Source organism: Panthera pardus, unplaced genomic scaffold, assembly GCF_024362965.1.
Source record: "Panthera pardus isolate Hobbes unplaced genomic scaffold, ASM2436296v1 HiC_scaffold_17, whole genome shotgun sequence".
Lineage (NCBI taxonomy): Eukaryota > Metazoa > Chordata > Mammalia > Carnivora > Felidae > Panthera > Panthera pardus.
This window is the reverse complement of record NW_026526732.1, coordinates 75,623,421-75,757,659: the sequence shown is the minus strand read 5'-3', so window position 1 is coordinate 75,757,659 and position 134,239 is coordinate 75,623,421. Positions and strand designations below refer to the sequence as shown.

Below are 134,239 nucleotides of genomic sequence, written 5' to 3'. Positions count from 1 at the left end.
CAACTCAAAGTCCAATTTATAGTCTAAATCTTACTAGCTCAAAAGTCCCAATTTCATCATCATAATTATCTAACTCAGGTATGGGTGAGACCCTGGGTACGATCCATCTTGGGAAAAATTCTCCATCTGTGGCTTGTGAAACTAGAGAACAAGTAATTTGTTCCCAAAATACAATGGTGGGACAAGCACATCAGACCAGTTATAGACATCTGTTCCAAAAGGGAGAAACTGGAAGGAAAAAAGGACTCACCAGTCCTAAGCAATTTTGAAATTCATTTGGGCTAACTCCATTCAGTTGTCCTGGAAATAATCCTCTGTGGCTCATGGCTTTGCCCTCTGGGCCTGCAGCTCTGCCCTTTCAATCATCCTTTCTTTTTCTTAAATGTATTTGTAATGGAGAAGTTTATCAACCTGTTTCCTGCATGTAGAACTTTGGGGGGGGGTCTCACAGCCTACTTTCATCTTGTCCTCTTTCTGTCCCTTAAAGCCCAATTTGGCAGTGTTTCTCCAGGTGTCACATTCTCAAGAACATTGTGAGACTTCTCACTGTGTCACATGTATTCATTCCATTAGACAAGAGGCACAAATTGCACCACAGAATCATTCCCTCTTGAGGCTGGGGCATGACCTTTTGTAACTCCAAGCTGGTCAGGGGAAGGTGGCTTTTGCTTTGATCAATGACAATTCTCCAGAGAATGGAGAACTAGTGGACCAACACTGCCCCCAAAGCTGGGAATGACAAAGCGGCTAGTAAAGGAATCTGGGTGGGACATCGCCAGCACCCTTATAAACAGTAACAGATGACATTTATTGGGTACCAAGCAGCCTCTGTGCTAACTTAATTTTTGTAACCCCACTATGAGAACTCTCAATACAGAGGATTAAATGATCCTTTTAAATATAAGTTAAGTCCAATTACCTCTCTGCTCAAAACACTGCAATGGGGGCACGTGGGTGGCTCAGTCGGTTAAGTGTCTTACTCTTGATTTCGGCTCAGGTCATGATCCCGGGGTCTTGGGACTGAGCCCTGTGTTGGGCTCCATGCTGAGCATGGAGCCTGCTTGGGATTCTCTCTCTCTTCCTCTCTCTCTGTGCCTTCCCTGCTTGTGCTTGCTCTCTCTCTCTCTCTCAAAATAAATAAACATTCAAAACTCTGCAATGGCTTCCAGTGTCACTCAGCAAAGAAGCTAGAGTCCTTATACTGACCTTAAGGCTTTCCTCCCTCCATCGCCCAGCTGATCTCATCTGTTCTCCCCCGGCTCACCCTGCTCACCCTGCTCCAGCCCACTGACCTTCCTGCTATCCCTTGAAAACATCAGACATTTGTCTAAGGGCTGTTGCCCTGGCCAGTCTCTCTGTCTGGTACATTTTTCCTCTAGATGTCCACTTGGCCCACTCTCTCACCTCTTTTAGCTTTTTCCTCAAATGCCCCCTGTTATGGGTCAAATTGTGCCCCCTCCCAACCTACCAAAATCACACGTTAAAGTCCTATCCCCTAAAGGCCGAGAATGTGACCTTATCTGGAAACAGGGTTGGAGCAGAGGTCACGAGGGTGGGCCCTCATCCAATATGACTTGTGTCCTTATAAAAAGGGAATATTTGGACACAGAGACACGCATAGGATGAAGTCCACATGAAGAAAAGTCGGGAGAAGATAAGCCAAGGAGAGATGCCTGGAGCAGACTTCCCCTCAACAGCCTTAAGAAGGAAGCAGTCCTGCTGACTGACACGTTGATCTCAGACTTTCAGCTTCAGAATTGAGAGACAGCACATCTCTGGCGTTGACATCACCTCGTTGTAGTGCTTTGTTGGATCCCTAGTAGCAACAGCCCCCTCCTCAATGTTCTTAGTGAGGCTTACGCTGGCCATTCTTTCAAACTGGGCACTGCCTTCCCCTTATTCCTGGCCAGAACACTATCTCCCTGATCATACTCTGTTTTTCTTTCTCTACTGCACTTATCACCTACCATACTGTACAATTTATATGATTATGATGTCTGCGGTTTCCTTCGTGTCCCTCTTACTAGAATGTAAGCTCTGCCAGGGCCAGACAGGTGCCTGAAACATAGGAGGCAGCCGGTAAAAACTGGCTGGAGGGAGGGATGGACTGTTTCTTATATGTATTTATATTTATTTTACAGGCGGGAGAACTAAGGCTCTGGGAGACTCGGTCTGTTTCTCAAATGCAGAGTTGCCTGGCGGCAGACCAACCTGGGTTCCAAGAAATGGAGAACCTGGTGAAGGCTTGAATGGGTCTCTCGCTGTTGGTTAGTATTTACTTGATTTTTTTTTTCTGTCTCCAACTTTTGACCTCTTTATGTATTCTTTGTAACTTTCAATCTGTTTTAAATTTGAATTGTGCTTTGTTTCAGGCAAACAATCTGTAAGTCTTTTAACTTGCAGGTTTGTTCCCTATTGTGATTACTGATGATGTTTGCTTCCTAGCCTCTTATTTTGTGATTTCTATTTACTTGGCTCTGCTTTTCTCCTCTTTTCTTTACACCATGCAGCCGTGCTCAAGAGCAGGTGGTCTGGAAATAGTCTGTTTGAGATGGGTTTCATTACTGGCTAACTGTGCCATCTTCACCAGGGTGCCTAGATACTGTTTCCTCATAAACAAGAAGGGATAACATCCACCTAAAAGTTAGTGAGCAGTAAGTGATAAAACATATAAAGCACTTAAAATAGTGATTGACCTATTCTACATGCTCCATTTTGGCTCATTTGTTTTTATTCTCTCTCTCTTTTTAAAATTTAATTCTAGTGTAGTTTTTATTTTCTTTTTAAACTATCTATTTTTTAAACAACTGTTTGAGAGATTACTCTTGAATTTTAATAAACATACTGGATACTGAAAGTTCAAGTCTGTTGTTTAACTTGTGGAATTTGATGTACCAATTGTTGTATATATTTTGTTTCCATAAGTTCTGTTGGGCTCTTTTAAAACAATCCACCTGTTCTTTTCTCATGAGGTCGTAATATTTTCCATTAAATTTTCTATGATTTATATTTTTAAAGGAGGATTTAGCCATAGTCATGTTATGCTCTCTTTTATTGTTTCATAGTTTAAGAAACTTGTTAATGTTTATTTGAGAGAGAGAGAGAGAGACAGAGCGCGAGCGGGGAGGGCGGTGGTAGAAAGAGAGCAAGAGACACAGAATCTGAAGCAGGCTCCAGGCTCCAGGCTTTGAGCAGCACAGAGCCTGCAAACCCACCAACTTTGAGATCATGACCTGAGTCGAAGCGGGTCGCTTAACTGAATGAGCCACCCAGGCACCCCGATTGTTTCATAATTTTAGGCTCTGGAATACTAATCATCTTGGGGGTTTTTGGGTTTGCTACTTCTTATAGTCAGTTGTTTCCAACTGGTGTGTGTGTGTGTGTGTGTAGTTGCATGAGCTTCTTTACAGTGAGCAGTATTTTTTTCTATGATTGTCTCACGCATCCTGGTTTTATAAAAATTTCTCTAAGCGGGGTGCCTGCGCGGCTTGGTTAAGTTTCTGACTTCAGCTCAGGTCATGATCTCTCTGTTCATGGGTTCAAGCCCCGTGTTGGGCTCTGTGCTGACAGCTCAGAGACTGAAGCCTGGTTTGGATTCTATGTGCGTCTCTCTCTCTCTCTCTCTAACCCTCCCTGCTCTCTCTCAAAAATAAACATTAAACTTTTTTTAATTATTTAAAAAAAATAAAAAAATAAAAATTTCCCTGAGTGATCAATCTGGAATTATGTTATTTTTAAACTTTTGCTTGGGGCTTCCTGTTTCATAAATAGGAGTATAAATTTGGATCCCACCGGAGGTTTTGTTTTTCTTAGGAACCCTGGTACAACCAATGTCCTCATCCCTTACCTATGTCAGTGTATGGAGTTCCTTGCCTCCCTTTCACTGAAGGGTCTCAGGAAAGCAAGACAGTTTCTATGCCTGGTATGAACCCCTTTTTTCTGAGTGGGTATTTTAACCCACTTGAGGATGCAGATTAAAATCCTGTCCCCAGGGTGCTGTGGCATCAGCTCACAAGCTTACCATTCTGGCTTTAAAAGTTTCCTGTTTATTTTTGTCATCTGAGAATTCTTTTCTTCATGGTTAGCTCTATATTATTTTTGTTGTTTTATTTTACCCAGTATTACTGAACGTTTTCCTTTGTAAAGGGATCCAAATTAACTCAGTTTCCCGTATTTCGAGAACTAAAAGCTTCCGTTCTGGAATATCAGTTTGATTTTTATTTATTTATTTATTTATTTTTTTTTTAATGTTAATTTTTGAGAGAGAGACAGCAAGCAGGGGAGGGGCAGAGAGAGAGAGAGAGAGAGGGAGACACAGAATCCAAAGCAGGCTTCAGGCTTGGAGAATCGTGAGATCATGACCTGAGCCGAAGTTGGTCACTTAACTGAGCCATCCAGGCACCCCTCAGTTTGATTCGTTTAAAAAATACATTTCAGTATATTTCGTAGGTGCAAATCTTTATCCTTTTATCTATTTTGTCCACCATTTCCTCTAGTGTATCGAACATATTGAAAGTGATTATTTTAAAAGTCTTCATTTGCTAACCCTGATACCTGGACCACTTGTGTTTGCACTTGCTAATGTTTCCTATTCTTGTATTATTAAATCATATAGCCTGGACACTTTGCATGTCTGGAAATTGTTTACTTATTTGGCAGACATTGTGAATGAAATCGATTGATGCTACAAATGATGTTGTCTTCCATGAGAGAAGCTTCCCTACTTCCTGTTAGGCAGGTACAGTTTGGGGTGATCATCTTGCTCCAGTCAGCCATTGAGGTAGGTCAGTACTCAATTGCTTTTTCAAAAACAACTTTGAGGTATACTTGACAGAATGATTTTTATGTATTTAAAGTGTACTTTTTAATACACTTTGACACCCAAGAAACCATCACCACAACCAAGATAATAAATATGTTTATCACCCACAGAAGTTTTCTCATACCCACTTGTAATCCCTCCCTCCCCACCTCTTCCCCAGGAAACAATTGATCTGCTGTCTGCCACTATACATTGGTTTGTATTTTCAAGATATTTATATGAATGCAATCATGTGGTATCTACTCTTGTTTTGTCTGGCTTCTTACATAATTATTTTGAGATCACCCATGTATTTTTTTTTATCCATTTACTTGTTGATAGATGTTTGGGTTATTTACAATTTTGGCTATTATAGATAAAACTTCTATGAATATTTGTTTACAAATCTTTATATTGGCATGTGCTTTTATTTTCTTAAGCACCTAGAAGAGGAACATCTGGGTCATATGGCAGATAGATGTTTCTTTTTAAGAAACTGCTGGACATTTTCTAAAATGGTTATATAGTTTTAAATTCCTCACAGTGTATAAATTCTGGTTTGTTTTGCTTTCTTGCCAACACTTTGTAAGATCAATCTCTTAAAAATTTAGCCATTCTAATATATGTGTTTAGTCCTATCTCATTATGGTTTTCAATTGCATTTCACTAATAATCAATGCTATTCGGCATCTCTTCATAAGCTTATTTTGCATCTGGATATCTTTGGTAAAGTGTCTTTTCATGTCTTTGGCTCATTGTCTTATTTGGGGTGTTTGTTTTATTACTGACTTTTGAGAGTTCTTTATTTTGGGTATAAATCTTTGATCAGATATATGATCTGCAAATAGTTTCTGTCAGCCTATAGCTTGTCTTTTTGTCTGCTTAATAGTGTCTTCGAAGAGCAGAAGTTGCTTATTATGGTGAAGTTGAATTTATCAATTCTTTTTAAAATAGGTCATATTTTTGGTGTCATGTCAAAGAAATCTTCACCAAACTCAAGGTCATAAATGTTTAATCTTTTTTTCTTTAAGTTTTATAGTTTTAGGTTTTATATTAAAGTCTATGATCCATTTTGAGTTCATCTTTACATATATTGTGATGTATGATCAAAGTTTATGTTTTGCATTAGGAATCTGATTGTTTCAGCACTATTTGTTGAAAAGAACCTTTTGTACTGAGTTGCCTTTGCACCTTTACTGAAAATCAGTTTTCCAGCATGCGTGTACATGTGTTGGCTTATTTCTGGATATTCTATTCTGTTGCATTGTCCTATTTGCCTATATTATGCCAAATCATACTTCTTGATTGCTGTAGCTTTATAGTTAGTGTTATAATCAGATAGTGTAAGTCCCCGACTTTGTTCTTCTTGTTTGAAATTGTTTTGACTATCTGGGGTCCTTTGTGTTTCTGTCTGAATTTTGGAATCAGTTTTTGGAATTTCCTTATATCCTGTTCTGCCAAAATTCCACCCATTTCTTAAGATCCATCCCCAAAGCCACATTTTCCAAAAGAAGCTTTCCAGGTCCCAGGTGAAAGGGATTTCTTCTTTTTCTCCTGTGCTCCATTCACACTCCATATGACACTTAACTGCATTTATTCATACTTGGCTCTGTGTACTTTTCTGATCTTCTTGCCATCTAGTAAACTTCACCGGATCAGAAATCTTGATTTGTTCCCTCTGCTGAAAAAAGAGCTTTAGCCTTTGCAGGTGTGAGCCCTGCATTAAGAGAGATCTGCAAAGATATCTAGCTCATCTCCTGCATATTGTCAAGGAGTCCAACAGATTTAGGATGGTTTATTGTTTGTTATCTCCATGTTCTGTCAGGCCTGATTACTTGTTGCTATTACTGCACTTTCAAAGAATAATAGGATAATCATTGTCCAAATATCAAAACATATTCTAATTGACTTGTGTTGATAATTATGCAGCTGTGTCAATCTATTGTTCACAGAGTCCCTCTTCATTAAACTTTTGGGAGAATGTCATATCTTTAAAGATGGCAATGATACCTTTGTCTACTAGGGCAGGGATACCTCGACTCAGACCTACTAAATTTCCACTGGTCCCCTTCAGCTCTATTCTAGTCCTCAACTGGGGGGAACTTGTAGTAATGCCCCTAACTTCTAAAAGCCTATTATTCTCAAGAAGATTTTTTCTAGGAGTATAGTCATGTCCTTCTTATGGGAGAGATTTAGTTCAGTGATCTGGCAGTATGGGGATATATTTAGTCTGATTTTATAGAGTCTAAACTGTTCCATACTTATTAGGAACAAATACAACAAGGAAATTGTTTTAGTTTCTAACATATTAGCAGCATAATTATATGAGTAGGGAAATCAGCTATCTCATCATATTCAGGCATCATGTCGATGTGATACTCACCTTGAATAATGGTTTCTCCTGTGAGGAATTTGAGGTTCAAATTCACACTTATGAATGGCTTTTTGGTTTTCTCCCTTAGTCTTTCCATATTCATTACATCTGGTGAGATTATATAAATCCTGTTCATTTGCAAGAGATCACTAATGTTGCTTAAAGCATCATGTTTCAAAGGCAATTTGTTAGAAGATAGAAATCTCCTTGTTTTTTTCTAAAATAAAATCTGTTAGTGGTTAAAGAAAATTTGCCTTAAAACCTTATATATATATATAGTGACATAAAATTTTTAAAAAATGATTAACCATTAGGTTCCATAAACACTATAGCAGTTATTTACTTCTAAGCCTATTTCTGTGGCAGCTCTGCAGTGATTCCTTTTTTATTAGAGTCCTTAAGAGGCCTGTGCCATTGCTGCCATTATCATCGTGGAACTGATTCCTCTAGAAGATCCTAGGAAAATAAAGAGATGAACAGGGATGAGTGTATGTGTATGTATACAAGGAGAGATATAACCAGGCAGTAGATGTAGAATATATGTTCCATTTAGAGAAGAATATGATCGTGAAAATCTGGTGTGGTGAACAAAGGACATGGTAGGGGGGAGATAGTCAAATGGAAAGGAGGAGGACATAAACAAAGGTGTTAGTATAGACGGCGTGGTTAGAAGATTAGAAGATTGGTTTGAATGAGAGGAGTGTGGTAGGCAGAATAATGCTCTCTGCTGACCTTCCCCAAGGTAGCCACCTGTGAAAAGGTACTCACATGGCAAAAGGGACTTTGCAGGTGTTGTTAAGGATCCTGAAGTGGGGAGAAGGGAAGAGCATCTGGATTGTCCAGGTAGAACCAATCTAATCATTTGGGTCCTTAAAAGAGGAGAACCTCTCCCAGCTGGGCCTTCGGTCAGAGGTATGGAAGAATGCTCAGATGCAAGGTTGCTATGAGGATGGAGAGAGGGGCAATGCCAACATATGTAGGTGGAAAAGAAGGAAAGGCAGGACGAAACAGAGAGACATTTTCTCCCAGGGTCTCCGGAAAGAATGCAGCTCTGCTGATACTTTGATTTTATCCCAATGAGAACTGTGTTGGAACTCTGATCTACAGAATGGTAAGATGATAAATCTGTACTGTTTTAAGCCGTCAGGTTTGAGGTAATTTGTTAAAGCAGTAATAGAAAACTGGTATAGGGAGTATTTGTGTAATAGATTAGAGGTCTGGAATGGAGTGTGGAGAGGAAGTCTCGGTCACAAGGATTAGGGTAAGGATTCTAACATTTACACCTAAAAAGCAACTGGGTCAAGTGGGAAGCCTGTATGCATCAAGCAGAGCTTTAGAAAGAACTGCCTGGCAATGTTGTTTTGCAGGCTATTTGGGGTGTGGAAAGCATAGGGGCAATTTCATCTCTACACTAAAAGGAGTAAAATGGTGACAGGGTTTCAGTGCTGGTGGATGTGGGGGGTGGAAAGGGAAGGGAGATACAGGCATTATTTTGAAGAAATTGGCTACAGGTTTGATGACCACATGTCGAGGAGAGTTAGTTGATGTGAACTAAATATGTCCCCTCAAAATTTATATGTTGAAACCCAATCCCCCAGTGTGATGGTGGGGCCTTTGTGAGGTAATTAGGATTACATGAAGTTATAAGGGCAGAGCCATCATGAATGAGAGTAGTGCTCTTATAAAAGAACTGGAGAACTTGCTTCTCTATTTTCCACCCTGTGAGGATACAACAAGCAGACAGACCTCTTCAATCCAGGAAGCAAACTGTCATCTCACACCTTGATCTTGGATTTCCCAGCCTCCAGAACTATGAGAAATGAATGTTTGTTGTTGAAGCCACCTAATCTATGGTAATTTGTTCTAGCATCCCGAATTGACTGACAGTTGAGAATGCCTCAAGGTTTAGAACTGTCTGGAGAACGTTGAAACCCAGGGGAGTGGGCAGCTGGTTTCAGGAAGAAATGTGAGGAGCTGGTTTCAAACAAGTTGACTTTTTGAGAACAGTGGGTAATTCTGGCAGGAACTGGGAATAGGGGCCAGCACTCAGAGAGGAAAGGTAGAGCTGCAGACCCAACGTTGTCCTGTTGTAGAGTGCAGATATAGTCCCTGGGGACTGGAGGGAGGCGAGGGTTGTACTTGTAGATGAAGGCCAGGGGACAAAAAGCAATTCGTTTACTAAGCCCCTACAATGTATGAGGGACTGAGTTGCTGTGAAGGCTCTGATCCCAAGCCAGGGGATCAGCACCTGCTGGTTCTTATTAGGGATCCTTACATGTGGCCATGATAATGAGCTTAACAGGTAAGACATGGGCATGCAAATCTGTGATTATTTACACTTACTGCCCAGAGCTGGTGAGGAAACCCTGTCCCTGGGCTTCATTCCACTCAGTCTTTTCTAATAAGCAGGCTCAGTTTAACCCTTTTAAGAATATTCTTTCCCTTATGACTTTACTTTTGCCTACCTTACAAATTCTTCTCCAAAATCCCTTCCAGACCTTTCTCCAAGAACTTAAACACAGATCATGTGCAGTCTGCTACCATCTGTCCCCTGCATCAGGATTTTCTCATTGTAATATCAGTACCCTGAGGTGGGGACTATTGGCAGGGGACCATTGGCAAGTGACCATTAAGAGTTCAAGTGCAAGGAAGGCTTAATGAGAATAGCTTGCTGGATCAGAGTCCTGCTGTTCTTGCCTCTTCACTTTTGTGCTCTAGAGATGCTTAACTAGTACAATTACTTTTTTTTAGTTTTATTTTGTCTGCTTCTCCACAAAGTTGTCCATTTTGCTTGTTCCTGAATTTACTAATTCATTTTGTTCTGATGAAACTCCATGTTTCCTTTCCTCCTATAGATTTCCCCTATCTATAGAGTAGATACTGCCCTTCAAACTTATTTCTTAACAACAATCCTACAAAGTGAGTGTGGGTGGGAAGGAATGTTCCCTCCTATCTGTATGTTTATTATTATTATTTTTAATATGAAATTTATTGTCAAATTGGTTTCCATACAACACCCAGTGCTCATCCTAAAAGGTGCCCTCCTCAATACCGATCACCCACCCCCCATCAACCCTCAGTTTGTTCTCAGTTTTTAAGAGTCTCTTATGCTTTGGCTCTCTCCCTCTCTAACCTCTTTTTTTTCCTCCCCTCCCCCCTAGACTTCTGTTAAGTTTCTCAGGATCCACATAAGAGTGAAAACATATGGTATCTGTCTTTCTCTGTATGACTTATTTCACTTAACATAACACTGTCCAGTTCCATCCACGTTGCTACAAAGGGCCATATTTCATTCTTTCTCATTGCCATGTAGTATTCCATTGTGTATATAAACCACAATTTCCTTATCCATTCGTCAGTTGATGGACATTTAGGCTCTTTCCATAATTTAGCTATTGTTGAGACTGCTGCCATAAACATTGGGGTACAAGTGCCCCTATGTATCAGCACTCCTGTATCCCTTGGGTAAATTCCTAGCAGTGCTATTGCTGGGTCATAGGGTAGGTCTATTTTTAACTTTTTGAGGAACCTCCACACTGTTTTCCAGAGCGGGTGCACCAGTTCGCATTCCCACCAACAGTGCAAGAAGGTTCCCGTTTCTCCACATCCTTTCCAGCATCTAAATCTCCTGATTTGTTCATTTTAGCCACTCTGACTGGTGTGAGGGGATATCTGAGTGTGGTTTTGATTTGTATTTCCCTGATGAGGAGTGACATTGAGCATCTTTACAAGTGCCTGTTGGCCATCTGGATGTCTTCTTTACGAAAGTGTCTATTCATGTTTTCTGCCCATTTCTTCACTGGATTATTTGTTTTTCGGGTGTGGAGTTTGGTGAACTCTTTATAGATTTTGGATACTCACCCTTTGTCCGATGTGTCATTTGCAAATATCTTTTCCCATTCCATCGGTTGACTTTTAGTTTTGTGGATTGTTTCCTTTGCTGTGCAGAAGCTTTTTATCTTGATGAGGTCCCAATAGTTCATTTTTGCTTTTAATTCCCTTGCCCTTGGGGATGTGTCAAGTAAGAAATTGCTGTGGCTGAGGTCAGAGAGGTTTTTTCCTGCTTTCTCCTCTAGGGTTTTGATGGTTTCCTGTCTCACATTCAGGTCCTTTATCCATTTTGAGTTTGTTTTTGTGAATGGTGTAAGAAAGTGGTCTAGTTTCATTCTTCTGCATGTTGCTGTCCAGTTATCCCAGCACCATTTGTTAAAGAGACTGTCTTTTTTCCATTGGATATTCTGTCCTGCTTTGTCAAAGATTAGTTGGCCATACATTTGTGGGTCTAGTTCTGGGGTTTCTATTCTATTCCATTGGTCTATATGTCTGTTTTTGTGCCAATATCATGCTGTCTTGATGATGACAGCTTTGTAGTAGAGGCTAAAGTCTGGTATTGTGATGCCTCCCGCTTTGGTCTTCTTCTTCAATATTACTTTGGCTATTCGGGGTGTTTTATGGCTCCATACAAATTTTAGGATTGCTTGTTCAAGCTTTGGGAAGAATGTTGGTGCAATTTTGATTGGGATTGCATTGAATGTGTATATAGCTTTGGGTAGTAGTGACATTTTGACAATATTTATTCTTCCAATCCATGAGCATGGAATGTTTTTCCATTTCTTTTTATCTTCTTAAATTTCCTTCATAAGCTTTCTATAGTTTTCAGCATACAGATCTTTTACATCTTTGGTTAGGTTTATTCCTAGGTATTTTATGATTGTTGGTGCAATTGTGAATGGGATCAGTTTCTTTATTTGTCTTTCTGTTGCTTCATTATTAGTGTATAAGAATGCAACTGATTTCTGTACATTGATTTTGTAGCCTGCAACTTTGCTGAATTCATGTATCAGTTCTAGCAGACTTTTGGTGGAGTCTATTGGATTTTCCATGTATAATATCATGTCATCTGCAAAAAGTGAAAGCTTGACTTCATCTTTGACAATTTTGATGCCTTTGATTTCCTTTTGTTGTCTGATTACTGATGCTGGAACTTCCACCACTATGTTAAACAACAGCGTTGAGAGTGGACATCCCTGTCGTGTTCCTGATCTCAGGGAGAAAGCACTCAGTTTTTCCCCATTGAGGATGATATTTGCTGTGGGCTTTTCATAAATGGCTTTTATGATGTTTAAGTATGTTCCTTCTATCCTAACTTTCTCGAGGGTTTTTATTAAGAAAGAATGCTGAATTTTGTCAAATGCTTTTTCTGCATTGATTGACAGGATCATATGGTTCTTTTCTTTTATTAATGTGATGTATCACATTGATTGATTTGTTAATGTTGAACCAGCCCTGCAGCCCAGGAATGAATCCCACTTGATCATGGCGAATAATTCTTTTTATACGCTGTTGAATTCAATTTGCTAGTATCTTATTGAGAATGTTTGCATCCATATTCATCAGGGATATTGGTTCTCTTTTTTTACTGGGTCTCTGTCTGGTTTAGGAATCAAAGTAATGTAGGCTTCATAGAATGAGTCTGGAAGTTTTCCTTCCCTTTCTATTTTTTGGAATAGCTTGAGAAGGATAGGTATTATATCTACTTTAAATGTCTGGTAGAATTCCCCTGGGAAGCCATCTGGTCCTGGACTCTTATTTTTTGGGGAGATTTTTGATATCTGATTCAATTTCTTCACTGGTTATAGGTCTATTCAAGGTTTCTATTTCTTCCTGTTTGAGTTTTGGGAGTGTGTGGGTGTTTAGGAATTTGTCCATTTCTTCCAGGTTGTCCAGTTTGTTGGCATATAATTTTTCATAGTATTCCCTGATAATTGCTTGTATTTCTGAGGGATTGGTTGTAATAATTCCATTTTCATTCATGATTTTATCTATTTGGGTCATCTCCCTTTTCTTTTTGAGAAGCCTGGCTAGAGATTTATCAGTTTTGTTTATTTTTTCAAAAAACCAACTCTTGGTTTCATTGATCTGCTCTACAGTTTTTCTAGATTCTATATTGTTTATTTCTGCTCTGATCTTTATTATTTCTATTCTTTTTTTTTTTTTTTTTAATTTTTTTTTCAATGTTTTTTATTTATTTTTGGGACAGAGAGAGACAGAGCATGAACGGGGGAGGGGCAGAGAGAGAGGGAGACACAGAATCGGAAACAGGCTCCAGGCTCTGAGCCATCAGCCCAGAGCCTGACGCGGGGCTCGAACTCACGGACCGCGAGATCGTGACCTGGCTGAAGTCGGACGCTTAACCGACTGCGCCACCCAGGCGCCCCTATTATTTCTATTCTTTTGCTGGGTTTGGGGTGTCTCTGCTGTTCTGCTTCTATTTCCTTTAGGTGTGCTGTTAGATTTTGTATTTGGGATTTTTCTTGTTTCTTGAGATAGGCCTGGATTGCAATGTATTTTCCTCTCAGGACTGCCTTCGCAGCATCCCAAAGCATTTGGATTGTTGCATTTTCATTTTCGTTTGTTTCCATTTTTTCTTAATTTCTTCTCTAATTGCCTGGTTGACCCATTCATTCTTTAGTAGGGTGTTCTTTAACCTCCATGCTTTTGGAGGTTTTCCAGACTTTTTCCTGTGGTTGATTTCAAGCTTCGTAGCATTGTGGTCTGAAAGTATGCATGGTGTGATCTCAATTCTTGTATACTTATGAAGGGTTGTTTTGTGACCCAGTATGTGATCTATCTTGGAGAATGTTCCATGTGCACTCGAGAAGAAAGTATATTCTGTTGCTTTGGGATGCAGAGTTCTAAATATATCTGTCAAGTCCATCTGATCCAATGTATCATTCAGGGCCCTTGTTTCTTTATTGACTATGTTTCTAGATGATCTATCCATTTCTGTAAGTGAGGTGTTAAAGTCCCCTGCAATTACCACATTCTTATCAATAAGGTTGCTTATGTTTGTGATTGTTTTATATATTTGGGGGCTCCTGTATTCGGCACATAGACATTTATAATTGTTAGCTCTTTCTGATGGATAGACCCTCTAATTATTATATAATGCCTTTCTTCATCTATTGTTACAACCTTTGAAGTCTAGTTTGTCTGATATAAGTATGGCTACTCCAGCTTTCTTTTGATTTCCAGTAGCATGATAGATGGTTCTCCATCCCCTCACTTTCAATCTGAAGGTGTCCTCAGGTCTAAAATGAGTCTCTTGTAGACAGCAAATAGATGGGTCTTGTTTTTTTATCCATTCTGATACCCTATGTCTTTTGGTTGGCGCATTTAGTCCATTTACATTCAGTATTATTATAGAAAGATATGGGTTTAGAGTCATTGTGATGTCTGTAGGTTTCATGCTTGTAGTGATGTCTCTGGTACCTTGTCTCACAGGATCCCCCTTAGGATCTCTTGTAGGGCTGGTTTAGTGGTGACAGATTCCTTCAGTTTTTTTGTTTGGGAAGACATTTATCTCTCCTAAATGACAGACTTGCTGGATAAAGGATTCTCGGCTGCATACTTCTTCTGTTCCTCACATTGAAGATTTCCTGCCATTCCTTTCTGGCTTGCCAAGTTTCAGTAGATAAATCCGTCACTAGTCTTATCTGTCTCCCTTTATATGTTAGAGCATGTTTATCCCTAGCTGCTTTCATAATTTTCTCTTTATCGTTGTATTTTGCCAGTTTGACTATGATATGTCATGCAGAAGATCTATTCAAGTTATGTCTGAAGGGAGTTCTTTCTCTGTGCCTCTTGGATTTCAATGCGTTTTTCCTTCCCCAGATCAGGGAAGTTCTCAGCTATGATTTCTTCAAGTACACCTTCAGCACCTTTCCCTCTCCCTCCTCTGGAATCCCAATTATGCATATGTTATTACATTTAATTGTGTCAGTTCTCTAATTCTCCCCTCATACTCCTGGATTTTTTTATCTCTTTTTCTCAGCTTCCACTTTTTCCATAATTTTATCTTCTAATTCACCTATTTTCTCCTCTGCCTCTTCAATCCAAGCTGTGGTCGCCTCCATTTTATTTTGCACCTCATTTATAGCATTTTTAGCTCCTCCTGTTTCTTAGTCCCTTGATCTCTGTAGTAATAGATTCTCTGCTGTCCTCTGTACTTTTTTCAAGCCCAGCGATTAATTTTATGACTATTATTTTAAATTCATTTTCTGTTACATTGCTTAAGTAGTTTTTGATCAGTTCGTTAGCTGTCGCTACTTCCTGGAGTTTCTTTTGAGGGGAATTCTTCCGTTTTGTCATTTTTGATAGTCCCTGGGGTGGCGCAGAACTGCAGGGCTCTTCCTCTGTGCTGTCTGGAGTAACTTGCGTTGGTGGGCAGGGCCGCAGTCAGACCTGATGTCTGCCCCCAGCCCAGCTCTGGGGCCACAAACTGGTGTGTACCTTATCTTCCCCTCTCCCAGGGGCAGGCCTCACTGTGGAGTGGTGTGGCCCCTGTCTGGGCTATTTGCACACTGCCAGTCTTGGGGTACTGCTTCGATGGGATCTGGCATATTAGCTGGGGTGGATCCGCAAGGTGCACAGGGGCGGGAGGGGCAGGCTCAGCTTGCTTTACCTTCGGTGGTCTGCTTCGGGAGGGGCCCTGCGGCACTGGGAGGGAGGCCGACCCCTCGGAGGGATGGATCCACAGAAGCACAACGGGTGTTTGCATGGTGCAAGCAAGTTCCGTGAGGGGAACTGATTCCCTTTGAAATTTTGGTTGGGGGATGGGCGAGGGAGACGGCACTTCCCAGTGCCTTTGTTCCCCGCCAAACTGAGCTCTGTCCTCCAGGGCTCAACTCTCCCACTCTCTGAACAGAGCTGTTGAGTTATAACATTCCAGATGTTAAGTGTCGCTGGCTGTCAGAACACACTCCGGCCGGCCCCTCCGCTTTTTCAAGCCAGACTCGGGGGCTCTGCCTTGCCGGGTGGGCTGGCTGCCCCTCCACCACCCCAGCTCCCTCCCGCCAGTCCGGGTAGCATGCACTGCCTCTCTGCTGTTCCTACCCTCTTCCATGGGCCTCTCATCTACACTTGGCTCCAGAGAGTCCATTCTAGTCTTCTGGCAGTTTTCTGGGTTATTAGGCAGATGTGGGTGGAATCTAAGTGGTCAGAAGGACGCAGTGAGCCCAGTGTCCTCCTATGCCGCCATCTTCCTCTCCCACAACTCCTTTTTGTATGTTTAGGTGGTTGTGACTGAAGCTTTCAGCAAACCTGGAGACAAATGGATCTGCTATGGTTTAGATTAGAAGGGAGTAGTAAATAGACTAATTAGGGCTGGACAGGTGCTAAAAGAGAATATATGTGCTTTCCATTTTTGACTTTTCTACAGAAACTGCAAGGGAAGGCTCTAATTCATGGGTTCAAATACCAAAATAGAATTATAGTAACTTGGGAGGTTTGGAAAACTTTCAAATCCACTCCTCTCACTACCTATTGCTAAAGAGCTCTTCAAAGCAGGATAGCGTGAAGAGCTAGGTAACTATAAAGCGTCTTACTCTGAATAGGATTACCTCCATACATAATGTGCCTGTGGATCTGACTTAATCAGAGCTTTTAGCAGTATGGGTGGGAAAGAGAAATACTTGTTTTCACCTTCTTGGCATTTAGGATTTTTGTAACAGGGAATGGGACCCTAATACTAAAGCCTAGATTTCCCAAGGGTGATGCGTTGATACTAGTTCTAGAATGCTATGGGCTAAAAGTAATCAAATCAGAAATCCCTCTGCACAAAAGCAGTGGTGTCAGCAGCAAGCCATATATCCTGGTGAGGTTCCTGCCCTGTGGATGCAGGTAACTTGTGACCTTGTGAGAGGGATGTAATTGGTAGCAGGGGACTGATAATTTCTGGAGATTAATTCTTCATAAAAGTCTTCCTATTCAGGATAGCCTAAGTGTTCTCTATCTTCTGTGTTCTCATCCTAGACCCTTAGGGCAATGACTAAGGAATGGAGTATGGTTCCCGAGGATTTTAGGTATAACTAATAGTTCTGATAGTACTTAGGGATCTTTAATCTATAAACAGAATTGAACACCTGCCATATGCACAGCTTATTCCAAAAGAATAAAGAATCCTCATCAACACAGGATGTACTTTTCTCTGTAAGTAATAATCTATTTGATGTTTGCCCTTCCTTGTGTTTCAGAATTAACCATGTTTGTGCTTGGAATGAATGGCTGATGGATAGTCAAAAGGACAGAGGGAGGGATGAGTTGTAGCTATAAATTAATAGGTTTACAGATAAAAAAACACACAAAAATACACTCAATTAATAACAAAAATAGTTTATAACTTAATATTCTTTCACATAAAAAATAGCTACCTTTAAATAATGCTTTTTCTACCATCTTAAGGACATAAGAAATGTTGAACATTAAGACTTTACTTGCATTCCTTATATTTAATTTCCACATTTCATATTTGCTACTCATAATTTCACCAAGATCTGTTTTACCCGTCTTTTACATAGTATTTCACCCTTTAATTATTATTTCAGAATTGCACTTACTGGCATATGGTAATTGAGCACTTGGGATGTGGCTAGTAGTCCAAACTGAGTTGTGCTGAGATGTAAAATATACCAGATTTTGGAGACGAAGTATGGGGAAAAATGTAAAAACTCAATTTTTATACTGATATTTAGATTGATTATATAAATTACCCAAATTAATTTCATTTCTTTTTATCTTTTTAAATGTTGCTATAAGAACACTGAAAATTACATGTGGCTCATATTATACTTCTATAGGACAGCACAGGGCCCAAACACTTGAAAATAAGGTGGCTACAGCTTTAACACACCAGTATTCCATATATTATCTGCTTTTGGAAAAGGGCATTGTAAAAAATAACAATCCAACTACTTATGTGCATGTTTTTACTTTTTTCTAATGAACATATATTACTTTTTAAATAGAGAAAGTAAAGATGTTATATTCTGTTTATAATCTTAGACTTACAAAAAAAGACTAGCATTTAAGACATGGAGCGTAAAAGATTAAAACAATAAATCAAATTCCCTTCTTAAAATGTGAAATACGTTTTGCACCTTTTATATCAGATGCGAAAACGAGGCACCCGGAGGTAGAAGTGGAAATCCGGGAGAACACAAGTGAGTTTTTCTGCCTGTACAAAGTTATAATTCTTGTCAAATACTGTGGAAGCTCTGCCACTCAGGTGGCTGTGGATGTGACTGTTCAAACCACTGTGCTCACATTCTTCTCCATGTTTCCATGAGAAACAGGAGCTGTTTTTCTGGTACCAAGGATTAATACACACTTAGTCAAAAATGGCGGAGTATGAGCAGTTTTTTTCTTTTCATATCTAGAATTTAAGTTAGACCTTTTACAATTCATCTCCCTAGCTCTAATCCTCTGACATAAAGGGACTTGTCCAGAAGTTACTTAAAATGTGACTGGATAATGATTTTCAGTAAAATACAGCATAATGGTTTTTTTTTTTCTCTTTCTCTTTCTCTCTCTCTCTTTTTTTTTTTTCCACTGGTTTAGGGCAGTTTATTTTGAAATGTTGCTCTTGTACTATTTGCTTTCTGGCAACATACTGGAACATTAGTTTTCAAAAGCCTTTTTCTGACAGTGGCACAATCCCATTCATCATCCATCATCAGGCCTTTCCATGAGGTCACAGAAAATCCGAGTTGCTAGTAATACTCCGATGCATTCACTTCCTCTGCAAAAGCAACCGGCACAACCACCCCCTGCCGGTGCAGTTCTCGAAGAACATCTAATATTGAGTCTAATTCTGTGCGGAACTTGTCCAACTCACGATTCTTCAACTGTGCAAGTCTTTTCCATTTCTCAATTTCTTTGCTTTGCTCAGTTTCTACTACTTGGTGTGTTTGCTGTATTATCTGCAAACAAAATAAACAAAAATAAAAATCTATTATTACTGTTACAGTTCATCGTGGGGGTGAAGATTTAACATTCCAAGAAAGCTCAAGTGTGACAATGCTGACTATAGTAGAGGGGAGGGAGAAGGAGAGGGAGCCTGTGTCCATCAATAAGCTTGTGGAAGAAGAGGGTAAGAACCAGGAATTCTCATTCTGATAGGGAGGAGTTAGGGAGCTTGAGTTTTGTTTTTTTGTTTTTTTAACTCAAAGCTTTAAAAAAAATGTGGTATTCAAAGCATCAGAAATTTCTAATACCTTGGTATGAATCCAAACACCCCCCCCACCAATGTAGTTCCTCAAGATTAGCACTTGAGACACAATCAAAACGGTTCTAATATACAACACACGTCGTTAATATACATTACAGCAGTAAAAATGATAAAATTACATGCATGTAGCATCTATCATGTGCCAGGCTTGGTTTTACATAGAACATTTTACATATGTTAACTCATTTAACCCTGCAAAACATAGTAGGATGTGAATTTTATATATTTACCCCCATTTACCAGGTAGGGAAATAGAGGCACAGATAAGCAAAAAATAATTTGCTCAAGATTCACACACAACCGATTGGAGGCAGAGTCAGGGTTTATACCCAAGCAGTTTGGCCTCAGTGTCCCTGCTCTTGCCATTTGCAACAATGTGGATGGAACTAGAGTGTATTATGCTAAGCAAAATAAGTCAGTCATGGAAACACAAATATCATATGATTTCACTCATATGGAATTTAAGAAACAACAAGGGGTGCCTGGGTGGCTCAGTCAGTTAAGTGTCTGACTTCGGCTCAGGTCATGGTCTCGCAGTTTGTGAGTTCGAGCCCCACGTTGGGGTCTGTGCTGTCAGCTAGGAGCCTGGAACCTGTTTCACATTCTGTGTCTCCCTTTCTCTCTCCCCTACCCCTGCTCATGCTCTCTCTCTCTCTCTGTCTCTCAATAGTAAATAAATGTTAAAAAAAAAAATTAAAAAAAAGAAAAAGAAGCAACAGATGAACATGGGGGAAAGAAAGGAAAAATAAGATAAAAATAGAGATACACAGAATAAACTGAGGGTTGCTGGAGGGGAGGAAGGTGGGGGAATGGGCTAAATGGGTGATGGGCATTAATGAGGGCACTTGTTGAGATGAGTGCTGGGTGTTATATGGAAGTGATGAATCACTGGGTTCTACTCCTGAAACCAATACTACACTGTGTTAACTGACTTGAATTTAAATTAAAAAAAAAAAAAAAGTATGGTAGAATACAACTGTGAAGTCACCTGGCCCTCGGTTTCTCTTTGTTGGGAGATTTTTGATTGCCGATTCTGGATTCTGTCGTCCTATTAGTAACTGGTCTGTTCAGATTTTCTGTTTCTTAATGATTCAGACTTGGTAGGGTGTATGTTTCTAGCAATTTACTGATTTCTTCTAAGTTGTACTGTTTGTTGGCATATAGTTGTATATGGTAATCTCCTATGATCCTCTGCATTTCTATGGTATCAGTTGTAATGTTTCCTCTTCTATTTATAATTTTAAGTCCTCTCTTATTTCTTGGTTGGCCTAGCTGAAGGTTTGTCAATTTTATCTCTTCAAAGAACCAACTCCTAGAGTTTTGTTAATATTTTCTATTGTGTTCCTATACTCCATTTCATTTATTTTTGCTCTAATCTTTATTTCTAACCTTCTGCTAACTTTGGGATTATTTTGTTCTTTTTCTAGTTCTTTGAGCTGGTAAGTTAAGTTGTTTGAGATCTTTTTCTTGATGTATGCATTTACCACTATTACATTCTCTCTTAGAACTGTTTTTGCTGCTACCCATATGTTTCGGTATGTTGTGTTTCCATTTTCATTTGCCTCAAGATACTTTTTATTTTACTTTTAATTTCTTCTTTGATCCATCGTTAATTAGGAGGTGATGTTGAATTTTTATGTGTTTATGAATTTTCCAGTTTTCTTCCTCCTGTTGACTTCTAGTTTCCTATCATTGTGTTCAGAAAGCATGCTTGCTATGATTTCAATCTTAAAATTGCTAAGGCTTTTGTGGCCTACCATATTATCTATACTAGAAGATTTTCCTTGTGTGCTTGAGAAGAATGGTTATTTTGCTGCTGTTGGAAGGAATGTACTGTGTATGTCTGTTAGGTCCATTTTGTCTATAGCACTGTTTAAATCCCATTGTTTAAATCCTTACTGATTGTTTGGATAGATCTATCCATTGATAAGATCCATTCTATCATTGTATTGCTGTTTATTTCTCTATACATAGGTGCTGTGATGTTGGATGCATAAATATTTACAATTGATATATTTAATTGATGGATTGACCCTTTTAACATTATGAAATTACCTTTGTCTCTTTTGTAGATTTTTAGCATAAAATCTATTTTGTCTGACATAATTATAGCTACTCCTGATTTCTACTGGTTACCATTTGATTGAAATACATTTTTCTATCCCTTCCCTCAGCCTATGATGTTTGTCTTAAAGCTAAAGTCTCATGTAGGGGCATATTGTTGGATCTGTATTTCATCCACTTGGGAATTATGTGGTTTGAATGGAGAATTTAATCAATTTACATTTAAAGGAATTACTGATAAAGATTTACAATTGCCATTTTATTTTTTGACTGTTTTGTAGATCCTATGTTCCTTGCTTATCTCTTGCAGTTGTCTTTTGTGATGTGATAACTTTTTGTAGTAGTATTCTTTGACTCCTTTATCATAATCTTTTCTGTAATTGGTACGGGTTTTTCTTTTGTGGTTACCATGAAGCTTACATAAAATATGATATAACAACCTAATTTAAGTAGATAACTTTACACTTTTACTCCACCCCTCCCCTCAACTTCAGGTTATTGATGTTAAAATGAACATTTTTTATATTTTGTATCCAATAACAAATTAGTATAGTTATGGTTATTTTTAATGTTTTTTAGCTTTTTTTAAAAGCACATTTATTATCGAGAGACAGAGAGAGAAAGAGAATGAGCATGGGAGGGGCAGAAACAGGGGGAGACACAGTATCTGAAGCAGGCTCCAGGCTCTGAGCTGTCAGCACAGAGCCCGATGCAGGCCTCGAACTCATGAGCAGTGAGATCATGACCTGAGCCAAAGTCGGATGCTTAACCAACTGAGCCACCCAGGCACACCTGTTTTTTAACTTTTAAACTAGAGTTGTAAATGAATTATGAATTGCCACTACAATCTTAGTGAATCTGACTTTGGACTATTTATCATTTCCAGTGAGTTTTATACCTAATAATCATACATTTTAAATATGTTAATTAGCTTCATTTTATTTCCACCTGACAAATTCCATTTAGCATTTATTTTAAGGTGGGTCTAGAGGTGATGAACTTAGTTTTTTATGTTTATTGTATTGGTATAATAAACATGTAACATTAGGTTCACATGTGTGACATATGATTGGTATTTGCGAATATTGCAGAAAGATCACCACATAATACTAGTTAATATCCATTGTCATACATAGTTACAAAATTTGTTTTTCTAGTAAGGAGAACTGTTGAGATTTGCTCTTTAATAGCTTTAACATATACAGTTTATTATATTAACTATAGTCACCACACTGCATATTACATCCATATAACTTATTTTAGCTGGAAGTTTGTACCTTTTTCTCCTGGCACCCATTTTTCCTACCTCCCATGCCCTACCCCTGGAAACCACCTATCTATTCTCTATATCTATAAGCATGGCATTTAAATTTTTTAAAATTAACTTAAAAAAATTTTTGATGGTTTTTATTAGTGTATAGGAATGCAACAGATTTCTGTATATTATTTTGTATTCTGCAACTTTACTGAATTTTTTATTTCTAATAGTTTTTGGTAAAGTCTTTAGGGTTTCTTATATATTATGTCATGTCATCTGCAAAGAGTGGTAGTTGTACTTCCTTTCTAATTTGGTGGCATTTTATTTCTTTTTTTTTTAATTTCTTTTTAATATTTATTTTTGACAGAGAGAGAGACAGAGCATGAGCAGGGGAGGGGCAGAGAGAGAGGGGAAGACACAGAATCCGAAGCAGGCTCTAGGCTCTGAGCTGTCAGCACAGAGTCCGACGTGGGGCTCGAACTCAGACCGCGAGATCATGACCTGAGCTGAAGTCAGACGGATATTCACCCAACTGAGCCACCCAGGTGCCCCAGAGGCATTTTATTTCTTGACTAATTGCTCTTGTTAAGATTTCCAATACTATTTTGAATAAATGTGGTGTGAGTGGGCATCCTTATCTTGTTCATGATCTTAAAGGAAAAGCTTTCAGCTTTTCACCATGGATTATGAGGATAGCTATGGGTTTTTAATATATGGATTTCATTATGTCGAAGTACCTTCCCTCTATACCATTTGTTGAGTTTCTATCAGGAAAAGATATTGAACTTTGTCAAATGCTTTTTCTACATCTACTGAGATCATCTTAAGCTTTTTACTCTTCATTTTGTTAATGAGGTGTATCACACTGATTTGTGGATGAGGAACAATTTCTGCATTTCTGGAATAAATCCAACTTAATGGTGTATGACCCTCTTAGGATGTATTGCTGATATTGACTTGATAATATTTTGTTGATGATTTTTATATCTATGTTCATGAGGGATATTGGCCAGTGTTGCCTTGTGTCATCCTTGCAAGGTTTGGCACTGGAGTGATGCTGGCCCTGCAAAATAAGTTTGGAAGAGTTCCCTCCTTTTTGTTTGCAAATGTTTCAAAAGAATTGGTACCAATTATTTAAATGTTTTTAGAATTCACCAGGGAAGCCCTCTGGTCCTGGATGTTGTTTGTTGAGAGGTTTTTGATTATCAATTCAATCTCCTTAATAATAATCAGTCTTTTCAAGTTTTCTATTTCTTCATGATGTCTTCTTGTTAAGTTTTGTTCCTAGGAATTTATCCATGTCTTTTGGTCGTCTAATTTGTTGCTGTACAATTATTCATGCCAGTCTCTTATGATCCTTTGTATTTCTGTGGTATCAGTTGTAATGTCTCCTCTTTCATTTTGAGATCATTTATTTTAGTTTTCTCTCTCTTTTCTTGGTTAGTCTACCTAAAGGTCTGTTAATTTTATCTTTAAAAGAACCAACTCTTATTTTTAGTCTTTATTTCATTTATTTCTGCTCTGATCTTTGTTACTTCCTTCTGTCAACTTTGGGCTTCATTTATTCTTCTCTCTCTAGTTCTGTGAGGTTTAAAGTTGTCTATATGAAATCTTTTTTGGTTCTTCATATATGCATTTATTGCTATGAACTTATATCAGTTATTTTTCCTGCCTCCCCTAAGTTTTGGTATATTGTGTTTCCATTCTGAAAATATTTCCTTGACAATTAGTGATATTGAACATCTTTTCATGTGTTTGTTGGTCATCTGTATGTCTTTATAAGAATATTCAGGTCCACTGCCCATTTTTATTTATTTTATTTTTTAAATTAATTAATTTTTTAATTTACATCCAAGTTAGTTAGCATATAGTGCAACAATGATTTCAGGAGTAGATTCCTTAATCCCCTTACCCATTTAGATCATCCCCCCTTCGACAACCCTCCAGCAATGCTGTTTGTTCTCTACATTTAAGAGTCTCTTATGTTTTGTCCCTCTACCTGATTTTTATTATTTTTGCTTCCTTTTGTACTTATACTCATCTGTTTTGTATCTTAAAGTCCTCATATGAGTGAAGTCATATGATATTTGTCTTTCTCTATTGACTAATTTCGCTTAGCTTAATACCCTCCAGTTCCATCCACGTAGTTGCAAATGTCAAGAATTCATTCTTTTTGATTGCTGAGTAATACTCCATTGTATATATACATATACCACATCTTCTTTATCCATTCATCTGTTGATGGACATTTGGGCTCTTTCCATACTTTGGCTATTGTCAACAGTGCTGCTATAAACATTGGGGGGCCTGTGCCCCTCTGAAACAGCACACCTGAAAGACTATACTTTCAGGGATCATTTCTATAGTTTGTGAAACAGCACACCTGTATCCCTTGGACAAATACCTAGTAGTGCAATTGCTGGGTCTTAGGGTAGTTCTATTTTTAATTTTTTGAGGAACCTCCATACCGTTTTCCAGAATGGCTGCATCAGTTTGCATTTCTACCAGCAGTGCAAAAGAGATCCTCTTTCTCCACATCCTCGCCAACATCTGTTGTTGCCTGAGTTGTTAATGTTAGCCATTCTGACAGGTGTGAGGTGGTATCTCATTGTGGTTTTGATTTTTATTTCCCTGATGATGAGTGATGTTGAGCATTTTTTCATATGTCGGTTGGCCATCTGGAAGTCTTCTCTGGAGAAGTGTCAATTCATGTCTTTTGCCCATTTCTTCACTGGATTGTTTTTTGGGTGTTGAGTTTGATTAAGTTCTCTATAGATTTTGGACACTACCTCTTTATCTGATAGGTCGTTTGCAAATATCTTCTCCTATTCTGTCAGTTGCCTTTTACTTTTGCTGATTGTTTCCTTTACTGTGCAGAAGCTTTTTATCTTGATGAGGTCCCAATGGTTCATATTTGCTTTTGTTTCCCTTGCCTCTGGAGACATGTCAAATAAGTTAATGTGCTGAGGTCAAAGAGGTTGCTCCCTGTTTTCTCCTCTAGGATTTTGATGGCTTCTTGTCTTATATTGAGGTCTTTCATCCATTTTGAGTTTATTTTTGTGTATGGTATAAGAAAGTGGTCCAGGTTCATTTTTCTGCATGTCACTGTCCAGTTTTCCCAGCACCATTTGCTGAAGAGACTGTCTTTATTCCATTGGATATTCTTTCCTGCTTTGCCAAAGATTAGTTGGCCATATATTTGTGGATCCATTTCTGGGTTCTCTGTTCCATTGATCTGAGTGTCTGTTTTTGTGCCAGTAGCATACTGTCTTGATAATTACAGCTTTGTAATACATACTGAAGTCCAGGAATGTGATGCCTCCAGCTTTGGTTTTTTCAAGATTGCTTTGGTTCCATACAAATTTTAGGACTGTTCTAGCTCTGTGAAGAATGCTGTTGTTATTCAGATTGGGATTGCACTGAATATGTAGATTGCTTTGGGTGGTATTGACATTTTAACAATATTTGTTCTTTCAATCAATGAGCATGGAATATTTTTCCCATTTTTTTTTGTGTGTGTGTCTTCTTCAATTTCTTTCATAAGCTTTCTGTAGTTTTCAGTGTGTAGATTTTTTCATCTCTTTAGTTAGATTTATTCCTAGGTATTTTATGGTTTTTGGTACAACTGCAAATGGGATTGATTCCTTGATTTCTCTTTCTGTTGTTTCATTATTGGTGTATGGGAATGTGACTGATTTCTGTGCATTGATTTTATATCCTGCGACTTTGCTGAATTCATGGATCAGTTCTAGCAGTTTTTTGGTGAAATCTTTTGGGTTTTCCATATAGAGTATCATGTCATCTGCAAAGAGTGAAAGTTTGACTTCCTCCCGGCCAATTTTGATGCCTTTTATTTCTTTGTGTTGTCTGACTGCTGGGGCTAAGACTTCCAATTCTATGTTGAATACCAGTGGTGAGAGTGGACATCCCTGTCGTGTTCCTGACCTTAGGGAGAAAGCTCTCAGTTTTTCCCCATTCAGGATGATATTAGTGGTGGGTCTTTCATATATGGCTTTTATGATGCTAAGGTATGATCCTTTTTATTTTTTTTTTAATCTTTATTTATTTTTGAGAGAAAGAGAGAGCATGGGCAGGTGAGGGGCAGAGAGAGAGGGAGACACAGAATTTGAACCAGGCTCCAGGCTCTAACCTGACAGCACAGAGCCCAACACGGAGCTTGAACCCACAGACAGTGAGATCATGACCTGAGCCAAAGTTGGGGGCCCAACTGACTGAGCCACCCAGGTGCCCCAAGATATGATCCTTCTATCCCTTCTTTCTTGAGGGTTTTCATCAAGAAAGGATTTGTATTTTGTCAAATGCTTTCTCTGCATCTATTGAGAGGATCATGTGGTTCTTGTCCTTTCTTTTATTGACGTAATGTGTCACATTGATTGTTTTACGGATATCGAACCAGCCCTGCATCCCAGGTATAAATGTCACTTGATCATATGGAATAATTCTTTTAATGTATTGTTGGATCCAGTTGGCTAGTATCTTGTTGAGGATTTTTGCATCTATGTTCATCAGGGAAACTGGTCTGTAATTCTCCTTTTTAGTGGGGTCTTTGTCTGGTTTTGGAATCAAGGTAATGCTGGCTTCACAGAATGAGTTTGGATGTTTTCCTTCCATTTCTATTTTTTGGAACAGCTTCAAAAGAATAGGTGTCAACTCTTCTTTAAATGTTTGGTAGAATTCCTTTGGAAAGCCATCCGGCCCTGGACTCTTTGGGAGATTTTTGATAACTAGGTGTTTCTAGGAATTTGTCCATTTCTTCCAGATTGCCCATTTTATTGGCGTATGATTGCTCAGATTATTCTATTGTTTGTATTTCTGCTGTGTTGGTTGTGATCTATTCTCTTTCATTCTTGATTTTATGTATTTGGATCCTTTCCTTTTTCTTTTTGATCAAACTGGCTAGGAATTTATCAATTTTGATAATTCTTTCAAAGAACCTGCTTCTGGTTTCATTAATCTGTTCTGTGTTTTTGGATTAGATAGCACTGATTTCTGCTCTAATCTTTATTATTTCCTGTCTTCTGCTGGTTTTGGGTTTTATTTGCTGTTCTTTTTCCAGCTTTTTACGATGTAAGGTTAGGTTGTGTATCTGAGACCTTTCTTCCTTAGGAAGGCCTGGATTGCTATATACTTCCCTTTTATGATGGCCTTTGCTGCATCCCAGAGGTTTTGGGCTGTGGTGTTATCATTTTTATTGGCTTCCAGGTACTTTTCAATTTCCTCTTTAATTTTTGGTTAGCCCATTCATTCTTTAGTAGGATGGTCTTTAGTCTCCAAGTATTTGTTATCTTTCCAAATTTTTTCTTGTGGCTGATTTCAAGTTTCATAGCATTGTGGTCAGAAAATATGCATGGTATGATCTCGATCTTTTTATACTTGTTGAGGGCTGATTTGTGTCCCAGTATGTGATCTATTGTGGAGAATGTTCCATGTGCACTCAGGAAGAATGTGTACTCTGCTTTAGGATGAAATGTTCTGAATATATCTGTTAAGTCCATCTGGTCCAGTGTGTCATTCAAAGCCATTGTTTCCTTGTTGATCTCTTGATTAGATGATCTGTCCATTGCAGTAAGTGGGGTGTTGAAGTGCCCTACTATTATGGTACTATTATCTATGAGTTTCTTTATGTCTGTGAATAACTGATTTATATATTTGGGTACTTCCACGCTGGGGGCTTAAATGTTTACAACTGTTAGATGTTTTTGGTGGATAGACTCAATTATGATATAATGCCCTTCTTCGCCTCTTGTTACAGTCTTTATTTTAAAATATAGATTGTCTGATGCAAGTATGGCTATCCTGGCTTTCTTTTGGTGACCATTAGCATGATAGGTGGTTCTCCATCCCCTTACTTTCAATCTGAAGGTGTCTTTAGGTCTAAAATGGGTCTCTTGTAAACAGCATATAGATGGATATATTTTTTTTATACATTCTATTACCCCATGTCTTTTGATTAGGAGCATTTAGACCATTAACGTTTAGAGTGAGTACAGCAAGATATGAATTTATTGCCATTATGTTGCCTGTAGAGTTGGAGTTTTTGGTGGTGATGTCTGGTCCTTCCCAACCTTTGTTGCTTTTGGTCTTTTTGTTTTGTTTTTTATCTTTTCTCCCCTCAGAGTCCTCCTTAAAATTTCTTGCAGGGCTGGTTTAGTGGTCACAAATTCCTTTAATTTTTGTCTGGGAAAGTTTTTATCTCTCCTATTTTGAATGACAGCCTTGCTGGATAAAGAATTCTTGGCTGCATATTTTTCTGATTCAGCACATTGAGTATCTCTTGCCATCCTTTCTGGCCAGCCAAGTTTCTATGGATAGGTATGCTGCAAATCTGATGTCTTCCTTTGTAGGTTAAAGACTTACTGTCCCTTGCTGCTTTCATGATTCCTTCCTTGCCTGAGTATTTTGTGAATTTGACCATGATATGCCTTGTTGATGGTCATTTTTTGTTGAAGCTAATGGGAGTTCTTTGTGCTTCCTGGATTTTGATGTCTGTGTCTTTCCCCAGGTTAGGAAAGTTTTCTACTATGATTTGCTCACATAAACTTTCTACCCCTTTTCCTCTCTCTTCATCTTCTGGGATCCCTATGATTGATGTTATCCCATTTTAATGAGTCATTGAGTTCTCTAATGCTTATATTGTGCTATTTTGCCTTAGTCTCTTTTTTTCTGCTTCATTATTCTCCATAAGTTTTGTCCTCTATATTGCTGCTCTACCTCATCCATCCTTGCTGCCATGCCATCCATTCGAGATTGCAGCTCAGTTATAGCAGTTCTGATTTCATCCTCACTAGCTTTTACTTCTTTTGTCTCCACAGAAAAGGATTCTATTTTCAACCCCAGCTAGTATTCTTATTATCATGATTCTAAGTTCTGGTTCAGAATCTTACTTGTATCTGTGTTAAGTCCCTGGCTGTCATTTCTTCCTGTTCTTTCTTTTGGGGTTAATTCCTTCATTTTGTCATTTTGAAGGAACAAAAGGAATTAACGAAATAAAAAAAATAAAAAATTAAAAACAACACAAAAGAAATCAAACAAAGGATGCTAGATACTAGGTGTGTTTTGGTCTGGTTGTTGAAAAAAGCTTGATAGATTAGAGAAAAAAGGGAAAGATAAGAAAAAAAAATAAAAGAAAAAAGGAAAACATTTGAAAATTTGAAAAAGAATACAAAATAGAATGAAATGATGAAAGTAAAATAGAATTTAAAAAATTTTCAAAAAAATAAAAAATTTACAAAAAAGTAAAAAAATAGAAAAAAAATTGAAGAAAAATCTTTTTAAGAAAAGTGGAAAATAAAAATTTTTTTCTCATTCTTGAATACAGAAAAAGGAAAAAAAATTGAATAGACGGAACAGTGAACAAAATGAAATAGGATTGAAATTACATCTGGTTTGCCCCAGAAGTCAAACTATGAAGCACTTTATAGTCTATAAGCTGGCAGAGAGACTTGTGGTGTTCCTCAAGAGCATGGTTGGCCCGGTTGGGCAGGGCTTAATGTAACAGCTCCATTCTCCACTAGATGGCACTGCTTGGCTTACTGGGGTTGATTGTTGTGATGCATGTAGGTGTGTATGCCCTTGTGTGGGAGGGGTGAAAATGGCATCCCCCCAGCTACCTACTCTCTAGTATCAGAACTCTGTGTTCTCCCCATGCAGCAATCAAGCACCCCTCCTTTGTCTCTGGCTTCTATCCATTTCCCTCTTCTACACTGTCTTTGGCCAAGCCGTGAGGCTGCCAGATGGCACCTCCCTCCTGAGTTTTATCTCAGATGTGGCTTTTTCCCAACCCCTCACTTCTGAGGGACTGTGGCTGGACCCATTCAGCCTCTCTGTGGGAGGGTCTCCCTGAGCAATGACTGGGTGCCGGTCTGCCCCTAGAAAATGTTCATGAGATCGTGGTGCTGCCTAGAGACTGTGGCTGGGTGCCAGCCTGCTGCCAAAAAAGTTCACACGATCGTGTAGCAGCAGTGTTTCAGGTATTATGGAAAATCACAACACACATCTGGTACCAGGCTTCACCTTTAATGTCCTTGTTCCAACACCAGCGAATGTGGTTGTTTTCCAGGGTCCCCTGGGACCTTTGTCTGTGTGGAGGCTGCACAGTCTCTACCAAATATCCTCCCAGTAGGGGAACCGCCACTTCCTGTGTGGACCTTGAACCCCTTGGACCTTGCTCACTGTTCCTCAGGATTTGCTCTTCCCACCAGAGCACTGCGTGGTATCGAGCTGTGGAGTTTCAGACTCTCTTGTGCTCCCCCTGTTTATAGAGTCTTAATGGAATTTAAACTGTTTCCTTTCTCCTTTTTCCCTTTTTTGTTCAGTCCCTTGTGGCTGTTTCCACTCTTCCACTTTCTCTCCAGCTGCTTTCAGCAGAGGGGGCCAGGGGAGTGTGGGGTTGCTTTTCCCATTCCCCTTACCCACTTCCTCTCTCCACAAGCAAAAACAGCCCCCCGCGCAGCTTCTCTCTCCCCCAGTTCACCTCTCCATGCCATGTACCTGCCAAGTTCTGTGGTTCAGGTTATGCAGATTGTTGTGTTAATCCTCAAATTAGTTTTCTAGGTGTACAAGATGGTTTAGTGTTGATCTGGCTCCATTTCAGGAACAAGAGACACACAAAAAAAACTTCCATGCTGTTCTGCCATCTTGGCCCTTCCCCTCCACTGCCCATTTTTAAATTAGATTTTTTTTTTTTTCTGGTGTTGAGTTAGGAGTTCTTCATTTGTTGTGGATATTAACCCCTTACTGGATATATCATTTGCAAATACTTCCTAATAGTTTGACTTCTTCACATACCTCCTTCAGTATGTTTTCATTTTGTTGGTTTCCTTGCTGTGCAAAAGCTTTTAATTTTTTAAAAATTATTTTTAAATGTCTATTTTTGACTAGTGGGGGAGGGTTAAAGAGAGAGGGAGACAGAGGATCCAAAGTGGGCTCTGTGCTGACAGCAGAGAGACTGATGTGGGGCTCGAACTCAGGAGCCATGAGATCGTGACCTGAATGGAAGTCGGATGCTTAGCCAACTGAGCCACTCAGGCGACCCCATGTGCAATTGGATGTAGTCCAATTGTTTATTTTTGCTTTTGTTCTCTAAGTAGGCCTATTCAAAAACAAAAAACAAAAAAACCCCCAAAACATTGCCAAGACTAATGTCCAAGAGTTTACTGTTTTTTAAAGTAGATCTATGGTTTCAGGTCTTACATTTAGGTCTTTAATCCATTTTGAGGTATTGTTTGTTTGTTTGTTTCCTTTTGTTTTGTATATAGTGTAAGATAGTGGTCATCTTTTTTTTGCATGCAGCTGTCCAGTTTTACCAGCACCATTATCATTATTAAAGAGATGATCTTATCTTCATTGTATATTCTTGCCTCCTTTGTCATAGATTAATTGACCATATAAGCATGGGTTTATTTCTGAGTTTTCTATTCCATTCTATTGATCTGTGTGTCTGTTTTCATGTCAGGACTATACTGTTTTCATTACTGTAGTTTTGTAATACATTTGAAAAACTGGGAGTGTGATACCTCCAGCTTTGTTCTTTCTCAAGACTGCTTTGTGTATTTGGGTTCTTTTGTGATTCCATATCAACTTTAGGAATATATGTTCTAGTTCCATGAAAAATCTACTGGTGTTTGATAGGGACTGCACCAAATCTGCTTTAGGTATTATGAACATTTCAACAATACGCCTCCAATCCATGTGTATCTTTCCATTTATTGTGTTATCTTCAAGTTCTTTCATCTATGTATTACAGTTTTAAGAGTACAGGTCTTTCAACTCTTAGGTTAAATTCATTTTTATGTATGTTCTTTTTGATGTAGTTATAAAGTGATGGTCTTAATTTCTTCTTGCTAGTTGTTAATGTACAGACATCTGTTGCATTTCTGTACACTAATTTTGCATCCTGCAACTTTACTGAATTCATTTATTCTAATAGATTTTTGGTGGAATCTTTAGGGTTTTCTATATACATTATCAATGTTATCTGTAAATAGTGACAGTTGTACTTCATCCTTTTCAATTTGCATGCTTTTTATTTCTTATCTGGTTGTTGTGGCTATGACTTCTGGTACTAGCTTGGAGTATAACAAAGAGTCGACATCCTTGTTCCTGATGTTAGTGAAAAAGCTAACTTTTCAGTTTTTCACTGTGGAGTATCATGTCAGCTGTGGGTTTGTCATATATGGCCTTTCTGAGGTTTCATCTATACTCAGCGTATTGAGAATTTTTTATCATGAATGTATGCTGAACTTCAGCAAATGCTTTTTTGCATCTATTGAAATCATATGATTTTTAACTTTCATTTTGCTAATATGGTATGTCATGTTGATTTGAAGAACTCAACCGTCCTTGTATCCTATAAATCCCACCATACTGTGGTGAATTATCCTTTTAATGTATTTTTGAATTTAGATTGCTAATACTTTGTTAAGGATTTTTTGCATCTATGTTCATCAGGGAATTTTCTTCTTTCTGTAATTTTCTTCTTTTTTTTTTTTGTAGTGTCTTTGTTGTTGGTAGGGTAATATTGGGCTTGTAGAATGAATTTGAAAACATTCCTTCCTCTTCATTTTTTTTGGGGTGGGGGGGGCAGGGATAGTTTGAGAAGGATTGGTATTAATTCTTCTTTACAGGTGAATTCTTCCAAACATTTAAAGCCATCTGGTCCCAGACTTTTCTTTGTTGGGAATTTTTGGATTATCAATTCAATTTTTTTTTTAAATTTCATTTTTAGAGAGAACACAATTCGGGGAGAGAGACAGACACAATCTTAAGCAGGCTCCATGCTCAGCAGGGAGCCCCACATGGGGCTTGCTCCCACGATCCTGGGATCATGACCTGAGCAGAAACCAAGAGTCAGACCTAAAACCAATTGAGCCATCCAGGTGTCCCACCAATTCAATTTTGTTACTAGTAATTAATTTATTCAGATTTTCTATTTCTTCCTGATTCAGTCTTGGGAGATTTTGTATTTATAAAAATCCATTTCTTCTAGGTTGTCCAATTTGTTGGCATATAACCTTTTATAGTAGTCTTTTACAATCCTTTGTATTTCTGTGGTGCTGATTTTAACTCTCCCTTTTTCATTTCTTTATTGTTATTTATTGAAGTCTTTTCATTTCCTTGAGGAGTCTAGCTAAAGGCTTATCAGTTTTATCTTTTAAAGAACCAGCTCTTAGTTCACTAATCTTCCTTATTTTTTTTGTCTCTATTTCATTTACTTTTGTCACGAACTTTATTATTTCCTTCTTTCCTTCTACCTTTGAGCTTTGTTCTTTTTAGTTCCTTTATGTGTAATGTTAGATTATTTGAGATTTTTGTTTCTTGAGGTAGGCCTATGTAGCTATAAAAAAAAAAATTTCCCTCATAGAACTGGTTTTGCTATGTCCAAAAGATTTTGGAATATTGTTTCCATTTTCATTTGTCTCAAGGTAGTTTTAAATTTCTGCTATGATTTCTTTATTGACCTATTGGTTATTTAGGGGCATCTTGATTAGCCTCCATGTATTTGTATTCTGTTTCTTTTATTTTTGTAATTGATTTGTACTTTCATACCATTGTGGTTGGAGAAGATGCTTGATTTCAATCTTCTTAATAGTCTAAAACTTATTCTGTGGTCTAATGTGATCTATCCTAAAGATCAGTCCATGCACACTTGAAAAGAATGTATATGCTGCTGCTATTCACAGCCCATTACATCCAATATCTGTTAAGTACGTCTGGTCTGACGTGTTATTCAAAGCTACTGTTTTTTTTTTAAATTGATTTTCTGTCCAGATGATCTATCCATTAATGTAAGTGGGGGTGTTTTAAGTCCCCTACTCATACGGTATTACTATTTCCCCTTTGATGGATGTTAATATTTGATTTGTATGTTTAGGTGCTTCTATGTTAGTTACATAAATATTTACAATTGTTATATCCTCTTATTGGATTGATCCCTTAATCATTACATAATGTCCTTCTTTGTCTCACGACTGATATGTGTTGCTACCTTTTTAAAAAATTTCCATTTGCATGGAATATCTTTTTCTATCTCTACATTCACTCTATAATGTATCTTTAGGTCTGAAGTGAGGCAGCATTCTTGTAGGCAGCATTCAGAAGTCTTTTTTTTTTTTAATCCATTCAGTCACCTTACGTAAAAATGAGAAATGAATTACACTAATCTTTTTGTCCTCTATTTTACATTTCGTAGTTCCTATAATGATGAAGACCTAAAACTCTGATATGATTAAATAGAGCTAGGGTTTCTCTGGAACTTAGGTCGATCATAAACCATTGCATATCTTTTTGTTTTTTTTTCAAAGAATATATCTATTTATACTGTTTTAGACTGAATTTTCTTCTGTGTCCCCCTACTCCCTTTTCATATGTTGAAGCCCTAACCCACAGTATGGCTATTTTTGGAGTAAGGAACTAATTAAGGTTAAATGAAATCATAAGGGTGGGGTCCTGTTCAGAGTAGATTAGTGTCCTTATCAGAAAAGATACCAGATAGCTCTCTTTCTCTCTCTAGTCTCCTTCCCTCACCCCAAAGCACACACTGAGGAAAGGCCCTCTGCAAGCCAGGAAGAGCATATTCAACCAGAATGAATCAGCTGGAAATTTAATCTTAGACTTCTGGCCTCCAGAACTGTGAGAAAATTAATTTGTTTTTTAAGTAACCCAGTTTATGGTATTTTGTTATAACAGCTCAAGCCGACCAACAGACTCTTCAAGCAAAGGTAAATACTGGCAGAAAGGCTAATGCCTAAAAACATCATGCCCTTACTTCTGCCATTTTTAATTTCTATTTATCTGTCATTAAATATACTAATTGTGATATCACTAGTGCTAGACATGTAATATTTTAAACAATTACCTTTTAATATAGCTATTTCTTACAAACATTTCTTACAAACATGAAATGGCTGGAATATGGAATATGGCTTCCAAAGACCAATTCCCAGGGTAAAATGCCTAACATTTTAAGAACATGATATAAGTTGGCAAACCAATCTTCAGGTATTTGAAATTTAAAGTCTTATGTGCTCTTAAACACTGTATTTATTCTTAATAAGATCAATGTACAATGAAACACTTCAGGAAATGCTGCTAGGGATGGCAAAACTATAGCAAACTGGAGGTACTTAAAAGTGAAGAGCTATACAAATATGTAAATATGATTTACTACTTTACCTGTTGAAGTTCCTGCTCTCTTTGCTCATGTCTCATTTCCATCTGCTTAATTTTCTTTTCTAAGACCATGAAATGTTTCATCTCTGGTGTATGGTTTTCTCTGGCTTCTCTTAATTCTTCTAGGAGTTTTGTAATCTAAAATTGAGGTATGAAGTAAATGAAAAACTGGTAACAAGAAAAATCATTTATTTTTACCAGGTCGTCTTAAGAATGTTCACCACATTTTCTTTGTATAAAATTTCTCTAGGGAAGAGGCTTCTTGCTAATAAGAAAGATATCTTGAGTTGTTAGGGAATGCAAGCTATTAGTTATTCTATCTACAGAAGAAAAGGCTCCTCTTAGCTCTGAAGTGACCTCACAATCCAGATGATTCCAGATGACTGGATCACTTCCTCTCACGTATGCCAGGCTGATTATAGCATTAAAAATGAAGGTGGGTACTGTCTGTGGTATATTCAGCTTTGCTACAAAATATTTAAAAAGGTTGATTACTTCTAGGATTAATCAAACATTTAAAGCACCCTACCCAGTATAGCTTCCAACACACACAGAGTTCAGTAAATATGAATCCTCCTTTTGTCAACTTTCTATAATTCTATCTGTAATCCTCTTCTGGCTCTTATCACTTTATAATAATTCATTCCACAAATACATTTATGTTTATAAAAGAGAGAATATACTGAACTCTTTCTGTTCTAGCTGTTGTCTTAGGTCTTGAGGATACAGAGATGACCTAGTCATGGAGGTTACAGTCTTGTGTGGTACCTCCTTTTTTATACCATGGTCTGCAGAGAAAATGGTGATATTTTCATGGTGCCAGTCAGTAATATAGAGGGGATCTGAGATATCTTTATATTGGGCTTGGTGAAACAACTGCATTTTCTTTATACCATATACTCATAATTATTTCCTGTTAGTATCAAAAGGCAAAATAATTAACAAGTAAAAATGGCTAAAATTAACAAATTCAACCAAATTTTCCATGGAAACACCCAGTACCTAATAACACTACAAAAAAACCCAACCCCTCCCAAAACTGCCACTCTTTCTAGTTTCAAATGTGAAACTATAAGCCTACATAAGTCTAAATATTAATATGTGGGATATCCATGGGATATCATCAGTGACCACAGAAATTTGCAGACTTTAATTGGGATGATTTGCAGAAAGGTTAGGGAGAGAGACCCTAGAGAACATGCTGCAGTGATGAGTGCTGGGCATACAATCTTCTATGTCAAAACAATGATTACTAAAAATTATAACACAAAACCAGGGATTGCTGAACTAAGAAATTTGTAAGAGGCATTGTCATACACGTAATGGTCAAATATCACTTCAGCTTCTGTGAACTTAATGACTGAAAAGTGACTTTGGGTTTATAATGAGACAACATTTCCAGTAATTGCTATTTTATGATCCATAGGGAATCCATTCCTGGTACACCAGCTGGGATGTTCTGCTCTAGTGAAAGCAGCAGTCAAGTGAATGAGAATTCTAATATAGTATGTTGTTATGGAGAGATGACCAAGTAGCAATGAGGTGATGAGTGGGGAATACCTAACTGGAACCAGAGCTAGGTTGCAGGACTCTTAACCTGAGGCAGCTGTCTTTGAATAAAGTCTTAAAGGGTAAGTAGTAGAGTCATGACATTATCATGTGCGAGGTGCTATGCTAAGTACTTCACAGATATTGTCTCAGTTAATTTTATCAAGTTTTACATTTATTTTCTGATTCCCCAAATAAAATGTAAGCTCTGTAAGACCAAAGATTTGTCTATCTTGTTCTCAGTATTCCTAGCACATAAAGCATGCCAGAGCACAGGTGTTTAATAATTATTCATGAATTAATGAATTCACCAATGATTAAACATTAGTTTATAAATTACATAAATTTAGAAATTTATATTTAGACAAAAAGTAGGAAAAATTTCCCTTCATCAGTGCCTACTTAAAAGCATCTTTAAAAGTATAATTAAAGTGAATGTATGTATTTTAAAATCCTTGTATTTTAGTGAATTTATCCTATGGAAGTAACTGGATACATGAGATGAATGATCAAAAATTATTCCTGCTTCTTGAATACTATGGAAAAAAAAATTGGCAAATACCTGATGTCCAGAAATACAGCATTAGTAAAATAGTAATTAAGAGCCTGGGACCTGAGTAAGAAGTCTTGGGTTCTGATGCTGATACTTTTTACACATTGCTTGGTAACCTGAAGCAAATTATTTCATTTTTCTTAGCATCAATCTTCATCTATAAAATGGGAATAATAGTACCTACCCTTTTGGGTTATGGTGAAAACTACACAGAGCACTTACCACAGTGCTTAGCACATACTAAATAATAAATGATAACTATCATTATGATTTTGACTATTATAAAGTAATATAAAAAAAGTGTTAATAAAGGAAGAGTGACGTCATCAAGGTGGTGACATAGGTAGTTCCTGATGCTGTCCCCCCTTATAAGAACTAACAATTATTCATGGACTAGATGCAACTGAGAGAATGATATAATATGAGGGTGAGGCTGAAGCATCCCCCTGCATCACAGAGACCAAGACAGACTACATCATAAGGGTAGGCAGAGTGGCTACATGCTGGCTGCATTGCCCCTCCCTCAGGCCCAGGCAGCACAATATGGAGAGGTCTCCCCTGAGACTACCATTTCTCCATGGGAAAAGACAGCCTGGGTTGGACATCCAACTCCCCCAGTGTTGTGGGTCACTTCTTGAGAGCTCCCACATGTCTTTATCCCATGGGGACTAATCACTAGGAATCTGATTGTGATGGAGATGTGGGGAAGGGCTTGTAACAACTGGCAGTTAGATCTTGGCAGACTGAATTCATACTTGCAGTGCCCAAGTAGTAAGCCCAACCAGCAGCTTTGCTCACCTATAGATCCAAGTCGGTGGTATAGTCTGACTGTGGAATTTGGTGGGGTGCAGGTCTGCCTGACTCAGGTCCTCAAACAGAAAGATTTGCCAGCCCTCAAGCTGGGACTGCATCCACTCAGGCAGGGAAGCTAAGCCACACTTTGGCACACTGCTGAGTGAAGATCACAGTGCTGCTTGACCAGAAAGCCTGAGTAGAACACCTGAAAAGCTGGGTAGCCCAGCAATACTAGAATAGAGTCCAGCAGTCAGAGTTGATAGTCTGCAAAGCCAATGGCCTATCTGGCCAGGGAACCTGGGGCACTGGTTGGCTTGAGTCAAGACTACAGTCAAAAAGCTTTACTGGCTAGAGCAGTTTCTTACATTGCTCCTGGGCCAGGAAACTCATTTGAAGTTTGCCCATTGCTGAATACAGCTTTCTGGCTGCTCAACCAAAGAACTTAACCAGAGCATATGGGAAGCGGCAGAGCATCCCCTGAGAGCCCTGCATACAGTGCCACTTGGGGAGAGCCACAGGCTATGCTTTCTGTCCATCAACAGAGCATGTGGCCCTGTCAGCCAGAGAATTCAGTACACAATCTTGCCTGATTTGTGTGCCCAGACAATGAACTACACAGGCACTGGGGCCTATCCTGTCATTCCACCAGGGCAGAGAAGCTAATTCATAGCCCCATCTATTGCTGAGTATATATCCAGTCCCCAAGAGTCTAATAAAAACCTTATGAGAGAATCTGGGCAACCATGAAGTCCTTCCTAAAGACTTATTAGGCAGGGAACCAAGCCAAAATTTCTATCCAACTATATTCAACTAGTGACACCTCCCCACTCTTGACCTCAGAGAGTGAGGTCTTGGGCAGTAGCTACCTGGGCAGTAGCCTTGGCCAAAAAACAAACCCTGACAGCAAGCCACCCCTGTCCAAGGACATCACCACCAGACACATCCAGAAACCCAAAGTGCACTGACTGTTGAACACTGTTTATGCCAAAGTGAATCTGTAAAGTCTGGAAGAGGAGACTACTTACTCAAATACAGACACCAACCAAAGGAAACAAGGATCTGAAAATCTGACACCACCAAAGAAAAGAAAGCTCCAATAAACTAACCCTAAAGAAATAGAGATCTGTGAACTCTATGATCAAAGAATTCAGAATAATCCTCTTTAAAAAGTTTACACAACTACAAGAACATACAGACAACTAAACAAAATTAGGAAAACAATGCATGAACAAAACAAGAAGTTCAACAAAGAAATAAAAACCATGAAAAAAATACCCCAAAACAGAAATACCAGAGCTGAAGAATACAATGACTGTATAGAAGAATTCAATAGGGACTTGACCATACAGAAGAAAGCCAGTGATCTAAAAGACAAGTCATTTAAAATTATATAGTCAAAAGAGCAAAAAGAATGAAAAAGCCTGAGACATATGGGACACAATCAAAACAAGTAGTATCTGCATTACGGTAATTCCACAACAAGAGAAAGAGAAAAGGACAGAGTATATTTAAAGCAATAATGGCTAAAACTGACTTTTTTGAACAAATAAAAGCTGAGCGAGTTCTTCACCACTAGACCTGCCTTACAAAAAGTGCTAACAGGAGCTCTTTAAGTATAAATAAAAGAAAATTAACATTGTAAAAACATAAGAAGTTAGTGTAAAACTCACTGGTAATGGTAAATATATAATCAAAGTTAGATTGTATAACATGATAACAGTGGTGCGTAATCCACATACAACTGTAGTTTAAAAGTTAAAAGACAAAAGGGATAAAAATAACCATAACTATAATAATCTGCTATAAATTACAGGATATAAAATACAGGTAAACTGTAACATAAATAACCTAAAATGTGAGGGAAAGGATAAAAGTGTAAAGTTTAGGAATTTAATTGAAGTTATCAATTTAAAATAAGGTATTATAATTTGAAGATATTTTATATAAGCCTCATGGTAACCATCAGGGAAAAACCTATAGTATTTACACAAAATAAGAGAAGTTAAAGCATACTGATACCAAAAGACATCAAAACACAAAAAAGATACCAGGATATGAAACAATGAAAAACGGACCTACAAAACAGCCAGAAAATAATCAACAAAATGGTGATAAGTCATTACCTATCAATAACTGCTTTAAATGTAAATGGATTAAATTATCCAATCAACAGACAGAATGGCTGAATGGATGAGTAAGATCTAATGATATATTACCTGAAAGAGACTCACCTTAGTCTTAAAGGCACACATAGACTGACAGTAAAAAGATGGAAAAAAGATTCCAAGCAAATTGTATTCAGAAGAAAGCAGGGGTAGCTATACTTATATCAAACAAAATAGATTTTAAAAGGGTAAAAAGAGACCAAAAAAAAGGTCATTACATAAATGATGAAGAGGTCAATATCAATCCGAGAAGATGACATAGTAATTGCGTTTGCACTCAACTTCAGAGAGCCAAGTAACAGAGCCAGAAGAAGAAATAAACAGCAATACAATAACAGTTGGGGACTTCATACCCAACTCTCAACAACACATTAATCATCCAGGCAGTGAATAATAGCAAATTTGAACAACACTATAGACCAAATGGATATAATAGACACATACACAACACTGAATCTGGCAACAGCAGAATAAACATTCTTCTCAAGTGCACATGGAATATTTAAGGATAGACTGTATGATAGGCCACAAAATAAATCTAACAAATGCAAGAAGACTGAAATCATACCAACTATATTCTCTGACCACAATGGCGTGAAAATCAGTAGTGATAAGGAAAACTGGAAAACTCACGAATACATGGAAATTAAACATGATTCTCCTTAACAACCAATGGGTCAAAGAAGAAATTAAAGGGGAAATAATGTGTCTTGAGACAAGCAAAAATGGAAACACACAAGAAACCAAAATTAATGGGATGTAGCAAAAGCAACTCAAAGATGGAAATTCACAGCAATTCACACACTAAAAAACAAGAAGGCCTCAAATAAACAATTTAAGTTTACACTTAAGGAACCAGAAAAAGAATGATAAGCTGAGCCCACAGGTAGAAGAGAGAAGGATCAGAGCAGAAATGAACAAAACCAAGAACAGGAAAATAATAGAAAAGATGAACAAAACTAAGAATTCGTTCTTTGAAAGGACAGACATTGACATTGACATTTGTCCATTGACAAATCTTTGGCTAGATTAACCAAGGAAAAATGAGGACTCAAATCAATGAAATTATAAATGATAAAGGAGACATTACAACAGATACCACGGAAATACAAAAGATCACAAAAGGCTACTATGAACTATATGCCAACAAACTGGACAACCTAGAAGAAATGGAAAAATTCTTAGACACATACAACATAACAAGACTGAATCAGGAAAAAAACCCCCAAATCTGAACAGTCAATTACTACTAAGGGGACTGAATCCATAATAAAAAATCTCCCAAAAAAGAACAGTCCAGGACCAGATGGCTTCATAAGTGAATTTTACCAAACATTTAAAGAATTAATGCTAATCCTCTTCAAACTTTTCCAAAACACAGAAGAGAGGGAACACTTCCAAATTCATTTTACAAACCAGCCAAAGACACTATCAGACAACTACAGACCACTATTTCTGATGAACATAAATGAAAAACTTCTAAATACAATACTAACAATTTGAATTCAACAGTGCACTAAAAATATTCACCATGATCAAGTGAAATTTATCTCTGGGACGCAAGATGGTTCAACATACAAAAATCAAGGTAATACATTACAAGGTAATAATAGAATGAAGAAACAAATAATACTACCATCTCAATAGATGCAGAAAAAAACATTTGATAAAATTTAACATCTGTTCATGATAAAAGCTATTAAATTAGGTATAGAAGGAATTTACCTCAATACAATAATACAGTATATGATAAATCCACAGCTAATATCATATTCAATGGCTAAAGCTTGAAAGCTTTTTTTCTAAGTTCACAAACAATACAAGGGTGCTCACTCTCACTACTCCTATTCATTATAGTACAAAAGGCCCTAGCCAGAGCAATCAGGCAAGAAAAATAAAGGGCATCAGGATAGGAAAGAATTAAAATAGTCTCTATTTGCAGGTGACATGATTTTATATATAAAAAATTCTAAAGACTCCACCAAAAAACTGTTAGATCTAATCAGTGAATTCAGTAAAGTTGCAGGATACAAAATTAACAAAGATCAGTACTGTTTCTGTACATTAATAATGAACTACCTAAAAAAGAAAATGCTACCATTCAAAAAGCATCAAAAAACAGGATAATACTTAGTGAATTTAAACAAGAAGGTGAAAGATTTCTACACTTAAATCTACAAGACATTGATAATGGAAGTAGATACAAATAAATAGAAAGGTAGATAGAGGTAGAAAGGCAGAGATGCATTACAAACAAGCAGTAACCAAATAAAACAGAATTTGCTAGTGTTAAAAGATGTATATTGTAGTTTCTCTGTGGTCACAAAGAGACAGGTGTTTACTCTCCTTTCTTAAACAACCAGAACAACCGAGGACATAAGAAACTGTTTTCAAACATCAGCTTAACAGCACTGCAGGATGGTGATTCATGTGAGAAGGGAAACACAATAGATGAACTCAATGACTGCCTACTTTGCTGCCCAGAGGGTTTCGAAGCCAGTGGAAATGGCAGCCTGAACAATCTGGGAGCTAATGTAGGGCTGGGAAAATGAGCTGTTCCCATCAGCCTAAGAGAAAATCCCTTTGAAGACCCTCAGGAGGTTATCAGTAGTGGGAATAAATAAGCCCTGTTAACATAACTATTATAGATATACTGTTTATTGAAAGGCAGATTGTCATTTCATTCAAAAGATGGAGTGTTTTAGTTTTCTAGTAAATAGGCTTGAAAATCATGTATTGCAGCTTTTTTATTTCCAAACTATTTTAGCTATTCTTAAACTAAGAACACACTGTAACTTAACTAAAAGTGATCTTAATCTTTATCTTGCAAACATTAGAACATACTTCCTTTTATTGCTTTTCCCCAAAATTTTACCTTAGGTCTGTGAAGTTCTGTTAACTTATTGCTTATACAACAAAGTTTATGTACATCTTAAACACTGAAAAGAATGCACATGTTGAACCACAGCCTTTCAATTACTGAAACAAGATTTTTTAAATTGACAGTTATGTAACTGTGGAGTATTTTTATATTAATCTTTTCATAATGCAATTATGTTTTTCCTGTATGGTTTAATAAATTCTTTTTAAAATTTTTTTTTTTCAACGTTTTTTATTTATTTTTGGGACAGAGAGAGGCAGAGCATGAACGGGGGAGGGGCAGAGAGAGAGGGAGACACAGAATCGGAAACAGGCTCCAGGCTCCGAGCCCTCAGCCCAGAGCCTGACGCGGGGCTCGAACTCACGGACCGCGAGATCGTGACCTGACTGAAGTCGGACGCTTAACCGACTGCGCCACCCAGGCGCCCCGGTTTAATAAATTCTTGAATAATAAAATGTGGTGGATACACTTCAAAGAATGGAATGCACAGTTGTCTGGTGTTTTACACTTTCTAGAATCAAAGGGATCTTAGAGTAATAAAAATGGTGAGTTTCCAGAAAGATCTATCTCCTATAATATTGTTACTGGGGATCCAGCATCACTGTAATGACTACTTTAGTTATTTCTTAACAGTATCAAGTACTTAATACAAAAATGACCTTAACCATCCAATTTTTCCTCCTAAAACAATCAAAAGAACCAAATGCCCCTCTCCCTATTTCCCCACTGCCCAGAAAAATCTCAAAATCAAATACAAATATATAAGAAACTTATTTACGCATTGAAGAGTTTCACCTGGGCAAAGCAGACTTACCATAAACAAGTTATTACTTTTTTGATGTGATAACTTTCAGGTTATTTCCATTTATACATCTAAGTTAACAAAAATTAATACAAAAATAAGAATATGATTGAAATGGCTAAGAAACAGCTTTTTAGTACAATATTTTTGTTACTTCTTACCTCTTTCTGTAAGATTTCTTCTCGAACTTGAGAAACTACCAGAGACTCCTGTTTACCCTGCAGTTCGTTAACTTGATTTTGGAAATGTTTTAGAAGTACCTATGAAATTATGTTAGAAGTACTGAGTTAATAGAACTCTTCTCAAACATTATTTGAAAAATATCAGAAAACCAACTAATGACGTGTTTTTGTAGCAAAAAAAAAAAATCCTAATATTTTTAAATTACCAAATTCTAACAAAAATAAAATGTCACAGGAATCAAGTTCATTGAATAAATTAAGCTGATTGAATACATTCATTATTTTCTTTCAATATTTAATGGAAAGTATCACATGTATGACAAATAATGGCTGTGTAACTACTTGGCTTCTTTATCTCTAATACTTTTCTTCTGAAGGCCTGAAAAATACCTTTTAAAATAAACCTCTGTAAAGTCTAAGCATTTTGAAGATAGCCAATACTGTCTTTATCACTTTGTGATTAAGTAGAATAATAGCACAAGCCTATTAATAAGCATGAAATAAATATCATGCTTATATTTTTTTGGCAACCTGAAATAGATACTTTCATCAAGGATCTTAAAACTTAGGAAAATATGCATCTATTACCTCTAATACTTTTACTGTTTTTACCATCAGGCTATGCTGACTTCCATTTAACTTATAATTTACAATATTACATTTAGAACTCTGGGAAAGTAACACTTAGGGCAGGCACTATGGCATAATGACACTACTTTTCCCACCTCTCCCAACTACATAATATATAATAACTTGATATAATGTTTATACTGCCCACTGACACCCTACTCCTATGGGGAAAAAAGCCAGAGAAGTTATCTGCAACTGCTGTACAAAGATTGGGTGGCTCAGTTGGCTATAAGCGTCCGACTTGGGCTCAGGTCATGATGTCGCTGTTCATGGGTTCTGTGCTGACAGCTCAGAGCCTGGAGCCTGCGTCGGATTCTGTGTCTCTCCCTCTTTCTGCCCCTCCCCCACTCATGCTCGCTCCCTCTCTCTCTCAAAAATAAATAAATGTTAAAAAAATAAATAAAAAGCACTTTCTCATTGAAATATTAAAAGAGTCAAAATTCTTTGTTTGAATTTAAATTACAGACCTCATTTCACACTAAAATACCCCAAATGCTTCAACATGCATCTTCTTACAAGGACATCTCACAAAACCACAACAGCATTTTCTTTAATGTTTATTTATTTTGAGAGAGAAAGTGTGTGTGTGTGTGTGTGTGTGTGTGTGTGTGTGTGTGTGTGTGTGCACGCACATCCATGAGTAGGAGAGGCAGAGAGAAAAGGAGAGAATGAATCCCACACTCAGTGCAGAACTCAATTTGGGGCTCGACCCCATGAGATCATGACCTGAGCCCAAATCAAGAGTTGGATGCTTAACTGGCTAAGCCACCCAACAACATTTTTATGCCTAAAAAATTTACAATAATCTCATATCTAATACCCAGTCCATACTTAAACTTCTTAGTTGAGCAATTTGTTTTTAATCAAGATACTATTAAATGATTATTAAAGGGAGAAATAATGGTAAGATAACTGTTTCTTGAAGTATTTCTCCCTCAGCTTGTTTTTAAAAATTAAAACCTAGAGAAAAGAACACAGTGGACCTATATTCTTTAATTTGATTTACCAACTGCTAACATTTTTGCCATATTTGCCTTATTTTTCTTTCTTTTCCTGGGATACACCATTTGAAAGTAAGTTGCAGATACAAATTCTATTTTAATGCTGTTTTTTCAACTTGCTACCATCACAGTAGATAATCATAGATATTCCTTGAAGATATACACACTAACCAAAAAGGAAGATACACTTTTTTAAAGAAATGTGGATAAGCTTTCAGCATATTCTGTCATAATTCTAAGAAGACTGTTTCATAATGGCTACAAGCTGTGTGCATATCTCTGTTCATTATTTTATCCCTAGTGCTTCATTGTCTATAGACCCCGAATCATTATTTGTTTAATGAATGAAAGATAAATGGGCAAGAGAATGACTAGGATAATTACTTGTCAGCTGGGACTTGGGTAGAGGGAAATGATTGAACATTCAAGTTCAAGTACTCAGTTCTCAACCACAAAATGTGATTGACCATACTTCTACCATTTGTTACAAATGACTTAGGAGAAGAACTATTTGAGAAATACAGGGACAAAACTGTGAAACCACTTATTTCGAGAGAATAGTTTTAAAGTAGAATAGTTAAATGGTAACGGCATCCTCTCCTACTAAAAAAAATCAAGTCAATATTTTCTCATTTCTACTAAAAAGTGAAGTTAAATGTTCTGTTAACAGTCCTGAAAAAAATAATTTTAAAGCCAAGGAAAGATTGATAAAGTTGTCTACCTCTTGAGTTGCTATTTTACGATTTAGTTCAGCCACTTTGGAAGAAGAATTTTCTACTGCATTTTGGCAAAGGAGTTTCTCTACTTCCCTCTGATGAGATGCTTTGAGAGATGCAATGTGTGCTGCAGTATCTTCCTTGACCCTGTAGAGCAAATCAAACAAAATCACACATAAAAACAGCTCTTCAATTCAGAGTTAGCATAAAAATAGTGCAGGAAGCTTGGAAATTAAAGAGGCATAGGGAAAGAACACCATGACTTACTGCACTTTGTCAGGTGCTTTATACATTATTGCTTGTGAGTTATTACAACCACACCATGAGCTCACTATTATTTACTGAATTTTATAAGGGCAGAGTTGAGTTTTGGAAAGAGTGATGTCTCTGGAGTTCAGATTAGGAAGTTGCAGAGCTGGGGTTCAAGCCCAGCACAGTGTTAGACCTCAAAATCTGGGCCTTCCACTGGCTCCCTAGCCTGGGGCTGTACTTTCTGAGAGAATGGAAGGTTCTAAATGTTCTGTCTGGATTTAAAGCAAGGGCCTAATATTTTATCTTCTTTTGTTTACTTTTTTATTAAAAAAAAATTTTTTTTACATTTATTAATTTTTGAGAGACAGAGAGCACAAGTGGGGGAGGGGCAGAGAGAGAAGGAGACAGAATCTGAAGCAGGCTCCAGGCTCTGAGCTGTCAGCACAGAGCCTGATGCGGGACTTGAATTCACGGACTGTGAGATCATGACCTGAGCCAAAGTCAGAAGCTCAACCGACAGAGCCACCCAGGCACCCCTATTATTATTTTTAAATGTTTGTTTATTTATTTTTAATGTTTATTTATTTTTGAGACAATGTGAGAGACAGAGTGCAAGCAGCGGAGGGGCAGACAGAGGGAGGCACAGAATCTGAAGTGGGCTCCAGGCTCTGAGCTGTCAGCCCAGAGCCGGACGCGGGGCTCGAACTCACGAACCGTGAGATCACGACCTGAGCTGAAATTGGACACTTAACTGACTGAGCTACCCAGGCGCCCCAATGTTTATTTATTTTTGAGAGAGAGAGAGAGAGAGAGAGAGAGAGAGAGAGAGAATCTGAAGCAGGCTCCAGGCTCTGAGCTATCAGCACAGAGCCTGATGTGAGGCTTGAACTCACAAACTGTGCGAGCATGACCTGACCTGAAGTCAGCCACTTAACTGACTGAGCCACCCAGGCACCACAAACATTTTATCTTTAAGATAAACTCAGATTTTTTGCCCAGATTCTTAATCTGGGTAGTCACAGTTCCTTTTAGAATTTCCAATTTCTTTTTCTCTAGGCAATGTTCACCAGTGTGTGCTCCGCACATATGACTCCAGGGCTAGCTGCCATGTCAGGTAAACAAAATAATGTTTACAGTAATTCTTTAGGACCCAGTGTAATTTGCACCTGATTAGTCTGGATTATTAAATGTGAGAGACTACTGATTTGTGTGACAAAATTTATGCATTAAAAGGCAGTTTAATTAATAAATGGTATATTTAATAAATGGTAAAGTTCTGATAAAGACAATACATTTCTTACAGATAAACATTTTCTTTCTTATTGGAAAAGTTATTAAAAAATGATAGGATTTAAAAAAATTTTTTTTAATTTTACATTTATTGATTTTTGAGAGACAGAGTGAGACAGAGCGTGAGTGGGGGAGGGGGAGAGAGATAGAACAAGGCACAGAATCTGAAGCAGGCTCCAGGCTCTGAGCAAGTGTTCAGCACAGAGCCCAATGTGGGGCTCGAACCCACAAACTGTGAGATCATGACCTGAGCTGAAGTCAAATGCTCAACTGACTGAGCTACCCACGCACCCCAAAAAATGATAGGATTTTATTCAAAGCAGATATTTAGTGACTCACTGTTGCTATAAACAAATTTATCAGTTGCTCATTTGACTATATGAACATTTATTCATGGAAACAGTATGGAAAAGCATAAAAATCTAAAGCACTTATGACACAACTGAAGTAAAAAAAAAACCAAACCAACAAACAAAATACCCCACTGGCCTAAATCTGGGATTAGGAAAGGTTATATTCTTTACTTATCAGGCCCAGAGCTGCCTGAAAAACAGATTAAGCAATACTAAAAAATTATAAATTATATATAGGAAAATTTATAGGATAAATTTCAATTTTTTCTAGGAAAGAATGCAATTCTTTCCTAATAGCTTTATTTTTATTATCACATTGAGAACTAAAAACACAAGGTTTCAATATGGAAGCATTCAGACACAGCTGCCCATCATTCAATAAGCATTTGTCCGGTGCTTGCTATGCTCACTCTGCTCCTTTACCACATTGCAAAGAAGTATAATCTAACTCAGTTCTCAAGGAGTTACCAGGCATTGTCTGATTAGTGCTTTCTTGATATTCAATACTGGCACACGGTATATAAGTTATGGAGGAGTTGGAAGTGAGAGCAGGAAATTTCCTGAGAGGCTCTAGGAGATATTTTGTGGAAGAGGTAGCACTTGAAACATGAATGAGCAAAATGTAGTAAAGACCTTCAGCAACTAAGGCCCACACAGAAGTCTTGTAATGGTGATGGCACTTGAGAAGCCACATGGAGTAAGTTAGTCGTGATACTTCAGGAAGCTGGGATTCAGTGGAGGGCAGAGTAACTCAAATACAGGGATATTTAAGAATATTAATGGTTTTTAAGCAAAATGATTAGGGGAGACAGAAACAAAAATCAGGGAGATTAGGGTGGGATGCGGTAGTAAAGCAAGTAAGGCTGCACTACAGTAAGGTAGAAAGTGAAAGGAGACCTATTTATAAGGAAGCACCCCCATAAACTGTGAGCCCAAGAAATAAAGGAGGTAAAAGCTGGACTTGACAACTGAAAAAATATGGTGCTAGATGGAGATGGGGAAGCTGTGAGGGGAGCTAGTTTATAGGTAAAAAAAGGAATAAAATTTGAGATACTACTGAGTCCAAGAGGAATAATCCAAAAAACCCCAGTAGATTTAACATCTGAGCTCAGGGAAGAAAACAGCCTTGGAAAGTAAATCGGGTTTGTGGTTCATAGAAGCCATAAGAATACATGAATTTAGCAATGGATAAAGAACAGAGAATAAACAGAAAGTTGAAAATAAACCCTGGTAGAAGTCTGGTTTTTGTGGAAGGAGAAAGAAGAGTCAGGAGTCGGTTAAAGGTACAGGAGAGGCGCACTAGTCACACTCCCTAGTGTGAGTCATGGAGGTTATGGGAGGAAGCCATTTCAAGAAAGAACAATGTCAAGGAGAATGAAAATGGAGAAAACACCACTGGACCAGGAAAGAGCACTACTGAGAGATCACATTTAAAAGAGTGCTGAGGATAAGAGTCCCGGTTAAGAGGAAGTGAGTTGCAAATAAGACGCTACTTGTGGAAAAGTGTTCCTGACAGAAAGATGAGTAGAGACTTGGTTTGATGATGGACAAAAAGATCTGAGCATGTTAGAAGGCTCAGAGGAAAGACAGTAGACAGTACCTGGTGATTCTGAGAAGGAATGAGCACAAAAGTTCTTTAAGGCATGAATGGATGTGATCACTAGATTAACTTTAAGAGTTATTTTGGAAAAGAGGATCTTTCCTCTTAGAATGTCAGCTAGTTTTATAATAGCAGTTTTCTGCAGTCTTCCCATGGCAGTCATAAATGATGACATTCATTTATAAGAAGTCCCAGTGGGTCAGCTTATTAACACCATCTGGAAAACTGCAGAAAGACAAGATCAGTCAGCCCAAGCACATGGTTTGGGCTGACACAGAGATTCAGGCTTATCAGGATTTGGCCTTCAACAGGTAGAGGATCCTACTCTGAAAGAGATCTATGCTTAGCAATGCAGTACAACTTCATAAAATTTGGTGATGAATTCAGTTGAGGGTAAAATTGATAATCTAGAGGAAATCTATCTTATAATTTTGGCATTTTTATCTTTTTATATCCCCATATATTTACAAATTCACATTTTACCTTTTCATGGAATTTTCAAATTGGGTCACTGCTGCTTCAGATTTCATCTTCAGCTCATTCCTCTCCACAATTAATCTCTCCAGTTCATTTTTCAATTTGAAGTTTTCTTGTAAAACCTCTGAAACATGGGAATCAGTAAAAGTGTGTGGTTGGTAACGCTTGCCATCCAGGGTTCCAGGGAATGCGTTAGCACTTCCTTTACCTGAATGCAAACCATCTTTCTTCCCCCTTTTTGCAGTCACTTCCTCTCTACCCTTAGAGTTCTGATTAGACAGCATCATCCTTCTCTCCTTCTGGAGCCTCTCCACAGTTTTTGAAAGGTCTTGTATTTCTCTCCCCTTCGCAGCCAGCTCCTCGTTGAGTCGCACCAGTTTAGCTTTAGCATGAGCCTGTTCTACCTGGAATTCTATAGACTGGAAATCGTTACCATCTTTATCGTTTTTCTTGAGTTCCAATTCAGCATTCTGATGTTTAAGAATGTCTATTTCAGCTTCAAGGTTTCTTACAGTGATTTGATGGGCTTCCTTGATGTCGTCGAGCTCCTTCTCTAGTGCTTCAACCCTGGAGGAGCTGTCAGGCTGGTTCTGGGGTGCTTCCTTCAATTTGCAGGCAAGTAGCTGCTCCTGCTCCTCTAGTCTCTGTTCATACTGGATCTGCAGAAAGGAATCCATGTAACGTCAAACCACTGCTAAGCATGTCACTTGTTCCCAAAGCCCAGCATTCTACTAGGTCCTACCTATTCCTTTATTCAGGCATTCATTACATGTTCTGATGCTTCTAGCTCTGTTCCCTGAGTCAGTCCAATGGGCTGAAGTCCTAATCTTTAAAGAGCATAACGTTATATGTTCTCAATATGTTGTATAATTTCATAATTAGCGTGTTGCTTTATAAACGTTATATAACACATTCCTCTACACCCCAAAATTTATTTTAAGTATCACAATCAAACCTATTATTGTGTACCTTTCACTATGCAAACTGACAAACTATACTCTGAGGATAAACAGGGAAAGATATTGGGGGCGCTGAAATCTTTAAGAGATAGCCCGTTTTCAACTTGCTAGTATCAATTTAGGAATCTCATAGGGAGTAAGTCAGCTTGGATTTGTCACACTGCAGCTTTATTATTATAAACAAAATAGCCTAAGTAGGTTACTCTGCAGAGGGGGCACAACAGTGTTCATTCATTCAATGAATATTTATTGAGCTACCGCTGTGTGCCAGGCACTGTACCAGATTCTAGAGATAAAGAAGTCCAGCTCATGCCTTCAAACAGTTTATAGCCTGGTCAGGAGAGCGATGGAAAATTTCAGTGTCCTATGATAACTGTGATAATGGGCCTATGAATATGGTGCAAAGAGGACGAGGCTCCCCCTGTGTGCCTGAGAGAAGGGGGAAGAGTGAATAGAGGGAGCACATTTAGGTTTGGGCTTGAGAGAGGAATGTAAATTTGGGGATAAGTGGAAGCAGGGACATTACGGAAGTAGGAAGAACACCTGCAAAGGCAATCTAATGCTTGGTGTGTATTGGGAGCCAGAATGAAAGGAAGAAGTGATAAAGAGTGAGCAGAGACAGGAATGGGATGGGCTAAGGAAGCACAAAAAGAGAAAAATCAGGGTGAAGAGATTTAGATATATAAAAATCAGGTAGAGGGTTGGAATTCTAGCCTCTATGTGGTCACTGGAATGTTAATAGTAGCTGTAATTACTATAATCATTTATTGAATGTTTGCTATACTCCACATAAGGCAGTAGGGCTGTTTACATATATTTTGCCACTCAATCCTCCCAATATCCTATGAATTAAGGACTAACTAATTAAAATATTTTAACATCTACTCTGTGTCTTGAATGATGGAACACAATGGTGAGTAAAAGCAGAACAGTTCCAGCCATCACAAATTCCAGAAGCTAGATGGGGAGAGAGATTACTCATGATCCAATCGAAACAGCTGTGAACATGGTAGACAAAATGGAGAAGTGCATGGAAAGTGCCTATAAGATAATTTGTCTACCAGGGAGTCCACAAAGGTTTCACTGGGGTAGCAATGCTTGGATTAAGAGCTAAAGGGCAGGAACATCTATCTCAACTGAAAGAAGTGGGCAGAGCATACCAGTCAGAGGTAAGTGTACAAACTTCTGTGGCTGCAGGAAACATGGCAAGTAGGAGAAACACATATGACTGGATGAGAAAGCAGAGTGTGAGAACACACTGGACAGCAAGAGGGGTGTGGCTATACATGGATTAAGCCATTTATTTAACCTAAGAGGAACAGGAAGTTATTGAGGGATATAAATAAAGGTAGGGGTGTGTGTATGTGTAAAAGACACAGATATGAAAATATAATTTTGGCTTTAGCAGCAAGAGCTGATTAGAGGATGGAGTGATGTGGGTATGTGTAAACTAGTCAGGAGATTACAATAGTTATCCAGGTCATTGTTTCTTAATGATGGCAGCCGAGTAACACGGTGATGAAAAGGAACAGAGGAATTGAAAAAAATTCAGGAGAAAAAGTGGCATACTTGGCAATAAGTCAGTTGTAGATAACAACTCCTCTTACATATGAGGAGACAGAGGCTCAGAGGGTAAAGTAACTAGCGCAAAGTCCGGTCTGGGGACTGGAGGTTGGTCTGACCCTAGAAAGCCTGTGTGTTTTCCATCATGCCACAGTCTCCTACGGATAGGAGGCAGTCTGCTAAAGGTGGTGTGGGGGTCACATGAACCTGATGGAAGGAGGTCTGTGGTGAGTGTTTAGGGGAATGGAAGAAACTGATCAGTCACAGCAAGAGGACTGCCAAGTAGCACCGAGCAAATTCCCAGGATCAGACACCTAGACACCCGTGACAGCTCTCCTCTCTCAACTATGCCACCTCCTCACAAACACAGATCTGTGTGAGAGGAGGGGCAGAGGAAGAGATGAGTGAGCTGGAGCAGAAGGTAAGGGAGGTAAGTATGGTTGAAAAGAGGGTAGTTAAAAGAGAAGTACGCCTTGGAATTTAGGACAGGAGAACAAAGAAAACCAGGTAGGGGGCTGAGAGATTTGAAAGAGTATGAAATAAAGTAAAGCCAACTTCCTTGACATGACCTTAAGTTACCTAGCAGGCCAATGTACTTCCAGGTTTTCAACCTTTTACTGTTTCTGGAATCTAATATTCTATCATCTGTTGCTTCTCTCAAGATAGAAATCTGTGGCCTGTGGATTTGAGGCCTCTGTCACTCACCAGCAATAGCACCTCAGGCAAGAAGTTAAATTGTGAACATCCGTTCCCTCATCTGTGAAGCAGAGTAGCAATATCTGTTTCTCACTGGTGATTGGAAGGATGATGCAGGATGAACTAAAATGTTCGTGAAAGCATCTAGCAAGAATTACTGCAGAAACTGTGTGCTAAACAAATTTTTTAAAGTAAATTAAATATCACATCTTCTTTCATACTTGGTCATCCTACTACTTGTATTTTCTGATTCATTCCTCACAAAGGATTAAAAAACTCAGAAAGTAAGACATTTTCAACCAACATTGCCCTGCTCCCTGCTCTACTCCAAAGATATTCTTCTGTCTCATTTCCTCCCCCTTGTCTAGGGAAATTTCAGGAAAGTATTTTCTTTTTTTTTTTTTTTTTAATGTTTATTTGAGAGAGAGAGCACATGCACAAACAGGGATAGGAGAGGCGGGGGGGGAGGGGGGGGGAGGGAGAGAGAGAGGGAGAGAATCCCAAGCAGGCTCCACACCACAGTGCAAGATCCCAACATGGGGCTTGATCTCATGAACCTTGAGATCATGACTTGAGCCAAAATCAAGAGAGGGCTGCTTAACCTACTGAACCACCCAGGCATCCCTCAAAAAAGTATTTTTACCCATGGTAACTAAAAAAACATTTTATGCTGAATATACACCAGACATGTTTTACTTTGCCTTTTCATAACTTAATTACCACTAATTCTAGCATCACTGAGAGGAACACTGTGCTTGATTTTCTATGCTTGAAATAAAAAGAAAAGTAGATAAAGAAGAGCAAAAAAGATAGGATGGGTCTAGATTTCTTTTGTATCTACTGACATGCATGGTAAAGGTTTTACAGGGAAGGATGTTTAAAATTATTTGTTAAAATGAGACCTAAGAAGTGCCCAGCTCCCACAATACTGAAACCTTGAGATCTGAGCCCCATGTCCATGGCTAGATGGCACCCACCTTCATCTTCTGGAACTGTTGTTCCATGGTACGAAGGCTTTTCTTTGCTTCTTCATCTTTGCCCTCCAAATCAGCCTCTAGTTTTTTTATCCTTTTCTCCATAAAGTCCACTGTATTTCTATCCACTGTATCACCAGCTGCTGATGCAGCCAGTATTAAAGCAGGTAAAGAATTGGGATATCTTCTCTTTAGAATTCCTTCCATTTCCTTAACCTATTAAAATATTTTTGCATATATGTAAGATCACAAATATATTAAAATTAAGCAGTTTCATGTATAAATTTAGATTATGCTCTATCAGTCATGTCTAGATTTCAAAGAGACGTTTATATCATATCACAAGACTGAATCATATGCACAGAAACACAGATTAATTTCAAATTTTACATCCCTAGATTATCTGATTTTAAAACCCTGTAGTTTAATGTCTAATTTAGTACTGGTTACTGGTTAATTTACAGAAATCCTCTTACATTTATCCGAAACAGATCTTGGGACTTTCTACTGTACTAGTAATACCCAATATTTCTGAAGAGAAAGCTTTTTCCCTTCCCTTTTTCCCACAGACTCCCTTTGATGATTGTATTTATACTATCTATTGATTGAAAAATGACATCTGCATATGAATGTACAGAATTTGTACAATAAACACACAGCTTCCTAAGCACCTGCCCCTATGTGCAACAATCTCCACCCTACCCCAACCCTCCTACAAATGTCCCCCTCCAACTGAAGTTTTTTTTTTTAAGTTTTTAAGTGTTTATTTTTTTTTTATTTTTTAAACTTTACATCCGAATTAGTTAGCATATAGTGCAACAATGATTTCAGGAGTAGATTCCTTAGGGCCCCTTACCCATTTAGCCCATCCCCCCATCCCACAACCCCTCCAGTAACCCTCAGTTTGTTCTCCATATTTATGAGTCTCTTTTGTTTTGTCCCCCTCCCTGTTTTTATATTATTTTTGTTTCCCTTCCCTTATGTTCATCTGCTTTGTCTCTTAAAGTCCTCATATGAGTGAAGTCATACGATTTTTGTCTTTCCCTGACTAATTTCACTTAGCATAATACCCTCCAGTTCCATCCACATCGTTGCAAATGGCAAGATTTCATTCTTTTTGATTGCCAAGTAATACTTCATTGTATCTATATATACCACATCTTCTTTATCCATTCATCCATCGATGGACATTTGGGCTCTTTCCATTCTTTGGTTATTGTTGATAGTGCTGCTATAAACATGGGGGTGCATGTGTCCCTTCGAAACAGCACACCTGTATCCCGTGGATAAATGCCTAGTAGTGTAATTGCTGGGTCGTAGGGTAGTTCTATTTTTAGTTTTTTGAGGAACCTCCATACTGTTTTCCAGAGTGGATGCACCAGCTTGCATTCCCACCAGCAGAGTAAAAGGGTTCTCCTTTCTCTGCATCCTCGCCAACATCTGTTGTTGCCTGAGTTGTTAATGTTGGCCATTCTGACAGGTGTGAGGTGTTATCTCACTGTGATTTTGATTTGTATTTCCCTGATGATGAGTGATGTTGAGCATTTTTTCATGTGTCAGTTGGCCATCTGGAAGTCTTCTTTGGAGAAGTGTCAATTCATGTCTTTTGCCCATTTCTTCACTGGATTATTTGTTTTTTGGGTGTTGAGTTTGGTAAGTTCTTTACAGATTGTGGATACTACCCCTTTATCTGCTATGTCATTTGCAAATACCTTCTCCCATTCTGTTGGTTGCCTTTTAGTTTTGCTGATTGTTAACTTCGCTGTGCAGAAGCTTTTTATTTTGATGAGGTCCCAATAGTTCATTTTTGCTTTTGTTTCCCTTGCCTCTGGAGATATGTTGAGTAAGGAGTTGCTGTGGCCAAGATCAAAGAGGTTTTTGTCTGCTTTCTCCTTGAGGATTTTGATGGCTTCCTGTCTTACATTGAGGTCTTTCATCCATTTTGAATTTATTTTTGTGTATGGTGTAAGAAAGTGGTCCAGGTTCATTCTTCTGCATGTCGCTGTCCAGTTTTCCCAGCACCACTTGCTGAAGAGACTGTCTTTATTCCATTGGATAGTCTCTCCTGCTTTGTCAAAGATTAGTTGGCCATACGTTTGTGGGTCTATTTCTGGGTTCTCTATTCTGTTCCATTGATCTGAGTGTCTGTTCTTGTGCCAGTACCATACTGTCTTGATGATTACAGCTTTGTAGTATAGCTTGAAGTCTGGGATTATGATGCCTCCTGCTTTGGTTTTCTTTTTCAAGATCGCTTTGGCTATTCAGGGTCTTTTCTGGTTCCATACAAATTTTAGAATTGTTTGTTCTAGCTCTGTGAAGAATGCTGGTGTTACTTTGATAGGGATTGCACTGAATATGTAGATTGCTTTGGGTAGTATTGACATTTTAGCAATATTTGTTCTTCCTATCCAAGAGCCTGGAATCTTTTTCCAATTTTTGTGTCTTCTTCAATTTCTCTCATAAGCTTTCTATAGTTTTCAGTGTGTAGATTTTTCACCTCTTTGGTTAGATTTATTCCTAGGAATTTTACAGTTTTTTGTGCAACTGTAAATGGGATCGATTCCTTGATTTCTCTTTCTGTCGCTTCATTGTTGGTGTATAGGAATGCAACCAATTTCTGTGCATTGATTTTATATCCTGCAACTTTGCTGAATTCATGAATCAATTCTAGCAGTCTTTTGATGGAATCTTTTGGGTTTTCCATATAGAGTATCATGTCATCTGCAAAGAGTGAAAGTTTGACCTCCTCCTGGCTGATCTGGATGCCTTTTATTTCTTTGTGTTGTCTGATTGCAGAGGCTAAGACTTCCAATACTATGTTGAATAACAGTGGTGAGAGCGGACATCCCTGTCTTGCTCCTGACCTTAGGGGGAAAGCTCTCAATTTTTCCCCATTGAGGATGATATTAGCATTGGGTCATTCATATATGGCTTTTATGATCTCGAAGTATGCTCCTTTTATCCCTACTTTCTTGGGGGTTTTTATCAAGAAAGGATGCTGTATTTTGTCAAATGCTTTCTCTGCATCAACTGAGAGGATCATATGGTTCTTGTCCTTTCTTTTATTGATGTGATGAATCACATTAATTGTTTTGCAGATATTGAACCAGCCCTGCATCCCAGGTATAAATCCCACTTGGTCGTGATGAATAATTTTTTAAATGTATTTTTGGATCCGGTTGGCTAATATCTTGTTGAGGATTTTTGCATCCATGTTCATCAGGGAAACTGGTCTATAGTTCTCCTTTCTAGTGTGGTCTCTGTCTGGTTTTGGAATCAAGGTAATGCTGGCTTCGTAAAAAGAGTTTGGAAGTTTTCCTTCCATTTCTATTTTTTGGAACAGTTTCAAGAGAATAGGTGTTAACTCTTCCTTACATGTTTGGTAGAATTCGCCTGGAAAGCCCTCTGGCCATGGACTCTTGTTTTTTGGCAGATTTTTGATTACTAATTCAATTTCCTTCCTGGTTATGGGTCTGTTCAAATTTTCTATTTCTTCCTGTTTCAGTTTTGGTAGTGTATATGTTTCTAGGAATTTGTCCATTTCTTCCAGATTACCCATTTTGTTGGCATGTAATTGCTCATAATATTCTCTTATTATTGCTTTTATTTCTGTTGTGTTGGTATGGTTTATTTTTTGAGAGAGAGACGGAGAGATAGAGAGACAGAGCATGAGCAGGGGAGGGCAGAGAGAGAGAGAGAGACACAGAATCTGAAGCAGGCTCCAGGCTCTGAGCTGTCAGCACAGAGCCCGACACGGGGCTCAAACTCACAAACTCTGAGATCATGACCTGAGCCAAAGTCATACGTCTAACCGACTGAGGCACCAAGGCGCCCCAAGTTTAATCTATTTTTAAAATTACAGTTACTTCTTTCAATTAGAAAGCAAGGAGGGTTAGATGATATTTAATGAAGTCTTCACAAAACACTACTTTTCATTTAGTCTAATAAGCAATAACATATTTTATGGTCTTTTTGTGAGAAAGAACTGTACCAGGGTCTACAGAAATTAGAGCTTGATATTATACATGTACATATGTTTATATCTGTTTTTGTTAAATTACAGTTTAGATGTGTTTGAAAAACATATATTAAAATAGTAAATTCTTTATTGAATAGTTTTCTACCTCTGAGCATACAATAAAATAAAATAAAACCTGAGAGGCAGTCTAGTGCACTGGTTAGAGCTTGTTTGGAGTTCAGATTGTGCCACCAGCTTTATGACCTGTGTCTACTCCTCAATCTACATTTCTTTTGCCTCACTGGTAAAATGGGAATGACAATACCAATTTCATGGCATTGGCACACTTAAGTGAGGATCAAATGACATTTATCTTGGTAAAGTGCTTAGCAGAACACCCAGTATACAGCGAGGGCTTGATAATGTTGGCTTTTATTATGATCTGGTCTCAAAAACTACACCCCCTAAGGCAAGATGCATTGCTGGTACTTAAAATCCTATATATAACTTGAATATTGTTCATGTTAGGCATTGAATATTGTTTATTTACAACATTTATAGTAAATATTTCCAGTCATGAAGACTGCTTGCACTTTCATATATGCACCATAAATTGAAATATATCCAGATACAAATATCGATAACTTCAATTGTGACATTTTCAAAGTTTTGCTTTCTCTGGTATTAAAAATCTAGTTATTTGAAGTAGATCTAAGCATACAAAGATACATACATACACATATACAAAATGTATATTGAAAAGAGAAGAGCTAGATTTTTAAAAAATGAATGTTTTTAAGAGACTTTTAAATATAGAGAAAAAACTGAGGGTTGTTGGAGAGGTTATGGGTGGGTGGATGGGCTAAATGGGCAACAGTTAAGGAAGACAGTCGGGATGAGCACTTGGTGTTATATGTAGGTGATGAATCACTGGATTCTACTCCTGAAATCATTATTGCACTATATGCTAACTTGAATGTAAAAATAAAAGAAAAAAAAAAGAATGTTTTAACATATTTATAATTAATGCATTTACTTAAAATTTTAAGAAATATTTCAACATAATTTTGATATCTTGAAGTGCTTATTACATTTTTGGGGAAAATTAGATTTTACTTTAATTTTCTTTAATTTTGCTTTTTAATATTTTTCTTCGGTCATTGATATGAGTAAATGCTGGTCACTGATACCAGTGTGGCTGTCATACACAAAAGTAACTGCTTTTTCAAAAATTCTCATTGGAAATTAAACTATGGAATATTCCATTAAATAAAAGTATGAATTAAAAATTGCACATAATCTGAAATTTTCATTATAACAGGCATCTAATTAATTGGCCCCATTTTTAATTATGAACTATTTAGAAAATGAGATATTTTATTCTAGAATTAACCTATTTCAGAATATGGCTCCAAAATGATTCTGAATACACTGTGATATACCTTTACTTTAAAATATATATTAAGGTTTAGGGGCGCCTGGGTGGCTCAGTCGGTTAAGCCTCTGACTTTGCCTCAGGTCATGATCTCACAGTTTGTGAGTTTGAGCCCCTTGTTAGGCTCTGTGCTGATGGCATAGAGCCTGCTTGGGATTCTCTCTTCCTCCCTTTCTGCCCCTCCCCACTCTCTCTTCTTCTCTCTCTCAAAAATAAATAAACATTAAAACAATAAATATATAGTAAGGTTTAAAATCATTAGGATGGAAATGTTCATGGGAACAGAGTAAGATCTGAAATGTACACACAGTAAACTATATAAAATATTAATAAACAATATTTTAGAAAGATATAGTCTAAAATGGTAAGCCAATACATTTTTTAACAAAAGCATTTTTAAATTTTTATTTATTTATTTTTTTAATTTTTTAATGTTTATTTATTGTTGAGAGAGAGAGAGAGAGAGAGAGACAGAGCATGAGCAGGGGAGGGGCAGAGAGAGAGGGGGACACAGAATCCAAAGCAGGTTCCAGGCTCTGAGCTGTCAGCACAGACCGCGAGGTCATGACCTGAGCTGAAGTCGGTCGCTCAACCGACTGAGCCACCCAGGCGCCCCTATTTTTTTATTTTTGAGAGAGAGAGAGAGTGTGAGTGGGGGACGGGCAGAAAGAGAGGGAGACACAGGATCTGAAGCAGGCTCCAGGGTCTGAGCAGTCAGAACAGAGCCTGACATGGGGCTCAAACTCAAACCATGAGATCATGACCTGAGCCGAAGTTTGTACTTAACCAACTGAGCCACCCAGGCACCCCTTAATGAAAACATTAATAAAAGAGGAAGATAATTTGTATTCAGTGCTATATTTCTAGTCAATATGATTTACCATTTCAAGTCTTAATTTTGCTTTTAAGCATGCTTCATTTGTTTTCACTCTGTTACATTTAGTTCTGCATTCATTTATTAATTCCCAGATATGGCGCTGCACTGGAGATACAGAAGGCAAACAAGATAAGCCAGATCCCTGCTTTAACAGCACTTGTACTCCAATGGAGGAGAGAAACTAATAAAGTAAATCAACAAGTAAATAAAATAACTTTCTAAATTATTTCTCTTAAAGTCATCAAATAGGGAAGTAGTTGCTTTGGTCTTTTCTCTCTCACAATTCTGGATGGCTTCGTCTACATTAGCTAATCTAAATCAAAAGCACTGAAAAATAGGCAAGCAATCCTGTACTATAGTTATTTCAGAATACTTCTAACTCTTTAAAATACCTCTGTCCTATTCCTCTCCTGGCTACTAAGCCAAGTTACCGACCATACCTTTTACTATAAGAACAGGTCCTGTAAAAGGAACAAAAAGCTAATTTTTTAGTTTTCCTTCTCTCAGAAAACTGGGGTAATACTGAGCCCAGTGATGACCTCACAGTTTTGGGTTTGTGATGGAATAGTAACTGTATATTTAAGTGTCATGACTTGACTATAGAATTATGCTCCCTTATGCACAGGGCTGGAAATCCTTCTTTCGTTTTAATAATTGAGTTATGAATACAAATGCTAAATTACAGAGTTTTAAAAACAAAAGGAAAAAGTTAATATTCCACCCCACATATGACTACTTTAATGAAAAAAATCTTTATCCTAATAAGCATTACTACATAATTTTTGAAAAGGTCTCCCAGCTACACTGACCATAAAATGAATACTTCTAAGCTTGACGGTGAGCAAGAACTCAAAATGACGGAGCTTTTTGGAAGGCTAAATGTTCCATTTATTTCCAGGGTGTTTGCAACACTTCTCAAGCACTTCTAACATGTTCCCAATTTAAAAGTCTCCTTTCCTGTACTCCTCTCTCACCAAACTTTTATGAGGAGAAGGAATCCTAATTCTATACCCAGAGTTTTAAAATGCTGCTTCCTTCTTTCTAGATGTGTAATAGAGCTGGAATGAAAATAACCTTTCACCCATAGGTCTACCATCAAATGAGGCACAGCAGCCTAAAAATTCTTCATGTATAAAGCCACAAGTTGTACAAAATGATGTTTACTACTTTTATGGCTGTCACTTTAAATATTATATATAAAGAATATTTAGAGGGCAGTTCTATATTAAAATAAATGAATAAAAGTAAGAATTTTCAGGTTGACTATGTTTTGTAGGAACTACTGAAATAGCAGAAAACAAAAATTCTCTGTATAAAAAATGCCCTAATGAAAATTTACCCTGAACACATACTTGTCGCTCTAGGTCTTGAATTTTTTTGGCATCAGCTGCTTTCTCTTTTAAACGTATCTTCTGCTGAATACATGGATTTCCAGATTCAGCTTTCAGTTTCTCAACCTGTCAATAAGTAAAGAACCTGTTAAGCATATTTAAAACATACCAGAGAAACACCAGGAAAGAAGCATAATGGTAGGTCATTCATTCATTTATTAATTCCCAGATAGGGTGCTGTGCTGGAGACACGGAGGGCAAACAAGATAAGCCAGGTCCCCGCTTTAACAGGGCTTGCACTCTGATGGAGGAGACACATGATAAGCTAATAAAGTAAATCAACAAGTAAATAAAATAACTTCAGAGAGTGACACATGCTATGAAGAAAATAAAACAGGGGCGCCTGGGTGGCTCAGTCGGTTAAGCATCCAACTCTTGATTTCTGCTCAGGTCATAATCTCAGGTTCATGAGACTGAGCCCTGCGATGGGCTCTGTGCTGGTAGTGTGAAGCCTGCTTGGGATTCTCTCTCTCCCTCCCTCTCTCTTCTTCCCATTTGTGCACATGCCTGCATGTGCATGCTCTCTCTCTTTCTCTCTCTCTCAAAATAAACAAACACTTAAAAAAAAGAAGAAAATAGAGTGAAAGGGTCAGAAGAGGGCAGGATTGGTAGCTCCATTAGATTACAAGACCAGGGAAGGTCTTTCTAAGGAGAATTTGGAGCTGAGACTTGAATGAGGAGTGAGACATGGAAGAACGTAGGCCAGAGTAATCGAGATGAAGGCAACCGGTGGAACAAGCTTGGCATGTTCAAGAATCAGAGAGAGTTTTGATGTGGCTGCAGGACAGTGACTTGTGGAGTGTGATACAGATGAGGCTGGAGAGACAGGCAGGCAGGGTTCAGACCATACAGGGACCTGACAGGTTGTGATAAGGAGCTTGGATTTATTCTCAGTCTATTCTAAAACAGACTACACATCTATGAGCAAACCCAAACCATCTATTTTAATTGGCAGAGTTTATAGTACTGATTTAATCACACTTACAAGGCTAAGAAGAACTAATTGTTGAATAGGGTACATCTACAGAAATACATTCTCAAATGATCTTATTACCGCAAGTTTGAGCTTCTCAATTTCTTCATTTGCTTCTTTAAGCCGAAATGCATCTTTATCCAGAAGTTCCTGATTTTCAGCATACCATTGTAATCTTTTTTGCAGGCGACTGATTTCTTGTTTATGTGTTTCTTCTAGAATTTTTATTTCATATAATTTTTCACCTATAGGATGAAACTCCTATAAGATGAACTCCTGAACTTGATTATAATTTCCCAAAATATGGAAATAAATTAAATTACATAGAAACCAATGCCAATCTAATGAAAGCATTATGAAAAAATAATAGGCAAAAAAAAAAATTAGTCTTGGCAAGGCAGTATCCAGTTTAATCTGTTAATAAAGAGAGATGAACATTGTGTTCATAGTCCAACTCCTCAAATTCATAGCAAAGTTGGCTGTGTATAATTTTTTTTTGATAAATCAATTGTTTTCCCACTGACTTTCATAATAAAAGCAAAGTCATTTCCATGGGACAATAAATGTTGGATCCAAGAGATAATAAACATGAAGCATCCCTATAACTATATTAATAAATTGCAATGGGAAACATTAGAGAGTTTCCATACAGGATTTCATTTAACACAACAAACATATGATGGGTATTATTATTATTATTCTATTTTACAGATGAGGAGACTAAATATAATTTTCTAACAAACAGGTGGTGTATATCTCACAGTGAAGATCATGGTATCACAGTGGAGAGATCTTACAAGGACTCTTCCGATCTACTTTTCTAGTCCTGTGTTCTGTCATCCTAAACTCCAATCCACAGGTGCACTCGATATATGCTCATGAAGCAAGCACACTCCAGCAACCTCCCTTCATTCCTTCACTTCTGAGTCTTTCAATCTGTCAGGACCCGGCTCAAATGCTACTCTTCCCTGAAATCCCTATTTAGTACCATGTCTCATGTTATTTGTATTTTTTTTCAATATTAAACTTTTCTGCATTCTTATTTTCCCGTGTTTTCCCTGATGGGGAATGTCACATTTATCCTTGCGTTTTCTATAAACATAGGTGTAGTGTTATTTGTTCATTTGGCAAATACTTAAGAGCCTTTGTTTCAGACCCAGGGATAAAAAGGCAGACCATACCCTCAGGAAGGTCACAGACATGAAAATGAATAGACATAATATGCCACAAATTCAAAACAATCCTTGATATTCTCTGATCCTGCAATTAGTCCTGCCAAAAGCAACTAACCCACCTATTAATAACTTTTTTTTAAAGTTTCTAAAACTACAATATACTTCAAGAAGTAGGATTTTTATTCCTTGAGTAGTAATAGCAACTGCTATTACTTAAATTCAAGATTAGAACAGTTACGAGTATAAAGGTAAACTGTTTAAGCTCAGTGTTTTACCTGTGGCATAAGCAATCTGATCTTTGGCTTGGTCTCTCTCTTTCTTCATTTTTTCCAAGTCTACTTCAAGGGCTTGTTTGTCTTGCTTCAGTCTTTTGATGTCTTCCAATAAACAGTTTTTTTCTTTCTTGATATTCATAGAATTACAAAAGCAAATTATTTCTGGACGCAAAAAGTTGTGGCATAGGCTCTCTTTCACCCCACCTATCATAAATACTCATACATATTTTTTATAAATACATATATACAATAAATATCCTATTAGTTTCAGGTGTGCATCATGGTGATTTGTTATTTGTATACATTATGAAATAATCCCCACAATAAGTCAAGGATGTGTCATAAGTTATGATGTGTCATCACACAAAATTATTACAATATTATTGGCTATATCCCCTATGCTGTATATTATATCCATGTGTCTTATTTTATAACTAGTAGTTTATACCTCTTAATCCCCTTTACCTATTTCACCTGCCCTCCAATCTCCCCACCACTGCTTCTGGTAACCAACAGTTTGTTCCCTGTACCTATGAGTCTCGTTTATGTCACATATAAATGAAATCATATGGTATTTGTTTTCTTCTTATTTCACTTAGCACAATACCCTCTAGATCCACCCATGCTGTCACAAATGACAAGATCTCATCCTTTTTTACGGCTAAGTAATGTCCAGTGTGTTTATCTATCACTGGATGCTTACATTGCTTCCATATCTTGGGTATTTTATGCTGGAAGGAACATAGGGGTGATTATCTCTTCAGATTGATGTTTCTGTCTTCTTTGGATTAATACCCAGAAGTGGAATTACTGGATCATACAGTTCTATTTTTGATTTTTTGAGAATCCTTCATTTTGTTTTCTATATTGGCTGCACCAATTTACATTCCCACCAACAGTATATGAGGGTTCCCTTTTCTCCACAACCTCACCAACACTTGTTATTTTTTGTCTTTTTGACAATAGTGAACCTGACAGGTGTGAGGTAATATCTCATTGTGGTTTTGACTTGCATTTCCCTGATGATTAGAGATGTTCAGCATACTTTCATGTGTCTGCTGGTCATTTCTATACCTTTGGAAAAATGTCTACTCAAGTCCTCTGGCTGTTATTAATCATGTTATTTGTGTTTTTGATATTAATTTGTATAAATCCTTCATATATTTTGGATATTAATATCTTATCAGATATATCACTTACGAGTATCTTCTTCCATTCTGTAGACTGCCTTTTCATTTTGTTTATGGCTTCCTTCACTGTGCTTTTTAGTTTGATATAATCCCATTTGTTTTAGATTTTGTTGGCTTTGCCTGAGGCAACTGGTTTGAAAAAAAAGCTAAGATCAATGTCCAAGAGCTTATTGTCTATGGTTTCTTTTGGGACTTTTATGGTCTCAGGTCCTATATTCAAGTCTTTACTCCATTTTGAATTTATTTTTATATATGGTATAAGACAGTAGTCCACTTTCATTCTTTGGTATGTATCTGTCCAGTTTTCCCAATACCATTTATTGAACAGATTATCCTTTCTCTATTATACATTCTTGCCTCCTCTGTCTTGGATTGACCACATATGTGTGGATACTTTCATGAACTCTCTATTCAAGACAGGAATTGTTTTAAAGAGATGGTGAGTTTTTCTCCTCTGTCTGAAATTCTCTGGTGGCTCCCATTCCTCTCAGGATAAATCCAAAGTCCTTACCATGATGTTCAGTGTCATGTAACCCAGCCCTGCCCATGCCTCTGAGCATATCTACTATAAATCTTCCTCTTCCCACTCCAGTCCAGCATCAGGGACTTCTAGCTGTTATTTGAACATAACCAGCACACTCTCACTCCAAGGTGTTTGCACTTACTGTTTCCTCTGCCTTTAGTGCTCTGCTCCCAGATAGCCAGGTGGCTCACTCTTTTACTTCATCAGGATTTCTGCCCAAATGAAACCCCAGGAGGATCTTTCCTGATTACTTTTTCTAAAACAAAAACTTTCATCCTAACCCCCGAGTATGTTGCTTTATTTTCTTGTCACAGAACTTATCACTACCACCTGACATATGTTTACTTGAAAGCAGAGATTTTACTCATTTTTGCATGAAAAAATACATTAAAAAAAATGCTTGGCACATAAAAAAGGTTGACTGAATGCTAAATATGCCTTACATTCAACACTACTCTCAATAGCTCCCATTCATCTTGACACAATCATACTTAATCCTTCAAAGCACAGTTCAAATGAGGCTATTCCTGATAATCCCTTCCTCTGTGCTCCCATAAACTTGTGTTGTACCTCTAGTATAGTATTTATTACTGTGTCATATGATATTGATTTGTGTACATACCTCTTCTTGTTATTAGGCTGAGAACTCTATGGAGACTAAGACTGACTTACTACTAATACCTGTATACTTTACAGCACTAACCACACAGCTGGTACTCAATAAATGTTTATTGGACTGAACTCATAACTGCTAAAACAAAAAAAAAAAAAAAAAAAAAAAAAGCTCTTGGAGTCACAGAAGTACACTTGGTGTAATTACATTTCAAAATAAAACAAATTCTGTATCTCCCTATTTTATAATCCCAAATGCAGTCTTGTGAAGAAAATAAATCCATTCATTAAAGCACTGTATAATCCTGGTTTCTAACTGCATCACAGATTTAATGGCATAATTTCATTGTTCAATCTTCTTTGTGATCCTCTGTAGATGTCTTTTCAGGAGAGCACTGAGTTTCAAGTATTTGAATGCTCAGGCATCTTTCTGCAACTACCTTCTGTTTAATTAGTTCAATCATTTAGAAAAGCTCTCCAGTGGAGTGTACTAAATGGACTTACAGAGTTTTAGAATTCAAAGGAACTTTAAACATCTTGAGTTCAGTTAAACATTTGACACTTAAACAAACGATACTCCATGCTTGCATCCTTCCAGGGACTGAGACTTCTCACCCTGAAGAAGGTCAGTAATGTCCCAGGTCAATCCTGTGGGCACAGGGTTTGTGGCTGGCAAGTACTATCATTCTCTTGTAAATTACAATGCAGACATTCAGAGAGGGTCTTTGCCTGCCTCTCTGGCCTTGTCCTTGCTCACCCACTTCTGTCTCAGAGGTCTCTGACTCTGGAAAGTAACAAGCCCCTTCCTGATGCAAGGTTTATGCTTTTCTCCTGGTTGGGAGGCTCCATCTTTGTCCAGTGGCTGCTGCTTCTCTTTAGCTCTCAACTCTGACAAAACTTTTTCAGAGTATCTCCTAGAGCACTATTGACTGGTGCCTTACTCTCTGCCCCACGCACCCTTATTCTCTATTTTAATATTCTTCAAAGCACAAATTGCTATGTATATTGCTTTATTTGTTACCTTACTGTCTGTCTTCCCTGCTGGAATACATGTCCTAGTGAGCAAGGTTTGTGCCTGTCTTGTTTACCTATTGTATTACAATGCCAGAATGAGTGCCTGGCACGTGGCAGGTACTTCATAAAGGACGACTCAGTGAGTAAGTTGTGGCCAGCTTCATTCTTCTTCCTACCTTGGGATACTAAAAAGAAAGAGCTCAGAACCTTTGCTTTCACTATGCTTCTATCTATGCTTTATAGAGAACCAACTCAATAATTGCTATTAATTTTTAAGGTACGAATTAGACTTTACACAAGTATACTCAATGTGAATATTATAGATTTATCCCAGTATGAAAATTTGCTCTAAAACCATCTAAACCCAGAATACCATAGCAAATGAAAATAATAGGTATATTTACATTCAATCTTACAGTATTTTCAGAAATAAAAAAATCCTCAAAGTTTTTACTATTATCTTAAACTAACACTCTTTTTTTTGTTGTTGTTAATTTCTTTTTAGGTTTTTCCTGCCTTTGGTAGTTTCACCATCAGGGGCCTAGATGGTGATTTTTACTTTATCCTGAGCAGGAATCACTGGGTTTCCTAAATTTGAGAATTCATCTTTTTTTTTATTATTTCTGGGAAATTCTCAGCCATAATATATTTAAATATATTTTAGCATTTCATATATCTGATATTCTCCATTTTTAGTCTATTTATATGTTTATCCAATAATTCTATTGAGGTTCAAAAACTGTTTATTAAATCATTGTGCGATTGTGGATAGTTTCTCCATGTTTTCATAATTTTGCATTGTGAGCATATCATCAGCAGGTTTTTATCTGTAGAAATACTGTGTAAGCTGGGTTAAGGTTGTATACTTCTAAGAGCTTTCTGCATTTGTTTCTTCTAGACACACCGGAGGTTCTCACTGACTCAGGACCACATTATATGGTTTGGTTTTGTTTTTTTTCAGTCTGAGCATTACTAACCCTTGCAGGTAGTGTCAATTCAAATAGTATAACACAAATGAAGGCAGACGGATGACATTATATTGACCAATCAAGTTAAGACAGAAACTTCTTACAAGAAAAGCTTCTTGACATCTTAGCCCCTTGTGAAGGTGGGTGGATTTTTTTCCTAGTCCACTGTTATACTGAAGGATATGGCTCTTTGAAATCTGAGTGTCCTGTCTCCACTTTGCTGTTAAAGCTCAAGCCCATGGCTACTGAACTACTGGTCTAGCAGCTTACTGACCAGTTTGTATCCCTTCTCATTTCTGGCCCCTAGAGAATTCTTACTTTCTTGAGAGCTGTTCCATTATGCATTTATAAGATGTTTATTATATTTTATCCAGCATTTTCTGATGTTTTTAGTGGCAGTTTTAGTTTTCTATCTTCAGAAAAGTATTTTCAAAACAGCACTTTTAAAAAGTTGCTAATAACAGTTTAAATAAAGCTAATGTTACGCTTGAAACCTTACCACATTTTCCCAAGCCTTCATAAAACACAGCAATAATAATTTCTCTTTTAACTTGCTAATTTTTGAGGCCTACTGACAAGGGAGTTAGGGGGAGTCCAACCATTCATTCCTTCTTCTAACCTATCTGCCTAACTATCTACCTATCTAATCATGCTATACATGCATACATGTGCCTGAAGAAAGTACCCTAATGGATTCATATTTGCAGCTGCATTTTATATACTTCAAAAACCTGTTAAACATCAGTTATTAACCTAGGGTATGTGTAGATTTCTATATAACAAAACTTTATATAGTTTCTTGTTAAAAAGTGGTACATAATTGGAATTTTTCTAATTCACATAATCATTCATATAGATTTAGTTTCATAATACAGTTCTCAATGGGAGGGAGTGGGGAGAATTAACTGCCCTTCCACAGGGTACAAGTTTGGAAATGTGGCAGTGCTTTTGATTCTTATAATCACTGGTGGGTGCTATGAGTATGTATTTTCTGGGGACGGGGATGATAAAAATCATGCAACACATGGAATTGTTCTGCTTAAAACAGAATTAACCTGACCAAAATTCCCAAACGTCTCCCATTAATAAATACTGCTTTAGAAAATTGTAAGCCACCATATGGCTAACAGACACATGAAAAGATGCTCAACACTGCTCATCATCAGGGAAATACAAATCAAAACTACACTGAGATACCACCTCACACCAGTCAGAGTGGCTAAAATTAACAACTCAGGAAACAACAGACGTTGACGAGGATGCAGAGAAAGGGGAACTATTTTGCACTGCTGGTGGGAATGCAAACTGGTGCAGCCACTCTGGAAAACATTGTGGAGGTTCCTCAAAAAATTAAAAATAGAATTACCCTATGACCCAGAAATAGCACTACTAGAAATTTATCCAAAGGATACAGGAGTGCTGATTCATAGGGGCACACTGTACCCCAATGTTTATAGCAGTACTATCAACAATAGCCAAATTATGGAAAGAGCCCAAATGAATGGATAAAGAAGCTGTGGTGTGTATATATACACATGTATATATATACATATATATATATATATATATATATATATATACACACACACACACACAATGAAATACTACTTTGGCAATAAAAAAGAATGAAATCTTGCCATTTGCTACAACGTGGATGGAACTGGAGGGTATTATGCTACATGAAATAAGTCAATCAGAGAAAGACAGATATCATAGGTTTTTACTCATAAGTGGAAGTTGAGAAACTTAACAGAAGACCATGGGGTAATGGAAAGAAAAAAAATATATAGTTACAAACAGAGAGGGAGGCAAACCATAAGAGACTCTTAAATATAGACAACAAACTGAGGGTAGAAGGGAGTTTGGGGGCGGGGGGGTAAGATGCAGGGAAAATGGGTGATGGGCATTGAAGAGAGCACTTGTTGGGATGAACGCTGGGTGTTATATGTAAGTGATGAATTACAGGAATCTAATCCCGAAGCCATGAGTACACCGTATACACTGTATATTAGCTAACTTGACAATAAATTATATATAAAAAATAAATAAAATAAAACCTAAAAAAAGAAAATTGTAAGCTATATCCTTTATAATACAATTAAATAAAAATAAGAAAAAACGTTACAAAGCAGCTGTTTCATTTTGCATCTGCATTAGGTACGTGAGATGCAAACATTTGTAGATAGTCTCAGCCTTCCATAAATGCACAGTCCATTGAAGAAGGGTAAAAAGCCAACTAACATTTTAAGGTGAATAATCATCTTTAAATTATTTTCCTATTTTAGCTGTACATTTCCAATAAGGAATTTGTTTGTTTGAAATAAAGTGTACATGCCCTAAGTAAGGTTATGCCTCCAATACGGCTCCATGTGATGAATGCTAGATGAGAAGCTGGGTTATAAAGAGGATGCTATCTAAAACCAGTATTGTGTCATTTTTTCTATATGAAGGTCACATGTATAATAAATGCTAATTTTAGGTATGCCTTAATTTTTAAATGGCATGAAATTTATAAATAAATTTTATCTATTCATAAATTTAAAAAACAGACTTTTTTAACATATGGAAATTTTTATAATAATCTAGTAGGTAAAATCCTTATGAAATTTACCTGTGCCATCCGTAGCTCTGCTAACAGATCTGTAAAATTCTGGGTTTTGGTGGGTTCTGAATCTTCAACTATTTCAGATAGGAAACGATTTTTGTGCATCTGTTCTCTGATTTAGTTTGAAAATAAAAAAATTTTTTTTTAACAAAGTACTCCTTTCAATGAAAAATATACAATTCTTAAAATTTAAAAAAACCTGATGGACATTGGGACTATCTGAGCCACTGAAGAGAAAAAGTTTATTTACTCTAAAGTTTAAAGTATTAAAATGCTAATATACTTTGAGATGTCTGTTTAATTTAAAAGAATTGAAACCCCAACACCTTGCTTTATTTATAAAATAAAAAATATTTTCTCCTAATTCTCAGAGGAAAAAACCCTATGTCCCAGAAAGATGTGCTGCATTTTTCCTCTGGTAATGTGCCCTCCTTGCCACATCATTCTAGACTCCTTTCTAAGAAACACAAATCATACACATGGAGACTGACAAAACCAAATAGTCTATTATCTAAAGTTAGAATAAATTTTTGTTTTTCCAGAAATATTATACAAGGAATTTAGGAATCTATATAAGATCATATAATCCTAATGCAGTGAAGACGCCATGTATTTCATTGTGAAAATTCATTTAAAATTTCAATTTGGGATCGGGGAATAGATCTCTTTTAAAAGCCAGGCAGTAGAAGAAGTGGCATTTTAAAATACTTTTACTGAAGCATTTGGAAAGAAATCAGATATAATGCTTTCATGTATCAGAACTGTGCATTTTATCACACCTGGCTTCGGGTCATACATTCATGGCCTAAGAAGTTTCTTCTAATAGCAGTCCTTTCTGAGTAATTAGGTGTTTATATGAAGTGACACAAAACCATTAGTCGTTTCCTAAAAGAAGACAGTACCCTAATTTGCCCATGTTTGTGAGTTTAGCTTTTTCACTTAATATGTTAAAGCTGAATGTAGTAATATCCAAAAGATCTTATAGTCTGAAATATGATTCTTAGTAGGTGCTGGTGCTCCATCAGCCTGCCATGCTGAATGTTGGTTAGTAACTCACTAGTTCTCCTTCTCAATAGCAGCCTCTGCCCGCTGGCCTGGAGGATATCCCCTACCCCCTTCCCGGAGCATACCTCCTCCAGTGACGACTAATTTGGGGGTATGAAAGCCTGCTCCTCTTGCCTCAAGTGGGGCCAACTCTGTGGTACAATCTGTTCTCCTGAGCTTTCTGGGGAGAAGAGAATGAAGCCGGTCTCTGGCTAAGACCACATTCTTACTTACCTTCCCTCCCCTCATCCTCCCATCTTGCTTCTCTTGTTCCCCTTCTCCTGACAGTTATCCTCCAGGAAATCACCTCCATAAGGATCCCTACCTCAGGCTCTACTTCTATAGGACCTAACCTAAAGCATTAAGTGACACTGTATCATATTTTTTGTATTATTTATCACATGGTTCTTTAGGAGATGGTTAAGCACCTCAGGCTTAATGACTGATCAAGATGAATACTATATACTCAATTTCCTAAAATTGATATAAAACTCAAATATGAGTATGCTGAAAATACTAAACTTTGTACTTTGGAAAAATACATTGAATATTAAACCTATAAAAGTTATGAACTATAAATCAATGTAAAATTTTTTTCAGTTCTAAGTAAAAATAAAATGTATTATTAATATAACAATAAAATGCTTAGAAATAGCCTAAGTATATTTGATTTTAAGAATTCAGAAAAGACTCACTTTAAGGAAGCTAACTCGCTGAATAAACTCTGGTTTTCCTTGAACATTCGCTCCTCATTTTTCTTATTTTGCTCTTGCAGATCTTTCACTCGACTATATAATCGTTCATTTTCCTTTTCATAAACAGAAAATTACATTATAGTTAAAAGTCATCAGTACTTACATAGCAAATATATATGCTCACAACAGATACATCCTTTAAGCATTCTTAAAGTCTTTTAAATTTTTTCAGTTTTTGAGTAAGCAAAATCTTTTATTAAACTCTTTATCTCAGAAGAAAACCTGTTAATCTGAAAACAATTCTTTCCAAAATGCTTACTTGAAAAAAAGAAAAAAAAAGGTGCAAAAACTCTCAAAGCAAGAGATCCTAAAGTCAGTGTAAGGCACTGTATTTCACAGAAGTGGGGGAGTGGCTGTAGGAATAACTACATCCCAACTGTGAGGAACAGGGTCAGAAAGGCCCACTGGGACTGTTTGCATCCCCTTTTTCTGTTTCTAACCTGGCTCCCTGCAGTGAAGTAATTGGATATAGTTAGCTATGACAGGCTTCCATGCTTGTTTTTGGAACTTTCTGTGAGCAGGAAGTTAGACACCAGGTGTTTCCAAAAGTATAAGGACAAGGCTGAGCAGAGACTAGGCCCAGTTCTCCACCAGCCTTGGACTAAAGAGTGACTCAAACAGTGAGATCAGAAGGAGAAAGTACCCATCTGTGCTTAGGTGCTGTGGCTTATTAACCCTTTTTAAAATTAAGAATCCTATGAAAACCAATGACCTTTGAGGATCTAATAAAAACCACGGACTCTCTCACCATGTCTGGCCTGGTGCCTGGTAGATGGTCTATGCCTGAATACCTGCAATTTAATGTACATAGATACACAAGTTTTGTGTTATCTTTGTGGGAGAATGTAGTTGGCATCCTTCTGGGTCTGTGAAATCCTCCTTAAAAACGTGTGCTCTACACAGCAAGATCAGAATGGCAGGTGAAGGATTTGGAAGGTTCTAACTCTGGGGCAGTGTGTCCTCTGAAACCAGTATTCATTTATAGGAAAAGTTGTGACAATGCTTTCTCTGGATGTCCTCTGATGACAATGCTTGTTATTGCCAGGCTTGGTGCTTAAAGGTCAAAAGAGAAAAAGGTAATGAAAGAGAAAGAGAAGGGGAGGAAAGTAAGGGGAAAAGGAGGAAACTAAGATGAAGTTTTATGCTGGAGATCACTAAACCTGTCCTGGCTGACTGGCTTAGTCAGCATCACCAAGATTCCATCACATATGGCAAGTATCTGCCCTCTGTAGGACACACAGATTTTCTCTCATTTAATTCAAATTTTTTCATTCTTGGCACACTGGCAATTAATTTCAGATTTGTATTTTTGAATAGAATACCAAAACTAGTCAATACAATCCAGTGAAAAGCATTACACAAAACTAAAGAAAAACAGGGCAGTTTCTAAGGAATATGGCTATTAAAAATAGTAACAGGTGACATTCACTAACTGGTTAGTACCTATGTGCCAGGTACTAACAGGTCGGTTTACACTTTCTTATTTTAATTTCACAACCATCGTATGAGGCAGCTATTATTATTACCATCTCATTTCAAGGATGAGGAAACCGGCTTAGAGAGGTGAAGTGATTTGCCCAAGGCAGCACAGCAGGTGGTGGGGCAAAGACTAACACAGGATTCTTTGAATCCAGAACCCATGCTCTTAACCACTTTAATTATACCCATTAAAAATGTTCAGACTAGTCAAATTACTATTCCCTCATATTTGCCAGAATTCCTATTACCTGCTACAGGAGCACATTTTTTAATATGCCTTATTTTTACAATTAAAGGATCTCAAGAACAAATTCACAACGTGCTGAAGAATCACCATACTTGTTGATATCCTTGAAGAAGTGTCTCTTGTTCTTGTATTTCTTTTTGAATTTGCTTCAATTTTTCTTCAGTGACAGGATCAGCTGTTTCTCCAAAATGTAACCATCTTTGCTTTTTGTTTGTTTCTTCAAAGCTACTCAACTTTGAGAAAACAGACGTTTTATTTAAGTAAGGAAATGATGAAATGAGAAATAAGGAAGAATAACAGAAAACTCAAGGTGCATATATATAAAACTGTCCCATAACCACAATGGAATAACACTAACTACAGTTAAATCATTACAGTGATGTTTTATGCTGATGGTTCTGGTGATGAAAGTAACTCAGGAATGCTACAGTGTCATTCTCTGAATCTAGGCCCTTCCATAGCAGTTCTTTCTGAAACCATCTTCTTTGAAGATCAGAGTGAACTAAGGGATTTGTTCTCAGAAAGGACTGCTAACAGAAGAAAATTATCAAAATGGGCCAATTTAAATTTTGATTTTTTTCCCCATTGGGTTTGATTTAGGCTCTGCTGTGAGGAGGCAGTCTTCGGAACCCTGTTCATATTTTACACAGCAAATACAGCAAGTCAAACAGCCACAGGAACAAAGGATGACAATGCATTTTGCAGGGAGTAAAAGTTTTGTTTTTTTTTTTTTTAATCAATGAAAGGAGAAATAGGACAATGTGTCTAGTACCTTGGCTTGAAGAATATAATTATCTTGATTTAGTCTGAAGAGTTCCTTTTCCTGTTGTCTCCTTAGTTCTTCCATCTTATTTTCCAGCTCTCTCTCTTTTTCTGAGAATGTAACTTTAATTTGCTCAATTAGGGCTTGTGCACCCCTCCATTTTTCCTCTGCTTCCTGAACTCTTTTAAACATAAGTAACTCTGTCTCCTTGTTCCCACCACAGTATCCTGAAGAATCCTTTTAAGGAGAAGCATCACTTCATTATAGTATATTTACATAGTAGATTTGAACATAGGTGGTTGGGAAAAAAACCCACAATGAATAAAAATGACATGGTTAACAATGTTCTACTATAGAAGGAAATCAATAAATGTTCAGTAAGATTAGAACATCACACTTGATGCAAAAGAAATTTCACATATTACTTATACTTGAGTTTTAATATTATAGAACAGAAAAAAATTATGAATGTGATTTTGAAATTCAATACCTACATTCTGAAACTGAACACAGTAATCGGTTTCTGTAGAATCTTCAGACTTCTTAGGGGTGGCCAGGCAATTTTCAATTTTGGGAGCTGGTTTACCCAGAGCTGCAGGCTTGATGACTTTTGTTTCAGATAAGATTTCTGAATATTGTAAACAATAGACAAAAGCACCACAAATGCAAACAAAGTTGAATGTTTATTCAGCAATTATGTAACAACAAATACTAATACAATGGGAACACTAACATAAATGAGGATCTCAAAATAGGCTGAGGTATAACACTAGAACACAGCTGTTTCACTACGTGCTCACGGATGCCCATAATCAACATTTCACTCAATTTGACAGAGAAGGCTAACTGACCCAAGATTCATGTCAAATGATAAATGGAGCTAAAAAATGTGAGAAGAATGTGGACAGGGATAATTTCAGGCCTTACTAATTTTAAATAAACTATTCTTTTAAATATTCACAACAATAATATCTAAATGACGAATCAAAGAGCAGCTGATAACGTTATAAAGCATTTTAGTTCAGATTAAGTGTGCTCTCAAAGCACACTTTTCATAAATAGTGTGTATCAAGATGTAGGATCAATGGAATAATATAAATTGCATGGCAACTTTATAACAGCTAGTCTAAATTTGATTAAAAAATAAAATTATTATACTGCTATAAAACCCTGATAATATATATTAAATTAGAAAAAAATGTGATAAATGTATATTCTAGTCAAATTTTCAGCTATTTTAAGGTACTTCATAAATCCCCAAACAGTATGAATAATTCTAAGGCCAATAAGTTATTCAATTAATAATAATAAAAAAAAACCATTTATGACAAATACCTGGAAGAGATCTTGAGGCCCATATTCAAATACTACCGATTCTGAGCTCAAGAGTCAGTAAACATTTATTTATCTGCCTTAGAGGTAAATGAAGAATTTGAAATTTATATTTTTAAATATAATTTCTTCACGGTGCTAACTTTTTAAGTGTAAAGTTTACATTTTCATTAAAAGCAAAATACATGGTTATTGAAGATTTGGAAAATATAGAAGAGTCAAAAGAAGAAACAAGTCACCAATAGCACCTCACCCAAAGATTTCTTTCTCATCTTTTTTCCAGGCATGCAGAGGTTTTCCTTACAGAGCACTAGTCATATTTAATTGGACTATCTGATGTAAAAGGTTTTTTTGGAGAAATTTCCTGAAGTGTTCCCAAAGAAACTGAGTCATTGTGAAAGCTGGCATTCATCTTTCCAGGTCACTGGAGGTCCATTAACGTGGCCAATGAATGGGGAGTGATCTGCTAGGACTGTCATTCTCCCTAGGAAGTGGCAGCTAAGAGTGGCAGGTGGTTTAGTCAAGTTGTAGTCAGCCAGTGCTTTTATACCAGAATTCTCTCTTCCTGAGTTCTTAATTATGATTTCTCTAAGTAATTATTTTCAGTAATGGTACACAGACAGTATCTTTTTTCTTCACATATGAGAGAAAATCTGCCTGGATATAAAATTCAAATGTGAAAACGCTGCAGAATTTGGACTTTTTGAACCTTTCTTGAAAAAAACAATGGATTAAGAAAATTTAGTCAAATAAGAAACCAATCATCATAATTCCAGAATGAAGAAGCTATGGCTAAGGGACCTGTGAAAAGCATTCCATCTCTTTAATAACCAGAACCAAGATCTAAATTCAAAAGCTGAGGGGGTTGCAGGAGAGACTAAATACATTTTGGACAAGTAAAAATGAAATCAACAAAAATGAGTAAAAGGCATGTGAGTGGGAGATGTAAGAGTTTTACTATCTTATATTTCATAGAAGAGGAAACTGATAATGCATAAAATTGAAAATGTAGTTAAAAACAGCATGATTTTGGCAACATTTGAGTAGTTTTCAAAATTTATTTTCTTAAAGGGATCTTTTGAGATCTATTTCCTAGGATGAAGTTTCATTTTCTTCTTACAGATTTAAGAAAAACTAAATTTAATATTTTATTTAAAAAGAACTTATAAAGAGTGATCCTGTTCTTATAAAATGTTTTGTCCATTTAGCTATGTCTGCCTCTCTCCTTCCATCCACCCATCTACGCTTCCTTCTATCTGTATGAGGACATACACATGAGAAGCATGAAATGATGCTAACCCAGTATGACACTAGTTGTTTCTTGCTAAGCAATTGCTTTACTTTTATGTATTTTTGAATTTAAAAAATGAGCAACTATTCCTTTTGTAACAAGAAACTTATTAGTCTAAAAATAAAAAGATAGATTACAGCCAAAGAAAATTAATTTAAAATAAAAAGGAAAACCACATAGCAGGCACTGCTAATTGCCAATCTCCTCTTCCTCCCTATTAATTTGAGACTCCTTATTAATTTTGCCCTAGGCAGCAATGTAGCCAGTTGAAAATACTCATCTCCCTGGACTCCAAGTAACTGGGGGTGACCACAAGATCAAAATTCAGGCTAATAAGATGAAACCAAAAGTTCCTTACCTGGGGCTTTCAGAAAAGACACTATTTTCCTGATTAAGAAGTTGATTTAACTGGCATGAACCTTTTACCTTTCACCTTTCCTCCTGACAGGGCATGGAGGCTGAGTAGCCATCTTATGACAATGAAGACAAAAGTCACATATAAAGGATTCTGCAGCAGGAAAGAAGAGGGATCTGTTCCTTGCACAGTGGCACTAGCTCTGAACTGCCTATCCCTGACTTCATTTTACATGAAAAAGAGAAACTCTGAGTAAGCCCCAGCAGCTGGCTTATTTTTCATCTTAACCAATATTGATTCTAAGCTCATTTAGAAAATGAACTTTCTGTATTTTCTGTACACTAATATCTATCTCGGAGTCTGCTTGTTGGAAAGCCCAACCTGTGACAAGTAACAACCATCCAAAAGAATTAAAATTCTTCTGAATAAAAGTAAAATTTCTCTGAGGGAATTTTACAAGAAAAAGAGATAAAAAAGATATTATACTTAATGGTCTAATGAAAAACAGTTTAAAAATGGACAGTCATGGTTTATCATTGTACTCTAATATAAATTTTAGTGTTTTACTTCTATTTTGATAGTCACAAAGACTATAAAATTTTATAACAGGAAAAAATACTCATAAAAATATTGTTGTCTTCATCTATCAACCTCTAAAGCATGCCCCTCGTTTCTTTTCCATCAACTGTGACACTACTTCTGTCTTCATTCTTAGTAATTTTTTTAAATTTTTTTTAAACTTTTTATTTTTTTTATTTTTATATTTTAGAGAAAGACAGAGTCCTAGTAAGGGATGCGCAGAGAGAGAGGGAGACACAGAATCCTCAGCAGGCTTCAGGCTCCAAGCTGTCGGCACAAAGCCCGACACGGGGCTCAAACTCACAAACCGTGAGATCATGACCTGAGCCGAAGTCGGACGCTCAACCGACTGAGCCACCCAGGCACCCCCATTCTTAGTAATTTCAATACACTCATAGGTGATCCTTTCAAACCCTGGCTTTTGGGTCATTATACTCCACTTCTCCACCTCAGCTACTTACTTCCATTGGTACAGTCTAGACCTTTTCTATTACCAGTAACATAATCACTCCTGATCTCAGTCTTAGGCATTTACTCTCTATCACTCCTATCTTCCACTTCATGCCCTCTGGTACCTGGATTCCAACAATCCCTTGACCAATTACTAGATTCCATGACAGCTCCTCTACTCAAGGACTCACAGTCAGTTGATCCTACCTGTTTCATACTGTACTACACCCCTCGATTTCCTTTCTTCCTTCCTTACTCAACCTGAATTCCACATACACCATTAAGCTCCCTTCTTACTCCTCTCTCCATACACTGCACTCATTTGGCAGAAACCACTCTTCTTGATAAATCCAACTATACAACTATCCAACACCTGTAGTCATGCAGCACAATGTGGACACGCACACTCACCCACACAAACATGCTGCCTGATTCAACTTAAATGCATAATCACTAACTACAAGAGAACTCTGCTGCTGGCACTCTAGTCCTTCAGGATGGCTATTTCCCATCTTCTCTTCTCTCCTCCAACACTCCTACCCCATCCTCAATGCCAGCTAATGATATTATGTTTTATTTCTTAGAGAAAATGGAAGCAATCAGAAGAAATCATCCACATTCTTTCACCATTTCTACCTACCCACCAGTATCTGTACCTACATTTCTCTCTTCCCATCTGTTTCCACAGATAAACTGTCCATGCCTCTATCTAGAGCCAACCCTTCCAATGAACAGTAGATTTGCTTATAGCTCCTCTACTCAAGGACATTATTGTAGCAATGCTTCCCCTCTACCATAAATTACTCAATCTTTCCAAAAAGCATAAACATACTATTAGACATACTATTATTTCAGCCACTTAAAAAAAAAAGCAAAACAAAAAGCTTTTCTTGACTCCACCTCCCATGCCAGCTACACACTGTGCTCCAGGGTGGTCTATAAATTAAGTATCCAATTCCATTTCTCCTAATCCCTCCTATTCTCATTCAACTTGCATTTTACAGCCACATATCCATGGAAACTGTCCAGTTTACTGATGACCTCCTCCTTGCTAAACCCAAGGGTCGGTGCCCAGTTTATACTTTCCTTTATCTCTCAGCAGCAACTGACAGAGAAATAAATTCTCCTTTCTTCAGTCAGCTTTCAGGATCCCACATATTCAGGTTTCCTCCAATCTCACTCTATTCTCTTTATAGGTTACTCCTTAGGCCTTGGTTTGCTTTTTTCTCTAGCTATGCTCACTCTCTTGATAATCTTTGTCAGTCTCATGTTTTAAAAACTACCTATATTAGTTTTAATAATAACTCCCAAGTCATATCTGCTGTCCACACCTCCCTCTTACAGTCTAGACTTTTCAATCTAATTGGCTCCTTGTTGTCTCCACTTGCATATAGAACGATCATTTCAAAATTATCACCTCATCAACTATACTCTTGATCTTCTTTCCACCCCCAAATCTACTCTACCAAAGCCTTCTCCATCCCAGCTGGACAGTGACTCTATTTTTCCAGCTACTCAAGCCAAAAATTTTGGCATCATTCAGAAATCCTCTTTCACAACCCCAAACCAATCTTTTAGATTTTTGGTTCTATCTTCTTTTTATTTTTTTTTAATGTTTATTTATTTTTGAGAGACAGAACATGAGCGGAGGAGGAGCAGAGAGAGAGGGAGACACAGAATCTGAAGCAGACTCCAGGCTCTGAGCTGTCAGCACAGAGCTCGATGTGGGGCTCAAACCCATGAGCCATGAGATCATGACCTGAGCTGAAGTCGGACGCTTAACCGACTAACCCACCCAGGTGGCCCTTTGGTTCTACCTTCTAAATATATCCTTATTCAACCACTTCTCATTACCTCCACTGCCACCACTCTGGTTTGAGCCCCATCACTTCTAGCCTAGATTCCTAAAATCACCATCTCACTGGTTTCTGTGCTTCTTTCCCATGCCCCGTATGCTATGTGAATGTATTTATATGTATATGATCTTTAACACAACTGCCAGAGAAATCTGTCTAAAGAGGTCAGATGAGGTTACTCCCATGTCAAAGCTTTTCAGCGGCTCACCTATTTACTCAGCGTAAAATCTAAGTCTTTAAAATGCCCTAGAAAAACTGATACATTCCAGCACTTTTGATTCTCTGATCTCATCTCCTACTACCCTCTTTACTCACTCTGCCCTCATGATACAAGCTTCTATGTATTCCTTAAACATGCCAGATATTCTTTTCTACTTTAAGACTTCTGCATGGTTATTTCACCTTTCTGGAATATGATTCCCCAGGTATCCACATGGCCAACACTCTTACCTCCTACAAGTCTTTGTTCAGTGGCTCCTTCTCAATGAGGCCTACTCTATCCTATTTGAAACTGCGACCTGCTGCACTCCACCACTGACACTTCCTCTACTTTTTACTTTTCCTTAGCATGTAACATCATTTACTTATTATGCTTACTGTTAAATGTCTCTCCTTATCAGATGAAAGTTCTACAAAGATGGGGGAGGGGAAGTGAGGTAGCCCCTCACTGAGGTAGCCCAAGGGCCTAATAGTGCCTGGGCCAAAGTAGGTGCTCCAAAAACATTTGTTAAATGAATTAATCTGGATAAAATAAACTTCAAAAATGTTGGGGATTAATTTATCTAAAATAAATATAATAGAATAAATAATACTAAAAACAAAATTAGCATGAATACTCCTAAACATCAATGAAAAATTTTCATTCTTCTCTTGATCATACTAAAATTTGAAAAATGTCCCAAGTGTTTATTTTTTTAATATTAAGCACTAGATCCAATGAATGGTTAATTAGTGACAAGTAGATGACAACATCACAAGTTGGTGTTCCACAGGAAAATAAGAGAATACAAAAGACGTTGTAGGGAAAGGAACTGGAGGTCCACAGGTTAAGAACAGGAGGAAAGGATGCTTGCATTAATCCTACAGAATCATATTCCTGTCTGTCCAGAATAACTACTTCCTGCTGCTGTTTTCTCCTTTACTCTCACATAAATCAGCCCAGGCCTTCTTTTCCATCTGAGATGCACAGGCTGCTGCAGCAAATACAGACACACAAAGGCAGGAGAGAGTCTATTTAATGCCTTAAGAATTTAGAATACAGTCAAAGTGGTCCTGGAATTAACAGTCTTAGGGAAAAGCAAGGAAAGACATTTTAAGCTAGAAATGAATTTTCCAATGAGGACAATTCTCCTCATGACAACTACCACCATAACAATGATGAAACTGGTCACCTATTAAATTTAATCATAAAGGAAAGGATGAAATGCTTCTGGCTCCATTGCTCCCCCTTCCTCACTGGAGTTTTAATTTATTTTTTTAATGTTTATTTATTTTTGAGAGAGACAGAATGCGAGTGGGTTGGGGCAGAGAGAGAGGGAGACCCAGAATCCAAAGCAGGCTCCAGGCTCTGAGCTGTCAGCACAGAGCCTGATGTGGGGGCTCGAACTCACTAGCTGTGAGATCATGACCTGGGCCAAAGTCAGACGCTCAATCGACTGAGCTACCCAGGTGCTCCCCTCACTGGAGTTTAAAGGCAGCAGAAATGTTGGTTTGATATGAACATTTCTGTTTCTTTTAATAGCTGCATAGGCTTCTAAATTGAAAATTACCCTTTCCTACTGTCAATGTAAATGAGCTGCATTAGGAAATAACTAACAGAGGCACTGCAATATATAAAAATATGCATTATGTGATATATAAAACATCCTGCCTATCTCAGCCTATATGAAACTAATATCCAAATAATCTCTATATCAACCTTCATTTGTAGCTTGCCATTTGCATTCTGAATTTGTAGGTCTTCTCTGGTAAACAACGGATATTCCAAAGTCAACCAGATGAGGTTAAGTTTGATTCTCCTATCGTCTATTCATTTCCCATACTTCACAAGTGTCATTCTGGAAAGCCAAAATCTAATGAATCTTTCAGAATGGAATATACTATCTGAATATTAATTTTTTTTATAAGAAGAAAAGTTCACAGAAGGAGAGAAATAAATAGGGAACGTAGAGAACAAGGAACATAAAATAATACACTATATGCACAGAACTATAATATGAAAAGAGCATATGATTACCTTTTTTCCTAGCTTGATTTGAAGTAGGAATGGATCTCACAGTTTTACTTTTCATAATGTCCTTTGAAGTTTTCTTTTCAAGAGTAGAAAAAGACTTGAATGGTGAACTGGGTTTGCCATAGCCTGAGCTCCTAACTGATGCATATAATCCACTCTGGGGTTTTCTTTTAAGTACAGGAGGTGCACTTCTGGCCTTCTTGTGTGGTTCATGTTTACCAGTTACAGCCCCTTCTTCGCCAGAACTGAGTTGAGATCTAAAAGTCTGCACACAAGTAGAAACTCTTTAGGATATAAATTAACTTCAATTACAGCTGTGAATGGAGATTTAACAGATGGCAAACCATAGAGATTACTAGATAATAGTTTGTAGAAGACAAACCACTACACATTAGAATTCTCAAAGTCTAACTCATCAGAATTTTAATATTTTGAAGCACATCTTCAAAGTCAGGAGTAAAACAAAGCAAAAGAATAAAACAAAATAAGCTTCCCAGAAAGCAAGACGTGTAATTACTAGAATTAAGATGGAGGAAAGCAGAGAGGAATATATTTTGAAATAACATAAAATTTTATCTTTTTTTCCTAGAATTCTCAAGATAAAAATTTATTAATACCCTGTCTTATTCCACAAAAAACTTCAGATGGTTTATGGTAAACATAAAACTCAAAACCATAAAACTACAATACCAAGATCAAAGAAACTATAAATCAGAATAGATCAAGAACAGAAGAAAATGGAACAGTAAAATATAACTTTCTCAACAGCTGCTAATAGCATTTTTGTAAATGACAACTTATCTACTTTTGCAAAATACACACTACTGGATAGATTAAATAAAAAGCATTAGAATGATGAATAAACTTTATTTTCTTATGCTACTCAAATTCTACACTATGCTTACTAAAAACAAAGGAAGAATGTAAATAATGGCTTCCAAAAGAAAGCGAATGCTAGATAGTGGTATTTTACAATTTGGGGATTATAGGATGTTGTAATAAATACTGCTCACAAATATCCAGGATCTATGTGGAGATTAGTATGTAATCAGACCCACCAGCTTAAGAAGTACCTACTTATCAATAGTATTTACATAACTTCATTTCTCAGTATGTCTAATCAACTTAGATTATAAACACTTACTTTATTTACTTTGTCACCCGGAGGCAATAATGGAGGACCAACAGATATTTTTTTCCTCAAAATATCAAGGTACATTTTATCTATATGTTCTTCCGTAGCATTTACTCCTAGACAGCTATTTTCTCTATCTTTATTTGTTGTCTTTTGTAAAACCACATTCTCTTCATTTTTGTCAAAAAGTTGGTTTACATTTTGTGGTTCTTGAGATATAATATTTGGGTTCCTCTTAAGGGGTATAGGGCTAACACATTCAGTTTCTTTACTATCAGCCAGTTTCTTATAGCTATAAAACAAAACAGAGAATGAACCTTAGGTGACTCCTCAAATACCAGTTTTATACACACACACACACACACACACACACACACATACATATACACACACACTATATATATATATCACATATACACACACAAAATATAAGATTTATATTTTAATATGTATAATGTTATTTATACTAATATTAAATACATTTGATATTTATAACTATTCAAATTATGTCCTGAATGTTAAATACATTATTTGTAATTCTGGCTGACAGAGTATGCTCACATAGTGTCATATAACTGTTTTAAATTTCAGATAATGTAATTTTAATGCAGTATAATATAAAGAATTACATGGATAACTCTGAGACCTACTTCAAAGGAAAGCCAAACAAAGCAAGACTGAGATGGTTTTAGTGTAAGAAAAAATAAAAAATGAATCTCTAAGTGATCTTTGTGTAATATATCATTTATCCATAATACCTTATAAAGTCAATATGCATTTGAGGCAGGAAAAAGATTTTACACATTTTTACAAGAAACTAAAGAAGTAACCATAATTTATGTCAGTGAGAAATAGAATATAAATATTAAAAAGCATAAATTTCATCACAGTATAGGAAAAATTTTTAAAACATGAAAATCACTAGTATTTAGAGAAAAATCATTTCTGTGGTTTAAAATAATTAAATACAATGCAACATTTCAGACCATTCAATTTTTAAAATAGAGAAAATATCCCTTAAGGACATTTTCTAAATGTGGTTAAATATCAGTATATTATAGGGGCTCCAAAAATATGGATATTGTTATTTTCAAACTACATAATCATGGTCTATTAGGTCATTTAATTTTATAATTTATAAGATAATGTCATTTATAAAATAAAGTGTAAGAGGCTACTATTTTCATATGAGATAGATTGGTTTCTCAGTAATTGTGAGAACTTTCTAAAGTAGTTGGAATCATCAGAAAATATAATAGTTCTTTCCTTCTTCATGGTAGCAGAATCTGGCTAGAAGTTATCAAAACTGTTTCCTGTTCTTCCTGCATACTAACTAAATTATGTTTCCTTACCATCCTGCATCTAGCTGGGGCCGCTTACTAGTTCTTGCCTTTAGAACGTGAGCGCTATGGTGACAAGAACCTAAGATATGTGTCATTGGCTTAGTGGCTGGGTTTGGGGTGACAAGGAAACTTATGCTAAAAGCTGGAGAAGTGGCAACCCATGTTTTACATTGACAAAACATTTGCCAAACTGTTACCTACAATAGTTTATAAGGCAGATCACATAGCTACTGAGTCTGGGATACTAAGAAAAATATCAGGAGAATTTCTAAGCGCTAGCTACTGTTGGCTACGTTTGACTAGATATTACAAGAAAGACATGAGCTCAGATTTAAAAAGGGCCAGTTTGTAAGAAAAAATAAAAGGGAACAGAGAGAGTCAAGAAATTAAGGGCCTCATAGATTCACTTTGTAAAGAGCATAGACTCAAAAGAGTAAGATTTGGCATTGAAAAATGAAGGATTTCATGAGACTTCTCAGTTGAAAAGAGTTACTCAGTCCTTTGACAAAGATCATATTAAAGGGGTTATCTTCACTTAAGGTTATTGTTCCCAATAATATCCAACAGCTGCGACTGAATTGACAGGAAAAAAAGGGGGGCAAAAAAAGCAAAGACTTAAAGCAGATTTAAAGCCTCTGTCTAGAAAATTAAGTGTAGTTACTGGCACAAGGGACTGACTGGAACCAAATAGATCAGAAGCTCTACTAAATTTATTTTTTAAGACTTTTTTTTAATGTTTATTTTTGAGAGAGAGAGAGAGAGAGAGAGAGAGAGCGTGAGCAGGGAAGGGGTACAGAGAGGGAGGCAGAATGTGAAGTAGGCTCCAGGCTCTGAGTTGTCAGCACAGAGCCCGATTCGGGGCTCTAACTCAAACTGTGAGATCATGACCTGAGCTAAAGTCAGACACTTAACCGACTGAGCCACCCAGGCGCCCCACCCCTCACCACCTACTAAACTTTTTGAACAAACTATAATAATAAAGAAACTACAACCATACATTAAAAAAAAAAAAAAAAAAAAAAAAAAAGCCAGAGATTTGTTTGGGAGACCTAAAACCACCTGGTGGTAGGAGGTGGACTAAAAAAGGAATGCATCCTCCAAGATGGGCACAGCCTCCCTGCAAAACCGACTTCAGTTGTGGCCAAGGGTGTAAATATCCTTACAAGGCGTTTCCAGTGGACTTCAAGGTTGCATTACTGATTGCTGTATTTTCCTCATATATTTCCCTTCTGAATGGGAGTATTTGTTGCAGTTTCACCATCATATATTGGATCAAGTACAGAACTTGTGCTTTTAATTCACAGATTAGTAGACACTGAAGAGCTACATTCAAACCTGATGGAGAAGACTATGCTCCACCTGAAAATCCTGGCCTTTTAGATGGACAGGGTCCTGTATGAGACTTTGGGCTATTTGCTTTGGGGAGGGGATAGTGGGTCTTTGTATGAAGGTGAGTAAAATGGGTATTTGGCTATTAAAAGGGCAGATTCTGGTAGAGACTAATTAGATGCCTATTAAACTCATTTACTGATCTTTCTGAGCACACAAGCAGATCATATTTCCCAGCCCTCTTGGACCCAATTTGCTAGATGTGCTGGTTCTTACCAGTAGAATATGAAGTGATGTAATATTTCTCTGTTGAGGCAGCTAAAAAGAATTGTGCTAAATTATCTTTTTTCTTTATCAACTGGTTGAATGAGGCCATGACAACCTTAAAACCATGTGTTAATGACAAAGTAGCCTGGGTCCCTAAATGACTATGTGGAGTAGAGTCCTACTCCAACCCCACTGACACACATGGGATTATGACACGAGCAAAAAATACGTTTTTGATGATGTTTAGCTACTAAAATTTTAAGGACTTATTTGCTATATCAGCTGAGATCATTTACAGTTTACTAAAGAGGTTTCAGATATGTGTACTAGTTTATACCACTGACATTTTGGTAATTATTGTTATGGCTTTAACGTAAGTATACTTGTTTTTAGCTTTTAAACAAACACAAAAAAATTATATTTAGAATTTACAGTAGTAAAATGATTCCACCTATGCCAGCAAACACACAAGATGTGTAAAAAAAATCTCTTCATTAACACCAACACAGTCCCAAACAGCAGTAAGGGAGAATAGTCTGCCCTTTAAAAAATACTATCTAGTGCTGCAGATCAGTGGGAGAATACTAAGCGTTCAAGTAGATGGGTTTTAGTGTAAGCTTCATTGTGTCACTTTCGACTAGCACAAACGCAGAAACAGGATGAGAAATCACTACAAGTGGATTTACATGGTGAGGATGTAGTACAAGGAAGGGCTCAAACTGTGTCTGCTGAAAACACAAATGAACAAATAAATACAGGAATGGATGACAGGCTTTTCACAGATATATTTCATGGAGATCAGAGATCTGACAATGTAAGTTGTTAAAACACACAAATATTTCTTGTGTTTCCTGGTTATAACCACATGATCTTTGTTTTTCTTTAAAGTTTATTTATTTTGAGAGAGAGAGGCAGAGAAAGAGAGAGAGAGAGAGACAGCACACGCATGTGATTGAGTGAGGGGCAGAGACAGAGGGAGAGAGAGAATCCCAAACAGGCTTCATGCTGTCAGTGCAGAGCCCGACTTCTCGCAAACCAGAAGATCATGACCTGAGCTGAAATCAAGAGTCGGACACTTAACCAACAAAGCCACCCAGGCACCCCTACATAACCATACGATCTTGGGCAATTTAACTTCTTTAAGCCTCAGTTTCCTTATCTATGCAATGGGGATAATAATAAAATATAACTCATAGAGTTGCTGTAAGATTAGAAGAAATCTAAAATGCAAAGATGTAAAGAACTTTGCACACACAGTGAGCGTGTGATAAAAACGTCAGCTGTTATCATTATTATCATCACCACCACTGCCACCACCATCATCTTCATGACCTGGTTCTTGTGAGAGCTCCACTATTAAACTGATTCACTACCTCAGTTCCAATACCTGAATGATGCGAATAAAGATGCCTGACTTATTTGTTATGAGGATCACATGAAATGATGGATGTGACACTCTAATAGATGTGACACAAATGCAAGGTTACTGTAACGTGCTACTCTGTGCTGGAGAATGACAGGAAGGTCCCACAAGCTTCCATTAAGATGTACTGGCGCTAGTGCATTTTCATGAAGCCCACTGCTCCTGTGACCAAAAATCTTACCCTGAAAAACGATGGCTGGTCTGTGACTAAGTACAAAGCTAACTGGTTTATAAATAAGCAAATCTATGACTCATACAGAATAAAATTCAAATCAACTGCCCTGAGCTATTTAAAGCTGAAAGGATTTTAGTTTTCAGTAAAAAAGCCTTCAGAATACTTGATGGCAGCAAACGTTTTTTTAGTGGCATCTATTTTTAAAGTATTTTTTAATTTTAGCACTAGAAGAATTTTGATAAACTGAGTAAGAACTACTAATAAGGAGAGCAGTGACTCAAAGGCAGACTCATATAAGCTACTCGTTAAATCATTCACTAGGAATGAGCATGCAGAACAAATGATTCTAAAAGTTTCCAGTAGCAAAATAAGCAAATAAACAATCTGTATAATCCATTTCAAAAAATCTCATACCTGACAGGTTGTAAATCAAAACCACTGACACCAAAAGAATCTATTCTGATAGGTTTCATCAACTCCTCTACCGTGGGCAGATCTAAGAGGGAAAAAAAGTTAAAATAGCAACCCCCGAAATTATGTGAATTACTTAATTTATTGTCTAATCCCACTAAGATTACATTTTTTTCTGACCAACAGAACTAACAAAATGATATATACAGTAAACCCAGTTTCCCACTATAAACTTACTCGTACCAAGAAAATTTCCTTTGATTTTTATATTTGAAATATATATATCTATATATTTGACGTATCCATCTACATCAATATCAAATATATGCGTATGGGTATGTCCATACATGCACACACATTTGTTAAATATATTATTTAGTTGATCCCCAAATATTATTCTCTATTTAAAAAATTACTTTAGTATATGCATAAGGAAAAGCATAAAAAATGTGCACTCAGGTGATTTTCTGATTTGGTCAAGGCATACTGAAAGAGGAAGTGAAATTTTATCTTGTGTTCAGCTCTAACTTTATAGTTAAACTACTGATTCCCAAATTTCATTTGAGCAAACCTTTTAAATTAAATTCAGAGATTGAGAAACAATCACTATAGCAAACTATTTAAATTATACCACAAGAGAAACTCTTCAGAGAAGGTCTCAAATTAACTTTTACCAGATTCTGTAGTAGAGATGTTTTTAGAGGACTCTTCATTTTCTTGAGGATAATCTTTCACTGAGCTCTTGGTATTTTCCAATGCATTACTCTCAATTCTTTGTTCATCTGTATCTCCCAAAGACTGGGCTACCTGACAATAAGCCTGATGTAGAGCTTCTATGTCACTATTGCTTTGTCCATAAGAAACACCTGTTGAAATAAATGTAATCTCCAGTATAATCACACAAATACGTGAGAAACATAAACCACTAATAGCATCCGTTAGTGTGTTAGGAATGGTGAACAAGGTTGTAGGACAACAGCAACATTATAAACACAAGAGTTAAATACAAACATTGGTAATACGTAGCTATAGCCTACCAGTATGAAAACGTAACGCTCAATAACTCTTTAGCAAGGTAAGATGTGTCCTGACATGGTAACTGTGAACTCTGATTCCACTGGTTACTGCCTTCTCTTCCTACTACCCTTAATAAACCCCATTACATTGGATACAACTATCCCTAAATTTCCTAACTGACAAAATCGTTCAAGAATTCTGTCTTTCCCTTACCATTACCATTCTCTCTCACTTTTGCACTCTCTCTCTGCTTCCCAGTGCCACCAAGTATCCTACAGTCTGCATTTCTTTAACTGAAATTCACTCCTCTAACTCTGCAATCCAGTATGTGTTCCAATATCCTGCTAAAGCTGTTATAATCAAAAGTAATTTTCTAATAGTCACATCTAGCCATCTTCAATTTCTCCAACCCTGTGAGACGTCAGACACTGTGCTTTCCTGGGAACTGCTTCTTTTGTATAGCCTCTTCTTCCTGTGCTTCCCAGCACTCTGATGGCTACCTCTTTGTGCTTTCTGGTAAATGGTTCATCTTAGGGTTCCATCTTTAGCCCTCTTTTTTAAACCTCTCACTTATTTTTTTTTTAGCTGGCTAATTTTATCAAGACCCTTAGCTCAACTATTACCCATATGCTTGTGACACCCAAATCTATGTCTTTTGTCCTTACCTCTTTTTTGAATATTAAACCTTCTAACAGATATTTACACTGTTCTATAAGTAAATCAAATCTAGCATATTCCCAACTGAATTAATTGTATTCCCCAACAAAACTTGTTCTACTATCAGTATTTTGGGAATGGTATCACTATTCACCCAGTCATCCAAAATAGAAAACCTGATGTCATTGTTCACTCTTCCTTCCCTATTAACCTTCTCCTCCTCCTACCAATTGATAAATAAATTCTGGAGAAAAGAATTTTAAGACAATATGACAATAATGATCTAAAATTTTATAAGTATTTTTCTTACTCATTTTGTACCTTTTACTACCAATACTGTAATTTTCAAAATTAGAGAAAAGGTAAAAGAGTCATAGAAGAGTGTGGAAAAAGAAGAGAAAAAGGGTGAGTAGTCTCCTCTTCTGCTTATACTCATGATTCATCAAATAGTGCTTAAAAATAAAATAGATGTAGCTTCATCAGCAAAGGGCTGACTTCTCTGCTTTTTAACTTACAAAGAAAGGACTTTATGTAGTTATTTTATATATTATTACAAGTTAAAAGCTCCCTAATTTTTCTACTTTAGGAAGTTGACAAATGTCAAATCCTCTGATGCAGAGACAAGGATCTAGTCGTGAAGTAATACTGTCATCCTGGGACTGCTCCTGTCATGCAGTCATCGCACAAAAGGGTACCTGCCCATGAGACAAATGAAAATAAGCAAAAAGCTGGATCTGGCCCCCATTTTCACAGTTACCAACCTTTCTAAAACAATAAAGCACAAAGAATTTCAAAAGTAATACCTTTTTAAAAAGATGGTCTTTGAGAATGTATCAACTAAACTGAGGTTTCTTAATTCTAGAAGAAAGTGGTAAAAAACAAAACAACCTTCTCATTTTTCAGTTCTTTTTTTTTTTAATTTTTTTTTTTTAACGTTTTATTTATTTTTGAGACAGAGAGAGACAGAGCATGAATGGGGGAGGGTCAGAGAGAGGGAGACACAGAATCTGAAACAGGCTCCAGGCTCTGAGCTGTCAGCACAGAGCCCGACGCAGGGCTCGAACTCACGGACCGCGAGATCATGACCTGAGCTGAAGTCGGACGCCTAACCGACTGAGCCACCCAGGCGCCCCTCATTTTTCAGTTAACACAAGTTCAGATGCTGATCTGAAGATTTTCAAGTGTATTTTTGAAATAGTAGGTAAACTCAATACCCCACAACTAATAAGTATTTATACTGTATGCCTTCAGGTTTTTTATTATGATTTCTACCATTAATAGAGGGTTGATATAAATAACAGTGATGAGAACCATATAGTTGCTACTGCTTGTTGAATCTTAACAATATATTAGGCACTACACATTCCCTCAGTTGACCAACACAAGGTCTCATTTTAAAGAAGAGGAAACAGGCTTAGAAGCATCAATTGTCCAGTGTCACACAGCTGATAACTGGCAAGGCTGGAAATACAAATCTAAGGCTATATGACAATAAGATCGTATATCCTCCAGTAATAACAAATTATTTCTGAGTCAAGAACATTTAAGAAATAAGACCAGAAAACTACACCTTTATAAAACTGCTTGAATCATCTTACTAGAGTTTTTACATTCAGCAATACCTTAAAAAAAATTGTTTATAACCTACAGCAGTGGTTTTCATACCATGTTTTACAAAATCATAGTTTCTCAGAGAAAATCATGGATTCTACAGATGTTTGACTGAAATTTCATTTTAAATTGTTCTTTAACACATAAAAATAGAAATTAATCTGTACATTCCAATGTGCCATTTATGGAATATTTTGAAAACCATCAGAGTGATAACTTTGGCCTCCTGCTTTGTTTTCATGTACATCTTAGAATGCAGTTCCTCTGACCATTCTGTATATATATGAATTTCCTATAACGTATCACTGATTAGAAAAGCTTTAATTCTATATTGGTCTTTTTAAAAGAATTCATGCCGGGGGCACCTGGGTGGCTCAGATGGTTAAGTGTCCGACTTTGCCTGAGGTCGTGATCTCAAGGTTCATGAGTTTGAGCCCCACATAGGGGTCTCTTGTTGTCAGCACAGAGCCTGCTTCAGATCCTCTGTCCTCTCCCTCCTTCTGCCCCTCCCTCACTCCCTCTTTCTCTCTCAAAAATAAATAATTTTTTAAAAAATGTAAGAGTTAAAGAATTCATATCGACTTACTGAAAACTGCATGTAAGGCTGACTATCATAACACATATGTGACATCTACTTAAACAGTAAGACTGAAGAACATGTGCTCAGCACATGATTTCATTATGGTGAATATTCAACTGGGTAATAACAAGAAATGAGTAACATGATTTTGTTGTAATTTTTTTACTTTCATATTTATATTTTTAAATGGAAGTGGATGAAACAAGATAGTGGTGACTTTTGGAACGGCAGTAACTACAAATAAGACCTTGAGTGGACTTTGCCCTCTGTTTTTTGATCTGGTTACTGGTTACATGGGTGTATTCATGCTATGAAAATTCATCAGGTGGCACTATTATGATACATGAACTTTTCTATGGGTATATTATACTCCAATAAAAAAGAAGAAATAAAAAATAAAATAAAGTAAAAATAAAATGCAAGCAGATGTTTAGAGTTCACTAGGGATTTATCATTTCTATTGTTCTTTTGTTCCAAGTATCTGGATTGGTTTAATTGACCATACTGGTCAACTGAGACTTTCAAAGCAAGATGATTAAAAAGTTCTCATTTGCAACATTTATGCAGTAAACCAAGATTTTTTTTTTACATTATACAACAAACATAAAATATACAAACATATCAGAAGTCTGATGATAATACAAGAACTACAACAAAAAAAGAATATAACAAATATCTGAGGTGCGTAGGTGGCTCAGCCAGTTGAGCGTCTGACTCTTGATTTCGGCTCAGGTCATGATGTCACCACTCGTGAGTTTGAGCCCTGTGATGGGCTCTGTGCAGACAGTGCAGTGTCTGTTTGCAATTCTCTCTCTCCCCCTCTCCCACTCACGCTCTCTTTCTCTCTCTCTCTCAAAATAAATAAACTTAAAAAAAAGAATACAACAAATATCTGAAACTTATGATTTTAAAAAACTCAAAATACCATTACTGTTCTCACTAACTTTATAAATAAACATTATAAATGTAAACATTTAGATTTATACTGATAAAACACCATTTTTATCTACACAGAGAATACTACATGAGATTTCATTTGCAGGTAAGGATTCCACCGCTTTACAAGTTTGAAAAGGCATGGTTCAATGTACATTAGAATTTTGGAATGTGATTTAACTTTTTCCTGCACAGAGGAAAAAATGAAAAGCAAAGTAAGACCAAAATCTCATTTCTCCTACATGTTCCAAATTTAACAGAATACTCTAGAGGGGCAGAGAAAATTATTTAATATTACCTATAGTATTACACTTTGTATCAACAGCTTTCATACATTTATTTTTTATTAAAAACAGACTTTACTTGGCCTAGTAGCATTAAGTGTCACCATTATCAAATTCAGATTACTTAAGTTGTTAAATATGGTAAAAAATGTGGGATTTAAATTTTTATTGTTGATATAGCTATTACATATATTATTATATATTATATTTCCTTATCTAGAAATAAAGTCATTTAGTCATAAACTCCTATGTATTTAGAGAACAGTTTTTCACTTTTACCTGTTCCTGTCATTTCATTATCAGTCATTTCTGGCAGGGACTTTGGCTTAGTTGCTCTGTCCTGTTCATCAAGGTTGACCTCTGCAACAGAGTCTAAGGAATCAAGCAGTACCACTAGAACAATATAAAAAAAAAAAAAAAAATTAGAGCAATTGTACAGTTCCTTCAATTTAGTATTTTAATCATATGCAAGCTGTATAAAAACAAAGATATTTACATGTAAAGAGTATATAATCATATATCTGTAATAAGTATGATCACATTAACACACATAACTATACTTATATACAAATCTAATGTACATTTATGTGTGGGATGCAAAGGGCCCGTGAAAAATAACAAAAAGGTATTCTCCCCACCCAACTTTATTGAGATATAGTTGACAGTTAAAAATTGTATATATTTGGGGCGCCTGAGTGGCTTTAGTTGGTTAAGCATCCGACTATGGCTCAGGGCATGATCTCATGGCTCCTGAGTTCAAGCCCCGTGATGGGCTCTGTGCTGACAGGGATTCTCTCTCTTTCCTACTCTCACTTGTGTGGGCTCGCTCCCTCTCAAAATAAATAAACTCAAAAAATTGTATATATTTAATGAGTAAATTTGATGTTTTGACATATGTATACACTGTGAAATAATGACCACAATCAAGTTAATTAATATATCCATTACCTTATATAGTTACCTTTTGTGTGTGCGTATGGTGACAACAATTCAGATTTCCCCTCTTATCAAATTTCAAGTATTAAGTATAATCATGCTGTTGTACATTAGATCTCCAAAACTTACTTCTCTTGTATAACTGAAACTTTGTACTCCTTAACTAACATCTTCCCATATCCCCCTCCCCTAGCTCCTGGTAACCATCATTCTACTCTCATTTCTACAAGTGTAACATTTTTAGATTCCACATATAAAGTTTTTTTTTTAACGTTTTATTTTTGAGAGAGAGAGCGAGCGAGCGAGCAAGCATGAGCGGGGCAGGGGCAGAGACAGACAGAGAGGGAGACACAGAATCTGAAGCAGGCTCCGGGCTCTGAGCCTTTATTGTTTTAGAAAGGTTGGTGGGGCACCTGGGTGGCGCAGTTGGTTAAGCGTCCGACTTCAGCCAGGTCACGATCTCGCGGTCCGTGAGTTCGAGCCCCGCGTCAGGCTCTGGGCTGATGGCTCGGAGCCTGGAGCCTGTTTCTGATTCTGTGTCTCCCTCTCTCTCTGCCCCTCCCCCGTTCATGCTCTGTCTCTCTCTGTCCCAAAAATAAAAAAAAAAAAAAAAAAAAACGTTGAAGAAAAAAAAGAAAGGTTGGTAAAGCTCTGAGCTTTTAGCAAGTTGTAATCTTTTTGCTGGTGGAGGGTCTTTCAGTCTTGATGGCTGCTGATCGATCAGGAGTGGTTGCTAAAGGTGGGGGTGGCTGTGGTACTTCCTTAAAGCAAGACGACAGTGAAGTTTGACACATTGACTCTTCCTTTCACGAATGATTTCTCTGTAGCATAGAGAACTTCTTTACCCACAGAACTTTCAAAATTGGAGTTGATCTTCTCAAACCCTGCTGCCCCTTTATCAATGAGGCTTATGTAATATTCTAGATCCTGTGCCGTCATTTCAACAAACTTCACAGCATCTTCAGCAGGATGAGATTCTCTCAAGAATCTACTTTTCCTCATCCCTTCAAGTTTGACCCTAAGGTTTCAACAATTCAGTCACACATTCAGGCTCCACTTCTAATTCTTATTTTCTTGCTGCTTCTGCCACATTTGCACTTAACTTCCTCCACTGAAATTGTGAACCACTCCAAGTCATCCACAAGGGTTGGAATCAACTTCTTCCAAACTCCTGTTATATGTTGGGAACATTCTTCCTCTAAGTCATGAATCCTTAATGTTCTTAATGACATCCGGAATGGTGAATCCTTTCCAGAAGGTTTCAATTTACTTTGCCCAGATCCATCAGAGGAATCACTAAGTAGCCCAACTATAGTTTTATGAAACGTAATTTTTAAGTAAGACTTAAACATCAAAATTACTCTTTGATACATGGGCTGTAGAATGGATGTTGTGTTATGAAACACGGGCATGGGAATAACATGAATCTCATACCTCTATCAGAACTCTTGGATGATCAAGTGTATCATGGCCTATCTCGATTTTTGACATGCCTTCCTCGTTGAGCTTAATCATTTCTAGCCTCAGATTTAAAGTGAGAGACGTGTGGGGTGCCTGGGTGGCTCATGCAGTTAAGCATCTGACTCTTGGTTTTGGCTCAGGTCATGGCCTCATGGTTTTGTGAGTTCGGGCCCCACATCAGGCTTTGTGCTGGCAGCACGGAGCCTGCTTGGGATTCTGTCTCTTCTCTCTCCGCCCCTCCCCCACTTGTACTGTCTTGGTGTCTTTCAAAATAAAACTTAAAACAATTTTTAAAAAATAAAGGGAAAGACATCTGATTCTTCCTTTTACTTAAAACATTTAGAACCACTATAGGATTCTTAACTGGCCTAAATTCAATATTGTTTGTCTCAGGTAATAGGGAATGCTGAAGAGAGGTAGAGAGATGGGGTAAGAGCCAGTCAGTGGAGCAATCAGAACACAACATCTATAGATTAAGTTTGCCATATTACATGGGCATGGTTCATGGTGCCCCAAAACAATTACAAAAGTAACATCAAATATCACTAGTTACAGATTGCTATAACAAATATAATAATGAAAAAGTTTGAAAAACTCCAAAAATTACAAAAATTTGACACAGAAACACGAAGTGAGCAAATGCTGTTGGAAATATGGCACTGATATATTGGCTTGCTTGACGCAGTGTTGCCACGCTGCATAGTATCTGTGAAGCACAATAAAGCAAAGAGCAATAAAATGAGGTATGCCTGTATTAAAGAGACTATCCTTTCTTCATTGTACATTCTTGGCCCTCTTCTTGTAGATCAGTCATAGATCAGTTGACTACAGATGTGTGTATTTATTTCTAGGCTCTATTCTGTTGCAATGGTTTTATAGGTCTGCTTTTCTGCCAATAACATACTGTTCTGATTACCATGGTTTTGTAATATATTTTGAAATCAGGGAGGATGATGCCTCTAAGCATTGCTCTTTCTCAAGCTTGCTTTGACTATTTGGAGTCTTTCGTGGTTCCCTATGAATTTTAAAATTGTTTTCTATTTCTATAGGGAACGCTATTGGGATTTTGATAGGGATTACCTCGTAGACTTGTATATCACTTTAGGCAGTCAGGACATTTTAATAGTATTAATTCTCCCAATCCATGAGCACAGGATGTCTTTCCATTTATCTATGTCTTCTTCATGTTTTCTAATTTTCACTGTAAAAATCTTTCACTTCTTTGATTAAATTTATTCCTAAGTTTTTTATTCTGTTTTTTGTTTATAAAAACAACATTAAGTTTTGTATGTTGATTTTTTTTAATCTGGAAACTTAATTCATTAATTCTGCCAGTTGTCTTTAGGGTTTCCTATGTATGTGATCATGCCATCTGCAAATAAATACAATTTTACTTCTTCCTTTCTGATTTGGATGCCTTTTATTTCTTTTTCTTGTCTGCTGTGACTAGAACTTCTAGTACAATGCTGAACAGAAGTGTGAAGAGGAGGAATCTTCGCCTTATACTGAACCTTAAAGAGAAAGTTTTCAGTTTTTCACCTTTGATTAAAATGTTAGCTACAGAGTTTTCACACATGGCCTTTATTGTGTAATTTCTATTTTGTTAAGAATTTTAATCATGAATGGATGTTGAACTCTGTCAAATGGATTTTTTTGTGTGTAAGATGCTCCAGGGTTTTTATTGTTTTAGTTTTTATTTAAATTCCAGTTAGTTAACATACAACATAATATTAGTTTCAGTTGTACAATACAGTGAATGCTGAAGTTCAATGCTTCCATACAACTCACCAAACAAATGCATTCCTTAATCCCTATCAGCTATTTAACCCATCCCCCCAACAAACTGGTAACCATCAGTTTGTTCTCTATAGTTAAGGGTCTGTTTCTTGGTTTACCTCCCTCTCTCTTCCCCGCCCCCCCCCCCCCTTTGTTCATTTGTTTCTTAAATTCCACATAGGAGTGAAATCATATGGTATCTGTCCTTCTCGGACTTATCTCGCTTAGCATAATACTCTCCTATCATTTGCAATGACATGGGTGGAGCAATGTATTTTCTTTCATTTTGTTAATGTGTTTTAACATATTGACTGATTTGCATATTCATATTGATGTCTTAAAATCATCTATGATGTAAGTGTTTACACCATAAACACAAGCACGCTGTCCAAAACAGGCTTTTTTCTTTTCTTCCAGAATATAGCTGTTAAACATATACCAACATAACCACTGGTTGAGACTCTGTAAATTACACTTTCTATTGTTAATTAACCATCTTTTTATTCCCCTCTTTGGCTTTATTGAGGTATAACTGAAAAACAAAGCTGTAATATATTTAATGTGGAAAATGTGATGATTTATGTAAATTGTGAAGGGATTCTTACAACTGAGTTAATTAAGGCATGCATCACCTTTTTGGTGAGAACAGCTAAGTTCTACTCTCTTAGCAAATTTTAATTATATAACAAACACAATTGTACTTATGTTATATAGATTCTCAGACTTTTTTTTTCTCAGACTTTTTTTTTTTTAATCTTGTAACTGAAAGTTTATACTTTATTAATCTCTCCTCATTTTCCCCACCCCTCAGCTCCTAGCAACCTCATTCTACTGTTTCTGGGTTCAACTTTTATTTTTAAACTCTATCTGTAAGTGATACCATGCAATATTCACCTTTGTCTTGCTATTTAATATAGCCAAGTGATACATACTGTTGCAAATAACAGAATTTCCTTTAGGACTCAACATTTCATTAGTATATATGTGTCACATTTTCATTCATCCACTGACAGACATTTAGCTTGTTTCCATACTTGGCTATTATAAATAATGCTGCAAAGAACAGGGGACTATAGATATCTCTTTGAGATAATAATTTTGTTTTCTTTGGATATATATCCAGAAGTGGGACTTTGGATCACGTAATAGTTCTATTTTTAATTTTCTGAGGAGTCTTCATACTGTTTCCTGTAGTGGTTATACCAGTTTACATTCTCACCAACAGCAAATAAGAGTTCCCTTTTCTCCACATCCTAGTCAGCATTTGTTATCTCTAATCATTTTGAAAACTGTCATCCTGACAAGCATGATGTAATATCTGTGTTTTTTTCTTTTAATTTTTTTAATGTTCATTTATTTTTGAGAGAGAGAGACAGAGAGCGAGCAGGGGAGGGCAGAGAGAGAAGCAGACACAGAATCCAAAGCAGACCCCAGACTCTGAGTTGTCAGCACAGAGCCCAACGCAGGGCTTGAACTTACGAACCATGAGATCATGACTTGAGCTGAAGTCAGACACTTAACCAACTGAGCCACCCAGTTGTCCCTCACTGTGGTTTTTAATGGCATTTCCCTGATAATTAGTGAAGTTAAGCATCTTTTTATGTGCCTGTTGGCCATTTTTTGGCTATTAGTTTGTATGAGTTCCTTGTATGTTTTGAATATTAACCCTGTACTGGATATGTAGTTTGCAAATACTTTCTCCCATTCCACAGAATGCTTTTTCATATTGTTCATGGTTTCCCTTGCTGTGCAGAAGCTTTTTAGTTTGATGCAATCAACCTCATTTATTTCTGCTTTTGGTATGAAATCTAAAAAACTGTTGCCAAGACCAGTATCAAAGAGCTTATCCCATGTTTTCTTCTATGGGTTTTACAGTTTTAGGTCTTATGTTCAAGTGTTCAATCCATTGAGTTCAATTTTGTGTATGGGGTAAGACAGGGTCAAGTTTTATCTTTTGCATGTGGCTATCCAGCTTTCCAAACACTATTTACTGAAGAACTATTCCTTTTCTCACTGTGTATTCTTTGTACCACTATCAATAACTAATTGACCATATATGCATGTATTTATTTCTGGACTTTCCGTTGATCTATGAGTCTTTCTAAAATGTCAATACCATACTATTTTGATTACTATTCCATTGATCTATGTGGTTTTTTTATGCTAATACCATACTATTTTGATTATTGTAGCTTTGTAATGTATTTGAAATCAGGAAGTGTGATACCTCCAGCTTTATTCTTTTTTCTCAAGATTCCTTTGGCTATTTGGGGTCTTTTTTGGTTCCATGTAAATTTTAGGATTATTTTTCCTATTTCTGTGAAAAATGCCATTTGAATTTGATATGGATTGCATTGGATCTGTAGATCACTTTAGGTAATACAGACATTTTAACATTAATTCTTCTAATCAATGAACACAGAGTATCATTTATTTGTGTGTTCTTTAATTTCTTTCATCAATATTTTATAGTTTTAAGTGTACACCTCTTTCACCTTCTTGGTTAGTTTATTCCCAAATATTTTATTCTTTTTCATGGTATTGTAAATGGGATTGCTTTCTTGTGGTTTTCTTTTTTGGAGGTGTCTTTGTCTGGTTTTAGTTATCAGGGTAATGCTAGCCTCATAGAATGAGTTTGGAAGAATTCCCTCTTCCATTTTTTTTGGAAGATTCTAAGAAGAATTGATATGAATTCATCTTTGAATATTTGGTAGAATTTACCCATAATGCCATCTGCTCCTAGCGTTTAGAAAAATAATATATTCTTACATATAACAGGAAGGATTCAAGACAAGCATAAGGGACCTATCATTGAGAAAATCTGTGGACTTTAATTCATTAAAGATATTTAAAAACAAAAGACAGATAGCAATTTGTGCAGAATTATTTTGATACTATTCTGAATAGACCAATTTTTGCTATCTAAATATGTGAATATGTAATATTTACCATTAGCCAGCATGCCAGTTTTCTCTTCTTCCTTAATTAAAAGAAGAAAATAATCATATTATTTGAAACCAAAATTACATAAAATGACCACAATGCAAATAGTAGCAAAATTTGAAAACCAGTGTTTTACTCCATCATGAGAAAGAAATATATCTTCCAGATTTCTTTTATTACTCCCATTCACTAATAATTTTACAAGACTAGAGAACATAGCTATGAAAGAACTTCAGGACTGTAGCAATTACCAATTAATTTAGGCCTTTATAAGCCTTGTTTAAAGAATCTTGATGCCATCTGCTCATTCACCTTGCTTAGAAATTCTATTTTTTGAACTCCAAGATAACATGGATACTTTATATAAGATTCTTGCTATAACATCATCAATCACTTTTCTCTTCTTTTCAAAATTAATGATCAACTATAATTTGTAGTCTGTTTCAGTTACATTTTGAGAGACAAAATTTTCAAAGAGGCAGGCCACCAAATGGCAAGATAATTGAAATTTATCAAAATTATAAATTCCGTTAGAATAAGTTTTATAATTAGTGTCACCTACATTCTCCACTTGGATAGGCAACATGTAGGATTGATTATTCCATAATAACAGAGCTTTAATTCCTTCTACACTGACACATTTTTATGCAGGCCTATATTTTCTTTTCTTTTTCTCTTTTTTTTTTTTTTTTAAGAGAGAGAGAGTGCATGCCTGAGCAGGGGAGGGGGCACAGAGAGAGGGAATCTCAAGCCTGCTCCACCCTCAGCATGGATCCTGACGTGGGGTTCAATCCCACAACCCTGGGATCACGACCTGAGCCAAATCCAAGAGTCAGATGCTCAAATGAATGAGCCACCCAGGCACCCCTATATTTCCTTAATATATCAAACCACTGTGTCTTCTACTGACTTATTTTTCATAAAATATTTAAATTGCCATATTCCAAATATAAATGCTAGTAAGCTTCTAAGGAAAGCCAGCAGATCACATTAATCTTCATGTATTTCTAAAGGTCTTATTTTCCCCACTAAACTGAGTGATATAGAGACAACTAGTGACAAAGCACCAGGTATATTTAAAATGAGAGTATCTATTGATACCTGGGAAGTATTTCTTGCTTCTGTTTAGACAGTCTATGGTTTCACACATGTTTAAAACATGCAGTCCCCAAAGAGACCTGACTATATAGATCAAGACTAACATAATGGGGCGCCTGGGTGGCTCAGTCGGTTGGGCGTCCAACTTCGGCTCAGGTCATGAACTCGCGGTTCGTGAGTTCGAGCCCCATGTCGGGCTCTATGCTGACAGCTCAGAGCCTGACTGGAGCCTGTTTCAGATTCTGTGTCTCCCTCTCTCTCTTTGACCCTCCCCCATTCATGCTCTGTCTCTGTGTCAAAAATAAATAAACGTTTAAAAAAAAAAAAAAAGACTAACATAACAAATAGTAATTATCCTACTTGTTAATATAGGTAGCTTCAGAGAGTTCTATATGGCAGACATTATGTAGTAATACCCTTAGCCAATCTTGCTAAGAACTAAGAAGAGATCTGAAGTATAGCAACACTGAATATGAATGAAGTAATGAATTAATTCATGATCTTAGTCTAATAAGTTTCAGACAGTAATGTCACTACTAGCATAAATACTGAGGAGAGATGTTTTTTGTATTTCACAAGGACAAGATCTACCAAAGAAAGTGTAGCTTAATATACCTGTTTAAAAATTAGATTTGAGATTTCAATTAAAATTTTAATTTTTAAAGCTTAAGGAAATTACTTGCCAAAAGAGATCCTCTAGAAAATCAATTGCCAGGGGCACCTGGGTGGCTCAGTCAGTTGAGCATCTGACTTTGGCTCAGGTCATGATCTCGCAGTTTGTGGGTTCAAGCCCTGCATCGGGCTCTGTGCTGACAGCTCAGAGCCTAGAGCCTGCTTCAAATTCTGTGTCTCCTTCTCTCTCTCTGTCCCTCCCCTGTTCATGTTTTGTCTCTCTTTGTCTCTCAAAAATAAATAATGTTAAAAAGTTTTAAAAAAAGAAAGAAAATCAATTGCCAAATTTATTACAATTGACATCCTGAATTAAGAAAATGTCTGAGTGTTAAGAGACCTATAGCTTTACAACAATGAGAAAGACAATAAAGAACTTTGTATTTTGAGCTCTCCATATAGTGACAGTCAGCTAAGGTGATGAAAGAAATTTCAAAACTGTCAAATATATAATTGATGCATCACCTGTTTGGGTACATGTATTTTTTCAGATTTGGGATTTTCTTTGGAATTAGTCTCTTCTTTAGTGGTCAAAGGTGCATCAATATCCTCCTCGTCTTCAAAATCATCACTGTAATTTTCTGAAGAAAATAATTTAAAAAGATACAAGAATCACACTGTTAAAAAAGTCATATTCCAATAAACGACTGCTGAGTTCCAAAGAAAGGAGACTGCATAAGAATACTTTGCTGAAATATTTACATAAAGATATCTTTAGAGAACATTTTTTTTGCAAAGATTTAATCAGAATTCAATCCGTAGACTTAAGTTTATTTTGTCATCTTGTACTTTCAAATAGTTATAAGAGTTTTAAATTTTAATCTTTTAAATTATTAACAGACTAAAAATTTCTAGAACTGTCCAAAAATTTTTATATCTTTAAAACAAACTTTAACACTAAAGACAAAGTCTCAAATACCCTACTTATAAAAGGCAGTGCTTTTTTGAAACCTTGATGTTGTTAAACACAATTGTTAAATTTGCTTATTTTTTTGATTTTTTTTTTTTTTTTTTTGTCTGTGTAGGTTATTTCCAATGTAAGCCTGAAACAGTACCTATGAAAGGTCTATCTCTAGCCCTTCCCTTGGGTAAATACTGGCTCTACATGACCTAACATTTCCCAATCTTGGGCACTTCTCAGCTAATGTCCCAAATCATATCTCAGTTATGTTACACCAGAAGGGAAAGGTGTGTCCATCTTAACATGATGCCATTAGACTACTTCTGGAGAAGGTGTGGAAGGGACTATCTGGCCAGGATTTCTTCACCAATTAAAAACAATTTTTTTAACGTTTATTTATTTTTGAGAGAGAGAGAGAGAGAGAAAGAAAGAATGTGAGTGGGGGAGGAGCAGAGACAGGGAGACCCAGAATCTGAAGCAGGCTCCAGGCTCTGAGCTGTCAGCACAGAGCCTGACACGGGGTTCAAACCCACAAACTGTGAGATCAGACCTGGGCTGAAATCAGATGCTTAACCGACTGAGCCACCCAGGTGCCCCACTTCCCCAATTTTTAACTTGTTTATTGCCCTTAAAGGAATGACTGAGATCTGTGACCTTTTCAGAGTGGAAACCATCATTCCAGAAATAAACATGACCTTAACTATATTTCAAAAATTAGATAACATTCAGAAACAAGATGGCCTGATGAATGAAAGACTGTATGAGGTACTAGAGAGTCTGCTTCTGGAATGGCTGTCTTTTAGAATGGAGAGGAAAACTTGAGTTTAATTAATAATGAAAATCTGGAAATGAATTTGAGAGGGCTTAGAAGTTAAACAGAGATGTTTCTGAAGGTAAACATCTCTGTTTTATTAGTTCATAAGAATACAAAGTGGGTATAGTACATGAGGTAAATAAACTAGCTTAGTTGTTAACTACTCAATTATCTATATTCTGAGGCTGAGAAGCTGACCTTTGTTTCTCTCCCATATAAGAAAGAACACTGAGATTTTCTAAATATTAGCAGACATAATTAAATTTGCAAAACAGTTATTTTCTAAATATTAGTAGACATAATTCACAAAACAGCTATCAAGAAATTACTTTGTATTAGACATACTTCTAGATTCTAGAACCAGTATAACATGATTAAAATTCTAATATTCTTCGTGGGAAAGAAAATATGGGAGGGTATGACAATGAACTTAAACAACTATGTGGGATTTGAGAACTACTTGAAATCAACAGAAGGAAAATAGTGTTTGTTTGACTACAAAGAGGCAGTATGCGAAACAGTTTAGATAGTATACCATAGCACTTAAGAGCATAACCAGGAGGGGCACCTGGCTGGCTCAAGTTGGTAAAACATGCAACTCTTAATCTCCGGGTTGTAAATTCAAGCCCCACATTGTGTATAGAGGTTACTTAAAAATAAAGTCTTAGGAGCCAGAAGGCTTGGCTTTAATTCCTGGTTCTACTACTTATAGTCTAGAATCATTGGCAGGTCACAAATCCTCTTTGCCTCATTTTCCCCATCTGTAAAGTGAGGATGCTAATAGCACTTATCTCAAATGGTTGCTGAGAAGATTAAGAGTTAAAGTGTTTAGAAGAGTGGCTGGTATATCATATGCCCTATTTAAAAGTGTTAGCTATTACATTTAGTAATAATTATCTTTGTTAGCATTATTATAGCTAGTGTTGCACTTAATCTGAATCAAAAGTTAATAAGGCCAAATATTATTTTGGATTGGAAAAAGTGCTAATGTGCATTTTTCAAAATTACATTTTGTTAGTTGCATTTTGTAACTGAATCATCTACAGGCAAATACTATAACATATAAATAACCAATCCCTTCTCCAGGAATTTGTCATGAGTAAACTAAGGAAAAATCATTGGTAGATACAGAGATGACAACAAATGAGAAATAAGTGGAAATAAAACAGCGTATCAGAGATTTCAGAAACATTAAGGCAAATTAAGTTTATATAAAAATGAAAGAGTAAAACCACATTGAGAAGGTGGTTTTCACATGAGAAATCCCAGAGATAATAATATGCAGGCTCTTCCATATTGTTTGGAAAACAATGAGAATATTTATTTGTAGTGTTCTAACCTTTTTGAGACAAAGATGTTATACATTCAAGGTACTATTTCTATTATTATATTCCCTAACTTTGCAACTTTGAAAATATTATTTGCATAAATAGAAGAAGTTTTTTAAAATTCAGATAAAGTAAATAACAGTCAATGTATAAGATCTGAATGATAGATTTTGTAGTCATTTTCATTCTTTGTGGGAAAATTTCCCTGAAAATTTTAATTTGAATACGATGCAACCTACAGGACTTTCTCCTCTACTATCCTGGATTTCAAGAACTTTGTAAACAATGAGTAAATTGGACTAAATATATGAAACAACTCTTTACAGACATTGGACAACTGGCAGCACAAAAATATGATTCCTAAAAAAAGAAAAACAAGTGAGGTGAGCCCTATGGAACTTGAAGGTACATACATTCATGAATGTTAAGCAGGGAGGGGAAGATCAGGACAGTCTCACTGTGCTAAGGTGACAGAGATAAGAGCAGAAAACCTGGGCAATTGGAAGTTGTAGGGCAGTAACAGAGGAAATACCTATGTAGAAACAGAGCTCTAAAGATCTGCATGAGGTCTCCTTGAGTCTTTCCTAAATATTAAGTCATATTTGTATAGTTTGAGCAACTGAAAAGCTACAGGCTGGAAAATTCACAGAGCTCACAAGGGGTAGTGAGACTCTGGAGCTCTACCCAGCTGAAGTAGAAAAAATCCTCATTGTTTAATAGGGTCATTCAGTAGGAACCTCAAAAAGGCTGTGCCTTACTCCTAGTGTCAAACTGTACTGTGGAAGTCTACTCTAGACTTCCTCTAATAAAGCACAAGAAAAGCCTTGAAAGGATCAAGCTAGCAAAATCAGTTATCTGCCAGAACAAAGCTCGACACTCTTTATAAGAAGAAAACAAAATGCAGACACTCAACAATGTAAAAGTCTGCAATATCCAACACCCAATAAAAAAAATCACTAAGACTTACAAGGAGGAAAATGTGACCTTAACTAGGAGAAGCAGCAGTCAATAGAAAGAGACCTACAAATGCACAAACATTGGGATCAGCAGAATATGTTTAATGCTAAGAACTTCAAAAATTAACATGAGAAAAGATACTGAAGAAATTTTTTTAAAAAGCCCCAAAACTTTTAGATTGAACTTCTAGACTGAAAGAAAAAAAATATAAGATTCAATGAATTAACAAAAGATCAAAAGAAAGAAGAAAAAAATCAGTGAACCTGAAGACACAGTAATAAAAACTGAAGAACAGACAGGAAAAAAACTTTAAAAAAATGAAAGTCTTAGTTACCTGTGGGGCAAAATTTAGTCATTTCACATAATTATAATTAAAGTCAGAGGGCAGGGGATGACAGAAATAATATTTGAAGAATTAATGGGCAAAACAATTTAAAAAATGTTTTATTTTTTTATTTTAGAGAGAGAGAGAGAGACAAAGTGGGGGAGGAGGGAGGGAGGGAGGGAGGGAGAGGGAGAGAGGGAGAGGGAGAGAGGGAGAGAGGGAGAGGGAGAGAGGGAGAGAGGGAGAGGGAGAGGGAGAGAGGGAGAGAGGGAGAGGGAGAGAGGGAGAGGGAGAGGGAGAGAGGGAGAGGGAGAGGGAGAGAGGGAGAGGGAGAGGGAGAGAGGGAGAGGGAGAGGGAGAGAGGGAGAGGGAGAAAGGGAGAGAGGGAGAGGGAGAGGGGGAGAGGGAGAGAGGGAGAGGGAGAGAGGGAGAGGGGGAGAGAGGGAGAGGGAGAGAGGGGGAGGGGGGAGAGGGAGAGAGGGAGAGGGGGAGAGGGAGAGAGGGAGAGAGGGAGAGGGAGACAGGGAGAGGGAGACAGGGAGAGGGAGACAGGGAGAGGGAGACAGGGAGAGGGAGAGGGAGAGAGGGAGAGGGAGAGAGGGAGAGGGAGAGAGGGAGAGGGAGAGAGGGAGAGGGAGAGAGACAGAGAGAGAGAGATTCTCAAGCAAGCTCTATGCTTAGTGCAGAGCTGGACATGAGGCTTGATCCCACAACCCTGGATCATGACCTGAGCTGAAATCAAGAGCCAGATGCATAACCAATGGAGCCATCCAGGCACCCCATGGACAAAACATTTTTTTAAATTATGATGGAAAGTATAAATCCATAAGGGTGCCTGGGTGGCTCAGTCAGCTGAGCGTCCGACTTCAGCTCAGGTCATGATCTCGAGGTCTGTGAGTTCAAGCCCCACGTTGGGCTCTGTGCTGACAGCTCAGAGCCCGGAGTCTGCTTTGGATTCTGTGTCTCCCTCTCTCTCTGCCCCTCCCCCACTCATGCTGTGTCTCTCTCTCTCCATCAAAAATAAACACTAAAAAAAAAATTAAAAAAAAAAGTATAAATCCATAGATCAATGATGCTCAACCACCTCGAAAGAGGATAAATACAAGAACAGCACACCAAGATACATTATCAAACTGCTTCAAAACCAGGCTAAAGAGAAAATCTTGAAAAAAAAAAAAAAAAGACCCAATATACATTAATCATAATAGGAATTATCATTGATTTCTCACGAGAACTAATACCATAAGACAAAATGAAATTGCTAAAGTGATCAAAGAAAACAAAACTCTAGAAGTTTTTCCTAGTAGACCCAGGTTCTTCATGCTGAAAAAAATTACTACATAGAAACTCAAAATACTAGGTAGTTACCACAGCTGACTCTTGAACATGGTTTTGAACTACAACTGGCTCCACTTACATGAGGATATTTTTCCAGTACAGTACAGTACTGTAAATGTATTTTCTCTTCCTTACAACTTTCTTAATAACATTTTCTTTCCTCCAGCTAACTTTAAAAATACAGTATATAATACACATAGCATACAAAATACATGTTAATCAACTGTTGTGGTTCTCATTAAGGCTTCCCATCAACAGGAAGCTAACAGTAAAGTTTCTAGGGAGCCAAAAGTTACACACAGATTTCTGACTGTGCAGGGGGTCAGCATCCCTAACCCCTATGTTGTGCAAGGTTCAACTGTATTTGAAAGTTGCTAAGATAATCAATCTTAAAAGTTCTTATCTCAAGAAAAAAAATGTTTTGCGCTAGTGATAGATATGAACTAGACTTGCTATGGTGATCATTTCACAATGTATCAAATAATTATGTTGTATGCCTGAAAATAATATCTTACATATCAATTATACTTCAATTTAAAAATTAATTTTTAAAAATCCATTTCAAATAAGAAATTTAAAATCCTCAAATCTATGCAAAAGAATACAAAAAACTAGGAATGATAACTAAGTGGATAAATGTTTTTACATGTATATAAATTTTTTATCTTCCTGAAAAATTTTTTAAATAGACAGTTACAAATAATAATAATAATAATAATAATAATAATAATGCATCATGGAGTTTTAACACATAGAAGAAAAATATATGACAAAAATACCAAAAAGGTTGGGAGGGAGTTTACTGTTTTTAAGACTCACATAAAGTGGTATAATGTTATTTGAATGTACTTTCTTTAATAAGATAAAGATGCACACTGTGAATCATAGAAAAACTAAGAAGAAAATGGGCACCTAGGTGGCTCAGTCGGTTGAATGTCCGACTCTCAGTTTCGGCTCAGGTCATGATCTCATGGTTTCGTGAGTTTGAGCCCTGTGTGGGGCTCTGAGCTGACAGCGTGGAACCTGCTTGAGATTCTGTTTCCCTCTCTCTCTACCCCTCCCCTGCTCACGCTGTCTCTCTCAAAATAAATTAATAATACTTTAAAAAATTTAAAAGAAAAACTAAAAAAAAAAAAAAAATACAGCAAAGAAGTGTAACTAACAAGCCAAAACAAGGGATAAAATGGAATGCTATCAGTACTCAATCCAATAGGCTACAGGACAAAAGCAACAAAACAAACAAATGGCAGAACAATAAACAACCATACCAATGAATTTACTTTTATAAAGGGTAGAAACATTTCAATCAGAAGTCAGAAACTGTCAGATTATTAGATAGAAAAGTAAAATCCAGCTATATACAATCTATGAGAAAATCATTTTAAATATAAAAACAAAGACAAAGACACATTAAAAGTCATAGGACAAAAAGAAATACCTGAAGAGCCAACGCTTTAGAGATACTCGTCCTGGCTCCACAGATTCCCATGGTCCTTTTTCTATCTTCCTAATTGGTCCACCACCCACTCCCAACAAATGAGGCAATAGTGCACTTTCAACAATTTCTTAGTAGCTCAGATTGTAACATAGGCAGTTCACTCTACCCATTCAAAGAAAGCTCTTTCCAAGATACCATTTTCCTTTTAATTATTTTTCTATCAATGTCTTTATTAAAAGTTATACTACCTTTACAAATATTGTAAATTTTAAAACCAATAAAATTACCTGCTAGTTCTTCATGTTTCGATTCATTCTCATGTTTACCTTCAGTTAGTTCTATATTAGCTTGACTACTAAAAAAAAAAAAATTACCTAATTTAGTATTACATGTTAATAATAGGTTCCCATGCAATCTTTCATGTATATTTTTTAAAAATCCCTAACATATATTTTCTTCTCAAGTACTCTTATTCTATCAACAACTAAAAATTTAGGAGCTATAAAGAAAATGTTTTGAAAAGAAAGAATCCTCAAAGCCTAAGACTGTCGCTATCAATTAACACAAAGAGAAAAAATGCCATATTTTTTAACTTTATACACGAATACACACAATTTTACACATAAATGTGTGCCTTTACATGTCTCAGGGCTCAGATATCCTTTATAAACTAAAGATTAGAAACTGACCACGGGGGTGCCTGGGTGGCTCAGTTGGTTAAGTATCCGACTTCGGCTCAGGTCATGATCTCGCGGTTTGTGGGTTTGAGCCCCGTGTTGGGCTCTGTACTGACAGCTCAGAGTCTGGAGCCTACTTCGGATTCTGTGTCTCCCTCTCTCTCTGTCCCTTTCCCACTCACACTCTGTCTGTCTCTCTCTCTCTCAAAAATAAGTGAACATTTAACAAAAGAAAAAAAAAAGAAACTGACTATAAGTTATGAGAACCAGTGAAGTCTACATAGAGGCCGGAAAAGAATGCCAGGTTCAGCATTTACATGTTAACAAGCAATTTAATCATGAAATGGAGGCTGAATACGAGGCCTAAACCTATAAAATCTCAGCAAGGTGACCAAGGAACTTGAGCAAGTTTTAAATAAATTGAGTATACTTTTAGTTCATATACTGTCTTCTTTCAAAGCAAGGACTCCCTTCTACTTTTTTCAGTCCATGAACCCTCTCTTTAGTGAGATCAACAAATCCAAGAAGCTATAAAACTGTAGTAATAATAATAACAGCAGCAAACACTATTGTGTACTCAATGCTATTTAGCACACTAACTGGCCTATTCTAGAACAGAAATATCAGTAGTTAGGAATAATGTTAAGAAATAAAACAAGCTAAGAAATATTGCAAAGGTGCAAAAACCTGTGGCCAATGATCCTGTGTATGCTTAATCTGTGTTGTCACTGTTGGGAGAGGCAATCAGCAGGGGCCCTGAGTGTCCTTGCATGTTCTTGTGGGGTACACCAAGAAAGGAAGGCACAAACCCCTCATTCCTAGGTCATTTCCCAGGATTGTGTGTGCATCAAGCAACCTTGAGAGATGAGGCAGTATCTCCTCTCAGAAAAGGAGCAGGCTTGTTTCCTCTTACTATAAAAGCAATAGATTCCCCAATCTCAGTGATCTTTTCCTGTAAAGCAACCCACCATCCGTGCAGAGAGCCATTATGGACTCTCCATGTTGCCTCTGCAGGCCATGTGGAGCATGGGGGAACTGAGGCAAATAAATGTGAGATGTAGACTGGACTTTTGTTGTGAGAAATAAAGTCCTTTGCTTCTGACCCAGTAAACCGTGTCTATACTCAGCATCCATAAAACTGACCAGCTAATTTGTTAGTTTATAAGTAGGGTAAAAATCTCAAACTCTATACAGTTCGTGACAGTCACTATACTGCTTTACCCCTGGTCTGTGAGAAACTAAGCATCATAAGACCAGGTACTCCAGTAACCAAAGGTTATGATTCTCCTCAGTCTTAATTATAGTTGGTGTTCTTAAAACCTTGAAGATGTGATATGACTTTCATTTATAATTTTAAAAGGTCAAAGGTCGGCTCTATTTACAGATGACCAGCTCAGTCAGCTAGCAGGATTTCCAGGATAAATGAAGTTTCCTGATAATCATCAGGGCCAACCACACACAAAGGTAGGACAGAAACAAAACCTATCTTTTACTCCCTGGTTCCTCCTTTCTTTTCTGTCCCTATTTTCTCTGAGTTTATAACAGCTACCTGAACTTTCTTATTTACCTTATCTGTGGAAAATTGCTTAATAAATTACTTTTGTGGGGCACCTGGGTGACTCAGTCTGTTAAGCATCCGACTCTTGATCTCAGCTCAGGTCATGATTCCACAGTTCGTGAGTTCAAGTCCTGCATCAGGCTCCACACTGACACTGTGGAGCCTGCTTGGGATCCGCTCTCTCCCTCTCTCTCTGCCCCTCTCCTGCTTATGTGCATGCGCTCTCTTTCTCTCTCTCTCAAAATAAATAAACTTAAAAAAAAATAATAAATTACTTTCCTAGTAAGGTCTTTTTGCAGTGTGCCATTAGTCTCAGTAGCATCTCAGGCATGACATTTCACATAGCTGGATGCTGAGTAGGCTCTCAAACACAAATTAACATATTCCATTCATATATAAGAGAAACCATGACCAAAAAAAATGAACAGAGAAAAAAGAGATAAAATAAGATTTAACATGTACCTGTTATAATGTTTATCCATTTAAGTCCATGCATATACCAGCCTTCCAAAAATATGGAAAAACATAAAAATCATTTAATGATAGTTGATATTGTATATATATTACCTATGTAAAGCTTTAAATTGTGTGGAGTCATTAGAATCCAATTCCTTATTTAATCTTGAATAATCAATGGAAGATGTTAAGCCTTCCTCAAGCCTGGCAAAAAATTGCTCCTTTTCCTCTTGTTCCTCTAGTGTGTCCAATCCCAATCCAAGAACACTATGATTGAGTTCAGAAACTATGATCTCTAAATGGAAAAGAATGAATATATTTTTATTAACATGCAGAATTTTGACAAAATTAATTTTAATGGTGCATTTATTGATGTCCTTAATAAAACTTTAAAAATTTAAAAAATACTTTATCTCTTACCCACCAAATACAGATTTATATTCATAATCAATATGTAACATTGTAAGGTTTCTCTCGAGATATAATTCTAAACCTTCCAGGAAGGTATTAAGTATGTTCTACACACTTCAGTAAAGAAGGCTAGAAGATACAATTTAATTTTTATAAAAATTTTAATTATAAGCATAGTAATTAACCTGTCAATTTGTATCCCTCATTTTTCTTACCATTTGTTTCTAAGCTGTCAATACTTAAGATAGAGGTTCCACTGCTCTGAAGAAACTGAATCCTTTCAGGACACTCCTCTTCTATTTCCATAATAGGCTGAGAAGTCTTCTTAGCTTTCACAAAGCTTACATTTGTTCCAAGCTGTCCTAGGGGTGGGATTTAAGATACAGTTGGATATTTATGTTCACAAAACTGTTCTGACCACAATGTATTACCCAGTGATATTGTTACACTAACTTTTTTTTCTGTTATACTAATATTGTGGATAGTAGCTACAAAATAAATCTGGTCCATTTGATAAAAATCCAACACCATTTAATAAAAATCCATCAAACATAAAATTCAAAGAAAAATTACAGTACTATTTATTTGCAGTGTATCTTATGAAATAATTTCAAAAGTTTATACATAATGAAACAAAACTTTAAAAATTACTTGAAAGCACAACTATTTAATACAGTATACCATGCACTGTAAGGATATCTTCTGCCTTATGTGAAGGAAGAGTAAGAAACAACTAGGTGAACGAGAAAGGGGAGACCATTCTGAGTAGGAAGAAGGAAAGGTACAAAGAAAGGGTCAGCAACAGGAGGGGCAGGCCACACTGGAAGACACAAAAAGGTCAGTAAGGTTGGATCTAGATTGTGAGGGTGAGTCCAGGTGGAAATAAGCCCAGAGCAGGATCGATGGGTCAGACAGACCAGGCTGGTACTCATAGCCCAAAGTAGGGTTTTGCTCTTTATTCCAAAAACATTAGAAAACACTGAAAAAGTTATGCAATATCAACATTTATCATAATAGCATACATTTGTTGTAAAAAAAAACCCCTGAAATATGGAAAAGTTAAAAAATTACATTGTGTGGTATAAATATTAAGATTAGAATACCACTTTTGCTTAGAAGGAAGTCTTAATAAGTCACAAATTCTGCCTTCAGTATCTTAATTAGCGTCCTCTTGGAAAGGATTCAGCATCTATTTCTCATGGCTCTGTGTAAATAATGGTTTTATACATCAAATAATAACTTCTACAGTTGCAGAGTATCAAAAGACAGATCTATAGACACTTCCAATGAAAAAGCGCATGCCACGGGTTGGGGTGCTGTTGTGGTGTCTGCGGAGTCTCACCCTGGCTCTGAAGCTGGACTCAGGGATATGACCAGACTAACTGAGCTTACAAGAAACTAATAACCAAAACCAAGATCCATTCGATCATTCATAGTGAAGAGTATAACTGGTAGAAGGATTAGACTGTTTCATCCTCTAGGCAGAACATTTATCTTTATGGCAGTTAAAAGAAAAATTCTAAGGTTGAAGTAGCTCAATGTTGATGTTTACTGATGCCTATCCAAATTTGGTAATGCATTCCTCTCCTCCTGAGGCTGTTTACCTCCCCGCTGTGATGCTTCTACACTCTTGATGGCAGGACTCATACCTGTCTGTATACTAGTGTCTGGTATGCATAATATACCATGAACTCAATAAATGTTTGTGATTGAACCAGGGACCAGGTTATGTAGAAAAACCTGGTAGAAAAACCTGGTAGAAAAACCCTCTCCTCTGTGTTCAAATGGATATTGTCAAAGTTTGCTTAAGTATCCTTATTTGCATCTTTTACTAATCAAATCCACTTCTGATTGATAAATTCTTTTTTAAAAATTAATAACTTTGCCAGGTTACGTTCCAGTGTTGGTCCAGGACCTATTCTTTTCCTTTAGGATGAGTATGCACATTCTATCTCCAATTCATTACTTTCTAGAAAAGAGACTTTAATGCTAATTAAGTCTCAAATCTTCATAAACAATTCCAATAGTACTTCATCATATAATAAATATCCTTTCCAAGCACCAATGCGGGGAAAATTCTAAAAAAGAATTCTTTGCATGCAAACTTTAGCATTGTTACATGGTTGGGGACTTCTGAAAAAATGCACTGTATTTTTCAGTAAGGCAATTCCTTATTTACAATTTTAAGAACAGAGAAATGACTATCAAATTCACTCTAACATTCATTTATCAAACACATTTATTACTTACTGTTGAGGGTCAGGGGATACAAACAAAAAGAAGTGTTTCCTGCCTTCACAAAGCTCACAACCTCAGGAGTAGCCCTATGGGTTATAACTATCAACACAATGTGTAAGTGCTGTTGCTAGGTTTTGAAATCAAAACGAAGGAGAAAATAATTATGTTGAAAAGGGATCTAGAAGAGTTAGGAAAGGATTGGAAGGAGGTAATGTCAAGCTTTACCGGACAAGAAGGATGAGAGCAAAGGCAGCCTTGTGGTGAGCAAGCATGAGCTAATGCACAGAGGCATAGTCAATGATGTTTCCAGGAGATAGGGAGTAAGTATAGCTGGAGCATAGAAAGCTAGAAAGGAGGGTCCTAGTCAGATGATACCGAGCCTTAGCTGTCACATTAAGGAATCTGGGCTTAATTGCATGGGGAAAAAACAAAAGCTACAGGGCAAATTTTCCTCCAGGGATACAGAAATCCTGTAAGTTTACAAAATGGTGCTTAAAGATCCACAAATAGTTTGAACATAGGTTAATAGACGTGGTCTGGGGTTCCTTATGGATAATGGTAGTTTCCTATATAGCATGTATACCAAAGCACAGGTGCCAGAGAGTAGTTTTCCATTTGTAAAGATGTGACTAGGACTAGTTCTGGGAAAGCTATACATGTATGTCAGATAGGATCAACAATGAGTTCTTTACCAAGGCAATAAATTACTTTCTTGCTATTGTTATTAACAGACTGTGATACCAAAATCTATAGATTTCTTAAAATCTACCCAGTGCAAAGACATCAATACACTGTCAGAACATTTTATTAAATCACCTCAAATCAATCGGCCATGAAACATGACAATACAGAAATATGCCTGTGTTATTTATCATCTTAATTTGAGTGAATATAAATTATCCCAATATAACAATATAACCTGATAACGCAGAACCATCATAGATTCTCAACTGCGTAATACATAATAAAATGAAGTAATATGTAATTCAAACTTTAAAAAGTCACAATACTAGTATTATTTTCTTTAAATACCTATAGTACAACAACAAAATCCCAGAATTAAAAGTCTTGACTGACCCCTTGTGGTCAAATAATTTGAAATAAAAAACCCAGCAATATTTACCACCATCTTCAAAATCATCTTCAGTTATCCACCATGGCAATGCATCTTTCTTCTTCACTTCTCTTTCAGGTTGTCTAGGTGTTTTGTTTGAATTCTCAAAAGAATCATCTGAAAGCTAAATCGGATATAAGCCACTGATTTTAAAGAATCCCAGATTCATCATTAAAAATGTTTCTCTTCCGTCAGGCTCTGGGCTGATGGCTCAGAGCCTGGAGCCTGCTTCCGATTCTGTGTCCCCCTCTCTCTCTGCCCCTCCCCCATTCATGCTCTGTCTCTCTCTGTCTCAAAAATAAACATTAAAAAAAATAAAAAAAAATACTTAAAAATGTTTCTCTTCATTGTACATAAACAATTTTCTCAGCAATAATGTATACATTCTTATTTTCAGATATGTGGCTAAAATAACTTAAAAATCAAATATACAACTCTGAACATCAATTTCATATCCAGAGTTAAACAAGTAAACTAACCAGAAAAAATCAATGATAACAACAAAGAAATAAAAGTTATCAAGAAACTTGATCAGAAAGAAAAAGAGAAGGATACAATCCCCTTCTAGACATCCTCTAGGGTCTAAGAATAAATAATGATTGAGCAAAAGTACCTGGCATCACTCTAGAAGAACACAGAATTCTAAGACCAGAAGAACTGAGTTTCAGGTGTTTACCAGAGAAATCAACATTTTGTCACAATGATTAATAAACTTTAATCAACTTTCACTGTCCTTTTCTACTCTTCAAGTCCAAATTTTACTACAATCCTAAATCCCCTACTCTAACCCTAATCGACCCACCACCTCCACCACCTGGTCAGTAACCTGCCCTCTTTCTTCACAGAGAAAATAAAGACCTTCACTCAAAAACCACCCTCCTTTCCCTCACTCCACCATCACACTCACCTGTTAGACACTGCTTTCCTCTTTCAGAAAAGAAATTCTTTCCTCTACTCCTGGGAGAACCTGCAGAGGGGTCACTTCCTGCCTTTCTAGGTCCTTACTTCCTTGGTCATCTCATGTTATCTCTGTCTCTGCATCCCCTCCTCTCTCTCCACTCCCTCCTTCCCTCAGGTTATAAACATGCCCATCTCTGCCTCGCCAGGGCCTAGCACAGCACCTCGCACAACTGTGGAATGAAAGAATGAACATTCAAGTCTACTCCACTTTTCTTAAAAAGGCAAAGCAAAACAAAACAAACAAGATTAAGATCCTTATTCCTACCTCCTCTTTACCACTTTTCCTTTACATACTAGCATCGTGAGTTCACTGCTCAACCCTTTAGAATCTGGTTCCCATCCAAAACAGCTCTCCTCCAAGTTCCAAAGGCCTCCTAAATGTCACAAATAAAGGACCACTGCTAGTCATCTTTCTTGATCACATCATGGAACTTGATACCGGTGACCAACTCTTCTCGAATGTCTCTACCTTTGATTTCACAGCATCACTTCCTCCAAGTTATACTTCAGCTCTGTGACCTCTCCCACCTGTCTATTTTAATAGGTCTTGGCTCTTTTGCCCATTTCTTTAAAGACTTCCCCAGGACTCTGTTCTTGGTCCTTTATCTTCATCCTACACAACTTTCCTGGAGAAGAAACCAACATTTATTCCATACCTGCTCTATATCAGGACCTATCCCCAGGTTTCTCAATGTTTAAGCAATCCAATCAAGATTTACAGAAGGGGAAACAAGCTCAGAGAGATTAAGCAACTTGCTCCAGTTGTTACTGTTAGTAAGTGTTACACACCTGGGATTTAAACGGAGGTCTGATAACACCTGTCCACTTTCCAGTACACTATGTAATCCCCCAACTGGCACCAGAGTGCCCTTTCACTCTAGTAAGTGCCAGGTTACTTCCAAGATGACAACACACAAATTTCCACCTGCCAACCAAACAATTCTATCTCAATGACTTATAATAGTGTCAACTTTAAAGTGTTCCAAAAGAACTCACGGTCTTCCCTGACAACCTGACAATCAGGCAGGAAGCAGGAAAAGGGAAGGAAAAGGAGTCTATCTGAATTTTAGTTTTATCACTTTCTACTCGGTCTCTACACTTGGTCATCACCTAGAAATGTTCCATTCTCTCTCTTCCCCATATCTCGCTGTTTACCAAATTCTGACAATCTGCCACAGACTTGGTCTATTCCTCTTAAGCCCCATAGCTACCTAAGAGTATGGAAGGAGTAGAGGTTTTGGGAGCCAGACAGATCTGAGTTCAAATTTTAACTTCAAAATATACTAGCTGTTGCTTAGAAAAAATTATCCTCTCTTTTCAGTTTATTCATGTGTTGAAAACCACTGACCTTGCAGGCTTGTGACAAAGCTCAGAAAACGAAATGGAGAGTGCTCACCCTACTGTCTAATATATACTAGGTATTCTCACTTTTGATAATCTTCCACAATGCTTTTCAGGTTACTACCATTAAAAACAAAACAATACACAAAAGCAAGTCCCCAGAGAGTAACTGTGCTGGTGAGCATATGAAGTTGGAAACCTAATATACTAAAACATGGCTGGTGGGAACATAAAGTGGCACAGCTAGTTTAGAAAATAGTCTGGCCATTCCTCAAAAGGTTCAACACAGAGTTACCATATGACCCACCATTTCCACTATTAGGTATACACACAATAGTAATGAAAACACACACCCACACAAAAACTTGTACATGATTGTTCATAGCAATATTATTTATAAATGCCAAAAAGTGGAAAGAACTCAAATGTTCATCAACTGATATGTGGATAAACCCAAAAAATGGAAATGCCATTGAGCTATAAAAACAAATGAAGTACTGAAAGATGTACAACATGAATGAACCTTTAAAACATTATGTTGAGTGGAAAAAGCCAGTCACAAAAGACCACATACTGAATGATTCCATTTCTGTGAAACGTCTAACATAAGCATATCTTCAGAGACAGAAAGTAGATAGTGGTGCGCAAGGCTGGAGAAGGGGTAACTGCTAACAGGTACAGGGTTTCTTTTGAGGATAAAAATGTTCTAAAAGTGATTGTGGTGATGGCTGCATAGCTGCGAATAGGCTAAAAACCACTGAATTGTACACTTTAAATGGGTGAATTGTATGGTATATGACAACTCAATAAATCTGTAAAAAGAAAAAAAAAAAAGCTGGTCCTACCAATCTCCTTATAAAGATATGTAAGCCATATCATTGAACAATCTACTGAACAATTTAGCAAAATGACTAAAGAAGTTACCATGACTCTAAAATCATGGTTTTTATTATTAAAAAATGAGACATTAAAAAATGACCCAAATCTCTAACATGAGATAAAAGCTTTTATGGGTTGAGATTGAATATGAGAGAAAGATATGGAGGGAGAGTGTTGAAGGGATGGCAAATAAAGGGCAAAAGGAAAAAAAACTGGTCTACACTGCTTTTATCTTTTATAGTGAAAACACTTTCTATAAGCTTAATTTTCAAAATGTGCCCATATTTGAAAATAAAAAATCAGTTTCCAAATGAGAAGTGAGATTCTTACCCTCAGTATCTATTACATTCAGATAATTATTAAATGCGGTTTTTAAACCTTACAACAATCCTACAAGGTAGGCATTATTTTTCCTGTTAATTAAACTGAGGTTTTCTACTACATCGTATATCAAACTCCCTTTATGAACAAGAATGTTAGTATAATCATTTAAAATGTGACTCTCCTGGGGGCACCTGGGTGGCTCAGTTGGTTGAGCGTCCAACTTCAGCTCTTGTGATGATGTCATGGCTCATGAGTTCAATCCCAACATCAGGCTCTGTGCTGACAGCTCAGAGCCTGGAGCCTGCTTCAGAATCTGTGTCTCCCTGTCTCTCTCTGCCCCTCTCTGGTCACTCTGTCTCTTGCTCTCTCTCTCTCAACAATAAATAAATGTTAATTCTTTTTTAATTCTATATAAAAAACAATTTAATGTTTATTTATTTTTGAGACAGGGCGAGACAGAGCACAAGCTCTGTATTCACTGTAGCATAAGTGAATAAGGGAGAAGAGGGGTATAAAGCGAGTGAGGAGGACATGAGCAAAATCATCCAGGGCTCTGTAAACCATGGGAAGGAGTTTGGATTTTATTCCATTTGTGATGGGAAGCCAATAAAGTGTTTTACAAAGAGGAGGAACAGTCTGATTTACGTAAAAGACGGCACTGGCTGCAATGTGGTGAAGGAATGCTGGGACAGTACGTAGGAACTGTTGTAGTACCTCAGGTGAGAATATGTCACCATGGATTGGGATGATGGCAGATGAAAGGAGAGAGAATGAGGAAGATGACAGATATATTCTGGAGGAAGAGTTGACAGAGTGTGGTGACAGACTTGTGAAGCTGAATGCAGGACACCTCATTTAGAACACAATGGGGAAGTCAGCAGGGGGAGCTCTCACACTCCATCAATTTGTCATCAATTGCAGACTCCAACAAAGAAGTGTATCTTGCATTTTCTAACAGAACAAAGCCTACTCTACTACCCCAGTGGGAGGAAGGAAGGTTTTTCTTCATGCCCAGCAACAGCCCTGCCAATGAGAAGCCATCACCATCCTCAACTCCTGTTTTCCGCCAGTGGACTTTCGTTCAAAGCAGCCCCTCCCAACTTCCTCCTTTTCTCTAGAAAATAACGTCCCTCTCCTTTGATCTCAGGTCTTGCTTATGGGTTTGCCATCATTTGCATGTCCCAAATTGCAGTTCCTTTGCCATTCCCAAATAAATGATAAAATAACGGGCTGTTTTAACCTTGAGGTCAACATTACTTGGTGATCAGAAGTGGGATCCAGAGAAGACTCTCAACAACTACGAGGCTGGTGAGCAAACAGGTGCCTGTACCCACTGAGCCAAATGAGCTCATTCTTTTCTCCCCGACCCTGGAGTCTGAGAGTATGTGTCTCCTGGTTCCAAGCTCTGCTCACTTTGCATTTTGAGTTCTCTGACTTTATTTAGGATCTATTTAAAAGCTTTATTCTTTCTTTTTTATGAAGGCTTTGTCCTATCTGGTGAGTACTCATGTTTTTCTGAACTTCTGGTATTGACTAATGGGATCATAATCCCCTAAACTCTCTCAGGACAGCCCTCCTCCTCCTGGGATCCTGGCTGGCTTTATATTTAAAAACTATGATCCTCCTGCATGCACAATGCTAACAAAATAGACCAACTTAACTAAATTTAGAACTTCAATGACTGTCATGGGGGAACTTTTGATCTCCTCCAACTTAATTTTCTCAAAACCAAATTAGAAGACCATAGCTCTAAAATTAAACAAACTGCATGGAATGCCTGTTTTAATTAGTACCCAAAGACTTCCATACATATTGACTCTAAAATTACCCCTTTGCAAAATACCATTTCTAAATTAACTGAGGCTACAAAACAATTGAGAGAATTCAAAAGGGCTTTTGAGTGCTCTTTCCCTTCCCTGGATTCTTCATCTCCAGACACACAGCAGTCATCCTGTGCTCTGGCCACTCCTCTGGGGCCATCTTCCTACTTCCCTGCAGCAGCATCCCAGCCCCTCCATACCCTTTCCCTTCCTCATTCTACTCTTCTCTCTGGATTTCCCTTTTCCTCCTTATCTCTCCCTGCTCTCTTCCTCTGAACCTAGCAGAACCTCCTCCTTTAAAGTTAAGCCCCCTGAGGATCCAACTGCTAAACTCCTGGTTTCTTATGTTCTCTGTACTAAAGCTGAACTACAAGCTAGAGTCGAAGACTTTGCCAAAGTTACTGAGGATCCTCAGAGATTTGCTGAGTAATTTAACATACATATTCAAACTTATCAACTTAGTTTCTCAGATTTATATCAATTAGTTCACACGCTTGTTGGTGAGGGCCAGGCCTAACACTGGATGAAACTGGCCTGATAGAAAAATCCTGAAAGAGATTTAGAAAAACAGATCTCTGACTTTTGGCAGGACACTCACTAGAGGTCTTCACAGAAAAATTGCAAAAGCTTTTCCTAAACTTGTTAATTGGAACATCATTCAGGCTTGTGCACAAAAATTCGATAAACCTGTTATTATTACAAATGACTTCAGGTTATTTTTAATGAAAACTTCGGTCTTCCTGTAGATGTTGAGTCCCCTCAGGTAGCCTTTAATTCTATGTTCATTAACCAGCTAAATCGGATCTTTCCCTTCCAGTTAAAATGACCAGAATGGAATGGGAAACTACATCTGCCCTAGATTTGGTTAATATAGCAGTTCACCCGCATTCTAGATGATTCGACTAAAAGACCACTAAAATCCTTAATTTTCATCTCCAACAAATGTAGGCCCCTAAACAAAACCAAAACCCTCCTGATGCCTGCCATTATTTTAAAAAACCAGGACACGGGAAAAAAGGCTGCTACAAACTCAAGTGCTCCAGATGCTGTCAGCCCTCTAACCAATCTTTCCAATGTTCTCCTAATCCCCAAACACTGGGCTCTGAGGAACAAAAGGGGCTTGTCCCAATTCTCTGTCTCAACTGGCTCAAAGAAACAACCCTCCAGACTGGGAATGAATTTCTATCTGTACTCACTGCCACTGGAGCTACACTCCTGGTGCTCAACCCACCACTATAAAGCAGCCCGTGCCTCAGAGGAACAAAACCGTTCAAACGGTGAGGTTCCTACCTCTAATAAATCTATTCCCTCTGGTTTAGGTCCTTTAAGAGGTACCCACCCTTTTTTCCTTAATTCTCTCATCCAATTCACTTACTGGGCTGAGATTTCTTAGAAAAGTATCTTGCTGGAATTCCTTTTTCCAAAAAGGGGTAAGCAATTCTAGAATTTGATAGAAGCAACCAAGATTGCCAAGTTGGTGAATCAAGTGACCTTTCAACATCTTTTACTTGCTTCACTTCTGACAGCACTGGAACTAATTCTAAGGGCACTAACCATTGTCCCAATTGGATCAGTTACCACCCTTCTTATGGGTAAAATCCTCAAAGCACCTCGTACTAAGACTCAAATAGACCCCACAAAAGATCTCCCCCAAATTAATCAATACCCTATAAAGAAAGAAGCCCTTCAAGGCATCAAGCCCAAAATAGAAGATTATAAGGCCCCGGGACTCATCACCTGCACTAGTCCTTGTAACACCCCTATTTTACCTGTAAGAAAACCCAGTGGCTGAGGGTGGAGGTTTGTCCAGGACCTCCCAGCAATAAATATTATCCCTTAGCACCTTGCTGTTCCTAACCCAATATGCTACTAGCATCTAGTCCTACTGAAAGCAAATTTTTCACTGTAATTGATCTCTGTGTGCATTCTTTAGTATTCCAGTTGATAAATTAATATCTTTCTGCCTTAACTTGGGAAGGAAGACTATACATTTAGATAGTAATGCCCTGGGGTTTTATAGAAAGTCTTACTTCTTGCAAACCTTAAAAGCTGACTAAATGATATAAAATTTTCTGGAGAACCTACCTTGTTACAAAATGTAGAGGAGTTGCCTCTCTGCTCCCTTTCCCAAGCCTCTTCACAGGAGGACAGAATGTAGCTGTTAAAACTTTTAGCCTTAAAGGGACATAAAGTTTCCAAGGAAAAACTGCAGTTTGCTCAAACTCAGGTTTGATATTTAAGACACCTGATCTTGGAATAGGGGTTCATTTAGATCGAGATAGGCTTTGTGGTATCCTGAAACTCAAAACTAAGAGCCAATTATGTGGTTTTCTCCAGCTAGGTGACTACTGTCAAAAACTGGGCTCCAAACTTCTCCTATGGTCCAACCCCTGTATATCTTACTTAAAAACAACAAATATGAATCTATTATTTGGTAAGATCAGAATTACATAGCCTTTGGGGCCTTAAAGAAAATCTTAATAAAGCCTTCTGCCCTTGGACATCCTAATTATCAGCTCCTCTTTTCCTTTTTGCATATGAGAAGGGAATACCTTTGAAGTACTCACCCCAAAATACGGAAGCTGTCATCAACCCATGGGATATTATAGCCAACAACCGGACACTGTGGCACGGGGATAACCCCCTTGCCTCAGAGCCTGCCCTTTTGGATAAGGCCACTGAAGAAATAATCATGGGAACCCCTTTAACCACCCTTGTGCCCCATGCAAAAGCCCCTCTGAATCCTTACCACACTCAACACCTTTTGGCCAGCTATCTCACCTCCTATGAAATCCTCCTCGCTGCTCCTCAGTAACTCCTCCTCACTGTAATAACCTTGACCCTGCTATTCTACTCTCTTTATCCTTCTGATAAAACCTCTCACCACCACTTGATGTGGACAGATCACCTTTTGACTATCCATGACAATTAATAGATAACCCTAACCAATGCAGATTTTTCATGGTTTACTGATGGGTCTTATTTAAAGAATGAAAATGGTATTGCCCTGGGTATGCAATTGCAACACCTTTTGAAATCATCAAGGCAGCACCTTTACCTTTGGCTACTTCGACCCAACAGGCTGAATTATATGCTCTTACTCAGACTTGTACTTTAGCCAAGGGTAAAACTGAAAATATTTAAATTGACCATATGTCCTTCAGGCAGCCCATGACTTTGGGATATTATAGAAACAGCCAACTTTCCTTACTTCTAATGGGAATAAAATTAAAAATGGCTCTTATGTCCTAAATTTACTAGATGTCAAATTTTTGCCAACTGCCCTGGCTACTATTAAGGCTCCTGTGCATTCCAGACTTGACTCCCTGGAAGCCAAAGGAAACTACCTTGCTGATGTTTCCATTAAAGACGCTGCTCTTAAAGGAACCAATAAGCAATCCTCTGTCATGGTCCTAAGAGATGTTGCCTCAAATGATAATCTAGAAAAACTGACAAGATATATCCAAAAATTAGCCCCAGAGAGGGAAAAACTATATTGGAAATCTAGTAATTGTTGGTTTGATAAAAAGAGAGAACTCTATCTTGAGCCAAATAATAACGCAGTCCTGCCAGACACCTAAAATCTCTTTACTAACCATTGTACAAGCATTAATTATTGCTCTCCCGATAAGATGATAGGCTTTATGAATCAATTCTGGTACAGAAATATTAACAAGCCCACAAAAGTGCCTACTTTGCTTGTTCTACCTGTCCAAAACACAACTCTGGGAAACCCATCCACACCACCCACTGGCATTTTAAGTTGCCCAATAGACCATTCGAAGTTCAGCTCCTTTCCCATGAATATAAATGTTTTGGTCATGGTTTGTTTTCTCACTGAACTGAAGCTTTCCCTTGCAGAGAGGGTATGGCCCCTTCTGTAGCTAAAATCCTATTAGAAAAGAGTATTCCTACCTAAGGAGGCCTTCTCAAGCTTCAAAGTTATCAAGGCATTTACTTCACTGGTCAAGTTTGTCAATAGGTCTGTGCTGTTTGGCCAGTTCTAGAGTACTATCTATGCTCACAACCTTCAATCCTCTGGGCTAGTGCAATGCACTAACAGCACCATTAAGACTCAACTAGCAAAATTTGTGGAAACCCTTCAACTAACTTGGCCAAAAGCACTGTGATTGGGTCTTTCTAAATCTGCGAACCATCCCCTTTGTAACTCATTAACTCTGACCCTTTAAGACAGTCACAGAGCCCCTGATGCACCTGGCTCCTGCCTCGTCTGACCCACAGCTGATAAAAGGAGATATACTCCAATACTGTAAAGGCCTGATTCCTTCTGTTGAGAATAATCATGCTTTAGTAAAACTGTCCTCATGGCTTACTCCTGGGAGACAAAGCCTTAAGCACCACGACTCGCAACCCAGAGATTTTGTCTACTGCAAGACACATCAAAAAGTTCTCTCTTCAACCTCACTGGAGGGGCCCTATCAGGTACCGTTAACCAACTCTTGTGCCACCAACTTTCAAGAAATAGACTCCTGATTCACATGTCACATCTAAAGACAGCACTAAATCCAGGCTGGACCTGCATACCAATTGGTGACCTGCAAGTAAAGTTTCCAAGAATTAAAGCAGACATCTGATAAAGACGACCTTCCCGACATGACTGAAGCAGGCTTGCATACCTTTTCTCGCTGTTACTTCTTACTCTATTTTTCCCTCTTCCATGGACAGATATTGCTCTTATTCACATTTTCCAATAACTGGTTGTTGGATTTGTCACCAGAAACCTCGATCGAGTCCATAGGAACAGGGATACCTTAGTTCACCCTAAAAGCAATTTCACTGGAATCCCAATTGCCACTCATGCCTAAAGTGTTGCCCAGGTCCCTTTTATAGGTTAGAATATTAAATCCACACATACTTGTTCCCTGCCTCAATTTAACCCAACCCTGGGTAGGAGAAATGAAATCCCTTGAATACATATATAAAACACACTGTAAAAGAGCCAAAGTAGGACCATTTGTAAGCTGGCTGTCATACCTACATATTTAGGAAGACTTTCAGTATGTGATAACATTGAGTCTTGGTTGAATAATGCTAATGCCTTTATACCCACAAATGGGTCCACAAATGCTAATTCTTCTGAGGGAGCCCCATGTGCAGCTCCTGGCTACTCTTCTATACATGGAGGTTTTGGTAATGGCCCTGATGCTTGAGCAATTCATCACCTTGACAGCTGAAGGATAAAAGGACAATGTGCTCTTGCTATACTCACTGTTCTGCTTTTGCTCATAACTAGCAGCTTCCCACTGGTCCACCTCACTAAACCTTCATGGCAACCTTGAATGAGAACTTCCAAGAGGCATACACAACTCCAGGTTTGCCTCCATAGAGAGAGCCTTTCTCCCTTCAGTAGAGCAAGTACTAAAAGACACAATTGGAAATCTCTCCTTAAATTAGGAGATCTGGTCAGTTCTATAAGCCAAAGCAGAAGCAGCCCAACAATGATCATTCAACTCACTGGCTAAAGTAGTTTTAGACAATCACAGAGTTCGCATTACCTACCTGCTGAGTAAGGATGCGTCTGTGTGACAGACACCACCTACTGCACATGGATAAACTACTCTGGAAAAGTAGAAACCCAATTGCACAAAATTAGGGAATAGGCACATTAACTACAACAAATTTCACATGATTCTCAAAGATCTTTTATTTAGCTGGCTACCTTCAGGCCTAGGGTCATGGTTCAGAACCAGTACACAATTTGGAATTGTCATGTTTCTTTTAGTTACGTTTTATGTAATAATTTTTAAGTTTTGCAGGTGTTGGTCGTCAAACTTTTGTAGAAACCAGGTACTCAATAACGTGATGCTAGCTCAACACTTCAAGATGATCTCCAACATGTATGACCTCAACAAGATACAGATATAGATATAGACTTTGGATGGGAAATGCCTGAGAGTTTTCCTTCCTAAGCTTGTTATTCAGATATGGTCTTAAATGGGTTCTAACTGCCACACACTTTCTCTCTGGTGGGACATGACACCCAGAAAAGGTCCTTCCTGGCACGGAGAGGCACAGATGACGTATTTCTTGGTCAGTGATGCTTTTGAGGAAAGATCTGGATCCAAAGGGGAAAATATGAAACTAAATAAAGGAAACTACATTTTAAAAAGTCAGGAGGCCAGAAGGGGGAGCTCTCATGCCCTATCAACTCATCAATTTCAGACCCCAAAAGGAAGAAATGTACCTTGCATTTTCCAACAGGGGGAATAATGAATTTCTCCAGGCCTAGCAATTAGATCAGCCAACAAGAAAATACAGTGACTACTTTTTTCCTCCAATGGACCTTCATTCAAAGCATCCCCTCCCACCTTTCTCCTCGTTTTCTCTATAAAGGTAATAGTTCTTCTCCTTTGATCTCAGTACTTGCCCATAGTTTTGCCATAGCCTGCAAGGTCTGAAATGCAGTTCCTCTGCCATTAAAAAATAAACCCATTTTGCTGGTAAAATAACTTGGCTGTTTCATTTTCAAGGTGGTCAAACTGCATAGTAGAGGAGAAAGAATTGAAGGATGAGTTTCTTGTGACACAAATTTACAATACAGCTTTTAAAATGATAAATTTACCTCTTTCATGAACTTTTCAAACTCTTCATCCAGCTCTTCTTTGGAATAGTGAGCCATAATCAATAATTTTCACTTCCCAAAGTAAACATTCCAAAGTATTTACAACACTGGAAACACTAAATAACAAGAGATAAATATTTTTTGAGAAAATTCACAACACATCATAAGAACAACCAAACTTAAACCTCAGACATTTCTCTTACGATTTAGCATATATGCACAGTTATTGACCAATAACCTGGACAAAAGATTCCAAATTCATGAATAAAACTGCTTTGGAAAAGCAGCTTTCACAGTTTGCTTTGTATTCAGGGTCCAAGATTACATTTTCATTGTTAACATCCAAGTGTTAAAGGGTGACCACAATATTTCCTAACTCTATGGTGTGTGTGTTACATAACATTCCTGAAACAAAGCAGGTCCTCTCAAGGAATCTTTCAAAAATTTAGTATAAACGAGCAAATTCAAAAGACCGTTTCTTTTTTGCAAAGCAAAGGACAGTACGTGCTGCCTTGTCATTCAGCTAGTTATCAGCCCCTAGTAATAGTTTTGCAAGACAGACTGTTTCCAGATACAGACAAAATGCAATTCATTACGGTTCAAATCTACCTAAGATAAAGTTAATGAAGTATCCAAATTAGAACAAATTACGTTTCTTTTGGAGCGTGGGAAGGCCAACAAAACTATGCAATAGTGACTCGTGGAGCAAAGCTCTCTCTGTCCCTCTAATGAACCCAACCAACTTTCAAATCTGTCCCAGTTTCGGGGCCTCCTTGAGGCTGCTCAAATCGCAGCTTCATTTTCCAGAAGCGGTGGAGGGGGGCTCTGTGTGTAAACACCCTGGACAATATTTTGCCCAATCTGCAGAATAACACCTCCCTGACTCATTAGCATTTCTGATCAGTTGAGGATGTGTGCGGTTAAGGTCTTAGCCCCAAGATCTCGGTCGGAGGCGGATCCCCTCAAACGGGCTCCGTTCGGTGGGGCCCTGCTCCAGGAAGCGCGGGTTCCAGAGTGGCGAGAAGACAAAGACGCACTTGAAGTAGAGTGTGGGCGGAGGAGGGGAGTGACCTGGGAAACTAAAGCCCTGGGGAGGGGGTCTGAGGACAGTCTCGGTCAGAGTCAACCGAGTGGGAAACAAGTGTCTATGCCTCACCTACCTCGGTCTCTGAATTCCGCGCTTTCCCGGAAGGTCTGCGGGGGCTCAACAGTTACCAGGGTAACACACTTCTGCCGCCTGGCTCTGGAGTCACATGACCGGAGCTGGTCACGTGGCTTGTGGGCTCCACGGAATAGTGGTCAGTGTCTTTTTTGCTCTACGAGCGAAAGTAGGAATTGCTGCGGATCAGGATAATCCGGAGGTAAGAGCCGTCGTTGCCGCACCAACAGAGAATGCACAGATTTGCTGCGCTCCTTGGGAAAGTGGACTGCACGAGCAGGTCACGAGAGCCGGAACACTGGCATGCTGGGTGTTGTAGGCCCAGCCCGTGGCTTCCTGGGAAATGTAGTTTAGCTCCCCTAGTCCTGTATTTCCGCAAGTCTCGACTCTTTCTAACCTTCCCGCCCTTGTGGTTTCGGCTCTGTTTTCCAAGCGGAAGTTTTGAAAAGCATAATAACAATATATTGGATTCTTCCATGTGCAAACCGCTGAGTGGGCATTATAAGAGAAACTCAGATCTGTGAGAAAGCATACTGTTATCAGGTTAGGGGCTCTGTTCCACCATCTAGTGGGCAAGAAATTGAAAATACACATACACGCCCTAACCCGCTACTGGTCTCCGAGCCTCTCTGTGGTGTCCCTCTGCCCCTCCCTTATTCCCACTCTATAGTGGCATCTTACAATTACTTTCTTGGATTTTAACCTCCCTCCCTTCCCCCCCCCCCCCCCCCCCCCCCCAGTTCTTGCTCTAAAACACACACACACGTACACGCACAAGTTGGAATTTCAGAGGACCATTTGGGATCATGAAAGCAAAATCAACAACAGTTGAAAGGATTGCCACTGGCAGACATAGGCTAAGGATGTCATTATCACCAGTCTAAACTTTTCATTCAGCAAGTGTTTATTGTGATACAAATGTATACATGCCAGGAGCTGTGCCCTCAGATAAAGATTTGAATAATAATAGAGATTTTTTAAAGCTACTATTTATTGAACATGTAGGTTGATAGGAGATGCACGAGCATTATTTCACTTAAACGTTATACTCTCCAAGTCAATTCAATATAGCTTATATTTTTATTTCTAATATGTACTAAATGAACAAATGATCATAGTCCCTGCCCTAATAGAGTCTTTGGTCTAATGGAGCTGATAGACAAGTGATCAGACAATTGCAATTCTGTATGACAACAGCAATGATAGACATAGGGTGCAGTTAGAAGATGTTAAAGGTCTCCTCACCCCCTGGGAGGTTAGACAAGGCTTTCTAGAAGAAATGAAGTTTAAAATGAAACCTAGACCATCAGAGGGTAAGTAGAAGGTAGCAAGGGTTGGTGAAAAGAGGCAGTATTCAGTCTGAAGGAATCCATTTAAAAACATGCACAAGGTCACTATGAAGTTATTGTCCTCATTTTATAGAGGAGAAAATTGAAGCAGACAGGTTAAAAGACCTCCTCAAAGTAATAATGCCTAACCAGAATTCAAGACTTGTTTTCACAGCTTCCATTCTATCATCTTTCCAAAGGTCTTTTGCAAATACTTTCAACTGCTTTGCCTCAGAGCCCTTAGAGCATGCCTATCCAAAGAAACACCTGTTCTGGAGCCATTGAATATAGCTCAAGAAAATCACCCAACAGGTTTGACTATATCCAGTTCTCCGAGACATCTCAACTTTTTGAAGTATAAACCTGAAGTTATTTTATTTTTAATGTTCACTTTTTTAAAACAGTGCTGTGTTGAATACCTCTATCCCTATCCCTTTTCTTACTGCCTTAGACAAATTTTAGATTCCATAACTTTATAGTAATTTCTAGATATTAAAACTAGCCAGCATAGTTTAAAACTGAAATCTCTTAACTAATTCATAGTTGTCTCTGTATTTGGAGAGGGTTGGAATGGATAGAGGTCATGATGCATTAAAAAAAATTTTTTTTTGTTAATGTTTATTTGTGAGAGAGAGACAGACAGAGTGTGAGCAGGGGAGGGGCAGAGAGAGAGGGAGACACAGAATCCAAAGCAGGCTCCAGGCTCTGAGTTGTCAGCACAGAGCCCGACACAGTGCTCTAACTCACGGACTGTGAGGTAATGACCTGAGCCAAAGTCAGACGCTTAACCGACTGAGCCACCCAGGCGCCCCAGCATGATCCACTTTTTACACAAATTTTGAAAGAAGGATTCTTAAGCTTTTCTTTTCTTTTTTCCCTTTTTTTAATATATAATTTATTGTCAAATTGGTTTCTTTTTTTTTTTTTAGTTTTTTTTTTTTAATATGAAATTTATTGTCAAATTGGTTTCAAGGACTGTTGGGTAAGGGGTGTGAGCTGACACTGGTGCCAGGGAGCCTAAAATGCCATTATGGTCTTCCGGTTAGAGTAGGGGCATAGGGAGGCCAGATAAAAATTATAGTTCTAGACCAAGTATGTTTCACAGGGGTACAATGGGTCTGTGGCCTTCCCTGTGATTGTATCCCCAGGCTCCAAATGAGTAATTAGGATATAGAAAATCTCCAAGTATACTTTATAACTGGAAGAACCCTTGTGTTGGTTCCCTGATCTGTGAAGCCATTATGGTAGGAAGAACCAAATGGAAGCCCGGAAAATGCCCCACCCCCATCCACATGAACAAGTCCAAAACAATACTACTTCCTAGGAAGAATGGCAGGGATTAGCACTACCACTTAAAGATTTAAAAGACACAGGGGTAGTAAACCCTGCATAAAGCTCTTCAATCTATTTAGCTCCTGCAGAAAAACAGATGGATCTTGGATAACAATGGACTATGGTAAACTTTATCAAGTATGAGCACCAATTACAGTGGCCATGTCAGATATAGTTGCTTAATTGGAAGAGATCAAGAGAATTCATGGCACTTGGTATGCCACTACCTATCTGGAAAAAATGGTCTTTTAAATTCCCTTCAGAAAAAGCATGAAAGCAGTTGGCATGCACCTGAGGAGACCAACAGTTCAATTCACTGTTCTCCCCATTGGCTA

The 134,239-nt window shown here is 37.4% G+C and overlaps 1 protein-coding gene across 4 annotated transcripts; it reads right to left on the bottom strand.

Annotated features, from left to right (window-relative positions):
• Nucleotides 1–17,332: 17,332 nt before the first annotated feature.
• On the bottom strand, nt 17,333–131,506 carry CEP162 (centrosomal protein 162). Of its 4 annotated transcripts, XM_019442772.2 has the most exons (27): nt 131,246–131,506; nt 130,086–130,201; nt 118,188–118,302; nt 115,042–115,188; nt 114,527–114,710; nt 112,012–112,079; nt 105,089–105,204; nt 102,863–102,893; nt 96,020–96,133; nt 91,330–91,521; nt 90,659–90,740; nt 85,717–85,999; nt 84,576–84,837; nt 76,971–77,104; nt 76,486–76,713; nt 75,806–75,946; nt 73,928–74,040; nt 72,195–72,300; nt 65,277–65,403; nt 63,908–64,071; nt 62,815–62,919; nt 55,196–55,408; nt 51,007–51,659; nt 47,034–47,175; nt 44,661–44,759; nt 35,759–35,893; nt 17,333–18,934 (listed from the first exon to the last, which is right to left on the bottom strand). In XM_019442772.2, the coding sequence occupies exons 2-27, from the start codon at nt 130,140–130,142 to the stop codon at nt 18,725–18,727; spliced, it is 4,221 nt and encodes a 1,406-aa protein (XP_019298317.2). In that variant the 5' UTR covers nt 130,143–130,201; nt 131,246–131,506; the 3' UTR covers nt 17,333–18,724. The 4 variants fall into 4 exon arrangements, with proteins under 4 accessions (XP_019298317.2, XP_053760650.1, XP_019298322.2 ...); XM_053904675.1 differs by lacking the exons at nt 112,012–112,079; nt 115,042–115,188; nt 118,188–118,302; nt 130,086–130,201; nt 131,246–131,506 and having other exon boundaries at nt 51,007–51,124; nt 51,209–51,659; nt 114,527–114,675; XM_019442777.2 differs by lacking the exons at nt 112,012–112,079; nt 115,042–115,188; nt 118,188–118,302; nt 130,086–130,201; nt 131,246–131,506 and having other exon boundaries at nt 114,527–114,675.
• Between the last annotated feature and the right edge of the window lie 2,733 nt (nt 131,507–134,239).

Bases quoted from the DNA above. Each gene is read 5' to 3' on its own strand.
- CEP162 (XM_019442772.2), bottom strand. From the start codon at position 130,142: ATGGCTCACTATTCCAAAGAAGAGCTGGATGAAGAGTTTGAAAAGTTC. The intron at 114,711-115,041 runs GTAAGAAAAATG...TTTTCCATTTAG, and splicing joins TGACAGCTTAGAAACAAATG to AGATCATAGTTTCTGAACTC. The intron at 105,205-112,011 runs GTAATTTTATTG...TATTTTCTTCAG, and splicing joins GAAACATGAAGAACTAGCAG to AAAATTACAGTGATGATTTT.